The following is a 144,179-nucleotide window of genomic DNA, read 5'->3' as shown; positions in this document are numbered from 1 at the left end:
GTTCGAAAAATCATGTGATGCTTCTCTAATTTGTGTAATTAACAGCACCTGTAACTTACCTGTGGCACCTAACAGGTGTTGGCAATAACTAAATCACACTTGCAGCCAGTTGACATGGATTAAAGTTGACTCAACCTCTGTCCTGTGTCCTTGTGTGTACCACATTGAGCATGGAGAAAAGAAAGAAGACCAAAGAACTGTCTGAGGACTTGAGAAACCAAATTGTGAGGAAGCATGAGCAATCTCAAGGCTACAAGTCCATCTCCAAAGACCTGAATGTTCCTGTGTCTACCGTGAGCAGTGTCATCAACTGTTTTTTTTAAAATTCTTTTTTTAAGTTTTTCAAATATCAAGACAAATAACAAAAAACATATACTCACAAACAGATCTCAAATGTACAGTGAATACAGTAGAGACTAAAATGTGCTTGAGAACAAATATTGACAATTCAGGTGTAGCTGAAGGAGAACAAGTGAGCATAATAACATCATTAACTTGTTCAGGTCTAGAGAAAATAGCCTTAAATTTAAGCAACTGTTAGAGAAAGAAAAGAAAGGCTAGGAGATGTGACGGCAGGACTACAAGTAGGCAGATTTTTGTTGCTGAGGATTGAGGAAGGCAATGAGGTTCATGTAGAAGGCAAATCGGGCTAAATGGCTAGAGAGCAAGGCAGCGGGCCCCGCCATGGCATCACAACCAGAGGGTCTGGGGGGGGGGGAGGGAGAGGGGGAAGCAAAAGTCAAGCAAAATATACCAACAGAGGCAAAGATGTGTTCCAAAGGGAAGATCATCCAGGCCCGGTGGAAGGGGAAGTGAATTTAAACCCGGGAAGCCAGGAGGTATGAAATTTCTCGTGGGTGCGTGTTTCCCAACTAGAGAGTTCTTCTAAACAATAAAGGTCGTGGACCTTAAGAGTCCATTCTTTCAGCGTTGGAGGAGTTCATTGCCTCAAATGTGTAGAAATCAGGTGTTTAGCAGCTGGTAATAAAATGGGAAGCAGCTCGTGTTTCCCTGGATTAAAAGTAGATGAGGGGAGAGAGAGTAGAACCTCTTTGGGAGTAAGATCTCGCATCATTAGACCCATACCATGTAGAGATTTATTTATGTCAGTCCAGAATTGTTATATCTCTGGGCAAAGACAGAAAATATGTAGTAAAGTACCTGTGGATCGTGAGCATCTCCAACACAATGGAGAATCCGCTAGCCCCAAGTGGAACAATCGCTCCGGGGTTCTGTACCACCTAGAGAGAATTTTAAATGCATTCTCTTGTAATAAAATACATCTGGAAAACCCATGGGAGTTAGCAAGTACCTGTTGAGTTTCTTGAGGAGATAGTGTAATCTTTAATTCTGACTCCCAAGAAGAGAGTTACAGAGGTTTAAATTGGGTTGGGGTTTTGAGGAGGTTGGCGTATAATTTAGAAACCAGTTTAGTAATTGGTGATTTCAATCCAACCAAAAATTCAAGCCAGAGCCAATCAGTGAATTGTCTCTCAATTGATTTGAGTTTTGACATGATGTGGTGTATATGGCTCTTCTGAAGGAAGTTGGAGGGTTGTTTTGCAGCATTGGTCGGCCAATTGTCGGTGCAAGGAATCTGTTTGGACAGAAATTGGGAGATTGTGGCATTAGGCAGGGAATCCCAAAGTCCAAAAGCGTCTACATAGTTAGGGTCCGTTAGCCAGGGAATGACTCTGAGTGGGATATTATCAAGAGAAAAGCAGCATGGAAGACTGATGGATAAGGTGTTATGAGTTATGTTGTCTAGATTTTGTTTTTGGGGGGTAGCAGATGTCCAAAGGTAGAGGTCGGCCTCTTCCCCCATCAGAGATAGTTCAAGTTGTGTGTTTAGGTTATCTGGGTTGGGTTTTAAAAAGTTTATCCATCTTGCAAGGTGTATTGCTTTGTGATATGTGCGAAAGTCAGGCAGGCCGAGACCACCCCTGCCTCTGGACAGAGAGAGAATTTTTAAAGGAAGTCTAGCTTTTTTGTGTTTCCACAGATATTGAGAAACCAGTTGGTTAATCGAGAGGAAAAAAGAGTTAGGGATAGTTACAGGTACCATATTCATGATGTAAAAAATCTTTGGAAAAATATAAGATTACATTGATCCTTCCTATCCAGGATAAGTATGGAAGGTCATATTTCTTTAAGTCCGTTTGTAGGCTAGCTAGGAGGGGGATGTAATTATATTCGTAAATGGAGAAAGGGTCCGCTGTTAAATAGATTCCGAGGTATTTCAATTTTTCCAAGGGCCAATTGAAGGGAGTGTCTTTTTTCAATACTGAAATAACTGAGGTGTTTGCCGAGACATTTAAAGCTTCTGATTTGTTCATGTTTATTTTGAAATTAGAAATTTCTCCAAATTTGGCGAACAGTGCCATAATTCTGGGAAAAGATGATTTTGGGTTAGTGGTTAAAAGTAGGAGATCATCAGCGAAAGCTGCCACTTTAACCACTATTTTACCAACTACAAGGCCTCTAATGTCAGTGTCTTGTCTTATCTTTTACCATGATGAAGAGGGCGGGGGAAAGAGGACAGCCCTGCCTAGTGCCATTTCGTATTTCAAAGGGCTATGAGAAGATCCCATTCACCCTGACTCTGGCAGTTGGGTCCACATAAAGGGACATGATAGCTTCTATGAAGGGGGGCAGGAAAGCAAATTTTTGCAATGTGCAGACAATATATTGCCAACTGATCCTATCAAATGCTTTTTCGGCATCTGTTGACAGGATGGTTAGTGGCGTTTTGGTTCTCCTTGCGTGAGAAATGGCGTGGAGGACCTTGACAGAGTTATCTTTGCCCTTGCGACCCCTCACAAAGCCCACTTGATCGGGCCGAATGATCTCCCCCAGTATTCCATTAATTCTTGATGCCAGTATCTTAGCCCACAATTTTAGATCTATGTTAAGTAACGAAATGGGACGATAGTTGCTACATAGGCTGTCATCTTTCCCCTCTTTTGGTATAATGGCAATGTAAGCCTCCAGGGCCTGGTGAGGTGAGGTCTTCCCTTCAAAGAAGGAATTAAAGAGGTCTACTAGGTGAGGAAGAAGAATTGCAGAACATTTTTTATAATAGCCTACTGGGAAGCCGTCCGGGCCAGGTGCTTTACCACTGGGGGTGATTTTTAAAGTGTCTTCCACTTCCGTCAGCGTGACTTTAGCAATAAGTGCATTACAGTCTTTAGGGGAGATTGTTGGGAGAGAGAGAGGCGCCAAGAAATTTTGTTTTTTGGCAGTGGCCTTTAAGCAGTCCTTCATGTCATCAGAGGGGGACAAATTGTAGAGGGATTCATAGTATTGGCGAAAGGTCTCAGCAATCTCCTTAGAGTCCACAACTCTCTTGTTTGACTTAGTAAGGATATTTTTTTATAAATTTCCTCTCTTTTTGCTGTTTAAGCATCTGTGTAGTGAGCTTGCCACTTCTGTTACCATGCATGTAGAAGCGATGTCTGCAGTACATGAACAGTTTGGCTGATTTTACGTTCAACAAGTCCTTGAGTTTATTGTGGAGATAGATTAGTTCCTGGTGAGACTCACTTGATCTAGTGGTTTTATGGGTACATTCTGAAATATTAATTTGGTAAAGAAGAGATTGAATTTCTCTGTCTCTCTGTTTTTTGATATATGAGCTTAGTGAAATAAGTTCCCTTCTGAGGACGGCCTTATGAGTTTCCAAAATAATGGGTGTAATTTGGCCAGTGTTAATATTCTCGTCGAAAAAACGTGAAATGGTGGTTTTTAGATTGTTCACGTGTTTTGGATTGACTAGCAATGATTCGTTTAGTCGCCAGGTCATGGTGGCTCTAGGTAGGGTGGAGATAAATATCTCAAGGAAAATAGGAGCATGGTCCGAAATTGTAATTTCGCCAATATGAGAGGATTTAATTAAGTGGAGAGTTCGGGATTGCACCAATAAGTAGTCTATATGGTGGTATGAATTATGTGGAGGCTAAAAGAAAGTGTAGTCTCTTGTGGTGGGGAAAAAGCTATGCCAAGGGTCTATTAACTGTAGAGGGTTTAATTTGTTTAGGAATTTTTGTCTCAATTTCTGGGATATGGGGGAAGAGCCACTGAAAGCGTCTATACCAGGTTGTAGCGTTAAATTTAGATCACCGCCCACTATCAACATCCCTTCCTGGAAGAGTTGGAGAGTTTCTAGTGTTTTAATAAGCCATTGGGTTTGGTTGGAGTTGGGAGCGGATAAGTTAGCTAGGGTTATTTTCGTGTTGGCCAGTAAGCCTTTTACAAAAATGTATCTGCCCTCCGAATCTGCCAAACTGTCTCCAAAAGTAAAGGGAAGTCCCTTTTTAAACGCTATGCTTACTCCTTTGGAAGCAGAGGAGGAGCAGCTGTTGTACCAAATGGGAAAAGAAGAGAATGACATATTCGGAGCTCTCCCCACTTTAAAATGTGTTTCTTGAAAAAACACAATTTGTGCTGATTGTTTCTTTAGCAGTGAGAGGATCTGGTTACGTTTTGCAGGGGAGCTGAGACCCTTTACATTAAAAGATGCTACCGTGGCTGAGCCTGCATCAACCCGACTAGTCGCCATCAATCCTGTCCTCAAAGTCCTCCGTCACATCATAGAGCCTGAAAAAACAACAAAACAGGGTAAATAACCAACTTTGTACAATACAACACTCGCCCATCGCAGGGGGGGGTGCAGGTACCCAATCATGGGCAAGATAGTTCAAGTGGTGATCTTTTAAGAATAAGATATCTGAAAAGACAAGCATAAAATAGGGAATTATTCCCAAAGAACCAGTGGAGCAATAAGAATAAGAAAAAATACGAATCAAACAGTGAAAGGAGTTTTCCCAATAAGTCGGTCTCCGTTGCAATCAAAAAGAAATCTAGGAAGAATACCAGTAGCATCAGAAAAATTCACCTATTCAACGCATTTTACCTAATGAAACAATGGAGAAAAAAAAAATGAATTAAGGTGAAGTGTAAAGTCAAAAAAGAGCAATGCATTGGAGACAAACTACAAAAGAGTCTCTGACCAAATAGAAACCATCACACTACTTTAAAGAGTTCAAGTGGGGTGGTTTTTTGAGACGGCTTTCTTCAATTTTGGGGAGGCATGTTTCTTCTTGACAGACCACTCCTGCGGTTTCGACAGCTGAGGAAGGCTCCAACCCGTGTCAACTGGCATTCAAGAAGGAATGTCTATTGGTGCAATATCTAGATCTTTCCATGCGCTTTCCAGGTCTGCAGGGGAACGTATTGTGATCTGGCAGTTGCCCATTGTGATAGCAAGACCAAAGGGGTAAAGCCACTTGTATATCAAGTCTCTCGCTCTCAATTCTGTTAGGAGGGGTTTGAGAATCCGCCTCTTTGCAAGGGTGGATGGGGCTAGATCTTGAAAAATTTGTAGTTGGGAGCCTTCATATGAAAGACTGTCTTGCTCTTTTGCATTAGCTAAAATGGCTGCTGTGTCAACAAAACTCAGGAGGCCACATATGACGTCCTTTGGGGGGTCATTCTGTTTTGGCTTCGGTTTGAGAGCACGGTGAACTCTTTCGATAACAATTGTGTCAGCTCTCTCTTTGCCAAGAAGGTTAGAGTAGATTTCTCTGGAGACCTTGTCCAGGGATTCACGAGCAAAAGATTCAGGAATGCCTCTCATCCTGATATTCTTTCTCCTGCTGCGATTTTCCTGATCCTCCACTGCCAGGAGGGCCGTGTTTAGCTGGTGTTGTTGTTGAAGGAGTTGATCTTGTAGGCAAATTACTGCATCTGTCGCTTCCGCGTTAGCCGATTCCAAGGTCTCCACTCTCTGGCCCATTTGTTGTCTGTCTGCCCGCAAGCCAGATATTTCCTCCAAGAGCGGTTGCATACTTTGCGCCATCAGCTTCTTCATAAAGGCTCTGGAGATTGGTACAGAGTCCTCCAAGGTAGATTCGCAGTCTGAACCATCCCTACTAGAATCTGAGTCTCCCAAATTGTCAGGGGAGATAAGCCTCTTAGATGTTTTTTTTTAAGGGGTTTGTGTTACGTCAGGTCTCTTTTTAAGGTATTTATCGAGGTCACCATGAGCGTTGCGTTTCTGGCTCTCCATTAAAGCTTTAATCGTATTTTTATCACACTCTTTATTTGCCCATGTTGAAGCTTCTGATGGCGTGATGTGCAATGATCACCACTTGAACATTCAGAAAATAATTAGTTGTCCATTTTTATGTGTAGAGCGACTCTTTATAAACTTAGCAATAGGTGTCGCCCCTGTGCTGAACCATTTTTGGTTTTGACGTAAGTCTATAAAAACTAAATATAATTATGAAAAAAAACAATAAAAAAGAACTGAAAATGTTGGGATCTGGAAGAGTAAGTAGCACTTCCGTTATGCTGCCAGTAGATGGCAGTGTAGTACCATGAAGTGGCTTCTTTATTTTTTGGCTCCTATAGGTTGCGTTCAACAAAGGGATTTTTATCCCTATGAATCTGTGAGGCAGTTTATTGAAGTCTGAGTAGTAAGTGTCGTTCTTGCCTCAAATTAGGGCAGTGATGTGCTTCTAAGATAATAAAAACAGGTCCTTTATGCCACCGTTAGATAATATTGTAGTACCACAAAATAGCCTCTTCTCTTTTTTGCAGGGGGACCACAAATCACAGCAAGCCTTGTGTGTAAGCTGTTATTAATCCCCTCGGCTGACCTCCCACAGACCCAGGGGGTAAAGGGTAGCTCCGATGAACCACAAATCACAGCAAGCCTTGTATGCAGCTGTTATTAGTCCCCCACAGCTAGCTTCCCACAGCCCCAGGGGGTATAGAGTGATTCTGGTGAGTCTTATATGAAGATATATTAGCTGATGTAGCTGATGTAGGGGCTTGGTAGGCACCCCAGCCGTGCTGCAATCTTCTCTTGATGCAGCCGCGGTGTAAACTAACCTCAGGGGGTTCCCCAGGTGCCGCTCCGTTAATCAGCAGAGCCGAAGGAGCAACGCCCGGAGCCTTCTCTCCTCTGCCGACGGTGATAAAGCGGGTGGGCGGCAACAGACGGGCGGCCCTCTCTCACCGACCAGTCCCTCCAGCGGCCTCGGTGGCAACGGCGTCTAGTCAGATGTCAGGCGGCCCGGCAGGAGGCAGCTCCGGAGCTCCCAGCGGCCAGGTGAGCAGGTGCGATCATGAGATCAGGTGTGAAGGGACCTCTGCAGTAATGGTGGCCGGGAGAGGTGGCGGGCGGGAACACTGCCGACGGAGCTGTAATCCCTTGCCCGTCACAGGGTCCCCCACCACCTCAAAGCCCCGGGGGCGCACCTCCGGCTTCCAGCTACACAGGAAGGAGGGTTGATGAAATACCTCATCCAGCAGGGGGAAAAGAGCGCAGCGCGCCGCGATGAAGAGGCGGGCTGGTAGTGATTCTGACCAGGCCCCAGGCCTGTCTTTAGGCCTCAAGTTCTTGCAGCGTCCAAGACGATAATCAGTGTCCAATATAGCAAAATAGTGCCTCCAGGGACTGAGGGCAAGCTAATAGTGCCTTCAAATATAGTGGATTGGTCTTTTATAGCGATAAAATAGGTAGATTATAATGTCCAGCAGAGGAGCACAGGAAGAGCACGTCCTGCTCCTTCAGCAGCTGGCCAAACCCCCAAGTGTCATCAAGAAGTTTAAAGCCCATGGCACTGTGGCTAACCTCCCTAGATGTGGACGAAAAAGAAAAATTGACAAGAGATTTCAACGCAAGATTGTGCGGATGTTGGATAAAGAACCTTGACTAACATCCAAACAAGTTCAAGCTGCCCTGCAGTCCGAGGGTACAACAGTGAAAACCCGTACTATCCGTCGGTGTCTGAATGAAAAGGGACTGTATGGTAGGAGACCCAGGAAGACCCCACTTCTTACCCCGAGACATAAAAAAGCCAGGCTGGAGTTGCCAAAACTTACCTGAAAAAGCTTAAAACGTTTTGGAAGAATGTTCTCTGGTCAGATGAGACAAAAGTAGAGCTTTTTGGGCAAAGGCATCAACATAGAGTTTACATGCGAAAAAAAGAGGCATTCAAAGAAAAGAACATGGTCCCTACAGTCAAACATGGCGGAGGTGCTCTGATGTTTTGGGGTTGCTTTGCTGCCTCTGGCACTGGACTGCTTGACCGTGTGCATGGCATTATGAAGTCTAAAGACTACCAACAAATTTTGCAGCATAATGTAGGGCCCAGTGTGAGAAAGCTGGGTCTCCCTCAGAGGTCATGGGTCTTCCAGCAGGACAATGACCCAAACCACACTTCAAAAAGCACTAGAAAATGGTTTGAGAGAAAGCACTGGAGACTTCTAAGGTGGCCAGCAATGAGTCCAGACCTGAATCCCATAGAACACCTGTGGAGAGATCTAAAAATGGCAGTTTGGAGAAGGCACCCTTCAAATATCAGGGACCTGGAGCAGTTTGCCAAAGAAGAATGGTCTAAAATTCCAGCAGAGCATTGTAAGAAACTCATTGATGGTTACTGGAAGCGGTTGGTCGCAGTTATTTTGGCTAAAGGTTGTGCAACCAAGTATTAGGCTGAGGGTACCAATACTTTTGTCTGGCCCATTTTTGGAGTTTTGTGTGAAATGATCAATGTTTTGCTTTTTGCTTCATTCTCTTTTGTGTTTTTTCATTTAAGACAAATTAAATGAAGATAATAATACCAAAGAATTTGTATTTGCAATCATTTTCAGGAAGAAACTGAGTATTATCTGGCAGAATTGCAGGGGTTTCAATACTTTTGGCCACAACTGTAGAGTGGTCCTCTGGGAGAATTCTGGGATGGAGTAAATCTTGTGAGGGCAGATGTCTGAGGGAGTGCGTTCAGGTTGCCACAACAGAGGTACCTGCAGATCTTACCTCTCTACCCAAACACTATTGGTCTTATGTGAACTTATTCTCCAAGAGAGCTACAGAGACTCTTCCGCCTCACCACCCCTATGACTGTCCTATTGTCAGAGCCTCCCCGGGGACGAGTCTATCCCCTGTCTCTCCCGGAGACGGAGGCAATGTCACTATACATCCAGGAAAATCTGGCAAAAGGATTCATTAGGAAGTCAGTGTCACCTGCGGGGGCAGGGTTCTTTTTAATGCAAAAGAAAAATGGAGAATTGCGTCCATGTATTGACTACCAGGGTCTTAACGCCATCACCACTAAGAATATGTACCCTCTGCCTTTGATATCTGTGCTCTTCGATAGACTACGAGGGGCGAGGGTATTTACTAAGTTAGATCTGCGGGGTGCTTACAACCTGATTCGCATACATGAGGGCGACGAATGGAAGACGGCTTTTAGTACAAGGGATGGGCATTATGAGTATCTGGTGATGCCCTTTGGGCTCTGTAATGCCCCAGCCGTCTTCCAAGACTTTGTGAATTACATCTTCCGGGATATGCTCTCCACCTCGGTGGTAGTCTATCTGGATGATATTCTCATCTACTCTCCAGATATAGATTCCCTCCGGAGAGATGCTTGCAGAGTCTACGACCACCTACAGGCAAACTCCCTCTATGCCGAGTTGGAAAAGTGTCTGTTTGAGCAGGAGTCCTTACCTTTCCTGGGCTATATCATCTCAGCCAGGGGATTAGCTATGGATCCTGCCAGCTACAAGCAGTGATGGACTGGCAGGAACCTCATTGTCTCACAGCGGTGCAGCACTTTATGAGGTTCATTAATTATTATCGCCAGTTCATACCCCACTTCTCCACTTTGGTAGCTCCCTTGGTAGCCCTCACCAAGAAGGGTGCAAATCCCAAATTGTGGTCGGAGGAGGTCTCCAAGGCCTTCTTATCTGTTAATTCCCATTTTGCTAGCGCTCCCATTCTGCATCGTCCCGATGTAGATAAGCTCTTCAGTATTGAGGTGGATGCCTCATCCGTTGGTGCTGGAGCGGTCCTTTTCCAAAAGGATGCTCAAGGTCTAAAGCATCCTTGCTTCTTCTACTCCAAGACCTTCACTCCGGCAGAAAGGAAATATTCCATCGGGGACAGGGAGTTGCTAGCATTGAAATTGGCCTTTTCAGAGTGGAGACACCTTCTGGAGGGAGCTTGCTTTCCCTTCCAAGTTTACACTGACCACAAGAATTTGATGTATTTGCAAACAGCCCAGCGGCTAAATTCTCGCCAGGCTAGATGGTCCCTGTTCTTCTCCCGATTCCACTTCACCCTTCATTTCCTATCCGGGGAGAAGAAAATTTGTGCCGATGCTCTCTCCCGCTCCGTGATGTAGCCTGCTGGGCTACTTTACCCCCTACTGGTGGCTGATAGGCCCTGGGAGATGGTCGGGATGGACTTTGTGGTTGGCTTACCCAAGTCCCGTAGCTGCACTGTTATTTGGGTAGTTACCGTTCATTTCTGTAAAATGTAAATGTAAAATCCCTGCTACCGTGGGCGGAGTTTGCCTTGAACAACGCCGTAGCTGTCTCCAATGGGCAGACCCCATTCCTCCTTAATTACTGCCAGATCTGCGGGTTCCTGTGCCCATGCCCATGTCTTCCGCTGTCTCTAGGGTGGCAGACTGGGCAGTGGAAGCACGGGACATCTGGGACCACACACAGGATGCCATCGAGGTCTCCAAGGAAAGAATGAGGGTCTCTGCTGATGCACATCGGCGCCTCGCTCTGACTTTTGCTCCTGGCGACTTAGTGTGGCTCTCCGCCCGCAACATCAGACTGCAAGTTGAGTCCACTAAGTTTGCGCCTCGCTACTTAGGTCTCTTCAAGGTTCTGGAACAGGTTAATTCTGTGGTCTACCGTCTGGCTCTTCCTCCATGCCTGGGTATCACCGACACCTTTCATGTGTCCCTCTTAAAGCCCGTTTACATGTCCCGGTTTTCCTAGTCATCTGCCGGGACATCGGGGTCGTCCACGGACGAGTAAGAGGTGAATTCTATCTTAGGGTGCAAGGTGGTATGTGGAAAAACGTACCATCTGGTGGACTGGAAGGGTCATGGCCCAGAAGACAGAACCTGGGTAGCACATTCGGGCTCCGCTGCTCATTGCAGCCTTTGAATCTAGCAAGGCCAGAGGAGGGGGGAGCCCTAGGAGGGGGGGTAATGTTAGATGTCGAGTTCCTGCCGCTGCACAGGGGGAATCTCGAACCATGTCCACTGCGGTCTCCCATTCTCCTCCAGCCACAGTAGAACCTGCTCAGCAGAGACGTCGATCCCAGCGTCTGGCTTAAGCTGATACAGTGCGCTTGGGTACTGCTACCTTTCCAGGCTCTGCCTTTGTAGCCAGCACTGTTCAGCAGCGAGCAGGCATTTCAGGGACTAAGTCCTGCTTTTCCCACTGAGCATGCCCACGGGACGACCTCCTATTGGAGGTCGGGGTCACATGCTCAGGTCCTGTTGCGGCTCCTATTGGACCATCAGGAAGGTCCTGAAGCACTACTGCTATAAAAGGTTCGCATGGCCGCTCGTCCATGCGCTAGTGTAAACTTATTAACTTGTGTGTGTGTGGATGAATGCCTGTCGATGGACGAAAGCTCCGAATCATGCCCATCCCTAGTGTTGTTGCCTGCTTGCGAATGGTAGAGCTACCTAGTGCCCAACAGTGCTATCCTGCACAATTGCACAAGTTGCTGAATTCAGTAAGCAGCGACTGCCAGAGCGGTGCCGTGCGCAGATAGTGCACTTTCCTGGCCCTGTTTGGGGTGGTTAGTGGTGTCCACCAGAGCAGACACGCACTCCTGTGCGGTAAATATTTACTTTAGTTTCCCTGGCACCGCAGTAGCGGTGTCGAGCGCAAGAGATCTAGAGGGACTCTTACCCTGAGTCTTGGGGCAGAGTTCTGTGTCACCTTGCATACGCTCTTTGTGCGGTATCACGGCCCCTTCCTTCACACCGGGTGATACATCAAAATTGTTTTTTAGGTAGACTTGTTTTTTACAGGCCTCAAAAATTCTGCAACTTTATAGGCACAGTCATGGATACCTAGCTTGTGCCTGTTCAGGGTAAGAACCAAGAAGTACTTTGGCCCTTTATGAATCATAATACCATATGTGATATTTGTACTGTATAGTTTGTTTTTCCCATGCTTTACAATCTGAGAATGTCTTTATTCGCTTTTGTAGTATGAAAATACAAACATTCTGGAATTTGTAGATATTTCAGCTCAGCATATACGTCTACTAATTATAATGTAGCACTCCATGTATTCCTATGAGCTTTGAAGGCACCTCCTTTATGTTACTCTTTTGTCTTTTTGATTGCTATTTTTCCATTGCCTAATAATTAGGAAACAAGCGTGAGTAGTGCTCCTGTAGAAGTGAATGAAGAAGTGGTCACACATGCACTATACCTCCCTTCCAATTTGACCCAAGAACCTCGTTCTTGTGATTGATGAGCATCCATAAGGTTGGGCCTCCAGGAATCATACAGGAGAGTGCAGGAGTGAGAGTTCCCCTTGATGTAACTTAAAAAAAGGTACACAGCTAGTTCCTCTTAGTGATGTCTTCGATCAGCCAAAATTGTATTATTTGACTTTTTTTAAAGGACCCATGACAATACCATTTTTACCCCCCTTTCAGTTTGACATGGTATACAATTGAAAAAGGGTTGGTGTAGGAAAACCCTAAACATTGATAGTTTATCCCCATATACTCAAGGTTCTTTAAACATTTATAGTACATCCTATTGGTAGGCGTAGAGGGAACCTGACATGAGATTCCTGCCCATGAACGTCAGGCACCAATGACTCAGTCACTGGCTGCTTTAGTGCAGTTCTGTATACTTTACGAAATGTTTTTTGAAAAGCCGATTGTGGTGATGTGTCTCAGATGACTAGTCTAAGTGGCCGGTCCCCGACGGTTTCTCCTGTCATGTTCTCTATGACCAATAGGTCTCTCTCTGTGTCTAGGAAGAGACCAGAAACTCTAAGGGCGGAGGAAGGTGAAAAGCCACCAGAGACTGGACACTTGGTGGTCTTTGTGGCCTATAAAAGCCATTATTGCTAAATGATCGTTAACTAGTAAGTTACAATATGTAACTAGTAAGTTACAATCTGTACTAATGTAGACCCATAAGCTCCAGTGCCTCTATTCACTGGACACCTCTCAGTTCTTAGGTTCATGTCACTGCACTTTTGGTTCGGTGGGAACCCCTGTCCCTCTACACTAGGGTGGCCACGATAAGGAGATGTACAGTAGTCCGTCATTATCAAGCAGCAGGTGTCTTAGCTGCACGGTGGACTGCGAACGCACCTTATATCATCTCCAATTATTATTTGGTGCGTTCCACCAGTCCTAACAATGAGGGATTTCCCTCGTCCCGCCTGGTCACATGGATGGCTGGAGATGATTGCGTAATCAGGCCTGCAAGACGGTGCGCATGCGCCATTAATAGCACCGCAGATTACATACAGGTGTCTTTCTTAGGCTACTTTCACACTAGAGTCGTGCACTGCACGTCGCTATGCGTCATTTTGTAGAAAAAACACATCCTGCAAAATTGCTTGCAGGATGCATTTTTTCTCCATAGACTTGCATTAGAGACGCAGGGCGACGCATTGCCACACGTCGCAACCGTCGTGCGACGGTTGCGTCATGTTGCGTCAGACCATCGCCACAAAAAAAGTTACATGTAACGTTTTTTTGTGCGTCGTGACCGTCTTTTCCGACCGCGCATGCGCGGCCTGGACTCTGCCCCCGCCTCCCCGCACATCACAATGGGGCAGTGGATGCATTTTAAAACTGCATCTGCTGCCACCGTTGTGCAGCGCTTTCACAGTTTGCGTCGGTGCGCCGCAACATCGCATAGCAACGTGCAGTGGACGATGCTAGTGTGAAAGTAGCCTTAGATAAAGTACACTCAGTACACACACACAGTTACAGCCCCCCCCCGAGGAAGCCCAATGCGAAACGTGCGTCAGGGCTGCTGTCTGGACACACACTGGCACATACTTTATAAGTAAGATCGGTATGCCTTTATAAATTCTTCCCCTTGGCTATGGACACATTATGTGCTACATAAGTTTGATTTGCCTGGAGGTTATAATAGTTCATACTCTTGCATTGCACTATGTACTACGCACTTTCTGGAGTAATCTACATTTGAATAGATGTGCAGAGTAATTTTATTATGGTATGCTGATCAACCCCCTGTTGCTACTACAGTATTTTGTGTCCTTCGCACACGAGCTCTGTTTGTACCTTGTTATTCAAGTTTGTATGTAATTATTGTTCATAATAGTTTTAATAAATATATCGTAACTATATTTTTTTAACGATAGGAAATCTGTTGTTGGGCTTTTTACTCCGTGTTTTGTTGTAGGATCTATGTTGTTGGAATGTCCATAGAATTTATAATGTCGTCCGATTTATAGGCTATGTGCCTTTCATTTCTTTAATGACATGTATCAGTGGAACTTGTTCTTACTCTCTGAAAACTAGCAGTGTGGAAATATTTGCAGGTTTGGTAGTAAGGAAAATCTCTCACTCCACTCTGGGTTTTGGGAGTGGCACAAGTCCACAAAACCCATTTAAACTTTAAGTGTTGTCATGGGTGTGTCAGTGTTTTGATTGCAAGCTGCAGAGCATGAAGCTATATACAATACAGGCTTGTGTGAGGTTTAAATTAGAGCCAATGGCAACAAAGCTTCTGACGCACCCAAGAGATTTTCCGGTGTCTATTCGCCCATGGCTATGGGTTTTGATACGGATGTTTAGATGGCCCGGCTGCAATCTGTAGGATAATGTTTACCTTATTTTGTGAGTTTTTGAAAAATAAAGACTTTTCATGTTGAACTTTCTTGGGTCACTGCTTCTCTGTCACACTGTGTGAATACCGCTGCACTACAGCGCTAAGAACCCTTATTTTTGTAAGTGCATGTTATTTGAAAATAATGCATTTCAGATCTTGTATATTGAGTGCATGCATATACTGTGGCCCTTGCAGAGTGCTGCTGTGCTGTCTTTTTGTATATTATCTCTTCATTGCAGCTTGCAAATGTTCACACTATGTGGACGTGCTGATCAGGTTTTTTGCTTTTTGTAGATAGTTAGACAGAAATATGTCAGAGTGATTTCTAATCACTGCTTTGCGTGCTTATGTGTCTGTACTTGTATTTCTATATATATATACGTATAAAAATAACTAAATTAAAAAAATGGCTTGGGGTCCCCAGTAATTGTCATATCCAGCTGAGGGAAAGCCAATGACTGTGGGCTGATATTAATATTTTGAGAAGGGGCTAATTGCCATATAGGTTCCCAGGCTATTAATGTCAGCTCACAGCTATGATATCACCGCCCGTCACTGAAACTGCAATAGCAGTATCTCATTGTCTAATGATTTTAAGCCTGGACGGTCACATCATGGCACCATTCAGGTTGTTAACAAGATATCTTAGAGATAGATTACGGCCTGGGACAGTATTGCTAATTTTCACTTCGGAAAGGTTGTTTATTATTCTTCAGCTTTTTTTTACAGGGGACAAGGGCTTCAAGGATTAAGGTGTAAGGGGAGTATAATGGTTGTTTATTATTTTCTGTCTTTTAAAGGGGACAAGGTCTTAAATGGAATAGGTAGAATGTGAGTATAACTAAATAAATGTGTAAAACAGAGGGTTTTGCTTTATTTCAAATAAAAGATTTTATTCTGTATTTCAAAATTTACTATGGGCTTAGCAATGGGGGTGTCTTATAGAGGCCTCTCCATTACTAACTCTTGCACTTGATGTCAGCTGACAATACAAGGCTAACATCAACGCCAACTCTATTACCCTATTTGCCATCACCACAGGGCAAGTAGGAAGAACAATGCTAAACACCAGATTTGGCACATCTTATGGATCTACCATTTCTGGGGAGTCTGAGGGCTGATGTTGGTAGCTTGGGAGGGGGGAGTAATATCTCTGACCCCTTCCCAGGCTATTGATATCAACTCACAGCTGTCTGTTTAGGATGTGCTGGTTTTAATTTATAGGCGGATTCTATGTCATTTTTTTTCACCAGAAAAAGCTAAGCAAACAGCTGTGAGCTGATATAAATAGTCTGGGAACCCCCAGATTGTGGGCTTTCCGTCTGCTGGTTATGAATATTACGCCGAAGCTCACACCATTTTTGTACAGGAATCACTAGAGCATGTGAAGGAGGACATACACTGTATGTTACACAAACTTCATGTTACTCACACACTGCATGTTACAGACACACACTGCATTTTACACACTCAAATACACACAGCATGTTATACACTCAATGCATGATACATACACACAAAGCATGTTACACAGTGTATGTTACACACACTCCTTTTTACACACACTGTATGTTAGTCATAGATTGTATTGTTACATACACACTGCATTGTATACACATAAATACACACTGCATGTTATAGATGTAACATAAAGTAAAGAAAAATTTGTTCAGCTCATCCTTAGATCGACTCCCAGTAACGTTGGGAAGTTGAAGCACGGAATCAAGTCTCTGCCAGATGCCTGGAATGGACGTGAAAGGTTGAAATGGAATCTAGCATCAGTAGATAAAATCAAACTTCTTTATTTGTATCCATTTAAAATAAGACAAAAAGCTGCCAAGACATATATAACCTGGCATACCGGAGGAAGAGTGCCTGATTATGACTGATTGCGTTTCGAAAACATTAAGTGTTCTTAAAGGGAACTTGTCAACACTTTTTTGCTCTATCAGCTAAAATAATAATTTAATTGATTGTCAGGTATGCATTCCACATCTACATTTGAAACCCCCTGACTCCCCATGTATCACACATAAAAACTTTTTTTTATTTGTCCCACGTAGTATTGAGCGATACCTTCCGATGTTCAAAAGTATCGGTATCGGATTGGATCAGCCGATATCCAAAAAATATTGGATATGGCCGATACCGATACCCAATACCAATGCAAGTCAATGGGACACAAATATCAGAACGTAAATAAGCCCTTTCTGTCTTTCTATATGCTGTGCCGGAGGGGGGGAGAGTGTGGGCAGTGCATGGGCAGTGCATGGGCGGTGCGTGGGCGAACACTAAGTGTCTGTGTGTGCGGGCCTGCCAGGTATCTGTACGTGCCTTCCGGGGCTGTATGCAGCGTGCAGGGGATCTATGCAGCATGCCGGGGCTGCCCGGGCTCTATGCGGCGTGGGGGGGTCTCTGAGCGGTGTGGTGGGGTCTCTGTGCAGCGTGGGGGGGTCTCTGTGCAGCGTGGGGGGGTCTCTGTGCAGCATGGGGGTGTCTCTGTGCGGCATGGGGGGTCTCTGTGTGGCATGGGGGGTCTCTGTGCGGGTTGTCTCTGTGCGGCGTGTGGGGTCTCTGTGCGGGGTCTCTGTGCGGCGTGCGGGGTGTCTGCGGCGGGCGGGGTCTCTGCGGTGTGAAGGGTGTCTCTGTGCGGCGTGCGGGGTGTCTCAGTGTGGGCATCGTCCGATGGGACTAGAAGTCCCATCGGACGATGCCTGCCACAAAGACAGTGATTGACACATTAGTGTTGTGAATTTGCTTTTTGCTCCCTCTAGTGGTTACTAGTTTTTTGACTCTGGTTTTTCTGTCATTCCTTTTATCCGCACCTGGGTCGTTAGTTAGGGGTGTTGCTATATAAGCTCCCTGGACCTTCAGTTCAATGCCTGGCAACGTAGTTATCAGAGCTAGTCTGCTGTGCTCTTGTCTACTGATCCTGGTTCCAGTTATATCAGCTAAGTCTGCCTTTTGCTTTTTGCTATTTGTTTTGGTTTTGTATTTTTGTCCAGCTTGTTCCAAATCTATATCCTGACCTTTGCTGGAAGCTCTAGGGGGCTGGTGTTCTCCCCCCGGACCGTTAGACGGTTCGGGGGTTCTTGAATTTCCAGTGTGGATTTTGATAGGGTTTTTGTTGACCATATAAGTTACCTTTCTTTATTCTGCTATCAGTAAGCGGGCCTCTCTGTGCTAAACCTGGTTCATTTCTGTGTTTGTCATTTCCTCTTACCTCACCGTCATTATTTGTGGGGGGCTTCTATCCAGCTTTGGGGTCCCCTTCTCTGGAGGCAAGAAAGGTCTTTGTTTTCCTCTACTAGGGGTAGCTAGATTCTCCGGCTGGCGCGTGTCATCTAGAATCAACGTAGGAATGATCCCCGGCTACTTCTAGTGTTGGCGTTAGGAGTAGATATATGGTCAACCCAGTTACCACTGCCCTATGAGCTGGATTTTTGTATTCTGCAGACTTCCACGTTCCTCTGAGACCCTCGCCATTGGGGTCATAACAGTTTGCCAGGCCAGTATTAAATGTTTAATGCATTGCAGAAGAGGGATTATAAGAAAGAAGATTCTGAGTTTTTTTTTTCTTCTTCCCCTTTACCTCAGAGTGGCTATGCTTGCTGCAGACATGAATGTCCAGACCTTGATTACAAGTGTGGACCAGCTGGCTACTCGTGTGCAGGGCATACAAGACTATGTTATCAGAAATCCTAGGTCAGAACCTAAAATACCGATTCCTGAACTGTTTTCCGGAGACAGGTTTAAGTTTAGGAATTTCGTGAATAATTGTAAATTGTTTTTGTCCCTGAGACCCTGTTCATCTGGAGATTCTGCTCAGCAAGTAAAAATTGTTATTTCGTTCTTACGGGGCGACCCTCAGGATTGGGCTTTTTCGCTGGCGCCAGGAGATCCGGCATTGGCTGATCTTGATGCGTTTTTTCTGGTGCTCGGTTTACTTTATGAGGAATCCAATCTTGAGATTCAGGCAGAAAAGGCCTTGCTGGCTATGTCTCAGGGGCAGGACGAGGCTGAAGTGTATTGCCAAAAATTTCGGAAATGGTCCGTGCTGACACATTGGAACGAGTGTGCACTGGCCGCTAATTTTAGAAATGGCCTTTCTGAAGCCATTAAGAATGTTATGGTGGGTTTTCCCATTCCCACAGGTCTGAATGATACTATGGCACTGGCTATTCAAATTGACCGGCGGTTGCGGGAGCGCAAAACCGCAAATTCCCTCATGGTGTTGTCTGAACAGACACCTAATTCGGTGCAATGTGATAGAAAAACCGCAAATTCCCTCATGGTGTTGTCTGAACAGACACCTGATTTAATGCAATGTGATAGAATCCTGACTAGAAATGAGCGGAAAATTCATAGACGCCGGAATGGCTTGTGCTACTACTGTGGTGATTCTACACATGTTATCTCAGCATGCTCTAAACGTATAGCTAAGGTTGTTAGTCCTGTCACCGTTGGTAATTTGCAACCTAAATTTATTCTGTCTGTAACTTTGATTTGCTCACTGTCATCTTATCCTGTCATGGCGTTTGTAGATTCAGGTGCTGCCCTGAGTCTCATGGATCTCTCATTTGCTAAGCGCTGTGGTTTTACTCTTGAACCATTAGAAAATCCTATTCCTCTTAGGGGTATTGATGCTACACCATTGGCAGCAAATAAACCGCAGTATTGGACACAGGTTACCATGTGCATGACTCCTGAACACCGCGAGGTGATACGTTTCCTGGTTTTACATAAAATGCATGATTTGGTTGTTTTAGGGCTGCCATGGTTACAGACCCATAATCCAGTCCTGGACTGGAAGGCTATGTCAGTCTCAAGTTGGGGCTGTCGTGGTATTCATGGGGATTCCCTGCCTGTGTCTATTGCTTCTTCTACGCCTTCGGAAGTTCCGGAGTATTTGTCTGATTATCAGGATGTCTTCAGTGAGTCTGAGTCCAGTGCACTGCCTCCTCATAGGGACTGTGACTGTGCTATAGATTTGATCCCAGGCAGTAAATTTCCTAAGGGAAGACTGTTTAATCTGTCGGTACCTGAACATACCGCTATGCGTTCATATATCAAGGAGTCTCTGGAGAAAGGACATATTCGTCCGTCTTCTTCCCCTCTTGGTGCGGGATTCTTTTTTGTGGCAAAAAAGGACGGATCTTTGAGACCTTGTATTGATTATCGGCTTTTAAATAAGATCACTGTCAAATTTCAGTATCCTTTACCACTGTTGTCTGACTTGTTTGCCCGGATTAAGGGTGCCAAGTGGTTCACCAAGATAGACCTTCGTGGTGCGTACAACCTTGTGCGCATTAAGCAAGGTGATGAATGGAAAACCGCATTCAATACGCCCGAAGGTCATTTTGAGTACTTGGTGATGCCTTTTGGGCTCTCCAATGCGCCTTCAGTTTTTCAGTCCTTTATGCATGACATTTTCCGGAAGTATCTGGATAAATTTTTGATTGTTTATCTGGATGATATTTTGTTTTTTTCTGATAATTGGGATTCGCATGTGGAGCAGGTCAGGTTGGTCTTTAAAATTTTGCGTGAAAATTCTTTGTTTGTCAAGGGCTCAAAGTGTCTCTTTGGTGTACAGAAGGTTCCCTTTTTGGGGTTCATTTTTTCCCCTTCTGCTGTGGAGATGGACCCAGTCAAGGTCCGAGCTATTCTTGATTGGACTCAGCCCTCGTCAGTTAAGAGTCTTCAGAAGTTCTTGGGCTTCGCTAACTTCTACCGTCGTTTTATCGCTAATTTTTCTAGCATTGTGAAACCTTTGACGGATATGACCAAGAAGGGCTCCGATGTAGCTAACTGGGCTCCTGCTGCCGTGGAGGCTTTCCAGGAGTTGAAACGCCGGTTTACTTTGGCGCCTGTTTTGTGCCAGCCTGACGTCTCACTTCCCTTTCAGGTTGAGGTGGATGCTTCGGAGATTGGGGCAGGGGCCGTTTTGTCGCAGAGAGGCCCTGGTTGCTCTGTTATGAAACCTTGTGCCTTTTTCTCTAGGAAGTTTTCGCCTGCCGAGCGAAATTATGATGTGGGCAATCGGGAGTTGTTGGCCATGAAATGGGCATTTGAGGAGTGGCGTCATTGGCTCGAGGGTGCTAAGCATCGTGTGGTGGTCTTGACTGATCACAAAAATCTGATGTATCTCGAGTCTGCTAAACGCCTTAATCCGAGACAGGCCCGCTGGTCATTGTTTTTCTCCCGCTTTGATTTTGTTGTCTCGTATTTACCAGGTTCTAAGAATGTGAAGGCCGATGCTCTTTCTAGGAGCTTTGTGCCTGATGCTCCTGGAGTCGCTGATCCTGTTGGTATTCTTAAAGATGGAGTTATCTTGTCAGCTATTTCTCCGGATCTGCGACGTGTGTTGCAGAGATTTCAGGCTGATAGGCCTGAGTCTTGTCCACCTGACAGACTGTTTGTCCCGGATAAGTGGACCAGCAGAGTCATTTCCGAGGTTCATTCCTCGGTGTTGGCAGGTCACCCGGGAATTTTTGGCACCAGAGATCTGGTGGCCAGGTCCTTTTGGTGGCCTTCCTTGTCAAGGGATGTGCGGTCATTTGTGCAGTCCTGTGGGACTTGTGCTCGAGCTAAGCCTTGCTGTTCTCGTGCCAGCGGTTTGCTCTTGCCCTTGCCTGTCCCGAAGAGACCTTGGACACATATCTCCATGGATTTCATTTCTGATCTTCCGCTATCTCAGGGCATGTCCGTTATCTAGGTGATATGTGATCGCTTCTCCAAGATGGTCCATTTGGTTCCTTTGCCTAAGCTGCCTTCCTCTTCCGATCTGGTTCCTGTGTTTTTCCAGAACGTGGTTCGTTTGCACGGCATCCCTGAGAATATTGTGTCAGACAGAGGATCCCAGTTCGTTTCCAGGTTCTGGCGATCCTTTTGTAGTAGGATGGGCATTGATTTGTCGTTTTTGTCTGCTTTCCATCCTCAGACTAATGGACAGACGGAGCGAACCAATCAGACTTTGGAGGCTTATTTGAGGTGTTTTGTCTCTGCTGATCAGGACGATTGGGTGACATTCTTGCCGTTGGCTGAGTTTGCCCTTAATAATCGGGCTAGTTCCGCCACCTTGGTTTCGCCTTTTTTCTGCAACTCTGGTTTCCATCCTCGCTTTTCTTCGGGTCATGTGGAGCCTTCTGACTGTCCTGGGGTGGATTCTGTGGTGGATAGGTTGCAGCAGATCTGGAATCATGTGGTGGACAACTTGAAGTTGTCACAGGAGAAGGCTCAGCGCTTTGCCAACCGCCGCCGCGGTGTGGGTCCCCGACTACGCGTTGGGGATTTGGTATGGCTTTCTTCCCGCTTTGTTCCTATGAAGGTCTCCTCTCCCAAATTTAAACCTCGTTTTATTGGGCCTTACAAGATATTGGAAATCCTTAATCCTGTATCTTTTCGTCTGGATCTTCCTGTGTCGTTTGCTATTCACAATGTATTTCATAGGTCCTTGTTGCGGCGGTACATTGTGCCTGTAGTTCCTTCTGCTGAGCCTCCTGCTCCGGTGTTGGTTGAGGGTGAGTTGGAGTACGTGGTGGAGAAGATCTTGGATTCTCGCCTCTCCAGGCGGAGGCTTCAGTACCTGGTCAAGTGGAAGGGCTATGGTCAGGAGGATAATTCCTGGGTGGTCGCCTCTGATGTTCATGCGGCCGATTTAGTTCGTGCCTTTCATGCCGCTCATCCTGATCGCCCTGGTGGTCGTGGTGAGGGTTCGGTGACCCCTCACTAAGGGGGGGGTACTGTTGTGAATTTGCTTTTTGCTCCCTCTAGTGGTTACTAGTTTTTTGACTCTGGTTTTTCTGTCATTCCTTTTATCCGCACCTGGGTCGTTAGTTAGGGGTGTTGCTATATAAGCTCCCTGGACCTTCAGTTCAATGCCTGGCAACGTAGTTATCAGAGCTAGTCTGCTGTGCTCTTGTCTACTGATCCTGGTTCCAGTTATATCAGCTAAGTCTGCCTTTTGCTTTTTGCTATTTGTTTTGGTTTTGTATTTTTGTCCAGCTTGTTCCAAATCTATATCCTGACCTTTGCTGGAAGCTCTAGGGGGCTGGTGTTCTCCCCCCGGACCGTTAGACGGTTCGGGGGTTCTTGAATTTCCAGTGTGGATTTTGATAGGGTTTTTGTTGACCATATAAGTTACCTTTCTTTATTCTGCTATCAGTAAGCGGGCCTCTCTGTGCTAAACCTGGTTCATTTCTGTGTTTGTCATTTCCTCTTACCTCACCGTCATTATTTGTGGGGGGCTTCTATCCAGCTTTGGGGTCCCCTTCTCTGGAGGCAAGAAAGGTCTTTGTTTTCCTCTACTAGGGGTAGCTAGATTCTCCGGCTGGCGCGTGTCATCTAGAATCAACGTAGGAATGATCCCCGGCTACTTCTAGTGTTGGCGTTAGGAGTAGATATATGGTCAACCCAGTTACCACTGCCCTATGAGCTGGATTTTTGTATTCTGCAGACTTCCACGTTCCTCTGAGACCCTCGCCATTGGGGTCATAACACATTAGCCAATGATGGGACAGTAGTAGTCCCATCATCCGGCTAATGTGTTGAATAAAAAAAAATACTCCATACATACATACATGCTACATACATACATGTTACATACATGCTACATACATACATGCTACATACATACTTACATACTACATACATACTACATACATACTACATGCATACATACATACATACTACATACATGCTACATACATGCTACATACATACTACATACATTCATACTGCATACATGCTACATAAATGCTACATACATGCTACATACATACATGCTACATACATGCTACATACATACATACTACATACATACTACATACATACATACTGCATACATACATACTACATACATACTACATACAGACTGCATACATACCTACATACTACATGCAGTACATTCATACATTACATACATGACATACATATAGACATACAGTACATTAAACATAGATTACATACTCACCATTACTTGTCATTTTGATCCCGGAAGCCAGTGTCATCTGTAAAAAATATGAAAAAAACAAACAACCAATATACTCCCTGTCCGCAGAAATCCACAAGTGTCCCATGACGATCTCCCGTGGAGAACGGCAGCAACAGCTGTTGCAACCGCTCTCCAGGGGACCCAGGAACACAATGACGGTATTCCTCCGCCGCTGTAAAAAAAAAGTGCCTAGTCTCACTTTATGGCATTGCTGGCTGAGAAATTTTCCCAGGCAGCAATTGCCATAAAGTGAGACTTTGAACTCAGGTAACCTCAGTGATGCACTGCAGGAGCCATTGTCTCCTGTCTGTGTGTCACTGAGGGTCCTATAGAGCAGTGACATCACCCGATGTCACTGTTCTATAGGGGAGATCGTCGTGAGACACTCGTTATTAATTGGACTTCGGCGAACAAGTAGTATGCGGTTTATTATTTTACGTTTTTTGCAGGCGCTGAAGTATGTTACGTATGGTTAAATGAACAATATTAAAATACTTTTTCCTAATGTGTGCGTGTTTTATTAACCCTTTCTTACTATTGGATTAATAACGGATAGGCATCTTATTGACGCCTCTGCATTATTAACCTGGCTTAATGTCACCTTACAATTGCAAGGTGACATTAACCCCTTATTACCCCATATCCCACCACTACACGGGAGTGGGAAGAGAGGGGCTAAGTGCCGGAATTGGCGCATCTTACAGATGCGCCATTTCCGGGGCAGCTGCGGACTGGTATTTGTAGCCGGGGGGGCCAATATCCATGGCCCCTCTCTAGACTATGAATATCAGCCCGCAGCTGTCTGCGTAGTCTTTCTGGCTATAAAATTTAGGAAGACCCCACTTAATTTTTTGGGGGGTCCCCCTATTTTAATAGCCGTTAAATTTACGCAGACAGCTGCAGGCTGATATTCATAGCAGGCTACAAATATTGGCCCCCAGCCGTCGGCTTTCCCCCTCTGGCGCAGAAAATTGCGCTGGAGCCCACGCCGTTTTTTTCTTTTTTTTTTTTTTTTTTTTAATTCAACGCTCATAAACGCTTTTTTCACACTTGTGTCAGTACGGGTCCGTCGCTATGCGTCAGGCCGATGTACCGACGCACGTTGTGAAATTTGTGCACAACATGGGCAGCGGATGCAGTTTTTCAACACATCCGCTGCCCATTCTGAAGTGCAGGGAGGAGGGGGCGGAGTTTCGGCCACGCATGTGCGGTAGAAAATGGCGGACGCGATGGACAAAAAACGTGTACTTGAATGTTTTTTCGTGCCGACGGTCAACCAAAACACGACGGATCCGTTGCACGATGGATGCGACGTGTGGCCATCCGTCGCGATCCGTCGCTAATACAAGTCTAAGGGAAAAAAACGCATCCTGCAAACACATTTGCAGGATCCGTTTTATTCCGCCGCATTCGTTTTTTCCGCCGGATCCGTTTTTTCCGCCGGATCCGTTTTTTCCCGCCGGATCCGTTTTTCCGCCGGAACCATATTTCCCACCGGATCCGTTTTTTCCCGCCGAATCCGTTTTTCAGACAGATCCGTTTTTTCCACCAGATCCGTTTTTTCCGCCGGATCCATTTTTTTCCGCCAGATCCGTTTTTTCCGCCGGATCTAGTTTTTTTCGCCGGATCCGTTTTTTTCCGCCGGATCCGTTTTTCCACCGGATCCGTTTTTTTCCACCGGATCCGGTTTTTTCCACCAGATCCGCTACTTTTCTGCTGGATCCGTTTTTTCCCGCCGGATCCGTTTTTTTCCACCAAATCAGTTTTTTTCTCATAGAGTTGTATTAGCGCCGGATTGCACCTGATGCAAAAAAGCTATTTCCGCCGGATGGAAAACACATACAGAGGAACGTTTTTCTGTCCAGCGAAAAAACGCACAGCGACGGATCCAGCAAAAAACGGAAGAAACAGATGTGAAATGATGAATCCGGCCTCCGAATCCGTTTTTTCATGCATGTTTCCATTCAAATCATGAACATTTTCCGTTTATTTATTTCCAAAAAATGCATCAAAACTGGTCAAAAAACAGAACGAAAACTGCATCAAAAACAGCATCAAAAACCGCATCAAAAACAGCATCTAAAACCACATCAAAAACTGCACCAAAAACTGCATCAAAAACTGCACCAAAAACTGCATCAAAAACCGCAACAAAAACTGCACCAAAAACCAGCATCAAAACCTGCACCAAAAACTACATATCGTGTTTTGGCGGACCGTCGGCACGAAAAAACGTTCAAGTGAACGTTTTTTTGTCCGTCGCGTCCGCCATTTTCTACCGCGCATGCGCAGCAGAAACTCGGCCCCTTCCTCCCCGCACTTCAGAATGGGCAGCGGATGCCTTGAAAAACTGCATCCACTGCCCACCTCGGGCACAAATTTCACAACGTGCGTCAGTACGTCGGCCCGACGCATAGCGACGGACCCGTACCGACGCAAATGTGAAAAAGGCCTTTATGGGCGTTGAATTAAAAAAAACACAAAAAAACGGAAAAAATGGGGTGGGCTCCGGCGCAATTTTCTGCTCCAGAGGGGGAAAGCCGACAGCCGGGGCCAATATTTGTAGCCTGCTATGAATATTGTCGGGGTCGTCACGACAATAACCCTCATTCACCAGTCATTCCAAATTAAAGTATGCGCAGAGCATCTGGTACCGGGTAAGAATGAGTCAGACAAAAGCTGGTTCAATCTTAGTTGATGCTCATGCGTCCACAAGTGTCGGCAACGATCACAGCAACTGCGTTTATTTCCGGATACACAGTACTATATTGTGTGTTAAGAGAAGGAATGCAATAGGCGGGGTTTAAGCAGTATATGTCTAGTATTCAGTCTTTCTGATTTGTCCTGATGTCTCCTGGCGAATCCTCCTTTCTTCACATTCCTCAAGTTTCGATTTCAGAAGAAATGATACTTCTTTCCTCAGAGACGAAAAGTAGGGCAAAGGTGAATACTGGCAGCCATTTTAAATACAGTTTCATTAATATCTGCAAGCGAGGAAAAACTTATTGTTTCACAGTATAAGAATATAGCAGTACAAAAAGGGTATAAAGATATATATATATTTTCATCTTGACAATCCCCCCTAAACACTAAATTTTTCCCTTAAAGAAAGATCCTTCGAGACTGTCCATGTGATGGGGAAAGGGGAGGTGGATTTCTTCATCCAGACACCTCAGAGGCTCTCCCCTTGCGAGAGGCCTCCAGGCAGCTGAACCCTTCACTAACCTCACATGGAGTTCTCCCACTGTCCCTAAACTACACTGTGTTCCAAATTATTATGCAAATTGGATTTAAGTGTCTTAAATATTTAATTGTTTTGTTTTTCAAATAAACTCGTGGATGGTATTGTGTCTCAGGGCTCAATGAATCACTGAAATCAATCTTAAACACATGTTATAATTAGTTTTCCAGGTGATTCTAATTAAAGGAAAACTACTCAAAAATGATGTTCCACATTATTATGCAGGTCACAGGTTTCAAGCAATATGGGAAATAAAAAGGATCTCTCTGCTGCTGAAAAGCGTTAAATAGTGCAATGCCTTGGACAAGGTATGAAAAAATTAGATATTTCACAAAAACTTAAGAGTGATCATCATACTCTCATGAGATTTGTGACTGAAACAGAGCACAGACAGAGTTCATGCAAATAAAGGCATAATGAGGAAGTTTTCTGGCAGACAAATTCATTGGATTAAGAGAGCAGCTGCCAAAATACCATTACAAAGCAGAAAACAGTTATTTGAAGCTGCTGGTGCATCTGGAGTCCCTCGAACCTCAAGGTGTAGGATCCTTCAAAGGCTTGCTGTGGTGCATAAACCTACTATTCGGCCACCCCTAATCAGTGTTCACAAGCAGAAACGGTTGCAGTGGGCCCAGACATACATGAAGACTAATTTCCAAACAGTCTTGTTTACTGATGAGTGTCGAGCAACTCTGGACGGTCCAGATGGATGGAGTAGTGGATGGTTGGTGGATGGCCACCATGTCCCAAAAAGGCTGCGACGTCAGCAAGGAGGTGGGGGAGTTATGTTTTGGGCTGGAATCATGGGGAACCAGCTGGTAGGGCCCTTTAAGGTTCCTGAAGGTGTGAAAATGACCTCAGCAAAGTAAATAGAGTTTCTGACTGACAACTTTCTTCCATGGTCTAAAAAGCAGAAACGTGCCTTCAGGAACAAAATCATCTTCATGCATGACAATGAATACCTCTGAGTAATTGGCTGCTATGGGCATAAAAGGAGATAAACTCATGGTGTGGCCACCATCTTCCCCTGACCTCAACCCTATAGAGAACCTTTGGAGTATCATCAAACACAAGATCTATGAGGGTGGGAGGCAGTTCACATCAAAACAGCAGCTCTGGGAGGCTATTCTTACTTCATGCAAAGAAATACAAGCAGAAACTCTCCATAAACTCACAAGTTCAATGGATGCAAGAATTGTGAAGGTGATATCAATGAAGGGCTCCTATGTTAACATGTAACTTGGCTTGTTAGGATGTTTTGGAGTTAAATAGCTTTTTTGTTCAGTGAATGTGACCTCCTAATGCTGCAAATTCCACAAATGAGCATTTTCAGTTCTTTAAAACATATCAAATGTTTAGAAATACTACTGTGCGTAATAATTTGGAACAGTGCATTTTGAGTTTTTATTCATTTTGGAGATTATACTGTTATCATTGGGAGGTTTCTTCAGTAAAATTCGATGTATACTCTAACGGGTGATGACTTTTATTAGACTGACTGTCATTTGCACTGACCATTTAGGAAAATCCGAGAAAAATGTCATTTGCATAATAATTTGGAACATAGTGTAGGTCTCTTAGCGTCATCTGAGAATAGGGGGTTTTGTCTAATTTCTTGAGGGGGACATACTTAGGGATCTCCCCTAGATCAGTACCATCGTACTCTAGTGGGTCTACTTCTTGATTGAGGAAGGTGCCAGTCGGAATTGCTTTGGCAATAACCTTTTTATACAAGGGAATAACACAACAGAGAATTATCGATCCAATTATAAGGAGGGCAATCAGTACCAGACAGGCCTGTTGAAGGAATCCCTTGAGCCCCCCAACCAGCTGGAAAAGAAAGATGTGTCTACTCCAGCATTAGTTTTCAATTCTGCTGCTAACCCAGTTATCCTTTTAATGGTTTTTCCATTCACTCCAGAGTTCTGAGGGATATAGGTACAACATTCTTCTCCTACCATCCCACAAACTCCTCCTTTCTCAGCTAAAATCATATCAAGGGCTAGTCGGTTTTGGAGGGTCATTCTAGTGTTAGGGCCCAATTCCTCAACTATACCCTGAAAGGCATCTTGGCTAAAATTGACAAATCTTTGTTCACTGTAATATATGTAATTGATCCAATCAACATTTTTATTAATCTGCACCTGTGGGATTAGAGAAGCAAAGCCAGCATAAATCTGGTTCTGGGCTTTAAACTGGTCAGGCACCCCCCTTGGCACTCCAATGGCATCAATATATATACTAGTGGATCTTCTTCATAACTCATATGGAGCTGATCAAGACTTCTCCTCTTTCTGGTAGGTTCATCAGGTGTCTTTGGATCCCAAGGTAAAATCTTGAACTGCATGGCTAGTTTAACAAGGGTACATTGGCCTGTCCAGGCATTAGGCAACCTAGGACGGAGCTTACCATCTCCACATAACCAATAAATGTCGTACATATATTGTGTATGTTTGATTAGCAAGTCAGTATCTAGAGAACTGTTCTCCTTGCAGAAACCCGTCTCGAAGATCCCTACTGGTGTACCTGTGGTATCGTGGTAATTATAGCAGGTGTAATTGTCAGCTAATACGGTTACTTCTCCTGGGACCTTTAGTTTGAATCTCTCATGAATTAGTGGGACGTAATCTGGGCAATCAGTGGGCTTCAGACCTTTCAACAGATTCATAACACAGGCAGTGGTGCTGTCATCTGGAAAAAGCAATGCATGTGTGTAGAGATGTGTATTCGCAGCAGCACAAGCAATACATCCTACAGAGATATTCTGGACTCTTACATTGTATCTTACCCATTCTAACCATAGGTTTTTCCTTGGGGCTGTTTGTGTTTCTATGGAGAAAACTTCTTGCCACCTTAGACCTGGAATGGGGATTACTTCATTAACTACATTTTGCAAACGCTCACCTGGGCCTGTTTTAGCTGTACTGGTAACAGGGGCCTTGGTTGGTCTGAAGCTAATATCCTGGAGCTGTATATGGCCTAAATTCCCATAGTATCCACCATTAAATACATAATGGAAATGTCTTCCCAGTACAAACGTCTGCAGGTCAGCAGATTGGGGGTTTTCAAGATTTAGGAGAAGGGGGTGACAGTTTCTACCCCATTTACATCTAAGTAGTTGCAGAAGGGCTGTTAGATGTATTCTCTCACGAATAGGGTTGAGCGAAACGGGTCGACCATTTTCAGAAGTCGCCGACTTTTGGCAAAGTCGGGTTTCATGAAACCCGACCCGACCCCTGTGTGGGGTCAGCCATGAGGTCGGAGATCTTCTGAATCTGGTATCGGGATTCCGATACCGAGTTCCGATATGTTTGCGATATCGGAAATCGGTATCAGAATCCACATTTAAGTGTAAAATAAAGAATTAAAATAAAAAATATTGATATGCTCACCTCTCCGACGCAGCCTGGACATCGCCGCTGGTAACCGGCATCTTCCGTTCCTAAAAATGGCGCTTGAAAGACCTTTCGAATGCTTCACGGCTTGTGATTGGTCGCGGCGGCCCACGTGACCGCTGAGCGACCAATCACAAGCCGGTGGCGTTATTCTCAGGTCCTGTTCTGGTTCTCAGGTACATGAGAATTACGTCACGGCTTGTGATTGGTCGCTGAGCAGTCACGTGGGCCGCCGCGACCAATCACAAAGCCGTGACGTCATCGGAAGGTCCTTCACGCGTTCATTCTTAAGAAGGAAGGCTGCCGGAAAGAAGCCGAGGGTGAGTATATTCCTATTAGGTATATACTCACCCTCGTACGTGCCCTGCTTCTTTCAAGCACCATTTTTAGGAACGGAAGATGCCGGTTACTACCAGGGCGCGTCAGAGTGTGAGTATATCAATTTTTTTTATTTTAATTCTTTATTTTACACGTAAATATGGATCCCAGGGCCTGAAGGAGAGTTTCCTCTCCTTCAGACCCTGGGAACCATAGTATCCCATTGCACTGCATTGGGTTTCGCGTTTCGGCCGACCCCGACCCCGACTTTTTTATAGGATCGGCCGATTTCACTCGACCCGACTTTTGAGAAAGTCGGGTTTCGTGAAACCCGACCCGATCCTATAAAAATAAAAGTCGCTCAACCCTACTCACGAAGACTCCTACCTGTCCCATCCTTAGGGAACATGGCTTCACTAGGTTTATATCCCCAATCATCCCCCGTATTCCAGGCAGCATCTGACCAATAATAACAATTATTGTTGTCATTTCTGGTAACACACATATAAAACTGGATGATTCCCTCTACCACCCGTTGAGTCTCGGGGCACTTGACTACATCGCAGAAATCAAATCGCCAGATATTTGCCGGGGCCGTTAGGTATACCCAGAGAATAGTGGGACCAGGATTCTTATTTACAATAGGGGCCAAAGAGGTAGGGGCGAGGATGGCCCCCAACCCCAGGACCAAAAACAACAGCAACATTTCCCTTCAGTCACTACTGTGACTAAACACTGGTTCGGTCTCTTTTACAGTGTGAGGCGTAGATCCAGCTAGATTTTCCTTCGAGCTTGACAGCTGTGGCTGTGGTCAGGAGCACTTGGTATGGGATGTCAAATCTTGGTTCCAGGCTCTTCTGGATGTGCCGCTTTATCACTACCCAGTCTTCTGGCTCCAAGGGATAGTGTCCAGGAACCTTTTCTGGGTCTGGAAGAGAACTGAAGACAGTTAAATGCACTTTGGCAAAGTGTCCATGTAAGGCCTGCACATGGCTAGTCAAGTCCTGGTACTTAAGCTGCAACTGTTGTGGAAAGAAATGGAAAGAAACATTCAAGATTGGGGCTCCTGCCAAACAGAATCTCATATGGTAACAGTCCTGTCTTCCTGTTTGGGGTATATCTTACTGAAAACAAAGCTAGAGGAAGGCATTCTGTCCATGGTTTTCCAGTCTCTGCCATTGCCTCTGACATGATCTCTCCAGTAAAATGGGAGCCCCGATCGCTTTCAATGACTTCAGGAACTCCATACCTGCATTTGATCTCAGCCATCAGTTTCTTCGCCGTTGTCTTTGCCGTAGCTTTGGCAACTGGGTAGGCTTTTGGCCAACCTGAAAATAAATCAATGCAGACCAACACATACTCATACGTCCCTACCCTAGGCAACTGAATATAATCAATCTGCAGTCTCTGGAATGGGTAAAGGGGCCGGGGAGTGTGTTTGGATAGAGTTTTCACTGTCCTACCCTGATTATGTGTGGCACATATCATGCAGCTCTGTACCTGCCTTTCTGCACAGGTGGAAAACCCGGGGGCAATCCATTGTTTCTGTGTAGTGTCTCATACATGGCCATTTTCGAGTGGTGCACATTCCCGTGCGGAACCTGTGCCATCATTGGGTACAGTACCTGTGGTAGGCAGACCTTTTCACCCCTCCCCCATAGTCCAGTGACGGTATCAGAGCAAGCCCCTATCTCTTGCCACCTATTTTTTCTCCTCCTTACTTGCCTGTTCTTGTAACCGGGCTAAGATGTCTTTCAACACAAGTGGAGATGGTGGGGTGTCTAGGTGATGTACTTTAGAGGCTACAGGAGTGCTTGCTGCTTTCTTGGCAGCCTGGTCTGCCAGTGCGTTACCCTTTGTCTGTCCATCAGTGCCTTTGGTATGTGCCTTTACCTTTATGATGCCTGCTTGGGTGGGAAGCTGTAGTGCATTCATAAATTGCTGGACTGCCTCAGCATGTTTAATGGGGTGGCCATTTGCTGTCAGGAAAGCCCTGGCTCTCCAGATAGGCCCATAATCATGTGCAATGCCAAAAGCATACCTGGAATCAGTGTAGATATTTACAGTCTTACCTTCTGCTAGTTTGCACGCTTCTGTGAGCGCCTTGAGCTCTGCTTCTTGTGCAGACATATGAGCTGGCATTGACTCTGCCTTGATTACCTCATGTTCTGAGACCACAGCATATCTGGTACAGAAGCGTCCTTGGCCATCTTGGTGACGGGATCCATCTACAAAAAGCTCAAAATCAGCATTAGATATCGGCACACTAGAGACAATAGGGAGACCAGCCGTTTCCTGAGACATCAATTCTAGACAATCATGTGGTTTGGAAATCTGATCTTGTTCCTCTGGATCCATTCTAGAAAGAAAAAGTGTCCTTTTTCATGTCACCTGTGTCCTTTTTCATGTCACCGGTGTCCTTTTTCATGTCACCTACTCCTCCCCCCTTTGGATCCATAGGAACTAGGAGAAGAGTAGCGGGGTTTAGGACAGTGCACCTTTTCAAAGTCACATTAGTAGGCATGAGACTAGCACACTGAAGACGCAGCTGACTGGCCATGGACATGTGGCCAGATTGTACTTGGTTAAGGATACTATATACATCATGTGGGGTGGCCATAGCTTCTCCTGGTTGCAAGGGGCCATAAACGGCAAGGTAGGCCTGACACTCTTGGGCTATGACTGGGCCTCCCTTTTTAGCTATCTGTTGGGCCAAACCACCTCTATGTGACAGGGTAGAGTTGGCTGGGTTTACTATGGCTCCCACCTGGTGGGTAATTATGTCCCCATACCCCACTGAGGAAAGAACCTGGGAGCCCTGAGGTGTGATGTAGTAGCGTGAATGACAGGGAAACCAAACTTGAGGTTCTTGGAGAGTCTGGCCTTGTAGGTGTGAGGGTTTCATGGGAAGAGGACGTCTAGGGGCCTTTTTGAGCTGGGGAGGGTCTGCCATCTACACCGATTAAAACAAACTCTTGGTCTGAGAATTGACATGACGGGGCTTGGGAGGGAGTGAGATTCCCATACATAGGGTTAAAAAGCGTATTGGAGAACTGAATTTGTGTACGGTGGGAGGAGGGCAGAAATTGGAATCTGTTACATGGGCCACTGATAAGGAATGAAGCTTCATCCTTGTACTGCGGTGGGGGCTAGAGAGCGAGCTGCTGATTTAACCTTCAATTTCCCTGCTGATACAGAATGGGCATTTTGTTACAATGAGAATCTCAGATCTCTAAATACTATCATAAGACGCCCATAGAACTTCTCGGCAGTCCAGGATATATTGGTGCCTTGGCTTTAAGGGACATAGGGCTTACAGTCGGGAGTAGAGGCTTAATTACCTGGGGAGGGACCATATTATCCAACAGGGAGCCCCCCTGTTTCAGATTATTATTTTTAATTATTTGTCTTTCTAACACATTACCCTCAATCACTTTCTCAATTCCTTCCTGCACCACAAAACATCCAGTTTTCTTTATCATAGTAATAGACAACTTTTCTTTTTCAACGTAGCAAAACAATCAGAATTCACGTCCTCTGTTGATCCTCAATTTGCTATATATCAACCACTCAACTTGAAGCAGGTGAATCTTTTACCAATCTTTCAATCACACTGATAACCAAAACAATCACTTACAAGTTTCCTTCTAAAACTAGGCACTAGATTTCGCTTTCAATTTACAATATTTCTTTATACTTCAAAACAATATTGTAGCTTTAAACAAAACACAGATCTACCAGCGCATACTACACCAAGAAAATACAGAGAGAACGCAGCTACAATATGTGCCCAGTCTATTCCAAGGACACAGAGATAAGAAAAATCACAGCATTCTTCAACACAGAGAAAGAAGAAAACAATAGCGCAGCTGTGTGACCCCTCCCATCAGATATTTTAGAAAACTTTCACACAGGAACGGAATACAGCAGTTCTCAGACTTAATTTCTACAAAACCTTCCTCTGATCCTCTGTTATGATCCTAGTGGCAAGGATCGCAAGTTTGACTAGCTAAGTAACTAAACCGACGACCAGCTCTGGGGAAGTGGTATCTGGATTGACCACAACCTGATCCTATCCGCAAACAACTATAGGCAGCCGTGGAACGTTACCTGAAAATCCTAGACGTCTCTTCACGGCCTGAGAAACTACCTATTCCTAGAGGGAAAGTAAAGTCCTTACTTGCCTCAGAGAAATGACCCCAAAGATATAGAAAAGCCCCCCACAAATATTAACGGTGAGTTAAGGGGAAAGCACAAACGCAGAGATGAAATAGATTTAGCAAATGAGGCCCGCTAACACTAGATAGCAGAAAATAGGAAGGGAGCTGTGCGGTCAATAGAAAACCCTAAGCAAAATATCCACGCAGAGATTGCTCGAGCCCCCACACCAACTAACGGTGCGGGGGAAGCAACTCCGTACCCCAGAGCTTACCAGCAGCAAGAACTCACATATTAGCAAGCTGGACTAAACTCATCATATACTGAAATCATATTGCAGACTGATGAGCAAAAAATAATCAAACAGAAACTTAGCTTCTCCAGAAGAGACTGAAAACGAAGATATTCAGGGGAGATCAGAATAGCACTGAATACATCGACAGCCGGCAACAAGTGGAGGTGAAGCAGAGCTAAATAGGAAACTCCCGAGTGCATAACGAGGCAGCTGATTCAGCCACAGATCCGCAGGATAACAAACAAAGCCACCAGGGGGAGCCCAAAAACAAAACTCACACAATACCACCTGTGACCACAAGAGGGAGCCCGAAAACAGAGTTCACAACAGTACCCCCCCCTTGAGGAGGGGTCGCCGAACCCTAATCAAAAACCCCCAGGGCGATCAGGGTGAGCCACATGGAAGGCATGAACCAAATCAGCCGCATGAACATCAGAGGCGACAACCCAGGAATTATCCTCCTGACCATAGCCCTTCCACTTAACCAAATACTGAAGCCTCTGTCTAGAAATACGAGAATCCAAGATCTTCCCCACCACGTATTCCAATTCTCCCTCAACCAGCACAGGGGCAGGAGGCTCAACCGAAGGAACCACAGGCACCACATACCTCCGCAACAACGACCGATGGAACACATTATGAATAGCAAATGATGCTGGGAGGTCCAAACGAAATGACACAGGGTTAAGGACTTCCAAAATCTTATAAGGACCGATAAACCGAGGCTTGAACTTGGGAGAGGAGACCTTCATAGGAACAAAGCGAGAAGACAACCACACCAAGTCCCCAACGCGAAGTCGGGGACCCACACAGCGACGGCGGTTGGCAAAGCGCTGAGCCTTCTCTTGTGACAGCTTCAAATTGTCCACCACATGATCCCAAATCTGATGCAACCTATCCACCACAAGATCCACTCCCGGACAGTCAGAAGGCTCCACCTGACCCGAGGAAAAACGAGGATGAAACCCCGAATTACAAAAAAAAGGCGAAACCAAAGTAGCAGAACTAGCCCGATTATTAAGGGCAAACTCGGCCAATGGCAAAAAAGCCACCCAGTCGTCCTGATCAGCAGAAACAAAACATCTTAAATAGGTTTCCAAGGTCTGATTAGTTCGCTCGGTCTGGCCATTCGTCTGAGGATGGAAGGCCGACGAAAAAGACAAATCAATGCCCATCTTAGCACAAAAGGTCCGCCAAAATCTAGACACAAACTGGGATCCTCTGTCGGAAACAATATTCTCAGGGATCCCGTGCAAACGAACCACATTTTGAAAAAACAGCGGAACCAACTCGGAGGAGGAAGGCAACTTAGGCAAGGGCACCAAATGGACCATCTTAGAAAAACGATCACACACCACCCAGATGACAGACATTCTCTGAGAGACAGGGAGATCTGAAATAAAATCCATAGAAATGTGCGTCCAAGGCCTCTTCGGGACAGGCAAAGGTAACAGCAAACCACTGGCACGAGAACAGCAAGGCTTAGCCCGAGCACAAATTCCACAAGACTGCACAAAGGAACGCACATCCCGCAACAAGGAAGGCCACCAAAAGGACCTGGCCACCAAATCTCTGGTACCAAATATTCCAGGATGGCCTGCCAACACCGAAGAATGAACCTCGGAAATAACTCTGTTGGTCCATCTATCTGGGACAAACAGTCTCTCTGGTGGACAACGGTCAGGTCTATCCGCCTGAAACTCCTGCAGCACTCGTCGTAAATCTGGGGAGATGGCAGACAAAATCACCCCTTCTCTGAGGATACCAGCCGGCTCAGAATCTCCAGGAGAGTCAGGCACAAAACTCCTAGAAAGAGCATCAGCCTTCACATTCTTCGAACCAGGCAGGTACGAGACCACGAAATCAAAACGAGAGAAAAACAACGACCAACGAGCCTGTCTAGGATTCAGCCGCTTGGCCGACTCGAGATAAATCAGATTTTTGTGATCAGTCAAGACCACCACACGATGCTTAGCTCCCTCGAGCCAATGTCGCCACTCCTCAAATGCCCACTTCATATCCAACAACTCCCGATTACCGACATCATAATTCCGCTTGGCAGGCGAAAACTTTCTTGAAAAGAAAGCACATGGCTTCATCACAGAGCCATCAGAGCTTCTCTGCGACAAAACAGCCCCCGCTCCAATCTCAGAAGCATCAACCTCGACCTGGAAAGGAAGAGAGACATCTGGCTGACATAAGACCGGAGCCGAGGAAAACCGGCGCTTCAGCTCCCGAAAGGCCTCCACAGCCGCAGGAGACCAATTAGTAACATCAAAACCCTTCTTGGTCAAATCCGTCAAAGGCTTAACAACACCAGAAAAATTAGCGATGAAGCGACGGTAAAAATTAGCAAAACCCAAGAACTTCTGAAGACTCTTAACAGATGTAGGCTGAGTCCAGTCATGAATAGCCTGAACCTTGACTGGGTCCATCTCAATAGTAGAAGGGGAAAAAATGAAACCCAAAAAAGAAACCTTCTGGACTCCAAAAAGACATTTTGAGCCCTTCACAAATAAAGCATTGGCACGCAGGACCTGAAACACCATCCTGACCTGCTTAACATGGGACTCCCAATCATCAGAAAAAAACAGAATATCATCCAGATACACAATCATAAATTTATCCAGATACTCGCGGAAGATGTCGTGCATGAAGGACTGAAAGACAGAAGGAGCGTTAGAAAGTCCAAAAGGCATCATCAAGTACTCGAAATGGCCTTCGGGCATATTAAATGCAGTTTTCCATTCATCACCCTGCTTAATAACCACAAGGTTATACGCACCACGAAGATCTATCTTGGTGAACCAACTAGACCCCCTAATGCGAGGAAACAGATCAGATAACAATGGCAAAGGATACTGAAATTTGACCGTGATTTTATTTAGAAGGCGATAATCAATACAAGGTCTCAGGGAACCATCCTTCTTAGCCACAAAAAAGAATCCCGCACCCAGAGGGGAGGAGGAGGGGCGAATAAGTCCTTTCTCCAAAGACTCCTTTATATTACTCCGCATAGCAGCATGCTCCGGCACTGACAAATTGAAAAGTCGTCCCTTAGGAAACTTACTACCAGGAATCAAATTTATAGCACAATCACAATCCCTATGAAGAGGTAGAGAACTGAGTTTGGGCTCATCAAATACATCCTGGTAGTCCGACAAAAACGCAGGGACTTCAGAAGGAGTGGATGAAGCAATTGACACCACAGGAGCGTCACCATGAATTCCCTGGCAACCCCAACTTGACACAGACATTGCTTTCCAATCCAGGACTGGATTATGAGTCTGCAACCATGGCAGACCCAACACGACAACATCATGCAAATTATGCAGAACAAGAAAGCGAATCACCTCCTGATGAACAGGAGTCATGCACATGGTCACTTGCGTCCAGTACTGAGGTTTATTCATAGCCAATGGTGTAGCATCAATACCCCTTAGTGGAATAGGGAATTTTAAAGGCTCCAAAACAAAACCACAGCGCCGGGCAAATGACAAATCCATCAGGCTCAGGGCAGCACCTGAATCTCCAAAAGCCATAACCGGGTAAGATGACAGGGAACAAATCAGGGTAACAGACAAAATGAACTTAGGCTGTAAAGTACCGATGGTGACAGATTTATCAATCTTTTTTGTGCGCTTAGAGCATGCTGAGATAACATGAGCTGAGTCACCACAATGAAAGCACAACCCATTTTGCTGTCTATAATTTTGCCGTTCACTTCTGGTCAGAATTCTATCACATTGCATAGACTCAGGTGTCTGTTCAGAAGACACCGCCAAATGGTGCGCAGGTTTGCGCTCCCGCAAACGCCGATCAATCTGAATGGCCAGAGTCATTGACTCATTCAGACCTGCAGGCGTAGGGAACCCCACCATGACATTCTTAATGGCTTCAGAAAGACCCTTTCTGAAATTTGCAGCCAGGGCACACTCATTCCATTGAGTAAGCACCGACCATTTCCGAAATTTCTGGCAATACACCTCTGCTTCATCTTGCACCTGAGAGATGGCCAACAAAGCTTTTTCAGCCTGGTTCTCAAGATTAGGTTCCTCATAGAGCAATCCAAGGGCCAGAAAAAACGCATCCACACTGAGCAATGCAGGATCCCCTGGCGCCAATGCGAAGGCCCAATCTTGAGGGTCGCCGCGCAAGAAAGAAATAATAATCTTAACTTGCTGAACGGAATCACCAGAGGAACGAGGTTTCAAAGAAAGAAACAATTTACAATTGTTCTTAAAATTCAGGAACCTAGATCTATCTCAAGAAAACAACTCCGGAATAGGTATTCTAGGCTCTGACATAGGACTGTGAACAACAAAATCCTGAATACTTTGTACCCTTGCAGCAAAATGATCTACACTGGAGGCCAAACTCTGGATATCCATGTCAGCAGCTGAACTCAGAGCCACACCAAGATTAAGAGGAGGAGAGAAGCTAGACACACAGCAGCTAGACACACGGCAGCAAAAAAAAAAAAAAAAATCCTCAAGGCTTCTCTTCTCCTGCTTCTGCCATGCAATTAACACTTTATGGGCCGGCTGTACTGTTATGATCCTAGTGGCAAGGATCGCAAGTTTGACTAGCTAAGTAACTAAACCGATGACCAGCTCTGGGGAAGTGGTATCTGGATTGACCGCAACCTGATCCTATCCGCAAACAACTATAGGCAGCCGTGGAACGTTACCTGAAAATCCTAGACGTCTCTTCACGGCCTGAGAAACTACCTATTCCTAGAGGGAAAGTAAAGTCCTTACTTGCCTCAGAGAAATGACCCCAAAGATATAGAAAAGCCCTCCACAAATATTAACGGTGAGTTAAGGGGAAAGCACAAACGCAGAGATGAAATAGATTTAGCAAATGAGGCCCGCTAACACTAGATAGCAGAAAATAGGAAGGGAGCTGTGCGGTCAATAGAAAACCCTAAGCAAAATATCCACGCAGAGATTGCTCGAGCCCCCGCACCAACTAACGGTGCAGGGGAAGCAACTCCGTACCCCAGAGCTTACCAGCAGCAAGAACTCACATATTAGCAAGCTGGACTAAACTCATTATATACTGAAATCATATTGCAGACTGATGAGCAAAAAGTAATCAAACAGAAACTTAGCTTCTCCAGAAGAGACTGAAAACGAAGATAATCAGGGGAGATCAGAATAGCACTGAATACATCAACAGCCGGCAACAAGTGGAGGTGAAGCAGAGCTAAATAGGAAACTCCCTAGTGCATAACGAGGCAGCTGATTCAGCCACAGATCCGCAGGATAACAAACAAAGCCACCAGGGGGAGCCCAAAAACAAAACTCACACAATACCACCTGTGACCACAAGAGGGAGCCCGAAAACAGAGTTCACAACAATCCTCCCTCTCCATCAACCTCTTTCCATGCTTCGTTCTTTAAGCCTCGCGCAACTCATAAATGAGCTTGCGCTTGTTCTCACAATCCTTTATCTTTCAACATGCCCCTTTTGTTCTCTATGAGATTGTGCCATGTAGACAGCTGCAATCTCCCTGACTAGGGCAATCCTACATGCTTGTACAACCTGCCAACATTCTTGACTGCCTTCTTGCCCTCCCATGACTCTACTATTGTCTTGACTTCCACAGTATCCTCATTTAACTTGTGGGGCACAGACTTCTTCTGCTTTAAGAGATGCAGCATACCTTCACAGAATACGATGCCCTTCTGCAGTATGCCACTGACAGCGATATCAACACTGTGTCCTATAGCACGGAACCTCGCGTTCAACGTACTAGGAATAAAGAGCCTCGCGCTCAATATTTCCTGTCCCTAACCTGAACAACAGTGATTAACAGACTATCCTGTCAAGATATTCTAAACAGTCGGGAGGTGGTCTCCTAGTGAGAGCCCTCCACAGAAATACAGGTGATCCCCTCTCGGGACGTCTTGAATTACCTAGTTGGTACAATATCACAGAAGCTGCGTCTCCTAATCCTTTTTCTAAGCCGCCCCGCAATCTACAACTTGCTCAATCTTTCACTCCACTTCACTACTAGACAATAGTCACGGGTAGGGTGGTTGAATGGAGTACAATGACCGGTGGAGGAGGTATGGTGTACACGAGGACGCGCAGGATGCGACATCTCTCAGTTGCTGGTTCAGAGCGTGGCACGGGATCGCGCTCGGTCTCACCACTCGACCGGTCACCTCTCGGACCCAAGGAGACCACAGACAAACCAATAACGGCTGAGACACTAGCAAGTGTGACACATACAAAGTATATGATCTCCACTTACCGTGTTTGGAGGGTGACCAGTCCTCGAGGTCAGCCACTACAGGTATCGTCCACGGACGTCCAGGGGGTCTCGGATCGCTGGCCACGCCCCACGTTGGAAGCGCCAAATTGTCGGGGTCGTCACAACAATAACCCTCATTCACCAGTCATTCCAAATTAAAGTATGCGCAGAGCATCTGGTACCGGGTAAGAATGAGTCAGACAAAAGCTGGTTCAATCTTAGTTGATGCTCGTGCGTCCACAAGTGTCGGCAACGATCACAGCAACTGTGTTTATTTCCAGATACACAGTACTATATTGTGTGTTAAGAGAAGGAATGCAATAGGCAGGGTTTAAGCAGTATATGTCTAGTATTCAGTCTTACTGATTTGTCCTGATGTCTCCTGGCGAATCCTCCTTTCTTCACATTCCTCAAGTTTCGATTTCAGAAGAAATGATACTTCTTTCCTCAGAGACGAAAAGTAGGGCAAAGGTGAATACTGGCAGCCATTTTAAATACAGTTTCATTAATATCTGCAAGCGAGGAAAAACTTATTGTTTCACAGTATAAGAATATAGCAGTACAAAAAGGGTATAAAGATATATATATATTTTCACCTTGACAATATCAGCCCGCAGCTGTCTGCGTAGCGTTTACTGGCTATTAAAATAGGGGACCCCCCAAAAAATGACGTGGGGTCCCCCTATATTTTATAGCTAGAAAGGCTACGCAGAGAGCTGCGGGCTGATATTCACAGCCTAGAGAGGGGCCATGGATATTGCCCCCCCCCCCGGCTACAAATACCAGTCCGCAGCCACCCCGGAAATAGCGCATCTGTAAGATGCGCCAATTCCGGCACTTAGACCCTCTCTTCCCACTCCCGTGTAGCGGTGGGATATGGGGTAATAAGGGGTTAATGTCACCTTGCTATTGTAAGGTGACATTAAGAAGGGTTAATAACAAAGAGGCGTCAATAAGACGCCTATCCGTTATTAATCCAATAGTAAGAAAGGGTTAATAAAACACACACACAATAGGAAAAAGTATTTTAATATTGTTTATTTAACCATACGTAACATACTTCAGCGCCTGCAAAAAATGTAAAATAATAAACCGCATTCTACCTGTCCGCCGTAGTCCAATTAATAACGAGTGTCCCACAACGATCTCCCCTATAGAACAGTGACATCGGGTGATGTCACTGCTCTATAGGACCCTCAGTGACACACTGACAGGAGACAATGGCTCCTGCAGTGCATCACTGAGGTTACCTGAGTTCAAAGTCTCACTTTATGGCAATTGCTGCCTGGGAAAATTTCTCAGCCAGCAATGCCATGAAGTGAGACTAGGGACTTTTTTTTTACAGCGGCGGAGGAATATCTTCCTCCCATCATTGTGTTCCTGGGTCCCCTGGAGAGCGGTTGCAACAGCTGTTGCTGCCGTTCTCCACGGGAGATCGTCGTGGGACACTTGTGGATTTCTGCGGACAGGGAGTATATTGGTTGTTTGTTTTTTTCATATTTTTTACAGAAGACACTGGCTTCGGGCATCAAAGTGACAAGTAATGGTAAGTATGTAATCTATGTTTAATGTACTGTATGTCTATATGTATGTCATGTATGTAATGCATGAATGTACAGTATGTAGTGTGTATGTAGTATGTATGTATGTATGTATGTATGTAGTATGTATGTATGCAGTATGTATGTATGGAGTATGTATGTAGTATGCATGTATGTATGTAGTATGTATGTAGTATGTATGTAGCATGTAGTATGTATGTAGCATGTATGCAGTATGTATGCAGTATGTATGCAGTATGTATGTAGTATGTATGTAGCATGTAGTATGTATGTATGTAGCATGTATGTAGCATGTATGCAGCATGCATGTAGTATGTATGTAGCATGTATGTAGTATGTATGTATGTAGTATGTATGTATGTATGTAGTATGTATATAGTATGTATAGTGTGTATGTATGTAGTGTGTATGTATGTATGTAGTATGTATGTATGCATGCATGTAGTATGTATGTAGTATCTATGTATGTAGTATGTATGTGGAGCGCCCCCACACCGCCACAGGGCCGAGGGGTACCCGGAGCCGGGCCTCTGTGTCTCAGTCCTGGGGTTGTCACGGTGGCTAGACCCGGTCCGTGGCCCTGTCCGTCAGTGGGGGACGTCCGGTGCAAATAAGTGATGTTATAACGGTGGTGTAGCGGTGCAGTTGTGGGGTGCAGGTCGCGGTAAATAACGAGGACACCAGGTTGCAGTCTCTTTACCTCTTTACTGGAGATCTCTCGGTCCTCAGTCCAGAATCCGGTTCACCAGGCTGCGCAAGTCCGGCCGGTCCAATGGCACTTCCAGAGTTCTCCTCACAGGTGGAAATCAGTGCCCTCCTTCTAGCGCTGTGTGTTGTAGTCCTTCCCTGCTGTGCTCACGGAAAGTACCCCACAACGGTTGTGTCTGTTTCTTAAGTTCCCTCACAACTCGATTAAATGATGTTCTTCTCGTCTTCCATCCCTCCCTGTTATTCAGGTTGGAACGGCACCCGTTTGTCAGGTAGGCCTGGAGTTCTTCCGGGACCCTAGAGACGCCCCTCTCCCGCAATTGCCCCCCAAGACTTCATAGGTGATATGTGTTAGACAGCCCGCCTTAAACTGACTGCCCTGCCGCTGTTTGGAGTATGGCTTGAAGCTGTATGCTATTCCACTCCCTCGGCGTTCCGGCCACCGGTAATGCGCCTCAGTAGGATGTTGCTCCGGTCCTACAGCATGACCCCTACTGGTATTCTCCTTTTGCTTGATCTCGTTTCTCACTCAGCACAATCTATCTCGCTTCTAGTCCTTTCTTGGGGCACCGCCGCTATGCTGAGCAGGCACGGTCCCGTTACGTTCTTTCCAATGCCAAGCCTCTGTCAGGATCCCACCCCTGACAGAGACCCTACTGTCTCTTCCTCCACAACACCCTCTGCCACAAGGTGTTGCTTCGTTCAATCCAGTCAGCTTTCTCCACTAACTTCCTGCCTGACCCCCAGTTTACCCACTATGGTGGGGAGTGGCCTAATGAATAGAACCCTTAGCTCCCCCCGGAGGCCCAGCTGTGAAATGTATTGGTGTCTGTGATACCTGGTCAGAGGAACTCCTTCAGTGCCATCGAACGCACCATGGCTCCCCATAGTGGCGGAGCCACAGTACTGCAACGACCAGAACTCTGGGGCGCTGCACTCCCCCCCTGGTTAAACACAGTACTCCGGGACTGGGAAGAAAACAACAATACAGGTTAGCAAAAAGACATACAAATTTGTTGAGTGCAAAACAATAAGTATACTTGAACAGGCTTCCCTTTATGGGAGGTGAGGACACTTTAACGTTACAAACATAATTAAATTTCATAGCAACAGGCTACTATTAACTCTTATTACCCAACCGGGTATTCTACTAAGTGCAAATTTTTATGAACAATAATTTAACATCGCCTTCAAGGAACATACACTCCTAGCTCGCTAAAGGCCTTCCTATAATCACATTACAGGGCAAGTTAACTTTTACATTCTCCTACTTTGAACCTGCAGGACCGCCTGTCCCTATGGCACCAGACCTACTGCCTCTCCTTTCTTTTACAGGACCGCCCCGTTCAGCCAGGGCCTACTGTTGTGAATTTGGATTCTGGGCTCCCCCGGTGGCCGCTTGTGGAATTGGACTTGTCATCCTCTTTCCTGTTTCACCTGGTTCCATCAGTAGTGGGTGTCGCTATTTAAGCTCATTTCTCTGGTGGTTTCTTGCCGGTCAACAATGTTATCTGATGCCTCTCAGTGCTTGTTCCTGCTTCTAGACAACTACTAGATAAGTTGGACTTTTGTCCATGTTTCGTTTTGCCTATTTGTTCCAGTTCACAGCTGAAGTTTTGTTACTGTGTCTGGAAAGCTCTCGTTGATCAGGGATTGCTACTCTGGCGTTATGAGTTAATGCCAGAGTTTAAGGTAATCTCTGGATGGTGTTTTGTTAGTGTTTTTCTGCTGACCATGAAAGTATACTATCTGTCTTCTGCTATCTAGTAAGCGGACCTCAAATTTGCTAAGACTATTTTCCTGCTGCGTTTGTTGTTTCATCTGAACTCACCGTCATTATATGTGGGGGGCTACTGTCTTCTTTGGAATATTTCTCTAGAGGTGAGCCAGGTCTTATATTTCCCTCTGCTAGCTATTTAGGTCTTAGGCCAGAGCTGGGCATCTAGCGATAAATAGGAAATGCTACCTGGCTATTTCTAGTTGCGCGGCAGGCTTAGTTCATGGTCAGTATAGTTCCATCTTCCGAGAGCTTGTCCCTCTATAGGCTTGCTATGATCTCTGCCTGCAGAGATCATGACAGTTTGACCGGCCAATAAAGTGTTAAAGACCCAGGTTGAGAAAGGAGAGTTATAAGAAGTCTGCTGGAAATTTTTTTTTTTTTTTTTTTTTTTTCCCTCCAGTCTGCCTTGCTGCAGTCTTTTTTCTCTCTCTCCTCCTAATCTCTGTATGGCTCTGTGTGCACCTGACAATAATGGATCTCCAGAGTGTAACTGCGGGTTTGAATAATCTCATCACGAAAGTACAAAATTTACAAGATTTTGTGGTACATGCTCCGGTATCTGACCCGAGAATTCCTTTGCCGGAGTTCTTCACAGGGAATAGAGCTAGCTTCCAGAATTTCCGAAATAATTGTAAGCTTTATTTGTCCCTGAAGTCTCGTTCAGCTGGAGACCCTGCTCAGCAGGTTAGGATTGTGATTTCCTTGCTCAGGGGTGACCCTCAAGATTGGGCCTTCTCATTGCCAGCAGGGGATCCTGCGTTACGCGATGTGGATGCGTTTTTTCTGGCCTTGGGCTTGCTTTATGAGGAACCTCATTTGGAACTTCAGGCAGAAAAAACTTTGATGGCACTATCTCAGGGGCAAGACGAAGCTGAAGTTTTCTGCCAAAAATTCCGTAAATGGTCTGTGCTTACTCAGTGGAATGAGTGCGCCTTGGCGGCAACTTTCAGAGAAGGTCTCTCTGATGCCGTTAAGGATGTTATGGTGGGGTTCCCTGTGCCTGCAGGTCTGAATGAGTCCATGACAATGGCTATTCAGATTGATAGGCGTCTGCGGGAGCGCAAACCGGTGCACCATCTGGCGGTGTCTATGGAAAAGACGCCAGAAAGTATGCAGTGTGATAGAATTCTGTCCAGGAGCGAGCGACAGAATTTTAGACGGAAGAATGGATTGTGTTTCTATTGTGGGGATTCTACTCATGTTATATCAGCATGCTCTAGGCGTACAAAGAAGCTTGATAAGTCTGTTTCCATTGGCACCATTCAGTCTAAGTTTATTTTGTCTGTAACCCTGATTTGCTCTTTGTCATCCATTGCCACGGACGCCTATGTTGACTCTGGCGCCGCTCTGAGTCTTATGGATTGGTCCTTTGCCAATCGTTGTGGTTTTGATTTAGAGCCTTTGGAGACTCTTATTCCTCTGAAGGGGATTGACTCCACCCCATTGGCTAATAATAAACCACAATACTGGACACAAGTAACCATGCGTATCAATCCGGATCACCAGGAGATTATTCGTTTCCTGGTGCTGTATAATTTACATGACGATTTGGTACTGGGATTGCCATGGTTGCAGTCTCACAACCCAGTCTTGGACTGGAGAGCAATGTCTGTGTTGAGCTGGGGATGTAAGGGTATTCATGGGGACTTACCTTTGGTTTCTATTTCGTCGTCCATTCCCTCTGAAGTCCCTGAGTTCCTCTCTGATTATCAAGACGTCTTTGACGAACCCAAGCTTGGGTCGTTACCTCCGCACCGTGAGTGCGATTGTGCCATAGATTTGATACCGGGTTGTAAATATCCAAAGGGTCGTTTGTTTAATCTGTCTGTGCCGGAACATGCTGCTATGCGGGAATATATAAAGGAGTCTTTGGAAAAGGGACATATTCGTCCATCTTCTTCTCCCTTGGGAGCTGGGTTTTTCTTTGTCTCAAAAAAAGACGGCTCTTTGAGACCATGTATTGATTATCGGCTTCTGAATAAGATCACTGTTAAGTATCAATACCCATTGCCATTGCTTACTGATTTGTTTGCTCGTATAGAGGGTGCTAAGTGGTTCTCTAAAATTGATCTTCGTGGGGCGTATAATTTGGTGCGGATCAGGCAGGGGGATGAGTGGAAGACCGCATTTAATACGCCCGAGGGCCACTTTGAGTATTTGGTCATGCCTTTTGGTCTTTCTAATGCCCCTTCAGTTTTCCAGTCTTTTATGCATGATATTTTCCGCGATTTTCTGGATAAATTTATGATAATATATCTGGATGATATTCTGATTTTTTCTGATGACTGGGACTCTCATGTCCAGCAGGTCAGGAGAGTTTTTCAGGTTCTGCGGTCTAATTCTTTATGTGTGAAGGGGTCTAAGTGCGTTTTTGGGGTCCAGAAAATTTCCTTTTTGGGGTATATTTTTTCTCCCTCTTCCATTGAGATGGATCCCGTCAAGGTGCAAGCTATTTGTGACTGGACTCAGCCCTCCTCTCTTAAGGGTCTTCAGAGATTTTTGGGCTTTGCCAACTTTTACCGCCGATTTATTGCTGGTTTTTCGGATGTCGTTAAACCACTGACTGATTTGACCAGACAAGGCGCTGATGTTGCTAATTGGTCCCCTCATGCTGTAGAGGCCTTTCAGGAGCTTAAGCGCCGTTTTGCCTCTGCCCCTGTGTTGCGTCAGCCTGATGTGAATCTGCCTTTTCAGGTTGAGGTTGACGCTTCGGAGATCGGAGCTGGGGCAGTGTTGTCGCAGAAAGGTTCCGACTGCTCCGTCATTAGGCCTTGTGCCTTCTTTTCTCGCAAATTTTCGCCCGCAGAGCGGAATTATGATGTTGGGAATCGGGAGCTTTTGGCCATGAAGTGGGCGTTTGAGGAGTGGCGCCATTGGCTCGAGGGGGCTAGGCATCAGGTGGTGGTATTGACTGACCACAAAAATTTGATTTATCTTGAGACTGCCAGACGCCTGAATCCTAGACAGGCGCGCTGGTCTTTATTTTTTTCTCGCTTTAATTTTGTGGTGTCATACCTACCGGGTTCTAAGAATGTTAAGGCAGATGCCCTTTCTAGGAGTTTTGACCCGGACTCTCCTGGTAATTCTGAACCCACAGGTATCCTTAGGGAGGGAGTAATTTTGTCGGCCGTTTCTCCTGATCTGCGGCGGTCCTTGCAAGAGTTTCAGGCGGATAGACCGGATCGTTGTCCGCCTGATAGACTGTTTGTTCCGGATGATTGGACCAGCAGAGTCATCTCTGAGGTACATTCTTCTGCATTGGCAGGTCATCCCGGAATTTTTGGTACCAGGGATTTGGTGGCAAGATCCTTCTGGTGGCCTTCCCTGTCACGAGATGTGCGAGTCTTTGTGCAGTCATGTGACGTGTGTGCTCGGGCCAAGTCTTGTAGTTCTCGGGCTAGCGGACTGCTGTTGCCCTTGCCTATTCCTAAGAGGCCTTGGACACACATCTCGATGGATTTTATTTCAGATCTGCCTGTTTCCCAGAAGATGTCTGTCATCTGGGTGGTCTGTGACCGTTTCTCTAAAATGGTCCATTTGGTTCCTCTGCCCAAGTTGCCTTCTTCTTCTGAGTTGGTTCCTCTGTTTTTTCAGAATGTTGTCCGATTGCACGGTATTCCTGAGAATATTGTTTCTGACAGAGGTACCCAATTTGTGTCTAGATTTTGGCGGGCATTCTGTGCTAGGATGGGCATAGATTTGTCTTTTTCATCTGCTTTTCACCCTCAGACTAATGGCCAGACCGAGCGGACTAATCAGACCCTGGAGACATATCTGAGGTGTTTTGTCTCTGCTGACCAGGATGATTGGGTTGCTTTTTTGCCATTGGCAGAGTTCGCCCTCAATAATCGGGCCAGCTCTTCCACCTTGGTGTCCCCGTTTTTCTGTAATTCGGGGTTTCACCCTCGATTTTCCTCCGGTCAGGTGGAATCCTCGGATTGTCCTGGAGTGGATGCGGTGGTGGAGAGATTGCATCACATCTGGGGGCAGGTTATGGACAATTTGAAGTTGTCCCAGGAGAAGACTCAGCGTTTTGCCAACCGTCATCGTCGTGTTGGTTCTCGGCTTTGTGTTGGAGATTTGGTGTGGTTGTCTTCTCGTTTTGTCCCTATGAGGGTCTCTTCTCCTAAGTTTAAACCTCGGTTCATCGGCCCTTATAGAATATTGGAGATTCTTAATCCTGTTTCTTTCCGTTTGGACCTCCCTGCGTCCTTTTCCATTCATAACGTTTTTCATCGGTCGTTATTGCGCAGGTATGAGGTACCTGTTGTACCTTCAGTTGAGCCTCCTGCTCCGGTGTTGGTTGAGGGTGAGTTGGAGTACGTTGTGGAGAAAATTTTGGACTCTCGTGTTTCCAGACGGAGACTCCAGTATCTGGTCAACTGGAAGGGTTACGGCCAGGAGGATAATTCTTGGGTCAATGCATCTGATGTTCATGCTTCTGATCTTGTTCGTGCCTTCCATAGGGCTCATCCTGGTCGCCCTGGTGGATCTGGTGAGGGTTCGGTGCCCCCTCCTTGAGGGGGGGGTACTGTTGTGAATTTGGATTCTGGGCTCCCCCGGTGTCCGCTTGTGGAATTGGACTTGTCATCCTCTTTCCTGTTTCACCTGGTTCCATCAGTAGTGGGTGTCGCTATTTAAGCTCATTTCTCTGGTGGTTTCTTGCCGGTCAACAATGTTATCTGATGCCTCTCAGTGCTTGTTCCTGCTTCTAGACAACTACTAGATAAGTTGGACTTTTGTCCATGTTTCGTTTTGCCTATTTGTTCCAGTTCACAGCTGAAGTTTTGTTACTGTGTCTGGAAAGCTCTCGTTGATCAGGGATTGCTACTCTGGCGTTATGAGTTAATGCCAGAGTTTAAGGTAATCTCTGGATGGTGTTTTGTTAGTGTTTTTCTGCTGACCATGAAAGTATACTATCTGTCTTCTGCTATCTAGTAAGCGGACCTCAAATTTGCTAAGACTATTTTCCTGCTGCGTTTGTTGTTTCATCTGAACTCACCGTCATTATATGTGGGGGGCTACTGTCTTCTTTGGAATATTTCTCTAGAGGTGAGCCAGGTCTTATATTTCCCTCTGCTAGCTATTTAGGTCTTAGGCCAGAGCTGGGCATCTAGCGATAAATAGGAAATGCTACCTGGCTATTTCTAGTTGCGCGGCAGGCTTAGTTCATGGTCAGTATAGTTCCATCTTCCGAGAGCTTGTCCCTCTATAGGCTTGCTATGATCTCTGCCTGCAGAGATCATGACAGCCTACTGCCTTTCGCTACTATGCATGGTATAGACATAACATTCCTTTCATTTTTAGAACACTGAGCCGGCTCTACTTGGCTCCTATTAGGACTCACTTCCTAACCCCTACGGGTTCACTCTCTGTCCTTAGTAATGAACTAACTTTCTATGGGGACTCAGGGTTTACCTTCTATCCTCACCTTCATTATTACTTCTTTTCTTTCAACTTTGCAGGACTCTAATTCTTCCCCTACGGGCTTTCTGCATCTTTCCTTTTAAAGAACATTATCTAGGTTTCACATTTTAAACAAATTAAACACACATAACTTTTCTTTATGCAAAACAGTTACATTTCTTCCAGAGCATCATCATCAGTATTTCTTCACATTTAACTAGTTAAAACACATACAACTTTTCTCATTCAAACATTATCATTGCATTACTGTTCTAAAACAGTATCTCTCATAAGTACGCTGTTGAACATCCCCTTTAAAAGAGGATCGAGTCTCTCTGAGGTAGTTCGTCTTCTCAGCCTACCAGTCCATGCTCAGCAAAGGTTCCAGAACGGTATCTTCGCAAAGAGTCTTTAAATAAAACCAGTAGGAAGCGCCTTTAAGAAGGTGCAAACTATTTACAAGAAAGTTTGGATCATGCACTGTTCATGATTTCTCAGTTTGTAAAACTTGTGCAAAACTGTAGAAAAACAAACAATAGGGATCCCGGGTCAACAAAGGGATCCATTAAGGCTCCACCTCCTCCCGATCCACGCGGACCTGCAGCGGCTCTCCAATTTCCTGGATCACCCCTCTTCCATACCGGGGGTTAAAGGCCACTACTACACCCCAGTGTGAGGACGGAATCTCCGGAACACTGACCAGATCAAGTTGCTCTGCAGGCTGGGGCCGGCTCCGCCATGCTGCCATCAGACGCCGTAAATGCTCGGCGTCCGGCATGATCTTTAGATCCGGTGTTGATAGCGTGCTCCCAGCCGCGGCCAGTTGGGAGGGAACAGGAGACACTGGAGTCAGACGGATCTCCGTGGGCTGACCTAGCCGGGTGAGCACTCGGGTATCGGCCTTCAGCCGGCGGGCTAGCTGTCGGGCCTCGGCTGCAGCCACACACTCTTCGGACAGCGGCAAAGGGGGTCGACCCATCGGCGGCCCTGTGATGGTCAGACCCCTCAGTGTTGGCGTCTCTAGGGCTATTTCAGGCTGTGCAGCTTCAGACCGAACCGGGTCAGCTCCGCATGGTGCTCCGGGTGTCGCCATCTTTTGCTCTTTTCCCGCGTCTTCCTCCCGCGGTCTCTTCCGTGGGCGGCCCCGTCCCCATGGTCTCCACCCTCCGACCAAGATCAGGAGGCGTACCTCGGCTGTTGACGGGCACGTCCTCAGGACACAGAAATACTTAGACTGGGCGGCCATTGTTGTTCGCGCTCTCCAGCTTGCCTACGCCCCCTTCACGCCCCTCTTCTCTTCCTGCGCTCTCCTCAGCGCTGCAATGGCGGCGGGTTTTGGCGGCAACTGGCACAGCACAGTCCTTGCAATAAAGTACAGTCCAAACACAATAAATCACAGTCTCTAGGCACACATGACCTGATTCTTCAGGCTTAAGTAGATCCTGTTCGTGACGCCAAGTTTTGGAGCGCCCCCACACCGCCACAGGGCCGAGGGGTACCCGGAGCCGGGCCTCGGTGTCTCAGTCCTGGGGTTGTCACGGTGGCTAGACCCGGTCCGTGGCCCTGTCCGTCAGTGGGGGACGTCCGGTGCAAATAAGTGATGTTATAACGGTGGTGTAGCAGTGCAGTTGTGGGGTGCAGGTCGCGGTAAATAACGAGGACACCAGGTTGCAGTCTCTTTACCTCTTTACTGGAGATCTCTCGGTCCTCAGTCCAGAATCCGGTTCACCAGGCTGCGCAAGTCCGGCCGGTCCAATGGCACTTCCAGAGTTCTCCTCACAGGTGGAAATCAGTGCCCTCCTTCTAGCGCTGTGTGTTGTAGTCCTTCCCTGCTGTGCTCACGGAAAGTACCCCACAACGGTTGTGTCTGTTTCTTAAGTTCCCTCACAACTCGATTAAATGATGTTCTTCTCGTCTTCCATCCCTCCCTGTTATTCAGGTTGGAACGGCACCCGTTTGTCAGGTAGGCCTGGAGTTCTTCCGGGACCCTAGAGACGCCCCTCTCCCGCAATTGCCCCCCAAGACTTCATAGGTGATATGTGTTAGACAGCCCGCCTTAAACTGACTGCCCTGCTGCTGTTTGGAGTATGGCTTGAAGCTGTATGCTATTCCACTCCCTCGGCGTTCCGGCCACCGGTAATGCGCCTCAGTAGGATGTTGCTCCGGTCCTACAGCATGACCCCTACTGGTATTCTCCTTTTGCTTGATCTCGTTTCTCACTCAGCACAATCTATCTCGCTTCTAGTCCTTTCTTGGGGCACCGCCGCTATGCTGAGCAGGCACGGTCCCGTTACGTTCTTTCCAATGCCAAGCCTCTGTCAGGATCCCACCCCTGACAGAGACCCTACTGTCTCTTCCTCCACAACACCCTCTGCCACAAGGTGTTGCTTCGTTCAATCCAGTCAGCTTTCTCCAATAACTTCCTGCCTGACCCCCAGTTTACCCACTATGGTGGGGAGTGGCCTAATGAATAGAACCCTTAGCTCCCCCCGGAGGCCCAGCTGTGAAATGTATTGGTGTCTGTGATACCTGGTCAGAGGAACTCCTTCAGTGCCATCGAACGCACCATGGCTCCCCATAGTGGCGGAGCCACAGTACTGCAACGACCAGAACTCTGGGGCGCTGCATATGTATGTAGGATGTATGTATGTAGTGTGTATGTATGTAGTGTGTATGTATGTATGGAGTATGTATGTAGTATGTATGTATGTTTGTATGTATGTAGTATGTATGTATGTAGTATGTATGTATGTAGTATGTATGTATGTAGGATGTATGTATGTAGTGTGTATGTATGTATGGAGTATGTACGTAGTATGTATGTATGTATGTAGTATGTATGTATGGTGTATGTATGGAGTATATATGGAGTATGTATGGAGTAGGTTTTTTTTTCATCATTCAACACATTAGCCAAACGATGGGACTACTACTGTCCCATCATTGGCTAATGTGTCAATCACTGCCAGTGTAGCAGGCATCGTCCGATGGGACTTGTAGTCCCATCGGACGATGCCCGCACTGAGACACCCCGCACACCGCACAGAGACACCCTGAACGCCGCAAAGACCCTGCACGCCGCACAGAGACACCCCGCATGCTGCACAGAGACCCCGCACGCCGCAGACACCCCGCATGCCGCACAGAGACACCCCGCACGCCGCACAGAGACACCCCGCACACCGCACAGAGACACCCCCCATGCCGCAAAGAGAACCCGCACGCTGCACAGAGACCCCGCACGCCCCACAGAGACACCCCGCACAGAGACACCCCGCACGCCACACAGAGACACACGCCCCACAGAGACACTCCGCACGCCTCATAGAGCCCCGGCACACACGCAGAGAGCCCCACGGTCACGCACAGACACCGCCCGCACACGCGCACACGCAGTCTCCGCCCACACACCGCCCACACTTCATTATATTGCATAATTTCACTATAGGAACTTCCGATTCCAATTTCCGATATCGCAAAAATATCGGAACTCGGTATCGGAATTCCGATACAGCGAATATCGGCCGATATCCGATATTTGCAGTATCGGAATGCTCAACACTAGTTCCGCGCTGTATGTTAATCTGTCCAATGGGTGTTGCCTCTGTTCCCTTACTCTACCCCTCCTTGGCTTGCTGTACGCATTCTTCGCCGTGAATCTCGCAGAGCACGTACAGATTTTGCGCATGTGGATTGCAATGTGACCTCGCTTGTGCACAGTATGCTTTGCCCAACTGCGGGCAAAGCCGAAAATCAGTAGTGCACATGCACACATTACATGTTTGTGCACAAAATATGTTACACATATACTGTATGTTACACACACTCCAATTTACACACACTGCATGTTACTCACGCACTTCATGTTGCACACAATCACACTGTCTGTTACACACACATTGCATGTTACGTACACACAAATCATCTTACACATAAACTGCATGTTACAGACACCCTGCTTGTTAAACTTACTCACTGTATGAAGAAAATACATGGTTCTCTCCTCCACTCCAATTCCTCAATACTTTAAGAGGGTTAAAAAGCTCATGTCACAAGACCATTATGTCACCAAAAGTCCTTCTACAATTTTAATCCTTGAAACTGCACGATTATTTTAGGACCGGAATTGTTAGTGCAGTTTCTGAATTGTAAAGGCTTAGGACCTTTTTGAGATAAGGGATCTTGGCAATTGTCCAGTATGTTCCTCCCCACTAAGGCCATGTGCACACATTCAGTATTTTTTGCGTTTTTTCGCTATAAAAACGTGATAAAAACGCAAAAAAAACGCTAACATATGCCTCCTATTATTTACAGTGTATTCCGCATTTCTTGTGCAAATGTTGCATTTTTTTCCGCGAAAAAATCGCATTGCGGAAAAAAAAGCAACATGTTCATTAAAAATGCGGAATTGCGGGGATTCCGCACACCTAGGAGTGCATTGATCTGTATACTTTCCGCACGGGGCTGTGCACACCATGCGGGAAGTAAGCAGATTATGTGCGGTTGGTACCCAGGGTGGAGGAGAGGAGACTCTCCTCCACGGACTGGGCACCATATAATTGGTCAAAAAAAAAGAATTAAAATAAAAAATAGTGATATACTCACCTTCGATGTCTTCCCGCCTCTCAGGTGCATGCTGCCGCTTCGGTTCCTATAGCTGGTGTGCGGTGAAGGACCTGCGATGACGTCGCGGTCCTGTGATTGGTCGCGAGACCGGTCATGTGACCGCTCACGTGATCGCGACGTCATGGAAGGTCCTGCACTCACACACCAGCTATAGGAACGGACGCCGCTGCGGAGATCAGCTGTCTGCAGGTGAGTATAAGCATTTTTTTATTTTTTTTATTATTTTTAAACATTCTATCTTTTACTATAGATGCTGCATAAGCAGCATCTATAGTAAAAAGTTGGTCACACTTGTCAAACAGTATGTTTGACAAGTGTGACCAACTTGTCAGTCAGTTTTCCAAGCAATGCTACAGATCGCTTGGAAAACTTTAGCATTCTGCAAGCTAATTACGCTTGCAGAATGCTAAAAAATCAGCGATAAAAACAGAAAAAAAAAAATGCGGATTTCTTGCAGAAAATTTCCGGTTTTCTTCAGGAAATTTCTGCAAGAAATCCGGACGTGTGCACATACCCTTAACGCTGGCCATGTTTGCAGCAGTAGCAAACTAAGTGATTAAGGTACATGGCATGGTGGTATATTTTTAGAGCAATTTCTCCCAACATATCTAAGGGTGCACTTTTAAACTGCTGGTTCAGCTTGAAAAACTGAAGGGGGTATTGACGTAATTACCAGGGCTGTCACATACACACTTCTCAGCACATGACATGTAGTATGCCTGCAAGGGTTAATTTATCTTTTCTCACTCCATCCAGTTTTCAACCTCTATTTTAGGCTATAAAGTGAGCATAAATGACACCCCAACACATTCAGCACACCCTGATTTGTTAACAAGCTGCCACCACTCATCAACCACACAGGGGGATGAGCCCTAAAAATATTTTGCTACCACACACTTTCTGTTGAAGGGCTATGGTTCTTTTAGGGCATACAAGGATCAAACTTGTTAAAGATTTTAAGGTTTAATATAAAAATATTCAGTGCTTACAATAAATATATTAAAAGGTGAAAATAAAACACACAAATACTGTATGTAAAATAGTTATAAAATTAAAAGGGAGAAATACCTAAATGTTTTCGTCTACAGTTATCATCTGTTTTCCTTGAGGGAAGGAGAAGTGGATTATGGAGAACATCAACCTCGAGGCAAAGCAATCTCTGTGTTTAGGATGTAGATCACACAGATGATACCACTAACAATTAGTCATTATAAAGCAAAAGTGGGTATAATAAAACGTAACTTTTAATAAATCAAAGAAACATAAAAGAACAGTCACCCAAGTGAAAACACAAATAGAGGCAATGTCTCAGCCGTATAGTAAATGGTTACAGAGACAGGCAAACCTCTTATGGGATTAAAAGATTCCGACTGCGTCAGTGTTTACGGAATAAAAAAAAACTATGGTATAGTATTATTAGGACGCTGTAAACAAACTTCGCCAGTAAAGCAGCATCAATTTATATACACATAGCCGCATATAAAGACAATGATTGGCTACCTTCAACCATAGCAAAAAGTGTGAGTCTGTTCACAATTGAGAAAAGATAAAAAAACGGAACAGTCTCACCGATTCCATGGGCATCAGAGCACCGGATAGTTCCTGGTCAGGCGATAATCCGGAAGAGGAAGAGATGACAATCCCTATGTCAATCCCTATAGGGCTACGATTAGGCTATCCCCAAAACTCCTGCCCTTACAAGGGCAGTCCACAACTACCCCTGCACACACATGCCCTGCACTCTCCCTATGGTGTCATCCCAAGAACCTCCCAGTTCACCCTAAAATGTGAACACCTTCTCTTTGTTCCACCCAGCTTTTTATAGTACTGACCATAGGCTCATATTTCCAGGATGACCTGGATTGGTCACTTTAAAATATGCTGTTTGTGAATGGACTGTGGGCAGAGCTGTAGCATTTCAAATATCCTGTGTCTCCCTCCATTTCTCTCCATACAGACAATAGGAGACACTCTTTCTTAGCTACAAAGATTTGTCAGCTCTTTGAAGCTGCCATATCTGATACCTCTAACATTCTCTCAGGAGACCTCCCACCCCCAAAGCTGAGTTCTTGCTCTAAGGGTACCGTCTCACAGTGGCACTTTTGTCGCTATGACGGTACGATCCGTGACGTTCCAGCGATATCCATACGATATCGCTGTGTCTGACACGCAGCAGCGATCAGGGACCCTGCTGAGAATTGTACGTCATAGCAGATCGTTTGGAACTTTCTTTCGTCGCTGGATCTCCCACTGTCATCGTTGGATCGGTGTGTGTGACACCAATCCATCGAAGCGTTCGCTTGTAACCAGGGTAAACATCGGGAAGCAGTGCGGCAAGTGCGGGAAGCAGACGGCAAGGGACCTGACAGACACCGGAATGTGAGTATGTACTGTTTGCTTTTTTTTACATTTACGACGGTAACCAGGGTAAACATCGGGTTACTAAGCGTGTCCCTGCGCTTAGTAACCCGATGTTTACCCTGGTTACCCGGGGACCTCGGCATCGTTGGTCGCTGGAGAGCTGTCTGTGTGACAGCTCCCCAGCGACCACACAACGACTTACCAACGATCACGGCCAGGTCGTATCGCTGGTCGTGATCGTTGGTAAATCGTTTTGTGAGACGGTACCCTAAGTGCAGGCAGATGTTATCTTCTTTGGGCAGAGACAACATGTGAATGCTGACTCTAACTAACCATTCACTTGACATTACAGTTTACCTTTCAATTATATACTTTGTTTACAAGGGCTTATATTTTTCATTAAACAAATTGCTCTGTAGAATCAAAATAGTCACTTCCTCCTCTTTAAAAAGTGGCCAAAGGTAATGGATCACTTCAAAATAAAGAAAGGAGCATGATGTTCACCCAATGGTCCAGTTATACAATCACCTGACTGTAAAGGCCACTGTTTAGGTCAAACATTGATGGATCAAACATCACGATTTCCTATCAGTTATCTAAACCTGCAAAAATGTCCTTTCCTTATTTTGAAAAAGTGGTGGGAAAACCATTTATTTCTGAGCTTTGCTAGTCAACTTAGGAAACTCATCTTTGCCTCTTACTCACATGCCGCTGGCACGTTATCCATTCCTGCTCTCTGCACATTTGAGTGTATGTGTGCTTTAAAGCTAAATGAATTAAATGTAATCAATATTTTCATTTTTCTTTCCTTCCATTTAATTTTAGGAAAAAACTTATAAAGAAAATCAAATGTACAGGGAATATTTTCCAGAGACATTGATGGATTTGTTACAAAAGCCCAATGCAAGCAATCATTTCATTGTGCTAATCCCTATTTCATCTCTAAATATACATATATAAAACTATATAGTTCAAGAACAAATCCAATATTCATTCTGTTATGAAGTGAAACTCTTTAAATTTTAGGTATTTTGTTTTAACTGAAAAGAAAACAAGTAAAGTGAGATGGAAATGTATTGTAAATGTCAGACTGTGTTTGATCAACTCTCAGTGACCTTAAAATGCCATCTTATCAGGTTTAATTTAACAAGCATGATTTCTTGAAAATATCAAATATTTGACGGGAAAGAATATATATTGAGCAACTGCAATGAACAGATGAGAAATATTTGATATGTCAGTTTCTGACAATTTTAGGTTTATTCTGAAGAAAGCCTTTTCTTTGAATTTAACCCAATCAAAGCGTCTAGCCACCTTCCTCTTTAAAAAGAACAAGTCACATTTTCGTTTACCTGTGTGGGAAGATGGACCGGGCTAGTGGTTCCTCTTGTGTATCCGGGCCGGAACTGTTGGGGCTGTCCCCATTGTTGCCAGGGGAAAGACTTCTTGACTGGAGCAGACCTGTGCACCTGACTGAGGGAGACAGGTCTGGTATAAAAGAGACTGAGAGCGGGAAGATGAGACTTTTGTCGGGTATTCAGCCTGTGCGACAAGAGATAGTTGACTCCCTCTCCCCTGATGCCAATTGAGAGAGCCGCGTGATCTGACTAGGGTCCCCGCTCAGACAGACTTTGCTTCTGAAAGGGACAATTACACGCCGCCCTTTGACTCTGAGAGGGCTTACCGGACTGTGCCTCTGACAACCACAGACGTACCGTGCAGTGCGGATCCCTCGGTACACGCTGAGTGCGGGAGTGACGTTGCGGCCTGTTCTTCTGGACTGTGCACTTATCCAGCGGTGCTGCGGATTTGCTTGTGGACAGGTCCTCATTCCAAGGACAGGGGACCACGTGCAGGAAGGACCGCATACTTCACCTGTGTGCAGAGACAGTGCTTCAATTATTTTCAGGATCGGATCAGAGACTTCTTGCGCCACCTATGGCGCCATCGTGGGATTTTCCAGCCTCCACCATCCAGGAACCAGAAGCTGATAAGTTAGTTTGTTTTACTTGTCCCTCGGCTATTACCCAGTTGCCCTTATCATTCGTCTATTGTTTTACATATTGTTCCCCCCCATTCTCCCTGTGCGGAGAGTAACTCCTGAATTGTTTAATTATAAACAACCAGTTAACTCTTGCTTTGTCTCCTGCCTGTCACTGCATCCCTCGTTCCTGCTAGTTCCTTACACCTGAACACATTGTGATTTAATGTATACAATTATTGCCTTTTATTCTTGATGTAGGACAGTGTTCCCCAACTCCGGTCCTCAAGAGCCACCAACAGGTCATGTTTTCAGGATTTCCTTAGTATTGCACAGGTGATAATTGCATTACCTGTGCAATACTAAGGAAATCCTGAAAACATGACCTGTTGGTGACTCTTGAGGACCGGAGTTGGGGAACACTGATGTAGGAGAATCAGGCACATTTATACATTAAAAGCACAAGAAAAGTGGCATAATGGCCCTGATTAATCAATACGATTATTCCAGAATTTCGCTTTGAAAAATTGGTATTTGGTGTTTTCATACCAGTTTTGTCCACCTTTGCCAAAATGCACGGAGTTGAGGTGGGACATGGGCATGGCAGGTGCGTGATACCGCATCTCGCCAAATTCTTGACATAACTTACATTTGAATTCTTACTCCAGTCCCTGACTGGAGTCAGGTATATGGTGAGGTGCCCGCCACTTGTCAGATGCTCCTGATTCATTAAGAGGCATCCACTTCTTAAGTCCTTTCTGACATCGGGCGAAATAGTACACCAATATCAGACTCCCTCCCTTTGATGTGGGCTCCAGCGCTGAGCCTACATCTTTACTGGCACATTTCAGCTGTTTTGAACAGGTGACATATGCTGCTAACAGCACGCCGGAAATCCCACCCATTGGTGCCCGTGTCTCATGACCGTGGTTGCCGGTGGGTTGGCATGACAACCAGAAGTCTTCAGTAGACCAGCTCAGTAGTCAGCGCTCCTAGCAAGTAGCAAGTCAGCAATTCTGCTACATACAGGTGATCTGATCCTGCTACCACTGATCTGATATTGGTAACCCATTCAAAGGAAAGGTCATCAATATATATTTTCTTGGACAACTGCTTTAAGTCTCTGTGTAGTACAGGCCTTATGGTGTCATACAATATTGCGACTTATAATTTATGATCAAACTGGACTAATAATATACCTCACAAGAGTGCACACAGCGCCGCTCTGGCGGACGCCACTAACCATCCTAACAAGGGCCAGGAAAGCGCACTAAGCGCATGGCGCCACACTGGCGGTCGCTGCTGAGAGACACTGTATCGTGTGCTGGATGCCCAGACTAGCACTGTCAGGCACTAGGTAGCTTCCACCATTCGTGAGCAGGCAACAACACTAGGGATGGGAATGATTCAGAGCTTTCATCTATTGACAGGCATTCATCCACACACACACACATTAGCAAGTTTACACTAGCGCATGGCCGAGTGGCCATGCAAACCTTTTTATAGCAGTAGCGCTCCGGGACCTTCCTAATGGTCCAATAGGAGCCGCAACAGGACCTGAGCATGTGACCCCCGACCTCCAATGGGAGGTCGTCCCGTGGGCATGCTCAGTATGGGAAAAGCAGGACTTAGTCCCAGAAAGGCCTGCTCACTGCTGATCAGTGCTGGCTACAAAGGCAGAGCCTGGAAAGGCAGCAGTAACCATTTGCACAGTATTGGCTTGAGGCAGATGCTGAGACTGACATCTCTGCTGAGCTGGCTCCACTGCGGCTGGAGGAGAATGGGAGACCACAGTGGACATGGTTTGAGGTTCCCCCTGTGCAGCGGTGGGAACTTGACACCTAACAAATTGTACATGTAAATAGCATAGGGTGCTTAGGTAATGCTTTTTGATTAAAAAAATGATAAAAGCCCCACCATGACATGGTGCAACCTTCTGGATGGTCTCAACCTGTCTTCAGTGTTAAAGCCTTGCCATGTGTGAAATGATGTCTGCTATAGACTGTACACAAAAAACATGCCTCCATATCATTTGTTTTTAAAATGCAGGACAAAGGATTCCTTTGGATAGCATTTTTAGACTCAAAGTGTTCCCTTAACAAAATCACCCGAATTAGGGTCACACTTTGTGCAGGTGTGAAGACATAATAGAGTTTATAATCTGTGTAGCTATATACAGTACACTTAAAAAAGCTATTTATACTGTACACACAACTATTGTCGCTACATATTGATACACAAATAATGTTACCTTCCACAGTGCACACAACTAAAGCCAACATATTGTATGCTATACATGTAAATAAAACCTCTATATGTAATGCAAAAAAACTGCCTTTACATACTGTACACTTAAGTAATGGTGTCATATACTGTCACTAAATAATATGGCTTTGTTGTAAGTTGTTATAAAAATGCTGCCATATTTTTCACACTATAATAATGATGCACAATACTGTATTTATTGTGAATTGAATTTAGCATCACTGAATTTTCCTAAAAAATCAGATTTGGGGGGAATACATTTTCCATGAATCGCTACATTGAAAAGCTTATAATTGCACTGAAAATATGCGTGTAATGCTCTGAAGTCTCGTTGCACAGTACTGAGCATTGCACTAAATGCTCAATAGTTTATTTTATTGTTACAGTTAATAGCATTATTGCTATCTACTAGTAGCATAGCTATCGGGGGGGCAGAGGGGGCGGTCACCCCAGGCCCCGTGCTCTGAGGGGGTCCACTCAGTGCTACGCCACTAACTGTATTGGCGTGCTGCGCATGCCGATAGAGTTACATTCTGAGACAGAGTAGGGAAAATCAATCTCCCTTCTCTGCTACCTGGCCTCTATGGGGCCCCTGAGCAGGCATGGGGACTCGGTGCCAGCAGTGGCCCCCCACCCGTCATCTCAAGTTCAACTATATCGGCTAAATGCTGATACAGCTGACCACATTGATGAGAGAAGGAGCGTTACGCTCCCTCTCCCATCATCCCCCTCTCAGCTTTTGAGATCACCGATGCCGACACTGACAGGGTAGTCGCGATGACGTCACTACTCGGCGCCTGTGGTCCGGAGATGCACAGACACTCAGAGCAGCGGAGGAACCAGGAGGAAAGGTGAGTATTGTATTTATTTTTTATGGGGTTGCATTATACTATAGAGGCTGCCTATGGGGAGTGCATTATATTAGGGACTGCATTATACTATAGAGGCTGCCTATGGGGGTGCATTATACTATAGAGGGTGCCTATGGGGGGGTGCATTATACTGGGGCTGAATTATACTATAGAGGCTGCCTATGGGGTGCATTATACTATACAGGGTGCCTATGGAGGTGCGTTATACTATAGAGGCTGCCTGTGGGGGTGCATTATATTAGGGGCTGCATTATACTATAGAGGCTGCCTATGGGGGTGCATTATACTATATTGAGGACTATATTAAAGATTGTCTGGTACATTATACTATATGGAGACTATCTAGGGGGTATCATACAGTGCGGAGATTACAGTGTTGGAGCTATCAAACAGTTTGGGGAATATTAAGGGGTCAGTTTATATACAGTGAGGGGGCATTAGACTGTGTATAAGAGAGCATTATACTGTGTATAGGGGAGCTGTACTGGGGGAGACTTGGAACATTATTAAATGTTAAGTGGGCACTTATTGTTATATGGGAATTCAGGTTATTGTGACTGTCAAAGGGGCACAGACTGCATTATTTCTTTCTAGGGGGTAAAATGTGGGCATGTAGTCTCATGCCCCATTGAGGACAGTGCTGAAAATGTGAGAAGTGAAATGTGTCTTTGGTGCATTCTCTGCAGCCGAGTCGTTGCTGGAAGAAGTTGTCATGTCGGTCTGGGATGGAAAAGATGCGAGAAATGAAAGACTCCATCAGAAAGAACGTCCTCTGTAAGTCATTATCTGTAACTGTGCTGTGATCTCTTATATGTTCTGTAGGACTGGTATTTACCCCTGACCATATGGCAGTGATATTAATATTGGTCTGTATGTAGAGATTATTTTCAGTAACAGCGCGGTCCTCTCCTGAGGTTCTCCTCACCGATTTGTAATCAAGGTTACCTGGTTGGGGCCCACTCAGAATTTTCGCCCCCCTGAACCAAAACCCTAGCTACGCCTCTGCTATCTACACTACATTAGAAAAAGAAAAATTACAAGCATAGTTTATATAAATTATCGATAGTCTGTATGTTCAACACATGTAGCACAACATAGTATAGACTGTCCATACTGGACTGAATGTCCTAGAGGTGTTCTGTATTGACATTATCCACTGGGAGCAATAAGAATATCTTAATATAACTGACTATTTTATACAATAACTCAGGTGGTTAAAAATATAAGAAAATGAGCACAAAGCACAATGACGAAACATTTCCATACTATGCTTTCACCAAGTAATTGTATGATTACAAAATTTAAAAAAATATATAAAAAATGCACATGTGTATTCTCACGCATATGCAAGCTTGGAATGGCTGTCACGACTCTGTTGTTGGGTGACCCGGGACCAGAGGCTCCTTTCCTGTCCCAAGCTTGCCCTGTTCCACGGGTTACTTCTGAAGGTATCTTGCCTTATCTCCTGAATCCTCCCTCCATCTGTACCTTTCCCCCACCCAGGGAAGAGGAAAGTAGCAGGGCATCCTAGTGCACCAACCAGACGAACAAGGTAACATGAAAAGTGGAATCGAAAAATACAAGGCATGCAAAATATACACTCACATATAACAGAGGAATGCAGCGGGGAGTAGAGGATCGGGTAAAACCAAAAGATTAAAAGAAAGGGAATTATCACACTCATTAATCCAGGCAACAGTCACTGATAAATCCGCCAAACACCTTTTCCAATAACCACCAACACCTATCCTCTCAGCCATGCACCATAAGCTAACTCTGATGATGTGAGTCAGTCAGGATCTAGATTATAAAGGGGATAGGAGTGGTTAACTGAAATCAGCATCGCTCTCAACATGGCCGATTAACCCATGCACTGTCAAAAGAAATTTACACCATTTAAAAGAAATTGACTCTCTTCAATTTAGAGTAAGAGTAGGAGCAATCACACTCTGTGGTCTTCTGGCTCCTTTCTGTCATGGTAACCCTGTGACACTGGCCCACAGGAGAACAGAAGAAACCTCTGGTGGGCACCTGTGCAAGAGTGGGGTGCCACTCTCTTATATGACAGTACTTCGCACTACATGCCATATTTTTCTGATTATGAGACTCACTTTTTTTCCCAAAATTTTTTTTTGGGAAAATGGAGTTGCGTCTTATAATGCATCTAGCTTACCAGCTGTGAAGGAGTGGGTTCCCAAGGTCCCTGCTACAGGAGACTTCTTGTGGTGGGGTAATGGAGCACCCCCACCGTCGCAGGGCCGTGGGGTTCCCGGTACCGGGCCTCTCTGTCTCGGTTCTGGGATTGTCACGGTGGCTAGACCCGGTCCGTGACCCTGCTAAGGGGCGTCCAGAAAAGTTGAGAGTGATGATGTGTGGTGCAGGGTGCGATGAATAACGATGACACAGGGTTGCAGTCTCTTTACCTCTTTACTGAAGGTTTCGAGATACTCAATCCAGAGCACTGCTAACAGGGCTGGCTGAGACCGGCCGGTCCAAAGGCACATCAGGAGTCCCCTTAACAGGTGGGAATCAGTGTCTACCTTCTAGCGCCTGTGTGTTGTAGTCCTTCCCTGCTGAGCACCCCGGGATAGTCCTCACAACTGTTGTGTCTGTCTCTGATGTTCGTTCTCTCCGTCCCCCAGATGATATGGTTAGGACGCACCCGTATGACGGGGTAGGCCAGGAGTTCTTCCGGGACCCTAGAGTCGCCCCTCTCCCACAGCTGCCTCCGTTGTCTGCTTAGGTGTTTAAGTGAGACAGCCAACCTATAATTGGCTGTCCTGCCGTGGTTTGAAGTAATGCTTAGAGTCTCTTACTTTCTTGGCGTTCTGGCCACCGACTTTGCGCCTCAGAAGGATGTTGCCTCGATCTTACAGCACGACTCCTTCTGGTCCAATCACCTCTGCACTGTATTCCCGTTTCTCACTCCTTCACAATACCCCTCGCTTCTTGTCCTTTCCTAGGAGACTGCCGCTGTAAGCACAGGCACGGCTCCATAACGTTCTTTCCTGTTCACTAGGACTCTGCCAGGATCACACCTCTGACAGGTCCTCTCTCGAGCTCTTCCCAGCTCCTTTCTCTCTGACTTCCTGTCCAACCCCCAGTTTTACCCAAGTGTGAGGAGTGGTCTAACAGATAGAACCACCCCCCCTGGTGGCCAGAGTGTGAGGTGTAGTGTGTGTCTGCGATACCTGGTCAGGTGAACTCCTTTAGTGCAATCAGACGTACCATCACTCCCTTTAGTGGCGGAGCAACAGTACTGCAACGACCAGGACTCTGGGGCGCTGCACTCCCCCCCGGTTAAATCCAGTACTCCCGGACTGGGAAAAGAAAAACAACATTACACGTTAGTAGGAAACACACAAAACTTTGAAACACTATAAACAAGTAAATGCTAGGAACCAGTAACTATATAACAGTGCTTCCCTTTATGGGAGGTGAGGACACTTGAACGTTACGCAACTTTTGGGTCATGCACAGTTTATGACTCCCAGTCCAGTGGTTGAAACAGCGGGGAGCCCGGGTAAGCAAAGGGGTCCCCTTTTGAAAGTTTTGGAGCAATTCACTGTCCGTTACTATTGTCCTTTTTTTTTTTTTTTAAACCTGTAACACAGATATTTACACAAATATTCTTAACCAAATAACAACTTTTGTTAATACCTCCAAGTTTTGTAGCGAAGGGGAGTTTGTGTTATGACCCCAATGGCGAGGGTCTCAGAGGAACGTGGAAATCTGCAGAATACAAAAATCCAGCTCATAGGGCAGTGGTAACTGGGTTGACCATATATCTACTCCTAACGCCAACACTAGAAGTAGCCGGGGATCATTCCTACGTTGATTCTAGATGACACGCGCCAGCCGGAGAATCTAGCTACCCCTAGTAGAGGAAAACAAAGACCTTTCTTGCCTCCAGAGAAGGGGACCCCAAAGCTGGATAGAAGCCCCCCACAAATAATGACGGTGAGGTAAGAGGAAATGACAAACACAGAAATGAACCAGGTTTAGCACAGAGAGGCCCGCTTACTGATAGCAGAATAAAGAAAGGTAACTTATATGGTCAACAAAAACCCTATTAAAATCCACACTGGAAATTCAAGAACCCCCGAACCGTCTAACGGTCCGGGGGGAGAACACCAGCCCCCCTAGAGCTTCCAGCAAAGGTCAGGATATAGATTTGGAACAAGCTGGACAAAAATACAAAACCAAAACAAATAGCAAAAAGCAAAAGGCAGACTTAGCTGATATAACTGGAACCAGGATCAGTAGACAAGAGCACAGCAGACTAGCTCTGATAACTACGTTGCCAGGCATTGAACTGAAGGTCCAGGGAGCTTATATAGCAACACCCCTAAGTAACGACCCAGGTGCGGATAAAAGGAATGACAGAAAAACCAGAGTCAAAAAACTAGTAACCACTAGAGGGAGCAAAAAGCAAATTCACAACAGTACCCCCCCCTTAGTGAGGGGTCACCGAACCCTCACCACGACCACCAGGGCGATCAGGATGAGCGGCATGAAAGGCACGAACTAAATCGGCCGCATGAACATCAGAGGCGACCACCCAGGAATTATCCTCCTGACCATAGCCCTTCCACTTGACCAGGTACTGAAGCCTCCGCCTGGAGAGGCGAGAATCCAAGATCTTCTCCACCACGTACTCCAACTCGCCCTCAACCAACACCGGAGCAGGAGGCTCAGCAGAAGGAACTACAGGCACAATGTACCGCCGCAACAAGGACCTATGAAATACATTGTGAATAGCAAACGACACAGGAAGATCCAGACGAAAAGATACAGGATTAAGGATTTCCAATATCTTGTAAGGCCCAATAAAACGAGGTTTAAATTTGGGAGAGGAGACCTTCATAGGAACAAAGCGGGAAGAAAGCCATACCAAATCCCCAACGCGTAGTCGGGGACCCACACCGCGGCGGCGGTTGGCAAAGCGCTGAGCCTTCTCCTGTGACAACTTCAAGTTGTCCACCACATGATTCCAGATCTGCTGCAACCTATCCACCACAGAATCCACCCCAGGACAGTCAGAAGGCTCCACATGACCCGAAGAAAAGCGAGGATGGAAACCAGAGTTGCAGAAAAAAGGCGAAACCAAGGTGGCGGAACTAGCCCGATTATTAAGGGCAAACTCAGCCAACGGCAAGAATGTCACCCAATCGTCCTGATCAGCAGAGACAAAACACCTCAAATAAGCCTCCAAAGTCTGATTGGTTCGCTCCGTCTGTCCATTAGTCTGAGGATGGAAAGCAGACGAAAACGACAAATCAATGCCCATCCTACTACAAAAGGATCGCCAGAACCTGGAAACGAACTGGGATCCTCTGTCTGACACAATATTCTCAGGGATGCCGTGCAAACGAACCACGTTCTGGAAAAACACAGGAACCAGATCGGAAGAGGAAGGCAGCTTAGGCAAAGGAACCAAATGGACCATCTTGGAGAAGCGATCACATATCACCCAGATAACAGACATGCCCTGAGATAGCGGAAGATCAGAAATGAAATCCATGGAGATATGTGTCCAAGGTCTCTTCGGGACAGGCAAGGGCAAGAGCAAACCGCTGGCACGAGAACAGCAAGGCTTAGCTCGAGCACAAGTCCCACAGGACTGCACAAATGACCGCACATCCCTTGACAAGGAAGGCCACCAAAAGGACCTGGCCACCAGATCTCTGGTGCCAAAAATTCCCGGGTGACCTGCCAACACCGAGGAATGAACCTCGGAAATGACTCTGCTGGTCCACTTATCCGGGACAAACAGTCTGTCAGGTGGACAAGACTCAGGCCTATCAGCCTGAAATCTCTGCAACACACGTCGCAGATCCGGAGAAATAGCTGACAAGATAACTCCATCTTTAAGAATACCAACAGGATCAGCGACTCCAGGAGCATCAGGCACAAAGCTCCTAGAAAGAGCATCGGCCTTCACATTCTTTGAACCTGGTAAATACGAGACAACAAAATCAAAGCGGGAGAAAAACAATGACCAGCGGGCCTGTCTCGGATTAAGGCGTTTAGCAGACTCGAGATACATCAGATTTTTGTGATCAGTCAAGACCACCACACGATGCTTAGCACCCTCGAGCCAATGACGCCACTCCTCAAATGCCCATTTCATGGCCAACAACTCCCGATTGCCCACATCATAATTTCGCTCGGCAGGCGAAAACTTCCTAGAGAAAAAGGCACAAGGTTTCATAACAGAGCAACCAGGGCCTCTCTGCGACAAAACGGCCCCTGCCCCAATCTCCGAAGCATCCACCTCAACCTGAAAGGGAAGTGAGACGTCAGGCTGGCACAAAACAGGCGCCGAAGTAAACCGGCGTTTCAACTCCTGGAAAGCCTCCACGGCAGCAGGAGCCCAGTTAGCTACATCGGAGCCCTTCTTGGTCATATCCGTCAAAGGTTTCACAATGCTAGAAAAATTAGCGATAAAACGACGGTAGAAGTTAGCGAAGCCCAAGAACTTCTGAAGACTCTTAACTGACGAGGGCTGAGTCCAATCAAGAATAGCTCGGACCTTGACTGGGTCCATCTCCACAGCAGAAGGGGAAAAAATGAACCCCAAAAAGGGAACCTTCTGCACACCAAAGAGACACTTTGAGCCCTTGACAAACAAAGAATTTTCACGCAAAATTTTAAAGACCAACCTGACCTGCTCCACATGCGAATCCCAATTGTCAGAAAAAACCAAAATATCATCCAGATAAACAATCAAAAATTTATCCAGATACTTCCGGAAAATGTCATGCATAAAGGACTGAAAAACTGAAGGCGCATTGGAGAGCCCAAAAGGCATCACCAAGTACTCAAAATGACCTTCGGGCGTATTGAATGCGGTTTTCCATTCATCACCTTGCTTAATGCGCACAAGGTTGTACGCACCACGAAGGTCTATCTTGGTGAACCACTTGGCACCCTTAATCCGGGCAAACAAGTCAGACAACAGCGGTAAAGGATACTGAAATTTGACAGTGATCTTATTTAAAAGTCGATAATCAATACAAGGTCTCAAAGATCCGTCCTTTTTTGCCACAAAAAAGAATCCCGCACCAAGAGGGGAAGAAGACGGACGAATATGTCCTTTCTCCAGAGACTCCTTGATATATGAACGCATAGCGGTATGTTCAGGTACCGACAGATTAAACAGTCTTCCCTTAGGAAATTTACTGCCTGGGATCAAATCTATAGCACAGTCACAGTCCCTATGAGGAGGCAGTGCACTGGACTCAGACTCACTGAAGACATCCTGATAATCAGACAAATACTCCGGAACTTCCGAAGGCATAGAAGAAGCAATAGACACAGGCAGGGAATCCCCATGAATACCACGACAGCCCCAACTTGAGACTGACATAGCCTTCCAGTCCAGGACTGGATTATGGGTCTGTAACCATGGCAGCCCTAAAACAACCAAATCATGCATTTTATGTAAAACCAGGAAACGTATCACCTCGCGGTGTTCAGGAGTCATGCACATGGTAACCTGTGTCCAATACTGCGGTTTATTTGCTGCCAATGGTGTAGCATCAATACCCCTAAGAGGAATAGGATTTTCTAATGGTTCAAGAGTAAAACCACAGCGCTTAGCAAATGAGAGATCCATGAGACTCAGGGCAGCACCTGAATCTACAAACGCCATGACAGGATAAGATGACAGTGAGCAAATCAAAGTTACAGACAGAATAAATTTAGGTTGCAAATTACCAACGGTGACAGGACTAACAACCTTAGCTATACGTTTAGAGCATGCTGAGATAACATGTGTAGAATCACCACAGTAGTAGCACAAGCCATTCCGGCGTCTATGAATTTTCCGCTCATTTCTAGTCAGGATTCTATCACATTGCATTAAATCAGGTGTCTGTTCAGACAACACCATGAGGGAATTTGCGGTTTTTCTATCACATTGCACCGAATTAGGTGTCTGTTCAGACAACACCATGAGGGAATTTGCGGTTTTGTGCTCCCGCAACCGCCGGTCAATTTGAATAGCCAGTGCCATAGTATCATTCAGACCTGTGGGAATGGGAAAACCCACCATAACATTCTTAATGGCTTCAGAAAGGCCATTTCTAAAATTAGCGGCCAGTGCACACTCGTTCCAATGTGTCAGCACGGACCATTTCCGAAATTTTTGGCAATACACTTCAGCCTCGTCCTGCCCCTGAGACATAGCCAGCAAGGCCTTTTCTGCCTGAATCTCAAGATTGGGTTCCTCATAAAGTAAACCGAGCGCCAGAAAAAACGCATCAAGATCAGCCAATGCCGGATCTCCTGGCGCCAGCGAAAAAGCCCAATCCTGAGGGTCGCCCCGTAAGAACGAAATAACAATTTTTACTTGCTGAGCAGAATCTCCAGATGAACAGGGTCTCAGGGACAAAAACAATTTACAATTATTCACGAAATTCCTAAACTTAAACCTGTCTCCGGAAAACAGTTCAGGAATCGGTATTTTAGGTTCTGACCTAGGATTTCTGATAACATAGTCTTGTATGCCCTGCACACGAGTAGCCAGCTGGTCCACACTTGTAATCAAGGTCTGGACATTCATGTCTGCAGCAAGCATAGCCACTCTGAGGTAAAGGGGAAGAAGAAAAAAAAAAAAACTCAGAATCTTCTTTCTTATAATCCCTCTTCTGCAATGCATTAAACATTTAATACTGGCCTGGCAAACTGTTATGACCCCAATGGCGAGGGTCTCAGAGGAACGTGGAAATCTGCAGAATACAAAAATCCAGCTCATAGGGCAGTGGTAACTGGGTTGACCATATATCTACTCCTAACGCCAACACTAGAAGTAGCCGGGAATCATTCCTACGTTGATTCTAGATGACACGCGCCAGCCGGAGAATCTAGCTACCCCTAGTAGAGGAAAACAAAGACCTTTCTTGCCTCCAGAGAAGGGGACCCCAAAGCTGGATAGAAGCCCCCCACAAATAATGACGGTGAGGTAAGAGGAAATGACAAACACAGAAATGAACCAGGTTTAGCACAGAGAGGCCCGCTTACTGATAGCAGAATAAAGAAAGGTAACTTATATGGTCAACAAAAACCCTATTAAAATCCACACTGGAAATTCAAGAACCCCCGAACCGTCTAACGGTCCGGGGGGAGAACACCAGCCCCCCTAGAGCTTCCAGCAAAGGTCAGGATATAGATTTGGAACAAGCTGGACAAAAATACAAAACCAAAACAAATAGCAAAAAGCAAAAGGCAGACTTAGCTGATATAACTGGAACCAGGATCAGTAGACAAGAGCACAGCAGACTAGCTCTGATAACTACGTTGCCAGGCATTGAACTGAAGGTCCAGGGAGCCCACACAGCAACACCCCTAACCAACGACCCAGGTGCGGATAAAAGGAATGACAGAAAAACCAGAGTCAAAAAACTAGTAACCACTAGAGGGAGCAAAAAGCAAATTCACAACAGTTTGATTCTTGGTGCTACGCGTAGACCTTCGCAGCGCAGGGGTTGCTATTGGCCGAACGGGGCCCGCTATGCTTGCTTCCGCTGGTGTAGTGCACTGTCTTCTAGCTACACTTCTAGTGAGTCTGGGTAGCACTGGCATGCTGGAGTTCTCAGGGCTGCTGCTACCAACAGTGGGTACGGCAGATTCGCCGCTAGCAGAGGGAGGACTTGCTGGTTCAACGGTTGGCATGGCATCTTCAGGCAGGATCTGCTGAGATTGCGGGCCTGGATGATCTGGTACCACCGTTAGTTCTGGTGGGTTCGGTTGACAGAACGTTAGCACAGGTACCACGATGGCCTGATTTATCTGAGTCCAGGACTGGGGAAAATCGCCAAGAACAGTGTGTATCATCTTCTCTTCTACAGGTGGGTAGGTTCCTGGACCTGTTTCCCTCTCTCTCAACTTATCGGGGCATACTTTAAGGTGATCTCTGGATATTGCCGTTGAGGTTTCCCCTCCATCTTTGCTGATGAAACAGACCTTCGTGTTGTCGAAATTGGATGGCAGGATGGTATACGGTTCCGCTTCCCATTGGTCGTCGAGTTTGTGTAGCCTCCTCTTTCGTTTGAGTACTTGCTCCCCGGGTGACAAGGGAATCGCAGGAACGTGCTGGTTGTAGTCTCTTTCTTGTTTTTGTCTAGCCTGGGCGAGACTCCTTTCCACGCATTCCTGTACTTTGCGGTACCTTTGCTGCCTTTCTGCATCCCAATCTGCATCCGGCGAGGTATCTTCGGGGATTAGGACCCCCATGTCCAGATCAACGAGTAACTTGCTAGATGTTCCTCGCATCAGGTACGCTGGAGTGCAGTTGGTGGAATTTACTGGGATGTGATTGTATATGTCCACCAAGTCAGGCAACTTTGTTGGCCACAGGTTCCGTTCCTCTACAGGCAAGGTCTTCAGTAAGTCGATCACCACTTGGTTCATCTTTTCACACATCCCGTTGGTTTGGGGATGATATGGTGTGGTTCTGATCTTCTTACACCCGTACAGATGGCAGACCTCCTGGAACACCTCTGCTTCAAATGCTGGTCCCTGATCGGTCAGTACCTTATCCGGGTACCCATGGGGCCTACAAAAGTACTGCTGGAAGGCCTTGGCGGCCGTCCTGGCCGTTAGATCTTTGACAGTGATATAGAAGGGTTAATAAGTTGCCTTTAAGTGCCTCTTGCCTTTAATTGCTAGAATTACTAGAATCTGTTGACGCAGTAGTCTGATGGTCTCCTCTTCAAGGAGACTATACTTCTTATCAATGTATGTTCTTAATAGTCAGCAACATGCTCTGAGTTATGGTAAATAAAGTATGACCCTGGGTGATAGTGGGGGCTACATGAGTTACATTGAAATGCATTTTGTGTAAATGGTATAAAGCATTGCCTTGGTTTTTAATATAAATATCAGATAAAAGTGACGTGCTCACAGGATATGTGTGAGGTGTCTTTTTGTCCCAAGCGCGCTTGTAAAATGACGGGCGTAATTCCACAATTAGGCCTCACTGGTGATCTGTCAGCTGACAATGGGTCAGAACGAAAACAGCTACGGGCCGTGTAACCAGCCTTATTCGGAATCCGTATGGGGGAGCTTCCTGAGAGATTGGACATGCAAACAACAGCTGCAGCTAGGTGAGAAATGTTATTCTTACAATCTGTTTTGCACCTGCAATCTCTCTTCCGGATTTCTCCATACCTCTGGGTAAAAGGCTGTAAACACGGTTCAAAGAATCCACATCACCAGTGAGTTTTGTGTTTTTGTCTGTTTATGTCCGTATGAGAGTTGAATAATAGAGTAATAAGATCATAATTGTGATAATTGTTATCTGTATTATTTGTCAATATCCTAATTGGTTGTGTATTTGTTTAGTGTGTGTAATAAAGAGCTGGGATAGGCTCTGTGCAGTGTTGTTATTTTGGTCATTTTGGATTGGCAGTATATTATATGAAGCTGTATTTTGTATAAGGCCGTGTTTTTTGTTGTTTGGCCTTAAAGTGTTTTCAGAGTGTCAGTGGACACTGCTGCAGTTTTATTTATATAGAGTTGTGTTAATTCCAAAGTGCAAAATAGGCAGGCTGTGTGAACCTTGTATGTATGTCTATGAGAAACCTCTGAATGAGATGAGAGGTGAGTAAATAAGGTTAAATAGATAAAACCCTGATTGGTGAGGGGTTCCGTTAGGGTACTGTCACACAGTGCCATTTTGATCACTACGACGGTACGATTCGTGACGTTCTAGCGATATCGTTACGATATCGCAGTGTCTGACACGCAGCAGCGATCAGGGACCCTGCTGAGAATCGTACGTCGTAGCAGATCATTTGGAACTTTCTTTCGTCGCTTGATCACCCGCTGACATCGCTGGATCATTGTGTGTGACAGCGATCCAGCGATGTGTTCGCTTGTAACCAGGGTAAACATCGGGTTACTAAGCGCAGGGCCGCGCTTAGTAACCCGATGTTTACCCTGGTTACCAGCGTAAACGTAACAAAAACAAACAGTACATACTCACATTCCGGTGTCTGTCCTCTGGCGTCTCAGCTTCTCTGCACTGTGAGCGCCTGCCGGCCGGAAAGCGAGCACAGCGGTGACGCGGTGACGTCACCGCTCTGCTTTCCGGCTATGGTGCTTACACAGTGGAGAGAAGCAGAACGCCGGGGGACAGACACCGGAATGTAAGTATGTACTGTTTGGTTTTTTTACGTTTACGCTGGTAACCAGGGTAAACATCGGGTTACTAAGCGCGGCCCTGCGCTTAGTAACCCGATGTTTACCCTGGTTACCCGGGGACTTCGGCATCGCTCCAGCGCTGTGATTGCACCGTGTGACCGCAGTCTACGACGCTGGAGCGATAATCATACGACGCTGCGACGTCACGGATCGTGCCGTCGTAGCGATCAAAATTGCACTGTGTGACAGTACCCTTAGGTGTGGTCCTAACACCTAAGACAGAAGACATTATTCAACTCAGTTTGAGCTGAATTAGGTGGAGTGATTGAGATAAGGGATTTTCTTCATGTAAAAATCAACTGAAGAGTGAAAGGGAAAAAAACAATCCCTGAATGAGCATGTATGAATGAGTAATCACGTAAGTATCATTACTTATCTAACTGTTGCTGAGGGTCCAGGATGAATGAGTTGTGGATATTTTTAATGTACATTTAATTTACATCTGAGATTCAGTAAAACCTGTGTTATATATGGTTTGACACTGGATAGGTTTCTATGTGTCTATGTGTGTTTTGGCCGGACGCGGTCAGAATCAGCTTATTCAAGTTATGCAGTGATTTGCCTGTATAGAGAAACTGTTTTTAATTCCTAGAGGATGAATGTTTGAATGTTTTATAGAGATTAAGTCTGAAAACTGCTGCAATCCGTTTCTGTGTAGAAGACACTAAGCTCTTATCTGTACAAAATACCAGATGGGAGGAGGTAAGCGGACCCCTGCGCGACTTGCTTGAGATTTCTCCCCTTTGCGCTGTGGGCCAGAGGAAGGGGGGCCATGTAGCTGCATTCTAAATTTCTCTGTCCTTGGTTTAGTACACGCTGAGAGATTTGTGTTTAAAGCAATAAGTACTGTATGAAATTGAAAGTGAAAAAGAACTGTGCCTATTTTAGAGGAAACTTGTAAGTGATTGAAAAGATTGGTAAAAGATTCACCTGCTTCAAGTTGAGTGATTGATATAGCAAATTGAGGATCAGCAGAGGAGGTAGCCAACTGCACGGCTGATGTAGTGTACGGAGTAACCTGCTACAGTCAGTCTACGGCATTAGGTGGTGTAACCTTGCCGTCCATGGAGCTGTGCTAGCCAGCTGATTTACCGAGTGGTAGGTAGTGAACCTGCTCGGTAAAATCCCTTAAGTCCACCGAGTGGTAGGTAGTGCACCTGCTCGGTGCCACCGAGTGGTAGGTAGTTGTTGAGCGGATAAGTTGAAGCCATGGGCAACTTATTCTGTATGCAGTCAGGGCCCCCAATGGGATCCAAAAACCGCTGTATAGATTGGAAAAAGGAAGCAGTCAAAGATGTAAAACCAATATTGAAAAAGGCAAAAATGCCGGTGAGTGGATGTTTGGTTGTTCAAAAAGGCACAGACAAAGGAGGAAAATAGCAAGTGAATAAATGGCATCTGAGAGAGTGCAGCAGGACGGAAGTAAGGTGTATTATGAATGTTTTGATGCTTAAAAGTCCGACTATGACTGACACATTACTGCTACGGTCATACCTTTGTATAACCAGAGACCCAGACAAGACAGATGGACTGTGGTCAGACAAACCCAGACTGGAGAAATACTTGTATGATCTGTGCTGCAACCCGACCTAAGAGAATTGCACTGAATCCTGTCCAGACAAGATCACATGTAGTGACATAAGAAGCTGACACAGGATTGTGGTTGGTGGATAGTGGGGACATTAACGTTTGGGAGTAGGCTGACAGTAATCCTTTTGGGAAGGAGTTGTAGACCAGCATGTCATGTCACCTCCGACCGGTCATCTAGTCACCCCCACCACCAGAGAACCAACCACATCAGGTAGGGTAAGACAGATACAGGAGTATTGTCCCTGGAGGCCCTCTGACTAGCTAGCTACGCTAAAACAATTGGCTGACCCTGAGAACCAAACTTTCCCATTTTTCAGATAAAGACAAGATGATGGACATATAAGTGCACCTGGGCAGGCCTAGGGAGTTAGTGAGCACAAAAGCAGGTGACTTGCTAGGACACATAATTAAGACACATACAGATGTGACAAAAGGAGAGAGTGTAGAGATGTACTTTGGACAGTTACAGCTGAAATGGGAAGACATGGGGTACAGTCCAGTAAACCCACTTGATGTTAAAGTATTGGTAAATACATTCATTGACGGTATGACCAAAAGCTTACAAGACGCAGTACAGACAGCCAGACCTGAATGGAGAAATGTGGATCCAAAGACCTCCTTAAAAGTTGCTAAAGGAGTTGAACAAACTAGGACAATAAGACGACGTGTCATGTATGCTGGAGTACAAGGAAAACAGTAGAGACGTAGTAAGGGACCTAAGAACTTAGAAACAGTAAAGTGCTGGAATTGTGGAGAAAATGGACACGCAGACAAATCTTCCACCTCCTTCACCTTCAGACAAGGAAACTGACAACCCAGTGACAAATGTGTGCCCTGTGCTTGCCCCCTCCTGACCTGGTCCTGCGTTAATGACTACCATAACAATGCCGGGAGGGAAAGGAGACAGAATTCTTGATTGACACTGGGGCAGCCGGAACTGTGGTACACAAAGACTTGATAACGCCAGACATGATTACTGACGAGACTGTGGAATGCGTAAGGGTAGAGGGACTAGCGACTGAAGCCCCTATGACTAAACAAATAAGACTAGAATCACGAGACAGCCAAGAGGTGCTTACAAACTTATTGTTAGTGACAATTCCCCTATGAATTTGCTGGGAGCAGAGTTGAGTGCTGTCTAGGCCACTATACAGTACTCTCCTGAGGGTATTACAGTCACAAGTCCCCTTTCATATAAACACTTGGGGCAGAGGGACGCCAGGGTCTTCCACGTGCACATTATACCACAGGTAAATCATGCCCTATTATAGTTACACTTAATTCCATTCATTTGTCAGTTTAGTAGTTTCCTTACACAAGATGGTATAGTTACTGTGTATTTCTGGATTGTCTTCATATGATATATAGTTTTTTAGCCATTCATTATATTGGCTCAAAACCATAATCACTGTTTATCTGTCTTTTCCACTTCCTATACCTTATCGCCGGGCCTCCAGGGGGAGCTAAGGGTTCTATTCATTAGGCCACTCCCCACCACTGTGGGTAAACTGGGGGTCAGGCAGGAAGTTAGAGCAGAAAGCTGACTGGGTTGGAACCAGGCAACACCTTGTGGCAGAGGGTGTTGTGGGAGAAGATTCGGTAGGGTCCCTGTCAGGGGTGGGATCCTGACAGAGGCTTGGCAACTTGAGCGAACGTAACGGGACCGTGCCTGCTCAGTATAGCGGCGGTACCTAAGGAGGGATTGGAAGCGAGATAGATTGTGCTGAGTGAGAAACGAGATCAAAGCAACAAGGAGAATACCAGTAGGAGTCGTGCTGTAAGACCGAGGCAACATCCTACTGAGGCGCACAACCGGTGGCCGGAACGCCGAGGGAGTATTACAATATTCAGCTTCAAGCAATACTCTAAACCAACGGCAGGACAGTCAGTCTAAGGCGGGCTGTCTCATCTAAATCACCTATGCAGTCTTGGGGGGCAACTTGTGGAGAGGGGCGACTCTAGGGTCCCGGAAGAGCTCCGAGCCTACCCGTCATACGGGTGCCGTCCTAACCGTAACATCAGGGAGGGACGGAGGATTAGCAGAACATCATCTAATCGAGTTGTGAGGGAACTTAAGAAACGGACACAACAGTTGTGGGGACTTTCCGTAAGCACAGCAGGGAAGGACCACAACACATAGCGCTAGCAGGAAGGCACAGATTTCCACCTGTTAAGAGAACTCTGGAGGTGCCATTGGACCGGCCGGACTTGCGCAGCCTGGTTATCCGGATTCCGGACTGGGGACCCAGAGATCTTCAGTAAAGAGGTAAAGAGACTGCAACCTGGTGTCCTCGTTATTTACTGCACCGCACCACTACAGCATCACCACCATCTACATCCATCCTATCATTCACTGTGCGCCCCTCGGCAGGGTCACGGACCAGGGCCTAGCCACCGTGACAACCCCAGAGCAGAGACCCAGAGGCCCGGTACCGGGTACTCCTCGGCCCTGCGGCAGTGGGGGCGCTACACAAGCAACTGGTATTGATATTTGGTATTTTTCAAATCCCTTCTTTTTATATTTGGAACTATTAGTTATGTATTTATATAGGGTTGCTACCTTCTTAAAATAAGCTTGTGCTTTGCTGTGGCCTATGGCATTGTGCTCTCCCATTTTATGACTCAGTATCTTTCGTAATTATATATTTTCATATATATCATTTTCTTTTGGTAACATATTCTGTGAATCAAATTTAGTTTTCTTAAGAGGTACTCTACCCAATCAAATACGGGTATAAATAATATTTGGACATTAGTGTCTGACATATATAAACTTAGGAAGGAAGGCTGCCGGAAAGAAGCCGAGGGTGAGTATATTCCTATTAGGTATATACTCACCCTCGGACGCGCCCTGCTTCTTTCCGGCAGCCTTCCTTCTTAAGAATGAGCGCGTGAAGGGCCTTAGATGACGTCACGGCTTGTGATTGGTCGCGTGAGCGGTCACATGGGCGGCCGCGACCAATCACAAGCCGTTACGTCATCTAAGGCCCTTCACGCGCTCATTCTTAGGAAGGAAGGCTGCCAGTTAGTACCAGGGCGCGTCTGAGGGTGAGTATATCAATATTTTTTATTTTGATTCTATATTTTACACTTAAATATGGATTCCGATACCGATTTCCGATATCGCAAACATATTGGAACTCGGTATCGGAATTCCGATACCAGATTCAGAAGATCGCCGACCTCATGGCCGACCCCACACAGGTACGTTGACGCACAAACATGACTGCATAGGAACTGATGAGTCAGGAGACAGTATGTTTTACATATGTTCATGAAAAACCTGTTCCTAATGCATTCTTTGAAGTTTTATTTTTGTAGATGGCTCCAGATACCACCAGGATGGGTGATTCTACACTGGACATGCAGTAGTATCCTCACATGAGGTAATCCGAGTTGAACCACTCCCTCCTCACATGTCGGTGCAGGAGGCAGAGTTGAAGGCACTCACTGAGGCGTGTAGAGCTGCTGCAGGTAAAGTTGCTAATATTTATACAGATTCGAATTATGCATGGGGAATATCCCATGATTATCACCCTGTCTGGAGAAGCAGAACGTTTCTTACATCAGCCGGTAAGCCCATTAAAAATGCAGAGCTGGTGAAACAATTAGTGGAGGCATTGACGTTACCAGTCCAGGTTGGCATCGTCAAGGTAACAGCACACACGGACGGTAACTCTGTGGAGGTAGAGGGCAACAGAAGGGCGGACGAGGCTGCTAAAGTAGCTGCAAGGCGGCCTAGGGAGCAGTGGATAGTGGCGGAGAGTCAGCGTATTCCAGCCACACTGAGCCTAGATGTCCTGAAATCCCTCCAGCTGCCCAAACAGAGAAGGAACACAGGGGAGAATGGGAGCTGAGCTGAACTCAAAAGGAGTTTTGGGAGAATAATGATAAATTGTATATACCAAAGTCCCTGTTCCTAATAATGGCGCAAGCAACACCTGGCCCCACTCACACCTCAAAATGTCACATGTGTCCATGGTAGATGCCTTCTGGATCGCTCCTGGTTTCATTTACGCAGCAGCAAAGCTCATACGGTCATGCCTCATCTGTGCACAGCACAACCCTGGTAAAACAGTAAAAAAATCCCTAAGAAAGCGACACCCAGGCCTCTCTATCCGTTTCAGAGACTGCAGACGGGCTACATACAGCTACCCAAGGTAGGAGTGTGTGAAAAATGTCCTAGTATGTGTAGATCTCTTCTCTGGTTGGCTGGAAGCCTATCTGGTAAAATGTGCAAATGCTAAAGCGACTGCAGACAAACTAATGAAAGAACTGATCTGCAGGTATGGTGTCCCAGAAACCACAGAGAGTGATAGGGGTACACACTTCACGGGAGAAATATTGAGGGAAGTCATGCAGGCCCTGGGAGTACAGCAAGCATATCATGCACCATATAGACAACAAAGTAGTGGGAAAGTGGAGAGACTAAATGGGACACTTAAACTGAAAATTCAGAGGCCATGGCAGACACAGGAAAGAGCGGGGTAGAGTGCTTGTCTCTTGCACTCTTGTCAGTCAGACACACTCCAAATAGAAAGACAGGCTTGTCTCCTTTTGAAGTCCTGTTTAGTAGTTTGCCAGAGACTGGTCTGTACTTCCCACAGGTGCTACAAATGCAACACGGTGATATGACAGCCCATGTCCAGGCCTTGCAGAACAGACTTAATGTGGTGCATAAACATGTTTTCGTCCATTCCAGATCTTAATGCCAGTGCAGACGCATATCTGCTGAATCCAGGTGATTGGGTGGTCATACACAGACACGTGAGAAGGAGCCTAGACCCACAGTTTGATGGCCCGTTGTAAAGTCCAGCTGACCACATTCACTTGAGGGAACGCCCACCTGGATCCATGCCAGTCACTGCAAAAAGATCTTTTCACTAGCAGAAAGACTGTTGTTCTAATCACCTTGCTGGCAGTGGTAGGATGTTTGCACCTTTCAGAGACACTGAATACGCTTTTAAATGTCGACAAGGACAAAAACTGCTGGACTGTTGGATCTGTACATACAGCCCAGTATCTGCAAGGACTATGCTGTACTTTGCCATACCCCAGGAGCCAAGGAGGGTATTAACACCACACTGCATACACAATGAGACTTGGACTCAGATTTTCTTGGTTCCTTAAGGCTCTTAATGAGACTAATACAGTATAGAGACTCCTTTTTAAATCCAGCCGATTGGCTTAGCGGCCTAGCAGGATGGATTATTTTTGGTATTTTTCAGACTTGTATGCAAATCTTGTTGCTTTGCTTATTGTTTTATGTAGCCGTAAAAGCGCTAATATATGTATTACCTAAGGCTGAACCTTCTGTAGAGTATCATAGGCCCCGTATGGCCACTGCTGATGGGGAAGGTGAGTGTCCACACTGAGGGTGGATGGGCGAAGCAGGTAGAAAGCCCCCTTGTGGGTACTAGACCCATGAGACAGTAGCTCTTTTGTGGACATCAGCTGACCCCGTAGCCAAGGTTATACCATTTACAAAAGGGGGAAATTGATATAGAAGGGTTAATAAGTTGCCTTTAAGTGCCTCTTGCCTTTAATTGCTAGAATTACTAGAATCTGTTGACGCAGTAGTCTGATGGTCTCCTCTTCAAGGAGACTATACTTCTTATCAATGTATGTTCTTAATAGTCAGCAACATGCTCTGAGTTATGGTAAATAAAGTATGACCCTGGGTGATGGTGGGGGCTACATGAGTTACATTGAAATGCATTTTGTGTAAATGGTATAAAGCATTGCCTTGGTTTTTAATATATCAGATAAAAGTGACGTGCTCACAGGATATGTGTGAGGTGTCTTTTTGTCTCCAAGCGCGCTTGTAAAATGACGGGCGTAATTCCACAATTAGGCCTCACTGGTGATCTGTCAGCTGACAATGGGTCAGAACAAAAACAGCTACGACAACAGGTACAACCACCAAAAATCTGGAGTAGTGATCTACGATGGTAAGAGCGTAGATATAGCCTGACCGGCTAGGTGTCAGCTTCACATGATCCAGCGCGACCAGTTCGAGCGGCCGTTTGGTGATGATGGGCTGCACGGGAGCCCGTTGGCTGTCACGGTCCTTCCTGCGTAGGCTACATGGACCGCACTCCCGACACCACTTCTCAATGGCTCTCTTCATGCCAATCCAATAGAACCTCCCTCGGAGTAGCCTCTCCAGCTTCCTCCACCCGAAGTGTCCGGCTCCATCGTGGTAGGCTCCCAGAACCATGGGCACATCTCGCCTTGGCACCACTATCTGCCATACCAATTCATGAGTATGTGGGTCGATGCTCCTCTGGCACAGCTTACCATCGTGAATAAACAGTTTGCTTCTCCCCTTCCACAGCTGTCGTGTCTCCTGTGGATCAACCCTGCCTGCGTCAAGAGCTCTTTCACCCGACGGACCGCGGGGTCACCATCCTGGGTCTCTGCCCATCCGTGATGGGGCAGGGGATTCAGCGTGGCATCCTGTTGGTTCTTGTGCCTGTTCTTCACATGATGGGAGTACTGAGCGGCTTTGGGACGATGGAATGCGGGCAGCTCTACCTCTTCAAGTGCCTCCAGGTCCTCCCCCGTTTCTGGCAAATTGGGCATCCGGGACAAGGCATCGGCATTCGCATTCTTGCGTCCTGCCCGGTACTTGATGGTGAAGTCGTAGTTGGACAGCCGGGCCATCCAACGCTGTTCCAAGGCCCCGAGTTTGGCTGTATCCAAGTGCGTCAGCGGATTGTTATCCGTGAAGATGGTGAATTTTGCCGAGGCCAGGTAGTGTTTAAACCTCTCTGTCACTGCCCAGACAATGGCAAGGAATTCCAGCTTAAAGGAACTGTAGTTGTCAGGGTTCCATTCCGTGGGACGAAGCTTCCTGCTGGCGTAAGCGATTACCCTCTCCTTGCCTTTCTGGACCTGGGACAGCACATCCCCCAATCCTACATTGCTGGCATCCGTATACAGCACAAACGGTTGGTCGTATTCAGGGTAGGCCAGTACCTCTTCTCCCGTCAGTGCCGACTTCAAGCAAGTTAAGGATCCTTCCAGCCCCTCATTCCAATCAAATGGGGCGTTCTTCCCCTCGGTCTTCTTTGATTGGCCCACCAACAGGTCTTGCAAGGGCGCGGCCTTCTTGGTGAAGTCCTTAATGAACCTCCGGTAATAGCCTACCAGCCCGATGAACTGCCGGACTTCGTGGAGGTTGCTGGGCTTCGGCCAGTCCTGGATCACCGTGACCTTGTCGGGGTCTGGGGCCACTCCTTCAGCACTCACCACATGGCCCAGGTACTGCACTTTGGGTTTCAGCAGATCGCATTTGGACGGTTTCACCTTTAAGCCAAAGTTGGACAGTGCTTCAAACACCTCAGCCAGGTGCTTTAGATGGTCTTCGTAGGTCTTAGAGAAGACAATGACATCATCCAAATACAGCAGTACGGTTTCAAAGTTCTTGTGCCCCAGACAGCACTCCATCATCCTCTGGAACGTCCCCGGGGCATTGCACAATCCGAAGGGCATGTAGTTGAATTCGCAGAGACCCATCGGTGTCGTGAAGGCCGTCTTCTCTTTGTCCGCCTCCGCCACGGGAACCTGCCAGTACCCACTGGTGAGATCTAAGGTAGAGAAGTAGTTAGCAGATTTTAAGGCAGCCAGAGACTCCTCTATCCTGGGCAGTGGGTATGCATCCTTATGTGTAATGCGTTTCAACTGCCTGTAATCAACACACATCCTCATTGTGCCATCTTTCTTTTTAACAAGGACTAATGGAGCTGCCCAGGGGCTACAACTGTCTCTCACCATCCCAGCCTCCTTCATTTCTCGCAACATGTCCTTGGCACACTGGTAATGAGCTGGGGGTACAGGGCGGTATCTCTCTTTTATGGGCCGATGATCTCCTGTGGGGATATGATGTTGGATCCCTTTCACCTGTCCAAAATCTAAGGGGTGTTTGCTAAATACCCGCTCGTACTCGTGAACAACCCTGTAGGCCTCCTGTTTCTGGTGGGATGGGGTAGAGTCAGTGCCCACATGCAATTCCCGACACCAATCTTTCGAGTGCCCTGCAGAACCGTTATCCTCCGCCAGGTTAGACGGGACCAAGGGTCCAAGTGTCTGTATCACCCTATTATTGACAGCGAACAGTTTGGCGAGCGTGGCATACTTGGTGAGATGGACCTCTTCCTCCCCACAATTAAGGACACGTACTGGCACCCTCCCCTGGCGGATTTCGACCCCCCCCTGGCTGTTAGGAGAGTAGGCCTATTGTCTGAATATACGGGTTATACCAGGGCCTGGTAGTCCTTACCCCTGAGGCCTATGGCTGCCCGACACCATATTAACATCTCACTCCTGGGGGGTATCGCGATAGGGTTTGAATCACTCACAGTGACACTGCCAATTTCACCACCAGTCAGCTCTACCTGCTGTCTCTGCATCAGAGCTCTGATTTCTTTTTGCAGGGCGCGTTGTTCACTGTAGCCAGTGGTTTCTGCTACCTGTTGTAACAAGACAATAACTTCTGCAAGACAATTTTCTATAACATTGGTACCGATAGTCATCATGGGATTACATTCACGGCGGTCAATATCAACAATTACAATCCCTTGGGCCTTCAATTCCACCCGCCCCACCTTGATGGTGACCTCTTTATACCCCACTTGTGGCAATGGCTGACCATTACTGGCTATTATGGTGAAATCGTCATCGGGGCCACGAGTAATATCGGTGTCCTCTCCATACCGTTTATAAAGCACGTAAGGCATAGTCGTCACCTGAGAACTGGTGTCCAGCAGAGCGTTCATGGGGATACCGTCGATCACAACAGGAAGAACTGGTCGCCCTCCAACATATTTGGCTCTCCAATGCTGCGGGCCTGATCACCCTACTCCTGGGGGTTGGCCCTTTGCCCCAGGGGTTGCTCATTTAAAGGACAGTGCCTTGCAAGGTGGCCCACCTGGTGACAGCGGCGGCAGATAGGTCGTCCGTCTCGATGGAAGCGATCGTCGTCCTGGCCTCTGGTCGGCGGAGTCCTCCTCTGTCGCATCCAGGGGACATCCTCTGGTCTGGAGGCCAGCTGGATCTTCTCCTTGGGGGCCTCCTGTAGGGACTGCACAGTCCGGGCTAGGGCAGCAAAGCTCTTGGTCAGCTCCTGCATCTGGAGGCGGAGTCCTGTGGGGGAGTCGTCCTCTAAGCTCTGGGCATTGGCCTCGGCGGCGAATGGAGCATCTGGCGCCACCTCCTGGTGATACGTGAGGGCTTGACGCCTGGGGGGTACAGCACGGCTGGACTGTTGCTCCTGCAGCGCCTGAATGGCTTTATCCTTGAATTGCGCAAAAGTCAGGTCTGGATTTTGCATGGCCAGGAAGTGCAATTGGCCCCTTTGGTGACTGCATAGGAGCCCCTCAATGAACCGCTCTTTCAGGAGTTTATCCTCATCTTGCATGCTGCTGGGGTCACTCTGCTTAATGGCCCGCAGTGCCTCATGGAGATTAAGGGCATAGTCCCGTAAGCTGTCCTGCGGTCTCTGTTTGCATCCATAGAAAGTCAATTTAATTTCCATAGCAGTACGAGTATCGAAGGTGGCTTTAAGCTTTGCAAAAACCTGCTGTGCAGTACCCTTATCCGCGGCGGGCCAGGACTTCACTTCTCTCAAAGCCGCTCCAAAGAGATGGTTTGTTATCATATGAACCTTCTGAGGCTCTGTCAAGGGGTAGAACTCGAGCAGGCTGCAGATCCCTTCTTTAAAGTCAGTTAATGTATGCGACTCCACGGAGTATCGCGGGAGCCAGGCCGCTCTGGGCAGGTACGGCATAGAGAAGGGCATTATGCCCGTTGTGGTGGCGGTAGTCTCCGACTGGCTGATGGGGGCAGCGGGCTCTGCGGCAACCGGTGGTGGTATTAGGGCCACGGCTACGTCCGCTGCGGGGACCGGAGCTGTCTCTGTGTCCACGGCTGCGACCGCCGCCTCCGCTCCTCCCGACTCAGACATGGCCGTCCCTTCCTCCTACTAACCTGCTGGAAGTCGGAGTTCCTCTTCCGGGGTTGGCACTTTACCGCGCTTTCTCATTCCGCGCTCCTTTTGACCGGTTCCGCCCACGAAGCTAAGGCTCCTCCCTCCGTGCGCGGTGATGGCGAATTGTGGCGGGAACTCTTGGCGGCAATAGCAATGCACAGTCTTTGCAATAAGTCACAGTCCAACCACAATAAATCACAGTTCCAAGGCACACATGACCTGATCCTTCAGGCTTAAGTAGATCCTGTTCATGACGCTAAGTTGGAGAGCCCCCACCGTCGCAGGGCCGTGGGGTTCCCGGTACCGGGCCTCTCTGTCTCGGTTCTGGGATTGTCACGGTGGCTAGACCCGGTCCGTGACCCTGCTAAGGGGCATCCAGTAAATCCAGTAAGAGTTGAGAGTGATGATGTGTGGTGCAGGGTGCGATGAATAACGACGACACAGGGTTGCAGTCTCTTTACCTCTTTACTGAAGGTTTCGAGATACTCAATCCAGAGCACTGTTAACAGGGCTGGCTGAGACCAGCCGGTCCAAAGGCACATCCGGAGTTCCATTAGCAGGTGGGAATCAGTGTCTACCTTCTAGCGCCTGTGTGTTGTAGTCCTTCCCTGCTGAGCACCCCGGGATAGTCCTCACAACTGTTGTGTCTGTCTCTGATGTTCGTTCTCTCCGTCCCCCAGATGATATGGTTAGGACGCACCTGTATGACGGGGTAGGCCTGGAGTTCTTCCGGGACCCTAGAGTCGCCCCTCTCCCACAGCTGCCTCCGTTGTCTGCTTAGGTGTTTAAGTGAGACAGCCAACCTATAATTGGCTGTCCTGCCGTGGTTTGAAGTAATGCTTAGAGTCTCTTACTTTCTTGGCGTTCCGGCCACCGACTTTGCACCTCAGAAGGATGTTGCCTCGATCTTACAGCACGACTCCTTCTGGTCCTATCACCTCTGCGCTGTATTCCCGTTTCTCACTCCTTCACAATACCCCTCGCTTCTTGTCCTTTCCTAGGAGACTGCCGCTGTAAGCACAGGCACGGCTCCTTAACGTTCTTTCCTGTTCACTAGGACTCTGCCAGGATCCCACCTCTGACAGGTCCTCTCTCGAGCTCCTCCCAGCTCCTTTCTCTCTGACTTCCTGTCCAACCCCCAGTTTTACCCAAGTGTGAGGAGTGGTCTAATAGATAGAACCACCCCCCCTGGTGGCCGGAGCGTGAGGTGTAGTGTGTGTCTGCGATACCTGGTCAGGTGAACTCCTTTAGTGCAATCAGACGTACCATCACTCCCCTTAGTGGCAGAGCAACAGTACTGCAACCACCAGGACTCTGGGGCGCTGCAGTAACACGAGTGGGACGATGCTTCGAGTCTCAGGCTGGTAGGAGGGGCTATTTATCAGCGCAGGGGCACTGCCAACATTTTGTGGAGAGTGACATGCTAGGCATGCCAGGGTAAGATGGTTGTAAGCAATGCAAAATTCCTCTGGAAAATTAAATGTGAAAAATTGCTTCTCCACAAAGAGGAATGTTGCTCTTTAGATCCCAGTCAGGAGCCTTTCTTACAGCCAAACCAGATATTTTGTTTTGCACTGAAAAACACCTAAACATCATGTTTACACATTGAGATTCTGGTTTGGCTTTTCTCCTAAGTCATGTGGCAAGGCTCAATAAAGGGTTGATTATTTCTACTTCAAATAGAGTTCAAGTTCTCTTCCTCTCTTAAGACATTTGCATGATTGGAGTAGAGATGCTGGGCTGTCAGAAAGTAAGCTTATGGGCTGATTGGCCAAAGTTTCTGCCTAGACCGAAGGCAGATCGTGGAATTTTGTTTGCAGATGGGATGTGGTGCAGAAAATTGTCATAGCATTGATTTGTAGAAGCAGCATAGATTATTTGTTGTTGGAGATGCTCTGCTCTGATATAATCTAATCCAATGTTGTATTAGTGTTTGAGGCATAAAAAATCCTTGGATAAAAATAATCAACTCTAACTAAAATAAAATGCAGATACAGTGGGGCAAAAAAGTATTTAGTCATTCAGCAATAGTGCAAGTTCCACCACTTAAAAAGATGAGAGGCGTCTGTAATTTACATCATAGGTAGACCTCAACTATGGGAGACAAACTGAGAAATAAAAATCCAGAAAATCACATTGTCTGTTTTTTTATCATTTTATTTGCATATTATGGTGGAAAATAAGTATTTGGTCAGAAACAAACAATCAAGATTTCTGGCTCTCTCAGACCTGTAACTTCTTCTTTAAGAGTCTCCTCTTTCCTCCACTCATTACCTGTAGTAATGGCACCTGTTTAAACTTGTTATCAGTATAAAAAGACACCTGTGCACACCCTCAAACAGTCTGACTCCAAACTCCACTATGGTGAAGACCAAAGAGCTGTCAAAGGACACCAGAAACAATAGCCAACCAGCTTGGAGTGAAGAAATCAACAGTGGGAGCAATAATTAGAAAATGGAAGACATTCAAGACCACTGATAATCTCCCTCGATCTGGGGCTCCACGCAAAATCCCACCCGTGGGGTCAGAATGATCACAAGAACGGTGAGCAAAAATCCCAGAACCACGCGGGGCGACCTAGTGAATGAACTGCAGAGAGCTGGGACCAATGTAACAAGGCCTACCATAAGTAACACACTATGCCACCATGGACTCAGATCCTGCAGTGCCAGACGTGTCCCACTGCTTAAGCCAGTACATGTCCGGGCCCGTCTGAAGTTTGCTAGAGAGCATTTGGATGATCCAGAGGAGTTTTGGGAGAATGTCCTATGGTCTGATGAAACCAAACTGGAACTGTTTGGTAGAAACACAACTTGTCGTGTTTGGAGGAAAAAGAATACTGAGTTGCATCCATCAAACACCATACCTACTGTAAAGCATGGTGGTGGAAACATCATGCTTTGGGGCTGTTTCTCTGCAAAGGGGCCAGGACGACTGATCCGGGTACATGAAAGAATGAATGGGGCCATGTATCGTGAGATTTTGAGTGCAAACCTCCTTCCATCAGCAAGGGCATTGAAGATGAAACGTGGCTGGAACTTCAACATGACAATGATCCAAAGCACACCGCCAGGGCAACGAAGGAGTGGCTTCGTAAGAAGCATTTCAAGGTCCTGGAGTGGCCTAGCCAGTCTCCAGATCTCAACCCTATGGAAAACTTTTGGAGGGAGTTGAAAGTCAGTGTTGCCAAGCGAAAAGCCAAAAACATCACTGCTCTAGAGGAGATCTGCATGGAGGAATGGGCCAACATACCAACAACAGTGTGTGGCAACCTTGTGAAGACTTACAGAAAACGTTTGACCTCTGTCATTGCCAACAAAGGATATATTACAGAGTATTGAGATGAAATTTTGTTTCTGACCAAATACTTATTTTCCACCATAATATGCAAATAAAATGATAAAAAAACAGACAATGTGATTTTCTGGATTTTTATTTCTCAGTTTGTCTCCCATAGTTGAGGTCTACCTATGATGTAAATTACAGACGCCTCTCATCTTTTTAAGTGGTGGAACTTGCACTATTGCTGAATGACTAAATACTTTTTTTGCCCCACTGTATATCTGCTCTGAAAATTAATAGTAAAGTATTGTTATTATTGGAATTTCGATGTATAGGAACCAATTGTGTGTCACCTTTTAAATGTCAGATGCATTTTTGTAAATGGATTTTTATATTTGAAAAGGGTTCAAATTCAGAGCACCCGACCAGCTCTTAACAATACACAGAAATGTCAAGACCGGGCCAAGAAGTATCTGAAGACAGATTTTTTCAAAGGTTTTATGGACTGATGAGGGTGACTCTTGACAGATCAGATGGATGGGTCTGTGGCTGGATCATTAACGGGCACAGACCTCCATTTCAAGTCAGATGCCAGCAAGGTGGAGATGGTGTACTACTATCAGCTGGTATTATTAAAGATGAGCTAGTTGGACCTTTTTGGGTTAAAAATGGACTCACAGTCAACTCTCAACCTACTGCCAGTTTTTAGTTTCTTCAAGCAGTGGTAGAGAATAAAGTGCATCCTTCAAGAAAAGCATGATTTCTTTGAAGAACAATGCTTCATCGTATGCATCAAAGTCTCCACTGCTTGGCTTCCAGTAAAGGCCTTATAGATGAAAGAATAATGACATGGCCCCTTCCCCAGTCCTTCATAATTATAATTCTGCAGGGATAGATATTATCTAAAGAAAGACAAACCTCACAGTTTTGTCTTAAATATTCAGGTTTTATGTTTATTAATATTTTGGATTGACCAACAGCAATGTAGTTGTTCAGTAATAAAATGAATCACCAAAAATACAAATTGCCTAATAATTTTGAACTCAGTGTAGAAATTGTCATAGAACTGTAAAATTCTATCAGCCTCTGCTTTATAAACTGCCCTAGCCCAGATGTCTGTTCCTCTGCCTTTGTCAGCAATCCAAAATTTTCTACTAGGATTGGTTGGATGTTAAAGATTTTAGTGCACTTCTTTGTCCAATGGTGAATTTTGTGTAGACATTACAAATCATTGGATCCCAAACTGAAAACATGTAAATGGCGTAAATTAAAAAAGCTAAGTTCACACTAGTGTGGATGGCTTGAGGAACCTAAGGTGAATTGTCTAGTAATCATCAATAGAAATACACTCCCAAGCACTGAAATTGTAACACCCAGAGATATAGACTGTTAAGTTATGCAAATCAGAGAAGTAGCGGATTTCTTTAAAATCTGTAAATTATCACATTTTCAAGCACTTTGGTCAGTGGTATGTGGAAGGGTCATAAAAGTCAGATTGAAAGCAAATATATTTTTTTAAGCACAACAAACCCAAAAAAAAATTGGATTGTCTTGTAGGGTTCTTTTGTGATGCCTCCTGTTGGGTGACGTTGTGGGCGTGATTTCAGTGAGATCTTAGTGATTGCCTGTTCCTGACCTAATAAATATGAGCCAAGTGCACGCATAGAAGAATTACATCGGACACAGAAGTCAGATATATGCTCCTCTCCCAGCAAAGTCTGGCACACAGCTGGTTTTAATAGTACAGAACAGAAGATCATGTAAGAGGCAGAAAAAGGGCGTCGCACATCTCCTGAACAACCATCATGTCAGTCTATGATTAGTCCATGTTAGGTCTGCTCCAGATATGGTAGACTCTTCAGTATATCTACTTCACATTCCAAGAATTTCTTCCAGGGTGTTGTTCCAGGATGCATACGCCATCTTGCCACACCACATCTGAGCTAGCTTATGTAAGCTTAATATTTGATTTCATTAGCCATTCTCTCCTTCACAACATGACAATTTTCGTCAATCACTTGTCACACAATGAGACGTGCTCGTTTCCCCCTCCCCTGTATTTCACAGCAAAGCTAAAGTCAAAATTATGCTTTTCAGTACAACTACATGCAAAACGCTTACCAAGTGGAATATTTTATGACATTGTATGCAGTATTAAAGGAATTAAAGTATTAAAGGTTGTAGTGTTGCTTTGTTCAAACTACATGAAACTTGCCGCCTAATACTTATTTTATTTGGAAAACGTAGTTTTCACTAAAGACTTTTTTCAAGGCTAATGAAGGTATTAATGCAGGGAAATAACTTTAATATTCAATGGTTCATATAATTTTAAGTGGTCATGTTGTTTTCTAACTCAAAAATAAGTCAGAGATCCAAGAAAGGAACATTCTGATACTTATTGATAGAAAGAAATTTACACATACATATCATTATTCATAATTTATTAGCTAATGTTGAGTTTAATGGAATGCATCAAAAAAGTGATATAGACCGACATGTAATGATTTTTACACCTGCATCAAAGCAAAGTGCATGTGCGAGCTGCAAACCAGCAGATAAAAAGAATATTTCATGAGCCTGTGTATGATGATTTTCTGTTCACCTGATTTTGACAAGTTGGTAGAATGTTTGTGAAGATGAAAAGGTTAGAAAATAGAAAAAAGTGAGGTCTTAATCTTTGAAAATGTGCTATGGAGATTAACTGTTAGAAGAGTGAGGTAAAGGTGGGTAAAGGATAGGAAAGCCAGATTCACACACAGCGGTTTACAGTAGTATTTGCAGTTTTTTGCTGTTTTTTTAAGATAAAGAATTATGTATTAAGATGTTACTTTAAAGATAATGAAAATAAAAACAAGCCCAGGTACACAGGGTATACAGTAGATTTGTAAATACAGCAAAAAGGAATTCAAAATTGTTTAAAGGTAGCCTGTCACCACCAATACTCAAATTAAAGCATTTATACATTGATATAGAGGGTTTAGTCACTATGAAAATCCCACTTTTGGTATAGATTTTAATTTTATTTTATGTAAAAACAGTTTTAATACAAATGTACACAAGGGGGTTTCAGTGTACCCTTGGCATGGCCAAACATTTGGTGCACCATTCCACTCCCCAATTACGATCTTCTGACCTACTCCTTGTGATGATTGCCAGTGCTCAAGAGAGCATTGCTTGTATTGAGTTCTCAACCTGCAAACATTGACATTGAGTAAGCTTTCAGCCAGATGAGCTGCAGTCTGCAATTTTTAACCCCATCTCCAAAGTTTGAGTTAGTTAGTGATAAAAAAATCATGTGATGTATACAGCAGAATCTCAGCGTATGCTATGTGATGCACACAGCAGAGTATCAGTGTACTCAATGTGATGTATACAGCAGAGTCTCTGTGTATGCAATGTGATGTATAGAGAAAAGTCTCAGTGTACACAGCAGGTTCTCAGTATATATTATATGATATATACAGCAGAGTCTCCGTGTATCCTAAGTGATGTACTGTATATACTACAGTCTCAGTGTCTCTTCTGTAATGTATACAGCAGTCTCGGTGTACCATAAGGGATGCATACAACAGAGTCTTAGTGTTTCCTCTGTGATGTATACAGCAGTGTCTCAGTGTATCTATGTGATGTATTGAGCAGGGTCTCAGTGCATTCTATGTAATGGACATATAGCAGTCTTAGTGTATCCTATGTGATTTATATAGCAGAGTCTCAATGTATCCTATTTGATGTACACTGCAGTCTCAGTGTATCCTATGTGATGTATATAGCACTCTCGATGCATCCTGAGTGATGCATACAACAGAGTCTCAGTGTATACTATCCAATGATGTATACAGCAGGGTCTCGGTGTATTTTATGTGATGTATTCAACAGTCTCAGTGTATCCTATGGGATGTATAAAGCAGAGTCTTAGTTTATCCTATGAGGTATAAATGGAAGAGTCTCAGTGTATCCTGTGTGATGTATATACAGCACTCTCATTGTCTCTTATGTGATATAGAAAGCTGTCTCAGTGCCTCTTATGTGATGTATAGAGCAGTTTCAATGTATACTATTGGATGTATATAGCAATCTTAGTGTATCCTATGAGATGTATACAGCAGAGTGTCAGTGCATTGTGATGTACCAACTAGTGGTGTACTGAGGAATAGGTGTGTATCGCACAGACGGAAGTCTGCTGCAATCTGAATCCAGGACAGGTGGCTGGGTCTTGTAGTCCCACAAACCTGTATTTTTAGTACAGAGCTGGACTTAGGGTTAACCAGAAGTAATAGATGGAACTGGTTAACCACACACCTCCAAAGGGGTGTGCTCCTGTAAAGACAGGAAGGTCATATTTGTTTCCTGTGTGCAGCACATGGAGGAGAGTTCATGTGTGAGACTAGAGCTGGCCGGAGCTCCTCAAGGTCCAGGAGACACCATGTGTGTGGACAGAAGCTTGAGGAAGCCAAGCTGGGAAAACCTGAGGTGCTGTTCGCCAAGTAACCCAGAGCCTGGGGCATGGTGTTCTGACGGACATCAGGCATTTGAACTGTGTATACAGAACCAGACTGGAATGGACTGTTTGGGGGTTCTGTGTTGTTCCTATGGCCTACCATGTGTTATGGAGTGGTTTATGATGCTATAATAAACCAGAGTTTGGACTTGTTTAAATGATAATCTGCTCCTGTATAGTTGAACATTGCCACCAAGTGAGTATACCCCAACCCGCTAGTGATCGTTACATCACAGTAAGATTATACAGATTTATATTAAGATTTATACAGCAGAGTCTCAGTGTATTCTATTAGATGTACACAGCAGTCTCAGTGTATCCTGTGCAATTTTTACAGCAGAGTCTCAGGGTATCTTATGTGATATATATACAGCGGTTTCAGTGTATCCTCTGTGATGAATTGTATATACAGCAGTCTCAGTGTATCCTTAGTCATATATACAACAGAGTCAGTGTTTCCTATGGGATGTATACAGCAGAGTCTATATTTTGTGTTCTCTGGCCTCATCATCATTATTGTGACTTATTGTCAGGTCACTTAAGCTTCAGTGACCTGCCACCTATTTTAATTATTGCAGTTAATATTGTGGGCTTTAAAAAAAAAAATACCTCCAGCAAAATGGCACCAGCGGTGCCTTTGCAGTAGCCTCTGCCATCTTGCTGGAGCCAAAAATATTTTTTTGCTCCAACAAAAGGGTAAGCGATAGATGCTGCTAGCAATAGATCCTCCCTACTCCCACACTACCTCCTCATCTTGCCCTCTCTCTGCTGATGTGCCTCAAGGCTCTGACCTAGGACCCCTTCTCTTTTCAATCTATACCCTTGGCCAGTACCATCTATATGCTGATGACGCTCAGATCTACCTCTCTGGCCCAGATGTCACCTCTCTGCTCTCCAGAATCCCAGAGTGTCTATCAACCATATCCTCCTTCTTCTCCTCTCGCTTCCTCAAGCTCAATGTGAACAAATCTGATCTAATTATCTTCCTTCCATCTCGCATGCCTTCTGTACCTGATCTATCTATCACAATGAAATGAGTTCACACTTTCCCCTTTCTCGGCAATCCGCTGCCTTGGAGAAACCCTTGACTCTGCCCTGTCCTCCAAACCATACATCCAAGCTCTAGCCACCTCCTGTCGCCTCCAGCTCAAAAATATTTCCAGAATTCATCCTTTCCTCAATCCTCACTCTACCAAAATGCTTGTGCATGCCCTAATCATCTCCCACCTTGACTACTGCAACATCCTCCTCTGTAGCCTACCTTCTAACACTCTCGACCCCTCTAGTCCGTCCTTAGCTCTGCTGCCTGACTAATTAATCTCACTCCTGCTTCCCCTTTTTTGCAAACTACTTCACTGGCTCCCAATTTCCCAGCGAATCCAGTTTAAACTACTAACACTGACCTACAATGCCATCCATAACCTTTCTCCTCTGTACATTTCCGAACTAATCTCTCAATATCTTCCCTCACTTAATCTCCGGTCCTCCCAAGACCTCCTTCTCTCCTCCACGCTTATTCGCTCCTCACCCAATCGTCTCCAAGATTTCTCCCGAAAATCCCCCATCCTCTGGAATTCTGTACCTCAACACGTCTGGTTATCCACCACATTTGGATCCTTCAGATGGAACCTGAAAACCCATCTCTTCAAAGAAGCTTACAACCTGTAATGACCATCCAGCCACCTCAACACCATCGGAGCTACTGCAACCCCCGACCTACTGTCTCCTTCCCCATAATCCTGTAGAATGTAAGCCCGCAAGGGCAGAGTCCTCTTCCCTCTGTACCAGTCTGTCATTGTTAGTTTGATTACTGTAAGTTATACTTGTATCTTGTTGTAACCCCGTCTCATGTGCAGCACCATGGAATTAATGGTGCTATATAAATAAATAATAATAATAATAGATGAGGCCAGAGAGCACCACAGGCCCACCCCGAAGCACAAGAATCTCATTAACTGAAAACAAAGATTAAACAACAACCACAAGACAGATTTCTTCAATTCAGGTATTATTTCAATCAGCATAACACCGCAACCTGACAGTGTCTGAAGTTTACTTAGCAAAATCCTGATGACAGGTGCGCTTTAAGGACTGTGACATTTGCTGTATTGAAGAAAAGCCGGGAACTGTTAAAGTATTTAAACTCAGCCTTATGCTACACACTCGCCTTTAAAGACTAGTTCTAGTAGCTGTTTGCAGACATTTTATGTTTCTTTGTTAATTATTGATTATAGGAAACACAATCGCAACTTATTATTGTTTGCAACATGCTAATTTATTGGTTTTCTGTGTGTACAAGGTTACATTTCAAATTTCCTGTTATTTGACATAATTCGTTTTAAAGAACCATATTGATCAAGCGGTTGGTAAATCGTACAATGATAAAGAAGTGCTTACAAATATACAATAATTATGTTGTTTTTAAAAAAAAAAAAAAAAACTTTATTTCTAGTCACGATTAAAATGAGTTATGCAAACATAGAGAATATTATAAAACAAAAAAGAGGTCTCAAACCACTGAACACAAAGAGGAGGATGGCTTAAAATAGTACTGAGAAAGCAGGTATATACAGGTATATAAATGCACAGCTAGGTGTATCCTGTGAAAGTTTCTAAATGTAACTAATATGCCATTACAGAGAGATTCACACAGAATAAGTGGAGTATGCAGAGAAAAATCTTTTAGATCATCCAATAATTGCATATATAAGATATGGCATGTGCTAATGAGGGTCCTAATTAGAACCATCCCTATAAAGATATAACTGTCCTTGTGGCCAGACAAGTTCACAGTCCCTTATAATATTAAAATACATGTGCATAATTGCAAAAAAGTCTGTGATAGCTAGGACAACACATCAACAATATAGGTACTATTAGCTGCTATTGCGACTGAAAATCAATATAGACATTTTTACAATAGTTACATGGAAAACTCTGCTGTACCCATATTACCTGGGTTCACAGTGCCGTGAAAAAATGGGACACCCCCAGGAAGAAGCATGAGCGAAACGAGCGTCGGGTGAGGAGTCACGGCAGGCCACTCGGCATCTATTTTTCAAGACAAAAAAGCAAGATATCAAATAGCTTACTGCAGCCCTTCTTCCCTGGCGGACGTCCGTGTGGTACTGATGTGGCACAAGTGCGGCACATGGCTGCCACACGTGTGCCGCAAGTATTACACACATGGACATACAGACACAGATATCTCCGGTACCGGTTTTTCTGGTACTGGAAATATCAGGACGTGTGAAAGAGGCCTTAGGGAGGAATGGGCTGAAATTCCTTCAAACTGATGTGTGAGACCAATCAACAATTACTGGAAACATTTAGATACAGGTATTTGTACCCAAGGGCTCACATCAGGTACTAAAAATAAAGGATCGCATTCATTTGCCACTCAAGGATGTAATATTGGATCATTTTCCTAATTTAAAAATGACAAAATCTATATTTTGACTCATTTATTTCATTTGACACTGTTAATCTACTTTCAGGACTTTTGTGAAAATGAGATATAATTTTAAGTCAAACTTAGGCAGAAATATGGAAAATTCTCAAGGGTGCACAAAATTTCAAGCTCCTCTGTAAAATAATACACATGAGTGGATTCAAAGAACAGGCTCGTGAATTATTTGTCCCAAGAACTTTACAAAGGGCTAGGGGGCATTCATTATGTGTGGACAAAAGGCGATTCCGGGATCTAAATCAGAAAGGGGTCTTTACAGTTAGAGTAGTCAATCTACTGCAAGACATAATGGCAGATACTATACATTTAAAAAAAAATGGCTGGATGCTTTTCTCATAACAAATGGTATTGTGCACTTTAAATAATTTAGCAATAGATAATGTATAATTGATCAAGAAAGGTTGAAATTGATGGACCTGTGTCTTTTTTCAATCGACATTACTATATCTGAGCTATGTAGCAAGTGTGGAGAAGGTGACGCGAATTGGATTCAAATGAATTGGAGATGCCAAAAACATAAATATTGGTCAGAATTTACAGCTTTTAGATAGCACTTGATGTGAGATTGTGTTCATTGGGCAATCTATCTTTGCTGAAGATGCTTTAGCAGTCATTTTTAAAGCTGAAGGGGAGATTGAATGCAGGAAAAAGGCACTACTTTAATTGAATGGATTCATTATGATTGCTTATAACCCAGGGAGTTCTCTGAACCATCAAAAGTTGCATAAGTAGATATGAGAAATATAGTATGATAATCAATTGTATCTGTGATAAAAAAAAAAAAAAACTATCTCACCTTTGGTAGGGGGGAGAGGAAGTTTTACAGAAAAATTAATACTGAATGAGGATCGTTTTATAGTTTGAATTTCTGAATCTAATAATATTCATACTATGAAAAATGTGCATTTGATGTATTTTTAAGAAATGTGTTTGAGGGGGGAGGAAATAATAAATTAAAAAAAGGAAAAGTATGTGTAAGGCTGGTTTCACATTTGCGGTTGTGTCTGCAGCGTTTCTACCGCATATATCCACATGCGTTGTTTATTCCTATATTTAACATTAGGGACGCATGCGTTTTTGATTGTTCGCGTTTTGCCTCGTTTGAAGACGCATGCATTGTTTCGTCGTTTGCGGCTTGGCGTGGAAATGCAACATGTAGTAATTTTTAGAGGCGTCAATTTGCCGCCTGGAAACGCATGCGGTCGATTGCACAAGGATTGCGGCAAAAAAACGCATTGCTGTCTATATGAACGCATGTGTTCACAAGCACATGCGTTTGCTTGCGTTCGTGAACGCATGGTTTTCAAAAGAGAAAAACATGTCTAGACACTGATAAGCCACCCCCCACATACAAGGTGATAAACGGAGGGAGTGGACAGTTGCAGGTCACTACTCAGCAGACACTGAAGCAGACGAGACACAGGCTACATCTTGGAGGAAAACAAGACACTGAACAATGTGAGTATATCCTAGCCAATGCCTTTATTTTCTATTTTCTGTCTCTACATGTCCTTATTTCTTGCATTTCTTTCTTTCTGCATGCATCAGAATGTCTTCTGCTTCTTCTTCTGATGAGGAGTTTCGTCCTGGGCCATCGGAAGTCGAGCATGTCAGTGAGGTGAGTACTTGCCTCGTCAGATTGGTAAGTATTCACTGTCACATCTACACATGTGACAATTTGAATTTTTCATTTTTTTAGAGCTCTTCTTCAACTGCGGCACAGACTGGGCAGGAGCAGCGGACTCAAGGTCGGGTGGAAAGACGGCAGCGGGTACGTATACAAGGCTGACTGTTTACTATATCCTCAGTGTAATATTCTTGAATCTTCTTTTCTTTCCATTCCTTAACTTTTTTCTTCTGGAATCCTTTTGTATGTTGACTTTCCTATTCATGCCACTTCTCAGCATCTTTTTTCTTTTTTTTCCTTATGTTAATTCAATAAACTTTAATGACTTTATTTAATTTATAGGTTCCACAACGGGAGGATGACCTAATTGAAAATGACCTCCTCATCTCCCTGGTCCAGGAGCGAGTCTCGTTGTGGACACCCGGGATCCACTGCACTCAAACAACATCACGATCCGGCGCCTATGGAATGAGGTGGCCAAAGAGATGTGGGATGGTTGGGACAACTCCCCGACTCGGGTCCGAAATGCATTTGGTAAGTATTGCACTGCAGTGTGAAGCAGCAGAGACCTTGGCCGTGCTCACTCGACTGTGTGTGATGAAAGAAACTCTCAGGAGTTCCTGTCATCACACACAGTTGTGTGAGCACGGCCAAAAGTCCTTTTTCTGACCATAATTTTTTTTTTTTGAACAGTGGCAAAAGTCAAAACACGTTGGCGTTCGATGAAGGACCGTTTCAACAAGGACCTGCGTCAAGAGAGCCGTGTTCCCAGTGGGTCAGGAGCAAGGATCAGAAGATACAAATACTAATGAGTTCTGGCATTTTTAAGACCGGTCCTTGCCCAGAGAACGTAAGTATTTATCACGTGCATTAGGTTGTATTGTATTGCCATAATCTGTATTTTTCTATTCCACAGGATTTTGCGTCTGGTTAATTTTTGGTATTAATTTTCTTTTTCCTTTTTTTAAAGCACATGGAGCACAACTGTTGGCCCAGGTTCTGGAGCGGTCCTTCATCCGACAGCCACGGACCCGTCCCAGCCATCCAGCAGCGCTGCAGCAAGTGGGCCTTCCACACTAACTGAAGACCAGGGAGCTGGTCCATCAGGTCTTCCCCTTTCGCAGTCCACTTCCACTGCTCCTTTTTTGGGGGGCTCCTCCCGGCAGCGGCAGAGGGCATCGGACAGGTCACTCATGCCCGAGTTTTTGCACTTGAGCTCGGTTTTACACGACGCAATCAAGGCTTTGAGTGACCGAATGGATATTTCACATAACCTCTTGAATGCACGTATCTAGGAGGTCACCAAAAGCCTTTACCAAGTGAAAGCCGACCTCCAGAGGCCAGCACATCATTTATTTAACCAAATTGAGCAGGGCATGTCAGAACACCTTACTCCTGATCTCCAGCTGAGTGTCATGCAGGCATGCAATGCTGCTTATGTGCAGGCTATGCAGCAGAGTCGGTATTTCCAGCAGACAGTGTCGGCATATCCACCTGTGCCTTCACTGTCGGCATATCCACCTGTGCCTTCACTGTCATGATTAACCTCAATGCCAACCTCTGCTGCATACCGCTGCACGGCCACCTCAATTCCTAGCACTGCCGGACACCACTACAGCACCACCACCATGCCGAGTGCAGTTGGACATTCCACCACCACCACCATGACAACCGCTGCTCCTGCTTGGACCTCCTCCACTGACACCACGATGCAGCAGGACCCTGGCATGGCCTTCCGTACCACCACCACCACGATGCAGCAGGACCCTGGCATGGCCTTTCGTACCGCCACCACCACGATGCAGCAAGACCCTGGCATGGCCTTCCGTACCCACCATGATGCAGCAGGACCCTGGCATGGCCTTGCGTACCGCCACCACCACGATGCAGCAGGACCCTGGCATGGCCTTATGCTCTACAAGCGCTATGGACTCTGGCATGGCTTCAAGTTCTATGAGCACTATGGACTCTGGCATGGCTGCACGCTCTATGAGCACTATGGACTCTGGCATGGCCTTACGCTCTACGAGCACTATGGACTCTGGCATGGCCTTACGCTCTATGAGCACTATGGACTCTGGCATGGCCTTATGCTCTACGAGCACTATGGACTCTGGCATGGTGCAGCCGGACCCTGACAGGTCACCCACCACTACGCCACGCCATATGAGCCCACCAAGGCTTCCCAGAACTCAGCAAACCCCCCCAAAAAACACAATAAAAACAGAGGACTCTTAGTATTCCTCCCCCTTCACCTCCCAATGTGTCTGTAATGTCAGGTTTGTCTCACCCTTCCAGTGCATCTCAAGCCTCTCATGTGTCAAGCACCATCCCTGAACTTCCAGACCCTACTAGTTTAATTGCCCCTTCTCCTGCCACCTCTGCGTCATCCACGGTTAGCCAGGCCTCAGTGCTTCACACCCCCCGTTTACATCACTCTACCCCAAGCCGGCGCAGTTACATAAATTTTTGGGTTGTTAAAAAATAAAAAAAAATTGATTTGCCCCAATTATGTTTGGTTTATTGTGTCTTCCGCCGCTGGCAACACACACCGTGCGCCAAATAAGAAACTTCACCACACACTTTATTTTTTGGCCACATCATATCTCCAGTAGTTATAAAAAAAAAAGACTGCAGTTTTGTGTGTCTTTAGTATAGAGATATGAGGTGGGCCAAAAAATTTATACTTGTATTATCTCCATAATCTCTTCTTTCTGCTTTGTCTGTGACTAGTGTTGCAGTCAGAAGAGAAAATGGGGGACATACAGTGCAGAACTCTACTGAACAGGTCAGGTGTCAAAAAAACTCATTAGTTAGGACACCTGACCTGGTGAGTAGAGAACTGCCTTGTATAACCTCCATTTTCTCTTCTGTGTACATAATCTATTACACACAAATTGAAGGGACGATGGTGATCACACATGGCATATCTATGCTCACCTGCACAGGTGTCAGAAGTAGTGAATTCATGAAGCTGTTATATGTGCATCATGAATTCATTATTTCTGACACCTGACTTGATGAGTATAGATCTCTTTAGTGTGACAGTCATTGTCTCTTCAGTCTTTGTCCAATGGATACAGCAGAACAGAATCAGGACGCAATGACTTCAACAAGCTTACCAATAAAGCAACATGGCTGCCATAACACTAGCAGTATGTGGCCAGTGTTCTATATCAGTATTTGTAAGCCAAAACAAAGAGTGGAACAATTAGAAGTAAATTATGATATTAACATAATAACTAGCACCTTTGGCTTTATCACCCACTCCTGGTTTTGAATTACAAATACTGATATTAAATACAGACCAAATACTGCTAGTTTTAGGACAGCCTTGGTTTGTAGAGGGAAAACATAGGAGACACGGTCAACACAACCAAAACTAAAGTTTATTAATGAGAAATATTATTATTTCAGAAAATTACTGGTACAGATCGAATTACAACAGGACATTTACACAACATTGTCCTGCCATGACACACGTCCAATATCTGAATCAAAAAAGGCAGAAAATTGGTCCCGCATGTGACCAACTGCTGCAGTTGACCACAGCGGGTGATGCTGGAAATCGGGCAGTGGGTGTGCAACTGGTTCATCCAGTTCAATGTTGGGTTGCTCCTTAGCCATTATATAATTGTGCAGAACCACAAAGGCTTTGACCACCTCGTCGACTGTTTCCACTTTTAGATTTATGGCTGATGCAAGAATGCGCCATTTAGAGACCAGAATGCCAAAGGTACACTCTACTTTTCTTCGGGCCCTGGTCAGTCTGTAGTCAGTCTAGTGTGGTTCAAGTCCCAACTGGAATAGGGCTTCAGTAGGTTTTCACACATCTGAAAGGCCTCATCCGCAACCATAACAAATGGCATTGGTGGACCTTGAGTATTGGGGAGAGGTTGTGGCGGGGGAAAATTGAAATTTTTGCCATACACACGGCGGCCCATATCCGAGTTCTTGAAAGTCTGGGAATCGTTGCCACGGCCAAAAGCTCCAATGTCCACGGCGATGAAGCGAGAGTTCGCATCAGCTATTGCCATGAGCACAACAGAAAAATATTTTTTATAGTTGAAATACTCCGATCCTGTTCTGGCAGGTTTGATAATGCGGATGTGCTTTCCATCCACTGCTCCTAAACAGTTGGGGAAATCACACACACTCCAGAATTTTTCTGAAATTTCAAGCCACATGTCGACGGAGGGTAGGGGTATAAACTCATCCCGGAGTATATCCACAAAGCCCGACAGGTGTCTGCAACTATTCCGGACAGGGTGGATATTCCAAGCCGGTATTGGAAGTGGAGGGATGATAAACTCTCTCCGGTTGCCAGAAATCTGTAAGAAAAAGAAACCCCCAAAAAATTACAAGCTATTCTATTTATGGTGTGGTTACGCTAAAGAAAGAAAGGAAAATACCCAAAACATACATGTCAGAAAACACAAAATTTGGACTGTCATTGGTTTAGATTTGGAACGTACCTTAATGTAACCAGCAGACGTTCCTCCGGTGGAATCGCTCTACGGAGCTTTGTGTCCTGTCTCCGTATGGCTCCTTGGACACGAGCAAGCAAATCCCAGAACGAGTCTTGCGACATCCTTGTATATTCATGGAATTTCTCTGGGTTGGCATTAAGCTCGCCATACAGCGTGTGATAGGCTCCACGGCTCTCACATAGTTCGATAATGGGGTGTCTCCAAAAACGCCTACGTTGTCTCCTTCTCCATCTTTCGCGATTTCTGTCTTGCTCCCAAGCAGAAGCACAGGCAAGAAACAGCTTGATGCTTAAATCCAGGTTGAAATAAAAGCTCTCCATGCGAAGATCCATCATGACACAGGATACAGGAGCAAAATCTGAAGATTACAGCTGTTCAGGGGTCTATATAAAGAAATCCCATAATACACGCCCTCTGCAGTCCCATTGGCGGTGTCTGGTTATCTTGATTTTTCTCTTGTGAAATTTCTCATCATGCGCACCAAAAACGCAAATGCATGAAAAGACGCATATAAATGCGTACAAACGCGGCGTTTTTTTTTAACCGCATGCGTCTAAAAAACGCCATGTTTGTACGCGTTTATATGTGTTTTTTCCACCACTTGTGGATGCGGATTAAACACTGCGGATTTAAATGCAAATGTGAAACTAGCCTAAGTACTTGTATGCATGCTTTTTTGCCCAAATCTGAAGTTTTCACTCAAAATCCATACATATTCTCCATTTAGCACACCATAAAATGAAGGAAAATCCTACCTAATACCCCCTACCTATAAATATACCAGTGCTTCTACTGGAGATAACAAGAGTGCTGAGGTAAGAAGAGACTGCTCACACTGTGGTCCATCATATCTATTTTTGATCTAATACTGGAAATACCAGGGGTGCTAAGGTAAGAAGATGTTGCTCATACTGCTGTCCACCCTTGAGATATGAAAGTTGCTGAGATAAGAAGAGGCTTCTCACGCCCTGCTTTACCATGTCTATCTGATCTAATACTGGAGATGCTGAGGGTGTTGAGGTAAGAAGAGGCTGCTCATACTGCTGTCCATCTTATTTGACCTAATACAGGAAATACCAAGGGTGTTGAGTTAAGAAGATGCTGCTCACACTGCTGCCTGTGTATCAGATTTATTACTGAAGATATACTGTGTGCTGAAATAAGAAGAGGCTGCTCACATCATGGTCCACCATGCTTGTATGATCTAATACTGTAGATACCAAGGGTACAAAGGTAAGATGAGGATGTTCATATTTCTGTCCATCTTTTCTATCTGCTCCAATACTGGAGAAACAAGGGATGCTGAGATAAGAAGATAGCTGCTCATACTGCTGTCCACCATTTGTATCAAGTCTAATATTTCAGGTACCAGGGGGGTTAAGGTAAGAAGATGCTGCTCACACTGCTGTCTACCTTGTCTATTGGATTTATTACTGGAGATACCAGAGGCTTCTCACATTGTGGTTCACGATGCATATCTAATCTAATACTGGAAATACTGGGGGTTCTGAGGTAAGAAAAAGTTGCTCACACTGCTGTCACTCTGTCTACCTGATGTGATATTAGAGATACAAGGGGTTCTGAGGTAAGAAGATGCTGCTCAATTTGCTGTCCACACTGTCTAACAGGTTTATTACTGGAGATACCAGGGGTGCTGGGGTAAGAAGACGCTGCTCACATTGCTGTCTACACTGTGTATCAGATTTATTACTGGAGATAGGAGGGGTGCTAAGGTAAGAAGACGCTGCTCACACCGTGGTCTGTCATGCCTATATGATCTAATATTGAATATACCAATGGTTCAAAGGTAAGAAAAGCCATCTTCTGCTGTCCACCCTGCCTATCTGATCTAATACTGGATATACCAGGGCAGCTGAAGTAAGAAGAAGCTGCTCACACTGCTGCTCACATTGTCTTACTGAATGACAGTACACAGTCTTGGTTATCTCTAAGACACAAAAATTGAGCTTTCTATTGCACATGCTTACAGATACTCCTCCTAACATCCTAGGGCAGGTTCCTGTAGGTGTAACAAAGTGGCCAGCATTTTGATTCTATAGTAATTACCTCGCCAAAGGAAACTGTTTTGATTTGCAAATTAAAAGTATTAAAAAATGTGTGTATAATGACATTTCCTTCACTTATTCATTTTTTTCTATTCCTTGAGAACCTCTTTAAGAACTATTTTTACGTTATCAACTTCTTTGCTTCAACTATTGGCCATGAACAAATCTCCATATAATTATATTTACTGCCGCATGTTGAAAATTCACATAAAATGTGCTAATCATACTATATATAGCTAACATATTCCACCCTGCGTGCTATTTGAAAACTTTGAACTAACTTTGTGGTTACTTCAGTTTGCAGTTAATGAAATGTTCAGAAACATTGCAGTGTTTATGCTGGACCTTATCCAATTTAATCCATGACCTTGAATAATACTGTGGCATGGCCTTTACCTGGGATGCTCAGAATAAGCTCCTCAAACCAGTGTACTTGAATTCTTGCATTTCAGCAGCTATCGATTTCACAGAAAGCCGGGATTGATTTGGACAATTTAAAATTACAAAATAGTTTACATAAGTTATGCAGCTTTTAGTATTTCATTTACAGTTGTAGTCAACATTATTACTGACACCTTTGAATATTAAGAATATAAATAACAGCAAATAAAATATGTCCTGAAATATATATGCTTGAAGCCAAAAAAGCATAAATAAAATAGAAACTTAACAGCAAAAAATAAAAAATTGAAAATAATGAAGGGGCAGAATTAATGGTCCCCTTTTCTCAAACTGAAGACTGAAAAAGAACAAAATCTGACTGTTCTGTAATTATTAGAATTTAGGAATTATCTAGAATGCTAGAAAGGTGCTAGCATGAAAAGCGTAAACAATAAAAACTACCAAATTGTTATTCCATTCTGGAACTGCATCCTTTCTACAGCAGTGCGGTCTACTCTGAAACATCAGTCTACTTTTTCTACTAATATTAGAATTTAGAATCACCTGTCCCCATCTTGTCAGCACTCACATGACTTTAATTATGTTTTTAATGGCAGCTTTCATTCATAAAAATTCAAGTTTTTTTCCTTGTTCTTTGTTAAAGACAAAAGAGCTGTCTGAGACCAAAAATGCTATTCTCACCAAGAACAATCAGTCTAAGGCTATGTTCACACGTTGCATTTTTGCTGTGTTTTTTATGCAAAGAAGCTTAAGCTGCGTTTAAGAGGCTTACAAAAAGCAGTATTTGCTTAGTTTTTGCTGCATTTTTGCATAGTTTTTGTTGTGTTTTTTCAGGGTACATTTGTCTCTTGAGCATGCTGATAAAGTTTAGTGCATAAAAAAAAATCAGATTCAACTTCATCAGGTTTAAGCACCGAAAACCTGATACCTGCATTTTTGCAGCATTTTTTGCACTACCCATTGCTTTCAATGGGTGAAAAATGCTACAAAAAAGCTGAAAGAAGTGAACTGCTGCATTTTGCAAAAACACAGCTTTTTGACAAAACAGTCAGAAAAAAAACAAGGTGTGTGTCAGGGGTCAAGTTCCCACCTCTGCACAGGGGAAATCTCAAGCCATCTCCCCTGCAGTCTCCCATTCTTCTCCTGCCGCACTGGAGCCTGCTCAGCGGAGGTATTGGTCCCAGAGTCTTGCTCAGTCTGACAATGTGCGAAGGGTTACTGCTGCCTTACCAGCTTCTGCCATTGTAGCCAGTGCTGGTCAGCAGCGAGCAGACATCTTTGGGACGAAGTCCTACTTTTCCCCTTCTGAGCATGCCCAGGGTAAGATCTCTCATTGGAGATCAAGGGTCACATGCTCAGGTACTGCAGCAATTCCCATTGGTCCTCTAGGAAGGTCCTGAAGTTGCTCAAGTTCTGTGGCAGCCTCCCATTGGTCCTTCTGGGAAGGTCCTGTAGTTGCTGCAGCTATAAAAGGTTTGCATGACCGCACGGCCATGTGCTAGTATTAATCCTTGTTATGTGCTTTGCACCAGTGTGGTCATGTAAGCCTGTGGTCAGGGTCAGCTGTAAAAGCCATTAGAATACCGGCACCTCCGGTCAGGAGTTTGGTTGCATGCATTCAGGGCCCAGCTGACATAAGCCACTAGAATACCGGCTCCTCCAGTGAGGAATTGTTGTTTTTTTTTTCTGACTGCGTGACCACTGTTTGCTATCTGCTCTGCAGTTATCCGTGTGCTCCTGTGAGCTTAACAGAATACAGTCCTTTTCTATATCAGCGACTCTGTGAGGTAACAGAGTTTGCGTATACCGCCATACAGTGCCATTTACTAGCAGCAGGTTCCTCCTGCACGGTGGACCCCGGGCTGCGAACGCACCAATAACATCATCTATATTTACTCGGTGCATTCTGCAAGCCCTAACAGTATGTGCATGAGATTTCTGAAATCTCATAAACTTTGCTGGTACTGTGAAATGCAGATGAAAATTTGGATAAAAAAGCGCCGCAAAAACACAATGTGTGAACATAGCCAAAAGGCTACAATGCTGTCTCCAAAGCTTTGGCTTCCTGGCTTCACAGTTTAAAATGTTATGAAGAAGTTTGCTACTTTGACCAAAATTGTAACTAATACCTCATCTAATGTATTATATACATTATTTAATTTTTCATCTTTTTTGCACTTTTTATCATTTTGCAGGATGCGGCAGGGCCCCTTTATGCTGTTTCTTGTGTGTTGCATATATATATAGTGCTGGACGGCCCACCTGCCAATACTATGGGCGTGATCAATAGGTTGTCCAGACACTGTGCATCACATTTATCTGTGTGAATAGTGTCTTATGCAAGCCATGCCTGTGTGCATTTTTGCTACTAGGCAGCCAACCCCTCTAATGTTTGGGTGAGTGGGTGGTTGCTCTCATCAGTAGCTTGCACCTGTGCTGCTTTAGCATTTATTATCGGGGGCCTGCTGCACCCTGCGAGTGCATTTGTCATCTGACAAGACTCTGGTGAGTCTGCTCTTCATGTTGTGTTTTTTTTAGCTTTTCTATGTTAGCTGTTTTTGATATTAGAGTAGGACTGGCAAGTTGATGAGGACCCTTGACATTTGGTTGCAGGCTTATCCATTTTGGCCAAAATTGTAACTAATACCTCATCTAATGTATTATATACATTATTTAATTTTTCATTTTTTTTGCACTTTTTATCATTTTGCAGGGTGCGGCAGGGCCCCTTTAAGCTGTTTCTTGTGTGTTGCATGTATATATATATATATATAGTGCTGGACGGCTCGCCTGCTAATACTATGGGCGTGATCAATAGGTTTGTCCAGACACTGTGCATCACATTTATCTGTGTGAATAGTGTCTTATGCAAGCCTTATCTGTGTGCATTTTTGCATCTAGGCAGCCAATCCCTCTAATGTTTGGGCGAGTGGGTGGTTGCTCTCATCAGTAGCTTGCACCTGTGCTGCTTTAGCATTTATTATCGGGGGCCTGCGGCACCCTGCGAGTGCATTTGTCATCTGACAAGACTCTGGTGAGTCTGCTCTTCATGTTGTGTATTACTCAGTGAACAGTTAAGAACTTTCCAGAACCTGAATGAAAAAGGAAAATTGATGAGATAATTCTATGAAAGTTGCTTCTAAATGTAGCAAAGATATAATGTGCAATAAATAGCTAAAGAATTGCATCCTGAGCTTGAGACATGAGTGATGGGTTCAATCTGTACTACATGCCGCATGTAGAACAAGTGAAAGCCAATAAGGACCCTACTACTTACAGAAAGGAAAAAGAAAGAAGAAACAAATAGGATCTTTGCCAAAAGTTACATAGACCAAAAATTGGGGAAAATGTTCTATGGTCATACGAAGCCAAACGTGAAGTCTTTGGAAATGCATACCAGTGGTTTGTTTATAGGCAATGAAATTAAGCCTATTACGGAAAAAGGGCACAATCAAAAGTGACAGTGGAGTCTGCTTAGCGTCTCGCTCAGTCTGACTCTGTACAAAGGGTTACTGCTGCTTTTCCAGCTTCTGCTATTGAAGCCAGTGCAGGGCAGTGGCGAGCAGACACTTTTGAGACTAAGTCCTGCTTTTCTCCTTCTGAGCATGCCCAGAGTAAGATCTCTCATTGGAGATCGAGGGTCACATGCTTGGATACTGCAGCAAAGCCCATTGGTTCTCCAGGAAGGTCCTGCAGGTGCTCAGGCTCTGTGGCAGCCTCTCATTGGTCCTTCTAGGAAGGTCTTGTATTTGCTGCAGCTATAAAAGGCTCGCATGGCTGCACGGCCATGCGCTAGTATCAATCCAAATATGTGCTTTGCGCCAGTGTGGTTATGCATGAATGTATTCAGGGACCCAGCTGAAATAAGCCCCTAGAATACCGGCACCTCCGGTGAGGAGATTGCGTGTGTGCATAACCACTGACTGCTATCAGTTTGGCAGCAAGCTTGTGCTCCTGTGAGGCTAACAGGGCACAGTGCTTTCCTCTCATGGCTACTCTGTGAAGTAACAGAGCTAGTCTTTACCACCAAACAGTGCCACCATTCACTAGCAGCAGGTTCCTCCTGCACGGTGGACCCCGGGCTGCGAACGCACCATTTATAATAAACATCTATATTTACTCAGTGTGTTCCGCTAGACGTAACACCAGGTGATTGCCAGGCTACTTAGCTGGGCTGTCAGTCCCAAATCTCTCCCAGACATGCATTCAGCTCTATTTGGTTTGTCTCTTTTTGCCTTGTGTTCTGCTTGTGGATATTTCTGCTGCCTGACCTTGGGTCTCATTCAGACATTTTGCCTGCTCCCTATGGTCTGTTCCCTTTAACTACTGGTAGTCTGACCTCGGGCCATTACCTGACTATGCCTTTGTCACTTACTTCTGTTTATGATGTACTCTTCTGGCTTTTGACCTTGGACGCCTTGAATACCTTGACTCTTTCCTTGTTCACGAAAAGTGACTCAGTGTCACAGCAATTCTTTTAAAAAAGAGTTAAAAATCAATAAAATCATCACTGAAAGAGAAAAAAAGGCAGCCATACTTGCAATACCATGTCCAGACACAAACAGGATGCAGCAAATCCCCCATGATAAAGGCGAGGGCATCAAAGGTGCAAAATACTGAAAACAACAACTTACTAACCCGCCAAACATCTGTGGGGTGACAGCCTAGTATTCTAATGATATATTTTGAAAACCAATTACTGATTTACTAATAACCAAATAAAAAAAAAAAATTGTTTATTGGCTCCAAAATGGTATTTTCAGTCATTTCAATACTCAAAAAGAATGTAAAGTAATTTCTTAAAATTTAATTATTTTATTTTTCCTTAGTTAAAGTTTTGAGAAAGTCACTTTAAAGTCTGTTATATTATCTCTTTAGTGATGATCAATCACCTTATCAACAACATTTATCATTAGTAACTGAATTAAACCTTCAATATCTCTGAACGGATGATTATTTTAGCCAGACAACAGGAAGAATTAAACATTTTCTGCATGTGCTGAAATCTTGATGTATTTTAGCTGTTGGGTCTTATTTTTGCTATTAAGACTTCCAAATCCATTTTTCTTCATGTACCAATTTTCATCAGTGTTTTGTATCAGATTTTTATCAGTGTTTGCCCATGAAACCATTTTTTGCTATTGTCTGTGATTTTTACTGTGAAAATAAAATTGCAAACCTTCTCCTAGCCATTGCAATAATAAGCTGTGTGTAATTTTCAAAGATCCGGAGAATTCCATTGGTCATTTGGATCCAAGACTCAGATCAAAAGCGTACCTGTCTACGTGATTTTTTACAGACGCCAGGTCTTTGCCTTTTCACATGCCTTTACCCAAAAAAATGTCATTGCTAAGAATTTTTTTTCTTTCATATGAGAAAAATAGATGAGACAAAGATTGTAAAAACTAACGCATAGACCAACAATGCATCTTGCACACTGAAAAGAACAAGGACTGTTTTTCATGAGAAAAACTGATGTATGAAATCAGTCGAAAGCCCTGAGAATTCTCCTCTTGCAAGCTTTATTGTTCTGCTGATAGCTAAATGTTGCCCTATGAAGCACTCTTGTGGGTTTTTCTTTCAGTAAATGTACATATGGGATCTGTGAGGCCTCTTTCAGGGGTCAGTTTTCTTTTTCATAGGCTAAAATTGACCTATTTTCACTAGTGTTTTGGATTAGATTTTCATCAATGTGTGGTCAGTGTGTCAGTTTTTACTATGAGAGTTTCATGGTTGATTTTTGGTTGGCAGACATTTTCTCCAGCATTGTAAAAATTAGACAGCACATGGATTGTACATGAAGTCTTGTCCATTTTTTTCACTGACTCGTAGACTGGCATTGGCGACTTTGATCCATGACTGGTCAAACTTGGACAAGTCTCTGTATTTTGGTGAGTTCCATTCTCAGGATCGGTGGGCGTACACACATTTGGGCCCACGGTGTTCAATGAGCTATTCAATGGATATTAACTTATAAACTTGATACACACCTTTTGAAATATTATTTATTACTACTATGATGTGATGCTCCAAGGAATGCACCTTGGTGGCAAGTGATTAGTCCCTAATATTCATCCTCCATAACACTTAATATATTCAATAAAATTCAAAACTCATAACAATGTTATTGCTTTTAATATTTAATATCTTAGGAAGCACTAGTGTATTAAAATTAAATGTTTAAATGGAATTTGAATTGTTTTTAGGTAGAACTAGAAGACAAGAGGAATAGAACTATATCACTAAGTGATTGACATTTTTTTCTATACACTTTCCTGATAATAAAAGTCTAGAATATACCCTATGTAGATTACACTTTGATCTTTAGCATATAAAAAATGACTATGTATTAAAACAATAAAAGCTTTTCTAACACAAGACATAAAATGCTTTTAAAGGGAATATAAATTGCAGTATCCAGGGCACCAGAGTTATTCTTCAGAGGATTAACTTTGGTGCCTTGGATACTTCTATGTGAGACAAATACCACAAGAAAACTCAAACGTGGAAGAGTGCACGGGGATTATTAAAGGGAACTGTCAGTGACACGTGGAAGCAAGACATTTGTCTTACAATAAAAAAAATTATAAACACGCTATGAGAAATCTAGCTTATAAATTATGTGTAAATCAAGCTCGAATTGCATTGGGGAGATGTAAATTTACATGGAAGAAGTAGTCCCAGTGATTTGAGACTGCCCCTCCCCCAGTGCACTTGTATCCTGATTTGCTTATGATTATGAATTATACACAAGATTTCTCATGACTGGCACATACGATCTTTACAAAAAAGGTACATTTTTTATTGGCAGTCAAAAAAACTACTTCTATATGTAAAAACATGCAGTCAAGTGTCCTTAACCCCTTCATGACCCAGCCTATTTTGGCCTTAATGACTTTGCCGTTTTTTGCAATTCTGACCAGTGTCCCTTTATGAGGTAATAACTCAGGAACGCTTCAACGGATCCTAGCGATTCTGAGACTGTTTTTTCGTGACATATTGGGCTTCATGTTAGTGGTAAATTTAGGTCGATAATTTCTGAGTTTATTTGTGAAAAAAATGGAAATTTGGCGAAAATTTTGAAAATTTTGCAATTTTCCCATTTTTAATTTTTATTCTGTTAAACCACAGAGTTATGTGACACAAAATAGTTAATAAATAACATTTCCCACATGTCTACTTTACATCAGCACAATTTTGGAAACAAATTTTTTTTTGCTAGGAAGTTATAAGGGTTAAAATTTGACCAGAGATTTCTCATTTTTACAACAAAATTTACAAAACCATTCTTTTTAGGGACCACCTCACATTTGAAGTCAGTTTGAGGGTTCTATATGGCTGAAAATACTCAAAAGTGACACCATTCTAAAAACTGCACCCCTCAAGGTGCTCAAAACCACATTCAAGAAGTTTATTAACCCTTCAGGTGTTTCACAGCAGCAGAAGCAACATGGAAGTATAAAATGAACATTTAACTTTTTAGTCACAAAAATGATCTTTTAGCAACAATTTTTTTATTTTCCCAAGGGTAAAAGGAGAAACTGGAACATGAACGTTGTTGTCCAATTTGTCCTGAGTACGCTGATACCTCATATGTGGGAGTAAACCACTGTTTGGGCGCACGGCAGGGCTCGGAAGGGAAGGAGTGTGTCATGGTTCTCAATGGCAAGAGAACGTAGTAAAGCATACAAAAAGGAACAGCTCTTGGAAGATGGGAACTCGAGCTGACTGTGAGCTAAACCTACCGCACAACTAACAGTGGCCGGGTAGCGTGCCTACGTTTTATCCCTAGACGCCCAGCGCCAGCCGGAGAACTGACTGACCCTAGCAGAGGAAAATACAGACCTGGCTTACCTCTAGAGAAATTTTCCCCAAAAGGCAGACAGTAGCCCCCACATATATTGTCGGTGATTTCAGAGGAAATTGACATACGAAGTATGAAGATAGGTTTAGCAAATTGAGGTCCGCTTACTAGATAGTAGGAAGACAGAAAAGGGAACTTCACAGTCAGCTGAAAACCCTTTCAAACACCATCCTGAAATTACTTTAAGACTCTAATATCAACTCATGACACCAGAGTGGCAATTTCAGATCACAAGAGCTTCCAGCCTCAGAAATAAACAATCACAGAGAACTGGAACAAAAATGCAAAAACAAACTTAGGACTACAAGTCCAACTTAGCTGATAGTAGTCTAGGAGCAGGAACATGCAACAGAAAGGCTTCTGGTAACATTGTTGGCCGGCATAGAAATGACTGAGGAGCAAGGCTAAATAGACAACTCCCACATCCTGATGGAAACAGGTGAACAGAGGCGATGAAGCACACAAGTTCAGTACCACCAGTGACCACCGGGGGAGCCCAGAAACCAAATTCACAACAGGAGTGCCATTTGACTTTTTGAATGGAAAATTGGCTCCAATCTTTAGCGGACACCATGTCGCGTTTGGAGAGCCCCCGTGTGCCTAAACATTGGAGCTCCCCCACAAGTGACCACATTTTGGAAACTAGACCCCCAAGGAACTTATCTAGAAGCATAGTGAGCACTTTAAACCCCCAGGTGCTTCACAAATTGATCCGTAAAAATGAAACAGTACTTTTTTTTCACAAAAAAATTATTTTAGCCTCAATTTTTTCATTTTCTCATGGGCAACAGGATAAAATGGATCCTAAAATTTGTTGGACAATTTCTCCTGAGTACGCTGATACCTCATATGTGGGGGTAAACCACTGTTTGGGCACATGGTAAGGCTCGGAAGGGAAGGAGCGCCATTTGACTTTTTGAATGAAAAATTATCTCCATCGCTAGCGGACACCATGTCACGTTTGGAGAGCCCCCGTGTGCCTAAACATTGGAGCTCCCCCACAAGTGACCCCATTTTGGAAACTAGACCCCCCAAGGAACTTATCTAGAAGCATAGTGAGCACTTTATACCCCCAGGTGCTTCACAAATTGATCCGTAAAAATGAAACAGTACTTTTTTTTCACAAAAAAATTATTTTAGCCTCAATTTTTTCATTTTCACATGGGCAACAGGATAAAATGGATCCTAAAATTTGTTGGACAATTTCTCCTGAGTACGCCCATACCTCATATGTGGGGGTAAACCACTGTTTGGGTGCACGGCAAGGCTCGGAAGGGGAGGCGTGCCATTTGGCTTTTTGAATGGAAAATTAGCTCCAATCGTTAGCGGACACCATGTCGCGTTTGGAGAGCCCCTGTGTGCCTAAACATTGGAGCTCCCCCACAAGTGACCACATTTTGGAAACTAGACCCCCAAGGAACTTATCTAGAAGCATAGTGAGCACTTTAAACCCCCAGGTGCTTCACAAATTGATCCGTAAAAATGAAACAGTACTTTTTTTTCACAAAAAATTATTTTAGCCTCAATTTTTTCATTTTCACATGGGCAACAGGATAAAATGGATCCTAAAATTTGTTGGACAATTTCTCCTGAGTACACTGATACCTCACATGTGGGGGTAAACCACTGTTTGGGCACATGGTAAGGCTCGGAAGGGAAGGAGTGCCATTTGACTTTTTGAATGAAAAATTATCTCCATTGCTAGCGGACACCATGTCACGTTTGGAGAGCCCCTGTGTGCCTAAACATTGGATCTTCCCCACAAGTGACCCCAATTTGGAAACTAGACCCCCCAAGGAACTTATCTAGAAGCATAGTGAGCACTTTAAACCCTCAAGTGCTTCACAAATTGATCCGTAAAAATGAAAAAGTACTTTTTTTTCACACAAAATTTCTTTTAGCCTCAATTTTTTCATTTTCACATGGGCAACAGGATAAAATGGATCCTAAAATTTGTTGGGCAATTTCTCCTGAGTACGCCGATACCTCATATGTGGGGGTAAACCACTGTTTGGGTGCACGGCAAGACTCGGAAGGGGAGGCGTGCCATTTGACTTTTTGAATGGAAAATTAGCTCCAATCGTTAGCGGACACCATGTCGCGTTTGGAGAGCCCCTGTGTGCCTAAACATTGGAGCTTCCCTACAAGTGACCCCATTTTGGAAACTAGACCCCCAAGGAACTTATCTAGATGCATAGTGAGCACGTATAACCCCCAGGTGCTTCACAGAAGTTTATAATGCAGAGCCGTGAAAATAAAAAATAATTTTTCTTTACTCAAAAATGATTTTTAGCCCAGAATTTTTTATTTTCCCAAGGGTAATAGGAGAAATTGGACCCCAAAAGTTGTTGTCCAGTTTCTCCTGAGTATGCTGATACCCCATATGTGGGGGTAAACCACTGTTTGGGCACATGCCGGGTTTCGGAAGGGAAGTAGTGATGTTTTGAAATGCAGACTTTGATGGAATGCTCTGCGGGCGTCAGGTTGCGTTTGCAGAGCCCCTGATGTGCCTAAACAGTAGGAACTCCCCACAAGTGACTCCATTTTGGAAACTAGACCCCCAAGGGAACTTATCTAGATGTGTGATGAGCACTTTGAACCCCCAAGTGCTTCACAGAAGTTTATAACGCAGAGCCGTGAAAATAATAAATGTTTCCTTTCCTCAAACATATTTTTTTAGCCCAGAATTTTTTATTTTTGCAAGGGTAACAGGAGAAATTGGACCCCAAAAGTTGTTGTACAGTTTCTCCTGAGTATGCTGATACCCCATATGTGGGGGTAAACCACTGTTTGGGCACATGCCAGGTTTCGGAAGGGAAGTAGTGACGTTTTGAAATGCAGACTTTGATGGAATGCTCTGCGGGCGTCAGGTTGCGTTTGCAGAGCCCCTGATGTGCCTAAACAGTAGGAACTCCCCACAAGTGACTCCATTTTGGAAACTAGACCCCCCAAGGAACTTATCTAGATGTGTGGTGAGCACGTTCAACCCCCAAGTGCTTCACAGAAGTTTACAACGCAGAGCCGTGAAAATAAAAAATCATTTTTCTTTCCTCAAAAAAGATGTTTTAGCAAGCAATTTTTGTATTTTCACAAGGGTAACAGGAGAAATTGGACCACAATATTTGTTGCCCAGTTTGTTGTGAGTACGCTGATACCCCATATGTGGGGGTAAACCACTGTTTGGGCACACGTCAGGGCTCGGAAGGGAAGTAGTGACATTTGAAATGCAGACTTTGATGGAATGGTCTGCGGGAGTCACATTGCATTTGCAGAGCCCCTAATGTGCCTAAACAGTAGAAACACCCCACAAGTGACCCCATTTTAGAAACTAAACCCCCCAAGGAACTTATCTAGATGTGTGATGAGCACGTTCAACCCCCAAGTGCTTCACAGAAGTTTATAACGCAGAGCCGTGAAAATAAAAAATCATTTTTCTTTCCTCAAAAAAGATGTTTTAGCAAGCAATTTTTGTATTTTCACAAGGGTAACAGGAGAAATTGGACCGCAATATTTGTTGCCCAGTTTGTTGTGAGTACGCTGATACCCCATATGTGGGGGTAAACCACTGTTTGGGCACACGTCAGGGCTCGGAAGGGAAGTAGTGACATTTGAAATGCAGACTTTGATGGAATGGTCTGCGGGAGTCACATTGCATTTGCAGAGCCCCTAATGTGCCTAAACAGTAGAAACACCCCACAAGTGACCCCATTTTAGAAACTAAACCCCTCAAGGAACTTATCTAGATGTGTGATGAGCACGTTCAACCCCCAAGTGCTTCACAGAAGTTTATAACGCAGAGCCGTGAAAATAAAAAATCATTTTTCTTTCCTCAAAAAAGATGTTTTAGCAAGCAATTTTTTATTTTCACAAGGGTAACAGGAAAAATTGGACCACAATATTTGTTGCCCAGTTTGTTGTGAGTATGCTGGTACCCCATATGTGGGGGTAAACCACTGTTTGGGTGCACGTCAGGGCTCGGAAGGGAAGTAGTGACATTTGAAATGCAGACTTTGATGGAATGGTCTGCGGGCATCACGTTGCATTTGCAGAGCCCCTGATGTGCCTAAACAGTAGAAACATCCCACAAGTGACTCCATTTTGGAAACTAGACCCCCCAAGGAACTTATCTAGATGTGTGGTGAGCACTTTCAACCCCCAAGTGCTTCACAGAAGTTTATAACGCAGAGCCGTGAAAATAAAAAATAATTGTTCTTTCCTCACAAAATTATGTTTTATGTTATGATCCCAATGGCAAGGGATCTCAGAGAATAAAGCAAAGTCTGCAAACATAAATACCAGCTCATAGGGAAGTGGTAACTAGGCTGACCATATAGCTGATCCTAGCACAAACACTAACAGTAGCCGGGGAACGTGCCTACGTTGATCCTAGACGTCTCGCGCCAGCCGGAGAACTAACTAACCCTATCAGGGAAAATAAGACCTCTCTTGCCTCCAGAGAAAAGACCCCAAAGAAATACAAGCCCCCAACAAATAATAACGGTGAGGCAAGAAGAAACGACAAATGCAAGAATGAACTAGATTTTAGCAAAGAGAAGCCCACTGACTAAATAGCAGAAGATAGTAAGATGACTTATATGGTCAGCAAAAAACCCTGCAAAATATCCACGCTGAATATCCAAGAACCCCCAAACCGACTAACGGTGAGGGGGGAGAATATCAGCCCCCTAGAGCTTCCAGCGATATCAGGAATCACATTTTGTATAAGCTGGACAAAAATAAGAACAATGCAAATAAACAAAAGTAAGAAAGCAGGACTTAGCTTATCTTGAAAGAACCAGGACCTGAAGACAGGAGCAAACAGAAATGAACTGATTACAACGATGCCAGGCACTGGACTGAGAATCCAGGAAGTTTAAATAGCAACACCCCGGGCCTAACGAAGCAGGTGAGTACCAACCTGGGAAAAGATAATCCAAGTGCCAAACCACAAGAGACCACAAGAGGGAGCCAAAAAGTATAGTTCACAACAGTACCCGACCTTTAAGGAGGGGTCACCGAACCCTCACCAAGACCACCAGGGCGATCAGGATGAGCAGCGTGGAAGGCACGAACCAAATCGGCCGCATGAACATCCGAGGCGACCACCCAGGAATTATCCTCCTGACCATAGCCCTTCCATTTGACCAAATACTGAAGCCTCCGTCTAGAGAGACGAGAATCCAAGATCTTTTCCACCACATACTCCAACTCGCCCTCAACCAACACCGGAGCAGGAGGCTCAACAGCAGGAACCACAGGCACAACGTACCGCCGCAACAAAGACCTATGGAACACGTTGTGAATGGCAAACGACACCGGAAGATCCAAACGAAAAGAAACTGGGTTAAGAACTTCCAAAATTTTATTAAGGACCAATAAAGCGAGGCTTAAACTTAGGAGAGGAAACCTTCAGAGGGACATACCGAGAAGACAACCAAACCAAATCCCCAACATGAAGTCGGGGGCCCACCCGCGGCGGCGGTTGGCAAAACGCTGAGCCTTCTCCTGTGACAACTTCAAGTTGTCCACTACATGATTCCAAATCCGCTGCAACCTATCCACCACGGAATCCACCCCAGGACAGTCAGAAGACTCAACATGACCCGAGGAGAAACGAGGATGAAAACCAGAGTTGCAGAAGAATGGCGAAACCAAAGTAGCGGAACTAGCCCGATTATTAAGGGCAAACTCAGCCAATGGCAAGAAGGTCACCCAATCATCCTGGTCCGCAGAAACAAAACATCTCAAATAAGCCTCCAGTGTCTGATTAGTTCGCTCCGTTTGACCATTAGTCTGAGGATGAAAGGCAGATGAAAACGACAAATCAATGCCCATTTTAGCACAAAAAGATCGCCAGAATCTGGACACAAACTGGGATCCTCTGTCGGACACGATATTCTCCGGAATGCCGTGTAAACGAACCACATTCTGAAAAAACAAAGGAACCAGATCGGAAGAGGAAGGCAACTTAGGCAAGTGTACCAAATGGACCATCTTGGAAAAACGATCACACACCACCCAGATGACAGACATTCCTTGAGACACCGGCAGATCAGAAAAGAAATCCATGGAAATGTGTGTCCAAGGCCTCTTCGGGACAGGCAAGGGCAAAAGCAACCCGCTAGCACGAGAACAACAAGGCTTAGCCCGAGCACAAGTCCCACAGGACTGCACAAATGACCGCACATCCCGTGACAAGGAAGGCCACCAAAAGGACCTAGCCACCAAATCTCGGGTACCAAAAATTCCCGGATGCCCTGCCAACACCGAGGAATGAACCTCGGAAATGACTCTGCTGGTCCATTTATCAGGAACAAACAGTCTGTCGGGTGGACAAGAGTCAGGTCTACCAGCCTGAAATCTCTGCAACACACGTCGCAAATCAGGAGATATGGCCAACACGATTACTCCCTCTTTAAGAATACCAGCTGGCTCCGAGACTCCAGGAGAGTCAGGCACAAAGCTCCTAGAAAGAGCATCAGCCTTAACATTCTTCGAACCAGGCAGGTACGAGACCACAAAGTCAAAATGAGAGAAAAACAATGACCAACGAGCCTGTCTAGGATTCAGGCGCTTAGCAGACTCGAGATACATCAGATTTTTGTGATCAGTCAAGACCACCACACGATGCTTAGCACCCTCGAGCCAATGACGCCACTCCTCAAATGCCCACTTCATGGCCAACAACTCCCGATTACCAACATCATAGTTCCGCTCAGCAGGCGAAAACTTCCTAGAGAAAAAGGCACATGGTCTCATCACAGAGCAACCAGAGCCTCTCTGCGACAAAACAGCCCCAGCACCGATCTCAGAAGCATCCACTTCAACCTGAAAGGGAAGTGCGACATCAGGCTGGCACAAAACAGGCGCCGAAGTAAACCGGCGCTTCAGCTCCTGGAAGGCCTCCACGGCTGCAGGAGCCCAATTAGCCACATCAGAACCTTTCTTGGTCATATCCGTCAAAGGTTTAACAACACTAGAAAAGTTAGCGATAAAGCGACGGTAGAAATTAGCAAACCCCAAGAACTTCTGAAGACTCTTAACAGACGTGGGTTGAGTCCAATCATGAATAGCTCGGACCTTGACTGGGTCCATCTCCACAGCAGAAGGGGAGAAAATAAAACCCAAAAAGGAAACCTTCTGCACTCCAAAGAGACACTTTGAGCCCTTCACAAACAAAGCATTATCACGCAAAACCTGAAACACCATCCTGACCTGCTTTACATGAGAATCCCAATCATCAGAAAAAACCAGAATATCATCCAGATAAACGATCATAAATTTATCCAGATACTTCCGGAAGATATCATGCATAAAGGACTGAAACACTGAAGGGGCATTAGAGAGCCCAAAGGGCATCACCAAGTATTCAAAATGACCTTCGGGCGTATTGAATGCAGTTTTCCATTCATCTCCCTGCCTAATGCGCACAAGGTTGTACGCACCACGAAGATCTATCTTGGTGAACCACTTGGCACCCTTAATCCGAGCAAACAAGTCTGACAATAGTGGCAAAGGATACTGAAACTTAACAGTGATTTTATTCAGAAGCCGATAGTCTATACAAGGTCTCAAAGACCCGTCTTTCTTGGCCACAAAAAAGAATCCCGCACCAAGAGGGGAAGAGGATGGACGAATATGCCCCTTCTCCAAAGACTCCTTGACATAAGAACGCATAGCGGCATGCTCGGGTACTGACAAATTAAATAATCGTCCCTTAGGAAATTTACTGCCAGGAATCAAATCTATAGCGCAGTCGCAGTCCCTATGAGGAGGAAGAGCACTGGACCTGGACTCACTGAATACATCCTGATAGTCACACAAATACTCAGGAACTTCTGAAGGAGTAGAAGTACCAATAGACACCGGAGGAGAATCGCAATGAATTCCCTGACAACCCCAACTCGACACAGACATAGCCTTCCAATCCAAAACAGGATTATGGGTCTGTAACCATGGCAGACCTAAAACGACCAAATCATTCATTTTATGCAGAACAAGAAAACGAATCACCTCCCGATGTTCAGGAGTCATGCACATGGTCACTTGTGTCCAATACTGCGGTTTATTTTCCGCCAGTGGCTTAGCATCAATTCCTCTGAGAGGAATAGGAACGTTTAAAGGCTCCAAAACAAAACCACAGCGCTTGGCAAACGAAAAGTCCATAAGACTCAGGGCAGCACCTGAATCCACAAATGCCATAACAGGGTAGGAAGACAATGAACAAATTAAAGTCACAGACAAAATAAATTTAGGTTGCAAATTACCAATGGCGACAGGACTAACAACCTTTGCTAGGCGTTTAGAGCATGCTGATATAACATGTGTAGAATCACCACAGTAAAAACACAACCCATTCTGACGTCTATGATTTTGTCGTTCGGTTCTAGTCAGGATTCTGTCACATTGCACTGAGACAGGTGTCCATTCAGACAACACCGCGAGAGGATTAGCGGATTTGCGCTCCCGCAAACGCCGATCAATCTGAATAGCCAGCGCCATAGAATCATTCAGACTTGTAGGAATTGGAAAACCCACCATCACATTCTTAATGGCTTCAGAAAGGCCATTTCTGAAATTTGCGGCCAGAGCACATTCATTCTATTGAGTAAGCACGGACCATTTCCGAAATTTTTGGCAGTACACCTCAGCTTCATCCTGGCCCTGAGAGATAGCCAGTAGAGCTTTTTCTGCCTGAATTTCAAGATTAGGCTCCTCATAAAGCAATCCGAGCGCCAGAAAAAACGCATCAACATCCGCCAATGCTGGATCTCCTGGCGCCAACGAGAAAGCCCAATCCTGAGGGTCGCCACATAAGAAGGAGATAACAATTTTAACTTGCTGAGCTGAATCTCCAGACGAACGAGTTTTCAAAGATAGAAACAATTTACAATTATTCCTAAAATTCCTAAATTTAAATCGATCTCCAGAGAACAGCTCAGGAATAGGTATCTTAGGCTCTGACATAGGACTGCTAACAACAAAATCCTGAATGCCCTGCACTCGTGCAGCAAGCTGATCCACACTAGTAATCAAGGTCTGAACATTCATGTCTGCAGCAAAGCTTCAAGCCACTCAGAGATAAAGGGGAGGAAGAAAGGAAAAAAAAACCAAAACTCAGAACTTCTTTTCTTTTAATCCCACTTCAGCAATGCATTAACTATTAACGGCCTGGCATACTGTTATGATCCCAATGGCAAGGGATCTCAGAGAATAAAGCAAAGTCTGCAAACATAAATACCAGCTCATAGGGAAGTGGTAACTAGGCTGACCATATAGCTGATCCTAGCACAAACACTAACAGTAGCCGGGGAACGTGCCTACGTTGATCCTAGACGTCTCGCGCCAGCCGGAGAACTAACTAACCCTATCAGGGAAAATAAGACCTCTCTTGCCTCCAGAGAAAAGACCCCAAAGAAATACAAGCCCCCAACAAATAATAACGGTGAGGCAAGAAGAAAAGACAAACGTAAGAATGAACTAGATTTTAGCAAAGAGAGGCCCACTGACTAAATAGCAGAAGATAGTAAGATGACTTATATGGTCAGCAAAAAACCCTGCAAAATATCCACGCTGAATATCCAAGAACCCCCAAACCAACTAACGGTGAGGGGGGAGAATATCAGCCCCCTAGAGCTTCCAGCGATATCAGGAATCACATTTTGTATAAGCTGGACAAAAATAAGAACAATGCAAATAAACAAAAGTAAGAAAGCAGGACTTAGCTTATCTTGAAAGAACCAGGACCTGAAGACAGGAGCAAACAGAAATGAACTGATTACAACGATGCCAGGCACTGGACTGAGAATCCAGGAAGTTTAAATAGCAACACCCCAGGCCTAACAAAGCAGGTGAGTACCAACCTGGGAAAAGACAATCCAAGTGCCAAACCACAAGAGACCACAAGAGGGAGCCAAAAAGTATAGTTCACAACAGTTTTAGCAAGTAATTTTTTATTTTTGCAAGGGTAACAGGAGAAATTGGACCCCAACAGTTGTTGCCCAGTTTGTCCTGAGTACGCAGGTACCTCATATGTGGGGGTAAACCACTGTTTGGGCGCACGTCGGGGCTTGGAAGGGAGGGAGCACCATTTGACTTTTTGAACGCAAGATTGGCTGGAATCAATGGTGGCGCCATGTTGCGTTTGGAGACCCCTGATGTGCCTAAACAGTGGAAACCCCTCAATTCTAACTTCAACACTAACCCGAACACACCCCTAATCCTAATCCCAACTGTAGCCATAACCCTAATCACAACCCTAACCCCAACACACCCCTAGCCACAACCCTAACCCCAACACACCCGTAACCCTAATTCCAACCCTAACCCTAATCCTAACCCTAATCCCAACCCTAACCCTAATCCCAACTCTAACCACAACTGTAACCCCAACACACCCCTAACCCTATCCGTAACCCTAACCACAAGCCTAATCTTAACACTATTTCCAACCCTAGCCCTAATTCCAACCCTAACTCTAATTCCAACCCTAACCCTAAAGCTATGTGCCCACGTTGCGGATTCGTGTGAGATTTTTCCGCACGATTTTTGAAAAATCTGCAGGTAAAAGGCACTGCGTTTTACCTGCGGATTTACAGCGGATTTCCAGTGTTTTTTTGTGCGGATTTTACCTGCAGATTCCTATTGAGGAACAGGTGTAAAACGCTGCGGAATCCGCACAAAGAATTGACATGCTGCGGAAAATACAACGCAGCATTTCTGCACTGAATTTTCCGCACCATGGGCACAGCGGATTTGGTTTTCCATAGGTGTACATGGTACTGTAAACCTGATGGAAAACTGCTACGAATTTGCAGCGGCCAATCTGCTGCGGATCCGCGGCCAATCCGCTGCGGATCCGCGGCGGATCCGCACTATGTGCACATGCCATAACCCTAACTGTTATGGTCCCAATGGCAGGGGACCTCAGAGATTACCGCAAAGTCTGCAAAACATAAATACTCGCTCTTAGGGAAGTGGTAACTAGGCTGACCATATACCTGATCCTAGCGCAAACACTAACAGCAACCGGGGAACGTGCCTACGTTGATCCTAGACGTCTCGCGCCAGCCGGAGAACTAACTAACCCTATCAGGGAAAATAAGACCTCTCTTGCCTCCAGAGAAAATACCCCAAAGTAATACAAGCCCCCAACAAAAAATAACGGTGAGGTAAGAAGAAAAGACAAACGTAAGAATGAATTAGATTTAGCAAAGAGAGGCCCACTGACTAATAGCAGAATATAGTAAGAAGACTTATATGGTCAGCAAAACACCCTGCAAAATATCCATGCTGAATATCCAAGAACCCCCAAACCGACTGACGGTGTGAGGGGAGAATATCAGCCCCCTAGAGCTTCCAGCGATATCAGGAATCACATTTTGTACAAGCTGGACAAAAAATAAGAACAATGCAAATGATCAAAAGTACGAAAGCAGGACTTAGCTTATCTTGCAAAGAACCAGGACCTGAAGACAGGAGCAAACAGAAGAGAACTGATTACAACGATGCCAGGCACTGGACTGAGAATCCAGGAAGTTTAAATAGCAACACCCATGGTCTAATGAAGCAGGTGAGTACCAACCTGGTAAAAGACAATCCAAGTGCCAAATCACTAGTGACCACAAGAGGGAGCCAAAAGGTATAGTTCACAACAGTACCCCCCCTTTAAGGAGGGGTCACCGAACCCTCACCAAGACCACCAGGGCGACCAGGATGAGCAGCGTGGAAGGCACGAACCAAATCGGCCGCATGAACATCAGAGGTGGCCACCCAGGAATTATCCTCCTGACCATAGCCCTTCCATTTGACCAAATACTGAAGCCTCCATCTAGAGAGACGAGAATCCAAGATCTTCTCCACTACGTACTCCAACTCGCCCTCAGCCAACACCGGAGCAGGAGGCTCAACAGCAGGAACCACAGGCACAACGTACCGCCGCAACAAAGACCTATGGAACACGTTGTGAATGGCAAACGACACCGGAAGATCCAAACGAAAAGAAACCGGGTTAAGAACTTCCAAAATTTTATAAGGACCAATAAAGCGAGGCTTAAACTTAGGAGAGGAAACCTTCAGAGGGACATACCGAGAAGACAACCAAACCAAATCCCCAACATGAAGTCGGGGGCCCACCCGCGGCGGCGGTTGGCAAAACGCTGAGCCTTCTCCTGTGACAACTTCAAGTTGTCCACTACATGATTCCAAATCCGCTGCAACCTATCCACCACGGAATCCACCCCAGGACAGTCAGAAGACTCAACATGACCCGAGGAGAAACGAGGATGAAAACCAGAGTTGCAGAAGAATGGCGAAACCAAAGTAGCGGAACTAGCCCGATTATTAAGGGCAAACTCCGCCAATGGCAAGAAGGTCACCCAATCATCCTGGTCCGCAGAAACAAAACATCTCAAATAAGCCTCCAGTGTCTGATTAGTTCGCTCCGTTTGACCATTAGTCTGAGGATGGAAGGCAGATGAAAACGACAAATCAATGCCCATTTTAGCACAAAAAGATCGCCAGAATCTGGACACAAACTGGGATCTTCTGTCGGACACGATATTCTCCGGAATGCCGTGTAACCGAACCACATTCTGAAAAAACAAAGGAACCAGATCGGAAGAGGAAGGCAACTTAGGCAAGGGTACTAAATGGACCATCTTGGAAAAACGATCACACACCACCCAAATGACAGACATTCCTTGAGACACCGGCAGATCAGAAATGAAATCCATGGAAATGTGTGTCCAAGGCCTCTTCGGGACGGGCAAGGGCAGAAGCAACCCGCTAGCACGAGAACAACAAGGCTTAGCCCGAGCACAAGTCCCACAGGACTGCACAAATGACCGCACATCCCGTGACAAGGAAGGCCATCAAAAGGACCTAGCCACCAAATCTCGGGTACCAAAAATTCCCGGATGCCCTGCCAACACCGAGGAATGAACCTCGGAAATGACTTTGCTGGTCCATTTATCAGGAACAAACAGTCTGTCGGGTGGACAAGAGTCAGGTCTACCAGCCTGAAATCTCTGCAACACACGTCGCAAATCAGGAGATATGGCCGACATGATTACTCCCTCTTTAAGAATACCAGCTGGCTCCGAGACTCCAGGAGAGTCAGGCACAAAGCTCCTAGAAAGAGCATCAGCCTTAACATTCTTCGAACCAGGCAGGTACGAGACCACAAAGTCAAAACGAGAGAAAAACAATGACCAACGAGCCTGTCTAGGATTCAGGCGCTTAGCAGACTCGAGATACATCAGATTTTTGTGATCAGTCAAGACCACCACACGATGCTTAGCACCCTCGAGCCAATGATGCCACTCCTCAAATGCCCACTTCATGGCCAACAACTCCCGATTACCAACATCATAGTTCCGCTCAGCAGGCGAAAACTTCCTAGAGAAAAAAGCACATGGTCTCATCACAGAGCAACCAGAGCCTCTCTGCGACAAAACAGCCCCAGCACCAATCTCAGAAGCATCCACTTCAACCTGAAAGGGAAGTGAGACATCAGGCTGGCACAAAACAGGCGCCGAAGTAAACCGGCGCTTCAGCTCCTGGAAGGCCTCCACGGCTGCAGGAGCCCAATTAGCCACATCAGAACCTTTCTTGGTCATATCCGTCAAAGGTTTAACAACGCTAGAAAAATTAGCGATAAAGCGACGGTAGAAATTAGCAAACCCCAAGAACTTCTGAAGACTCTTAACAGAAGTGGGCTGAGTCCAATCATGAATAGCTCGGACCTTGACTGGGTCCATCTCCACAGCAGAAGGGGAGAAAATAAAACCCAAAAAGGAAACCTTCTGCACTCCAAAGTGACACTTTGAGCCCTTCACAAACAAAGCGTTATCACGCAAAACCTGAAACACCATCCTGACCTGCTTTACATGAGAATTTCAATCATCCGAGAAAACTAGAATATCATCCAGATACACAATCAAAAATGTATCCAGATACTTCCGGAAGATATCATGCATAAAGGACTGAAACACTGAAGGGGCATTAGAGAGCCCAAAGGGCATCACCAAGTATTCAAAATGACCTTCGGGCGTATTGAATGCAGTTTTCCATTCATCTCCCTGCCTAATGCGCACAAGGTTGTACGCCCCACGAAGATCTATCTTGGTGAACCACTTGGCACCCTTAATCCGAGCAAACAAGTCAGACAATAGTGGCAAAGGATACTGAAACTTAACAGTGATTTTATTCAGAAGCCGATAGTCTATACAAGGTCTCAAAGACCCGTCTTTCTTGGCCACAAAAAAGAATCCCGCACCGAGAGGGGAAGAGGATGGACGAATATGCCCCTTCTCCAAAGATTCCTTGACATAAGAACGCATCGCGGCATGCTCGGGTACAGACAAATTAAATAATCGTCCCTTAGGAAATTTACTGCCAGGAATCAAATCTATAGCGCAGTCACAGTCCCTATGAGGAGGAAGAGCACTGGACCTGGACTCACTGAATACATCCTGATAGTCACACAAATACTCAGGAACTTCTGAAGGAATAGAAGTAGCAATAGACACAGGCGGAGAATCGCAATGAATTCCCTGACAACCCCAACTTGACACAGACATAGCCTTCCAATCCAAAACAGGATTATGGGTCTGTAACCATGGCAGACCTAAAACGACCAAATCATTCATTTTATGCAGAACAAGAAAACGAATCACCTCCCGATGTTCAGGAGTCATGCACATGGTCACTTGTGTCCAATACTGCGGTTTATTTTCTGCCAGTGGCGTAGCATCAATTCCTCTGAGAGGAATTGGAACTTTTAAAGGCTCCAGGACAAAACCGCAGCGTTTGGCAAACTACAAGTCCATAAGACTCAGGGCAGCACCTGAATCCACAAATGCCATAACAGGGTAGGAAGACAATGAACAAATTAAAGTCACAGACAAAATAAATTTAGGCTGCAAATTACCAATGGTGACAGGACTGACAACCTTGGTTAGGCGTTTAGAGCATGCTGATATAACATGTGTAGAATCACCACAGTAAAAACACAGCCCATTCTGAGGTCTATGATTTTGTCGTTCGGTTCTAGTCAGGATTCTATCACATTGCATTGAGACAGGTGTCTGTTCAGACAACACCGCCAGAGGTTTAGCGGATTTGCGCTCCCGCAAACGCCGATCAATCTGAATAGCCAGCGCCATAGAATCATTCAGACTTGTAGGAATTGGAAAACCCACCATCACATTCTTAATGGCTTCAGAAAGGCCATTTCTGAAATTTGCGGCCAGAGCACATTCATTCTATTGAGTAAGCACGGACCACTTCCGAAATTTTTGGCAGTACACCTCAGCTTCATCCTGGCCCTGAGAGATGGCCAGTAGAGCTTTTTCTGCCTGAATTTCAAGATTAGGCTCCTCATAAAGCAATCCGAGCGCCAGAAAAAACGCATCAACATCCGCCAATACCGGATCTCCTGGCGCTAACGAGAAAGCCCAATCCTGAGGGTCGCCACGCAAGAAGAAGATAACAATTTTTACTTGCTGAGCTGAATCTCCAGACGAACGAGGTTTCAAAGATAGAAACAATTTACAATTATTCCTAAAATTCCTATATTTAAATCGATCTCCAGAGAACAGCTCAGGAATAGGTATCTTAGGCTCTGACATAGGACTGCTAACAACAAAATCCTGAATGCCCTGCACACGTGCAGCAAGCTGATCCACACTAGTAATCAAGGTCTGAACATTCATGTCTGCAGCAAAGTTTCAAGCCACTCAGAGATAAAGGGGGAAAAAAAAAAAAAAACTCAGAACTTCTTTTCTTTTAATCCCACTTCAGCAATGCATTAACTATTTATTGGCCTGGCATACTGTTATGGTCCCAATGGCAGGGGACCTCAGAGATTACCGCAAAGTCTGCAAAACATAAATACTCGCTCTTAGGGAAGTGGTAACTAGGCTGACCATATACCTGATCCTAGCGCAAACACTAACAGCAGCCGGGGAACGTGCCTACGTTGATCCTAGACGTCTCGCGCCAGCCGGAGAACTAACTAACCCTATCAGGGAAAATAAGACCTCTCTTGCCTCCAGAGAAAATACCCCAAAGTAATACAAGCCCCCAACAAATAATAACGGTGAGGTAAGAAGAAAAGACAAACGTAAGAATGAATTAGATTTAGCAAAGAGAGACCCACTGACTAATAGCAGAATATAGTAAGAAGACTTATATGGTCAGCAAAAAACCCTGCAAAATATCCACGCTGAATATCCAAGAACCCCCAAACCGACTGACGGTGTGGGGGGAGAATATCAGCCCCCTAGAGCTTCCAGCGATATCAGGAATCACATTTTGTACAAGCTGGACAAAAAATAAGAACAATGCAAATGATCAAAAGTACGAAAGCAGGACTTAGCTTATCTTGCAAAGAACCAGGACCTGAAGACAGGAGCAAACAGAAGAGAACTGATTACAACAATGCCAGGCACTGGACTGAGAATCCAGGAAGTTTAAATAGCAACACCCATGGTCTAACGAAGCAGGTGAGTACCAACCTGGTAAAAGACAATCCAAGTGCCAAATCACTAGTGACCACAAGAGGGAGCCAAAAGGTATAGTTCACAACACCTAACCCTAACCTTAACCCTACCCCTAGTTCTAACCCTAGTTCTAACCCTAACCCTAGTGGAAAAAGAAAAAAAAATATTTTTTTTATTTTATTATTGTCCCTACCTATGGGGGTGATAAAGGGGGGGGTTATTTATTATTTTTTTATTTTGATTGCTGTGATAGAACCTATCACAGCGATCAAAATGTACTTGTAACGAATCTGCCGGCCGGCAGATTCGGCGGGCGCACTGCGCATGCGCCCGCCATTTTGGGAGATGGTTGCGCCCATGGAGAAGACGGATGCACACCGGGAGCCTCGGTAAGTATAAGGGGGGGGAGATCGGAGCACGGGGGGGTGGCATAGGTGCACGGGGGGAGCGGACAGGAAGACGTGGGAGCAGAGCACAAGACGGAGGGGAGCGGAGCACAGATCGGTGGCTTGGGGGGGTGATCGGTGGGGTGGGGGGGTCAAATAAGTGTTTCCAGCCATGGCCGATGATATTGCAGCATCGGCCATGGCTGGATTGTAATATTTCACCAGTTTTTTAGGTGAAATATTACAAATCGCTCTGATTGGCTGTTTCACTTTCAACAGCCAATCAGAGCGATCGTAGCCACGGGGGGTGAAGCCACCCCCCCTGGGCTGAAGTACCACTTCCCCTGTCCCTGCAGATCGGGTGAAATTGGGGTTAACCCTTTCACCCGATCTGCAGGGACGCGATCATTCCATGACGCCACATAGGTGTCACAGGTCGGATTGGCACCGACTTTCATGACGCCTATGTGGCATCAAAGGTCGGGAAGGGGTTAATAACATATTCTGGAGGAAGGAGGTAGGAAAGCCTACAGCCTACAATAACCATGCCGCCGCCTCACGGCCGCCAGAGCCACCACCTCACCGTCGCCAGAGCCGCCGCCTCACCCCTACTTTCTGTCTCTTCCCCACTATCCCATAGAATGTAAGTCCGCAAGGACAGGGTCCTCTCCCCTCTGTACCAGTCTGTCACTGTAAACCTGTTTACTGTAAATGATATCTATAACCCTGTATGTAACCCCTTTCTCATGTACAGCACCATGGAATTAATGGTGCTATATAAATAAATAATAATATTCTCATAGTACTGCTGTGAATTATGTGCAGCGGAAATTCTGCCGCGACATTGCCAGCAGCAAAATGTGCACCAAACCAGCGTAAATTAGCATTCTTTGGATCTCAATCCCCCAAAAAATGAATAACAGAAGCATCAATAAAATGAGTAGCAAATTGTTCCAATTGATGAATTTTGTGCAAATTTTGCTATTGTAATATAAAATCTTCATAAGTTTCATCCAAAGCTGTAGCCAAAATTGTGTTTGAGACACCTTTTACACCTATAGTACCCCAATAGTGCATTTCTTAGGGAAATAATAACATGTGCCTTATACAGTATATTAAAAAGACATGCCATGTATTGCTGCAAAAATGCTGCTTTTAATAAATGTTAGCCGTAGGGTGGCATAATGATTAGAGATGAGTTGATCAGTCAAAATACAAAATCGCCAGGTCGCATGGATTTTCCTGGGAAATTCATTTCGCGGAGAAGTCACCTGTCCAGTCCTTGTCGCATCTTCATATTTACGTTGCTCGCAGTGAATTTCCCAGTTCTTCTGGGTCTAATGAATGGTTGTGCTCAAGCTCACTTCAAAGGTCATGGTATCATAACATCATGGCATGCACCATAGCCTTGTGCGCGCATGCGCAGATCTCTCTCGACCTAATCAAACCTGAAAGCCCCAGGTCCAGTGTGAGTTTTCTTGGAAATTCAGTTCAAGCAGCAGCTATCTCAAGAAGCACCAAGCACCGGATGGATGACGTTAAGGAACAGAGGAGCCAGAGAGGTAATCGGTGAGTGTAAGGATTGTTTTTTTTTACATTTTGATGGCCTCTTACAGTTCAGATAAATGGCCATTTTGCATAATCAGCACAGAAGCAAATTACATAAAATCTGTAGTTTGGTGAATGTGGATTTTTGAAAAATTTGAATACGATTCCACTTGATTTATTCATTCATCTCTACTAATGTCACAACTAGTTGCATTTATTTTATCATTGCACTTTTTGATAATTTTGTCACAAGCAGAATCTAATTTAATAATTTGCTAATTCATTCACCCTATAACACAAATAAGGCATATTGTATCCGTCATAGAGTAAATATAATTTTTAACTATTGAAACATTGATTAACCATTGCATCCAATATCTATGCATCTAAATGGTTTGATCTTTATTACTGTAATTTTCAAACATAATTCTTTCCATTTAAGAATGTTAGGGATATTTTTTTAGAAAGAAAGAAAAGTAGCCTTTTATCATGGGAGAGAGATTTATGCTCCAGTTGAGTTTAATTAAATTATCTTCCTTATTTCGGGAATAGATTGCCTTAAATTACAGCAACAGCTAAGGTTATTTTAGATTTGCAATGGAGTTAGTAAGTGGAATGATTTTTTTAGCTGACCTCATTTAGTACTGTGGAAGTTAGCTATTCTGTGTCTATTATTACTTCAATAAAATCCATCTTTTATGGTCATCTGCAATAGTTGTCACATTTAAACCTGCATATTAATTGGCTGATAATGAGCTGTTAAAGCCAACTTTTTACAGGTATGCTGATCAATTTGAAGGGAAAAGAAAAAAGAGTCCACTTTCTTATTGTATCCATAATTTAAAATGTGATTTATTCATGCTAATAAAGTGCATTCATTGATTCTCAGGAAATGAATGGTTGCATTTACATCCCCTTAAATCATATTAATATCCATTTGTATTACAATGATTTTCTTAAGTAATTCTTTCTATGTATACTATATTATGGTGCAATTCTAGAATGCATGGCACCAAACAAAATGTACCTCATTGCTAAAAACATTAAAGGGTTATTACCATGATAATAACGTTTCCCCTATTCATAGGATAAGAGGTAACTTACTGACTCCTATGATCCCAAGAATGTGGCTTTGCAGAGACCCATCTTGATCTGGAGTAGAGGTGCACATGCTCAACCTCTGCTCCATTGTCTATCAGACTGCTGAAGAAAGCACAAGAAAATAGGAATGTAGAAATAAGCGAATTGATTCGTGGAGGTAAGAGTTCGAGAAATTTCCTGAAATTGTCAGTTTCATGCAAATTCAAACATTTTAAGATTCAATTGGCGGTGTCGCAAAAAAATGAGCCTCACATCATTTCCCTCACCGCTGGAGCAGGCTAACATCAGTTTGCAAGGTTGTGTAGACTCTCAATAATGCCCTGCATCTATGAAATCTTATGGATTATGGTGGTCAGTAACTGGGAGATCACAGATCAGCAGTTCCCAGTGGAGCACAGTTTGAATGGCAGAGTCCTGTCTCCAGAGTCACTGGGTAAGTCGCTCTCTTCTTTAGAGTGTAAGATTGTATGGTCAACAGAGACCTCTCTTTCTCTATCTTTCTCGCTTCTGTAGAGTGTAAGCTATTATAGTCAGTAGGGTCCTCTCTTCTGTAGATTGCAAGCTGTTATGATCAGCGGGGTCTTCTTTCTGTACTATAGAGGGTAAGCTCTTAATGTCAGAAGTGTCCACTCTCTCGACTGTAGAGTGTAAACTCTTATGGTCAGCAGTATCTTTTCTCCTCATTCTCTCTCATATACAGCATAAGCCTTTATGGTCAGCAGTGTAATCACTCTCTCCCATTGAGTGTAAGCTCTTGTGGTCAGCAGGGTCCTCTCTCTTATCTGTAGCGTACAAGCTCTTATGATTAATGGTGTCCTCTCTATCTTTCTATCTTATCTGTAGAATGTAAGTGTGGCACCCCTGGGGTCCAATCGCCACAGAGTTGCTGCACCTCACCCAGAGGTGGGGTATCCCACTCTCAGGTAAGGAGGGAGCACTACTCAGGACTCTAACACTCACATCCAACACACACCAGTTCAGTCGGGGCATCTGGGTGTACCCTTGGGGAGGAAGTCCTCATCCCAGCTGGATAGGAAAAAGTGTTGGAGGAGTGGGTGGGGTAGGTAGAGAAGGGAAGGAGCTAATTAGGAGGGAAAGTGAGCAAAAGGAGGCAGGGGATGGAGTGAAGCAGATGTACTGAGAAGGAGCTCCCAGTCAGAGGGAGCTAGAGAGAGATTGTGTGAGAAGTGGAGCTGAGCAGATGTGAGGGTCTTCAGCTCCTAACAGACAGAACAGAAGTGTGAGAGAGAGATTGAAGGAAGCTCCCAGAAGGACAGAAGAGGTCATAGGGGCACGGGTAGTGCAGAAGCCACCTGTGGCTCATTTCCAGACATGGAAGGACTAGGTCGCAGGCAAGGGGAATGTAATAATTATAGAGGATAACTCAGGAGACTCCTTGCGTGGAACAAGACAACTACAGGACACAGTTGTATAAGTGGTAAAGTCTATATTATCACAAAGTGATTCAAACAGGTGCAGAGAGAAACTCAAGTCCACAACACTTGGTGAAAATAATAAACACAGCTTAGCAGTCTATAGGAAACTTCAGAGTTATGCAATCAAGCAGAAAGTCTATGAAGCACAGTTATTCTTGAGGATACTTGACACAAATAAATCCTTGTCTTAGTCCAGGCACAGATAGATATGCTTATTAGGCAGTTCAAATCATATCTTAGCTCAACCAGGGAGGCCTGGTTAATAGTCTCAGGTTATTGCAAAGCAGCAACAGCTTACATGACCAGCAAATGCAGATGGAAGTGAACACGAATAGCAGATGAAGGAGGATTACTGGAAACTTGTGTATGCAGCAGGAACTCAGAGCAGAGTAGCAGGATCACCACACAGGTTCACAGGAGCAGGTGTATAGCCAGGGAGTAATCAGAGGTCAGGAGCTGGATGCAAGGCAGAATACTCTAGCACAGACTGAAGGCTGGGGTGGAGTTTTATAGCAGGAGACACAGTGCACATGAGACCAAAGACGCCATCTTTAAAAAGGGCAGAAATGCACAAAAGATAAAAAATGTTCAGAGTCCTGACATTACTCCTTCCTTAGAAGCGGCCTCAGGATGATCCTGGACCTGGTTTCTCAGGGAATCTCTGATGAAAACGAGAAATCAATAATTTCATCCACCACGAATTGTTCTTGCCCATTAATCAACACAGGCTGCGGAGGTGGCACAACACGTCCCTGGAAGGTATTAGGATATACAGGCTTTAGTATAGATACATGAAAAACTGGGTGTACCTTCATAGTCCTAGGCAGCTTCAGCCGGCAGGCCACAGAGCTCACAATACCGTTGATCTTGAAAGGGCCAATGAATTTCTGTCCAAGTTTTTGTGAAGGAACGTTTAACTTCAGATTCTTAGTTGCTAACCACATGGAATCTCCTACCTTGAACATGGGTGCAGGTTTACAGAATCTATCAGCCGATCTCTTATAACGTTCTTGAGCTGTGGTCAGGGATTCCTTCAGAACCTCCAGATTTTGTCTCCTCACAGTCAGCCTTTCCTCCACTGCCGGAACCGGAGAATTAATTGGAGACCTAGGTAAAATACACGGATGATAGCCCAGATTGGCAAAGAAAGGTGTAAATTTAGTGGAGGCGCTCTGAGAATTGTTATATGAAAATTTGGCTAACGGCAGCAACTCCAATCAATCATCCTGGAGATGGCTGACATAGCATCTTAGATATTGTTCCAGCGTCTGGTTCGTACGCTCAGTCTGACCATTTGTCTAGGGATGGTAATCGGAAGAGAGACAGACATTAATATTGAGTGCAGAGCAAGACCCCTTCCAGAATCTTGAAGTGAACTGCACTCCACGGTCAGAGATGATCTCATCCGGAACCCCGTGCAACCGAAAGACATTCTGTATAACCAAGTTCACTGTATCTTTAGCTGAGGGGAGGCCGGTGCACGGAACAAAATGAGCAGCTTTAGTCAGGTGATCAACTACCACCATGATTGTATTCATGCCCCCCGATGTAGGCAGCTCCATAATAAAGTCCATTGATATAGACCCCCAAGGGCGGGACGGAACAGGTAATGGTTGTAGAAGACCCCTAGGTGCCACATGAGGAGTCTTGTAATGAGCACATACCTCGCAAGTGAGAACATAGTCCTTGGCATCCTTCAGGCAAGTTGGCCACCAGAAGAATCGGCTCAGGAACTCTTGTGTCTTCTGTACCCCCCTGTGACCAGCCAACTTGGAGTCATGTACCAACTTGAGGATCTGCAGACGGACGACCTCAGGGACATAGATACGTCGATCTCTGAACCACATGCCACCCTTAAAGACAAGATTAATATCCACAAGTGGGTTGGCCAGAAATACATCACCGTCATAGGCCTCCCTGCACTCCTTCCACAAGTCCTGATTGTGGGATAACTCCTATGAAATTGGCATCAGATAGAATGGTCTTGGACGGGGTTCCAGGTACGGAATCCGCAGCATGGATTCGGGATAAACCATCAGCCTTCCCATTACGAGAACCTGGATGGTACGAGATAACAAAGTTAAATTGATTTAAAAATAAGTTACAACGAGCCTGACGAGGAGAAAGACATCTAGCGGATCTAAGGAACTCTAAATTGAGATGGTCAGTTAGCTCCTTGCAGATGATGCCTCCATTCTTTGAAAGCCGCAATAATAGCCAGCAATTCCTTGTCTCCCACATCGTAATTCGTCTCTGCTGAGGTTAGTCTACGGGAAAAGAAAGCACAAGGATGTAGCAGACCCTTCTCTCCAGTTCTTTGGGAGAGAATAGCCCCCAAAGCATTATCAGAAGCGTCCACCTCCACAATGAAAGAAAGTGTTGGATCTGGGTGTATCAACAGCGGTGCTGATGTGAAACAGATCTTAAGCCGATCAAAAGCTTCTTGAGCCTGTGATGACCACTTAAAGGGCTTTTCCTTCTTTGTCAAGGAAGTAATGGGACGGACAATATCATAAAAATTTCTAAAGAAGCGTCTGTAGAAATTTGCAAAACCAATAAAACGTTGGACCTCCTTAACGTTCTTGGGTACTGGCCAGTCAAGGATAGCATGAATCTTACCAGATTCCATGTTCAGCCGCTGGGGAGAGATGATATAATCTAAGAACTGTATCTCAGAACGATGGAACTCGCATTTCTCTGGCTTAATTTACAGATGGTTCTCTTTCAGACGTCTTTAAACAGTTTTGACATGTTCTTCATGTTCCTGTAGAGAGTCAGAAAAGAAAGATGTTTTACCTGCAGGATCTTTGGAAGGAAGGGAAAAGTTAGAAACACGGTTATATGCAGCAAATTTCTCCTGCCTACGCTCAGTAAGGCGAATGTCTATGCGCACACAATGCTGTATAAATGTCTCTAGCTCTTGTGGTGATTCAGAGCGAGCTAGTTCATCTTTTACAATACTAAACAGACCCCTTTTAAAAATAGGCAATTGTGCATAACTGTCCCAATTGGTATCTACCGCCAATCTCCTGAATTCAGTGGCATACTCAATAACAGAACGTTTAGCCTGGCGTAAAGACAACAAAGCAGATTTAGTGGTTGCACGGCGATTACGGTCATCAAACGTTAATGCCATAGCGGCCAAGAAATTATCCAAGTCATTTAACCGTGGGTCATGAGAATCAATCATCGGATTCGCCCAGGCGAGCGCTCGTGAGGTCAGTAGCATTATTACACACAATACTTTGGATCTATCAGTAGGAAAATGGTCAGCATGCACATCAAAATATAGCATGCATTGATTCACAAAGCCAAGAAACTTGTCGCGATCACCATTAAATCTGAATGGGGGCAACTTAGGTGGACCAGCTGGTGGCGGTTGCCCAGAGGGTAAAGTCACTTGTGCAGCTATTTGTGTGCTTATGTCCTGAAAAGCCCATCCATACTGGGACTCTATGCCAGCAAGTTTGTTTTCCTGGGCTGCCATGCAGTTGTTCAAGTCCTTCAAAGTTTATCCAAACACTTGTTGATTGTGTTCAAAGCTTCCAAACTTCATTTGCAGACCTTCCACATCTTTCTGCAGTGATCTAATTATGGAAAACACCTGCTCTAATTTGCTTTCTGCAGTCATTGTTCCAGCAGTCTCCTTTTTTTTTTAGGCTAGAGTATCCTGTAATAATTATAGGGGATAACTCAGGAGACTCCTTGCGTGGAACAAGACAACTACAGGACACAGTTTTATAAGTGGTAAAGTCTATATTATCACACGCTGATTTAAACAGGTGCAGAGAGAAACTCAAGTCCACAACACTTGGTGCAAATAATAAATGCAGCTTAGCAGTCTATAGGAAACTTCAGAGGAAAATGCAATCAAGCAGAAAGTCTATGAAGCACAGTTATTCTTGAGGATACTTGACATGAATAAATCCTTGTCTTAGTCCAGGCACAGATAGATATGCTTATTAGGCAGTTCAAATCATATCTTAGCTCAACCAGGGAGGCCTGGTTAATAGTCTCAGGTTATTGCAAAGCAGCAACAGCTTACATGACCAGCAAATGCAGATGGAAGTGAACACGAACAGCAGATGAAGGAGGATTACTGGAAACTTGTGTATGCAGCAGGAACTCAGAGCAGAGTAGCAGGATCACCACACAGGTTCACAGGAGCAGGTGTATAGCCAGGGAGTAATCAGAGGTCAGGAGCTGGATGCAAGGCAGAATACTCTAGCACAGACTGAAGGCTGGGGTGGAGTTTTGTAGCAGGAGACACAGTGCACATGAGACCAAAGACGCCATCTTGAAAAAGGGCAGAAATGCACAAAAGGTAAAAAATGTTCAGAGTCCTGACAGGGACTGGCCCCAACTTAGTGGAATACTTCAAGTTCAGCTAAGAAACCGGAGGCTGTGGCTTTTGCAAGAAGCACAGCCACATCCACCCATACTTTGCCGAAAAGGCAGGCCTGTAGGATCCAGGGGATTCAGAGAACGTCGCCCGACCAGGTTCATGGCTGCTAGCTTGGGACACTTTGGGTAAGGCACTGGGCAGGAGAAGAGGAAAGGCAGTGTAGTGAGACAGCCAAAGAAAGGCATACGAAAGGAGTCCTGGAAAGGTGCATCCCAATTTACCTGGGAGTTTGCTGGACTACTAACCTGAAGAACACAGCATCAGGCTTGCATTTTATGGACTGGAGAACTGTGAGTAAAGCATTGGAAACTGCACCTTGCTGTGTCCTTGTGTCCTTTCTACAACACCTACCCGGCCAACCACAACCACCATCATCTCATCACTCACACATACAGTTGCCCTGGGGTTTAGCTCTACCTGTGGAGAACTGTACCAACTCTGCTGCATCACCATCAGCCCCAGAAGACTCTGAAGCAGCGTTGGCTAACACTTTTATTGCCGAGGGCCACAGATGGTGTCACAAACCTCCTTTTTCCCATACACTTTATTTCCTTTTTCCTTTACTTTTACTTGGACGCCCAGAGCCACGGACCGGGTCATTGCTGCCGTGACACATCCCCTTTAAGAAGCAGTCCAGTGCCGAGAATCCAATGGCCCTTTGGGGGTGCTCCAACTTGGCATCACGAAAAGGATAAAAAAACACCGCTAAGCAGAGTTCTGTGCTCCTAATATCTGCTTCTGAACTGTTTGTGAACTGTGTAAGACGCTACGTGCTGTGTTGTGCATTGGAACTTTCAGAGCAGCCATTACTGAGGCACATGTGGAGTTAATCATATGCAGGGTGTTCCATAATGGGCAGAACCTCAGAAAATAAGCCCCTCCCCCTTGCATAAACTGTGCTTTGAATTGTCTGTCTTTCCAGAAAGGAGGTGCCAGCACCCTGCCTCAGATTGTGTGGAGAAATTGCTACCTCACCCTGCATTAGAATATGCCAGACCCTCTATGCATACACTGCATTACTATGGTGACACTGATCCACCCCTCTGCACTGAGGAGTGTGTGTGTGCTGTGTGCTTTCAGAAGGGGAGGGACCCCAGCAAGGAGCAGTGTGCTGTGTGATCCTTTGATCCAAGCATCTGCAGCAGCCTGCTAGCTCCTGGAGATGCAGCATACTGTGGTAGCAAAGTGGAAGAAGATGTCTGAACGGCGGGTGGCTTCACGACCAGCAGTGGAGAAGGAGGTGGAGACCGGCACCGGAGAGGGTCCACTCTTTCTTGCTCTCTCCTCTCAACGACTTGTATTTTCTGAGCATTCTCAAACTTTTCCAGTGTTAAGATTTGTGCAAATTTTTTGGCCAGCAGTTTACACTTTATAGAAAATTCGGGGGCCAAGTTGGCAAATTCAAATTTCAAAGATCCGCTTGTTTCAATAGGAAACTGTTATCATACAAAACATAACATACCTTCAAACATTGTAAACATTCAAGTGATTTAGTTTTAGAGTAAAAGAGAAGAGCGATAAAAATCTTCGTCAAAATATTTTCTATTATTTGTACAACATTGTTTAATATTTGTTTTATATATACTGACTAATGCATTTATATATTTTATATGATCATGACTCTTTACATGACTGGTGACCACAATAAAGGTCTTTAGTTACTTCCTGTTTACACCTGAGGAAGGAGCTGAATCGGCTCCAAAATGCGTAGCTAGCCACAATAAAGATTTTTAAATTGATCTATTTGGAACCTCCCTCATCCAAACCAGGAAAAAAATATTATATTGCTATATACTACTGTAAAGGGGGCGGAAGCTGGATGTCACTACTCAGGGGGCTTTGGATGTTGATCACGGCTATCTCTCAGAGGTTAATGTGGTGCTCCAGGTCAAGAAGGTTGAGGAACACTGACCTAGAAGATCTACCACTGCTGATAACATAACGCCTACACTGAGCAGAGGGAGCCAGACTCCAATTCTGGAAAGTGTGTTGGAATTGAAGTTTTGTGTTAATGATATTGAAGAATCAAGTGCAACTAGGGCTCTACACATTACATTGCAGTCAGCAAATTCATGGACTATTTTATCAAAATGATAAAGTGGAAACTTTGTGGAGAAGATAGTCTTCAACATCTGCATTCATCAATGAACTGTTTTTTTCTTTTCATAGAAAGTATAGATTTTTCAGTTTTAGAATTAGGACATATTTGCAATTTCTCATTGTATTAGATGATAATGTAAATGATGAATTAATGTTACATGAGTGGACAAGAATTTGAATTTGTCTATAAAGCCCTTCATCCAGCCTTACTTGGTGCTACATAATTCTACCATACAAGATGGAGAAGTGATTTTGTAAGTCTTTCCGCCTGTCTACACAAACTAGAATTTTTTATTAGTAAGTAAATAAATAATGTTGTATAAATATCAACAATTCTGAGTAACATTTTGAGCAAACAATGGGTTCTAGTGTGAATGACCTTTGAATTTTGTCCCGTAGTCTGACAGACTGACAGACCTACCGCGCTCCATAACCTTTCATATTCTTTTATTTAAATCATTCATTCAATTCCAATTTAAAAGTACAGTGTTCTCTTCAACCATTGATTCGAGCAGAATGAAGGAAATAATACCTGACAGACATAATTCATGTTGCGTAGACTTCTAGTTGAGTTGGTCGAGACGAATGCCATCGATCAATAAGAAGAAAGATTGCATTACACATTCATGAATCTTTGATTATACTTTGATATAAAATGTGCAGCAACTGAATAATAATTTAATGTTTCTTTCAAGGTAATAGAGCTAGTCCGGCACTGAGAAAATACAATATCACCTTTTGTTATGTGTAAAGCTAGTTCTGTTATTTTGCCTACCGTGGTTATTTTTTATCATTTATTTACTTTACTTATATATTTTATTTAATAGGCAAGTAATTTTCTACTTAAGCTATATTTCTTTATTTTTTTATGATTGTTACGTCATTTTTTTGCATTCACATCTTTCAATACTGCCTTCAGTTCTGTATTTCCAAAAAAGGCAATATGTTAGGATGGGTCCCAGACATTCTTCACATCAGGATGGTTAAACTTATTGCTTTAACACAAGTTGAACCTTAAGGTACCGTCACACTGAACAACTTAACAACGATAACGATAGCGATCCGTGACGTTGCAGCATCCTGGATAGCGATATCGTTGTGTTTGACACGCAGCAGCGATCAGGATCCTGCTGTGACATCGTTGGTCGGAGCTAGAAGGCCAGCACCTTATTTCGTCGCTGGATCACCCGCTGACATCGCTGAGTCGGCGTGTGTGACGCTGATTCAGCGATGTCTTCACTGGTAACCAGGGTAAACATCGGGTTACTAAGCGCACGGCCGCGCTTAGTAACCCGATATTTACCCTGGTTACCATTGTAAATGTAAAAAAAAACAAACACTACATACTTACATTCCGGTGTCTGTCGCGTCCCCCGGCGTCCGCTTCCCTGCACTGTGTCAGCGCCGGCCGGCTGCAAAGCAGAGCACAGCGGTGACGTCACCGCTCTGCTTTACGGCCGGCGCTTACACAGTGCATGGAAGCGGACGCCGGGGAACGCGACAGGCACCGGAATGTAAGTATGTAGTGTTTGGGTTTTTTTACATTTACACTGGTAACCAGGGTAAACATCGGGTTACTAAGCGCGGCCCTGCGCTTAGTAACCCGATGTTTACCCTGGTTACCCGGGGACTTCGGCATCGTTGGTCGCTGGAGAGCTGTCTGTGTGACAGCTCTCCAGCGACCACACAACGACGAAACAGCGACACTGCAGCGATCGGCATCGTTGTCTATATCGCTGCAGCGTCGCTTAATGTGACAGTACCTTTACGCATTATAACAGACCTGAACATAGCAGAGGACTATTTGAGCTGACCTAGTGATGTCAACAATACTGCTTGCTCTAGGTACCCACAGCAAAGCACCCTTATCTGTCACAACTGGGGTCCATTGTTATTATGTAAAATCACCAAAGGAAAGAGCATCACCATCAGCTCCTGTCTGTTTTGTGGGGCCTATAACTCTATAAAGTATCTACAAACAAATATACCAGCTTTGACTTAACTGCTTATATTTTGAACAGAGTGCTTCCATCTTTAAAGTCTCAAAAGTAATTGGATAATTGACTACTAAGACGTTTCATGACCCGGTTTAGCCAGTTTCCTCACTATCAGTGATTTAGCCCATTCTTAAAAAGAGAAATGCACTAAAAGTGGTCGAGCACAGAAGACAGAATTCTCTTTTTCATTAAGGAATTGGCCACTTCATTTTTATTGATGGCCTATCCATTGAGTAGGCAATCAATAACTAATCAGTGGTGTTGAAAAAAGCGGCACTCCGGCCAATCATCTTATTCTGGCACTGACCTGAAGTCCTGCAGAAA

Source organism: Ranitomeya variabilis, chromosome 2, assembly GCF_051348905.1.
Source record: "Ranitomeya variabilis isolate aRanVar5 chromosome 2, aRanVar5.hap1, whole genome shotgun sequence".
NCBI classification, from domain to species: domain Eukaryota; kingdom Metazoa; phylum Chordata; class Amphibia; order Anura; family Dendrobatidae; genus Ranitomeya; species Ranitomeya variabilis.
Note: the sequence above shows the minus strand (reverse complement) of the source record.